This window comes from Coregonus lavaretus, assembly GCF_964263955.1.
Source record: "Coregonus lavaretus genome assembly, chromosome: 1".
Classification (NCBI taxonomy): Eukaryota; Metazoa; Chordata; class Actinopteri; order Salmoniformes; family Salmonidae; genus Coregonus; species Coregonus lavaretus.
In genome coordinates, this window is record NC_139988.1 from 67,544,653 (window position 1) to 67,688,831 (window position 144,179).

At 42.4% G+C, this 144,179-nt stretch overlaps 6 protein-coding genes and 1 pseudogene across 10 annotated transcripts in view; 3 read left to right on the forward strand and 4 right to left on the reverse strand.

Moving 5' to 3' along the window:
• Positions 1-6,414: 6,414 nt before the first annotated feature.
• LOC311131614 (kelch-like protein 11) lies at positions 6,415-11,752 on the forward strand. Its single transcript, XM_084164682.1, has 2 exons — positions 6,415-6,989; positions 7,541-11,752. The coding sequence occupies exons 1-2, from the start codon at positions 6,439-6,441 to the stop codon at positions 9,123-9,125; spliced, it is 2,136 nt and encodes a 711-aa protein (XP_084020808.1). The 5' UTR covers positions 6,415-6,438; the 3' UTR covers positions 9,126-11,752.
• A 177-nt stretch (positions 11,753-11,929) lies between these two features.
• Positions 11,930-15,124, reverse strand: LOC311131694 (kelch-like protein 10; the record flags this gene model as incomplete). The annotated part of the gene is made up of 5 exons (XM_084164803.1): positions 11,930-12,304; positions 12,826-12,975; positions 13,156-13,764; positions 13,999-14,488; positions 14,856-15,124. 5 exons carry the CDS (start codon positions 15,122-15,124, stop codon positions 11,930-11,932), a joined length of 1,893 nt encoding a protein of 630 aa, XP_084020929.1.
• Positions 15,125-15,458: 334 nt separating this feature from the next.
• LOC311135119 (7-methylguanosine phosphate-specific 5'-nucleotidase-like) lies at positions 15,459-34,964 on the forward strand. Of its 2 annotated transcripts, XR_014613741.1 has the most exons (11): positions 15,459-15,689; positions 16,934-17,008; positions 21,639-21,737; positions 28,516-28,585; positions 28,826-28,872; positions 29,023-29,108; positions 29,317-29,406; positions 31,548-31,710; positions 32,231-32,431; positions 32,917-34,050; positions 34,172-34,964. XR_014613741.1 is itself a non-coding variant. In XM_084169013.1 (10 exons), the coding sequence occupies exons 1-10, from the start codon at positions 15,687-15,689 to the stop codon at positions 33,031-33,033; spliced, it is 951 nt and encodes a 316-aa protein (XP_084025139.1). In that variant the 5' UTR covers positions 15,469-15,686; the 3' UTR covers positions 33,034-34,772. The 2 variants fall into 2 exon arrangements, 1 of the variants encoding a protein (XP_084025139.1); XM_084169013.1 differs by having other exon boundaries at positions 15,469-15,689; positions 32,917-34,772.
• On the reverse strand, positions 34,751-49,492 carry LOC311135102 (peptidyl-prolyl cis-trans isomerase FKBP10-like). Of its 3 annotated transcripts, XM_084168974.1 has the most exons (10): positions 48,996-49,492; positions 48,256-48,401; positions 47,576-47,765; positions 44,689-44,834; positions 40,528-40,717; positions 39,993-40,138; positions 39,230-39,419; positions 38,839-38,981; positions 35,954-36,117; positions 34,751-35,511 (listed from the first exon to the last, which is right to left on the reverse strand). In XM_084168974.1, exons 1-10 carry the CDS (start codon positions 49,184-49,186, stop codon positions 35,326-35,328), a joined length of 1,692 nt encoding a protein of 563 aa, XP_084025100.1. In that variant the 5' UTR covers positions 49,187-49,492; the 3' UTR covers positions 34,751-35,325. The 3 variants fall into 3 exon arrangements, with proteins under 3 accessions (XP_084025100.1, XP_084025101.1, XP_084025102.1); XM_084168975.1 differs by lacking the exons at positions 47,576-47,765; positions 48,256-48,401; positions 48,996-49,492 and adding an exon at positions 45,136-45,301; XM_084168976.1 differs by lacking the exons at positions 47,576-47,765; positions 48,256-48,401; positions 48,996-49,492 and adding an exon at positions 45,136-45,260 and having other exon boundaries at positions 44,689-44,896.
• A 2,204-nt stretch (positions 49,493-51,696) lies between these two features.
• LOC311135113 (endoplasmic reticulum protein SC65-like) lies at positions 51,697-59,723 on the forward strand (annotated as a pseudogene). The gene is made up of 7 exons (XR_014615198.1): positions 51,697-52,241; positions 55,097-55,246; positions 55,483-55,660; positions 57,940-58,068; positions 58,218-58,363; positions 59,207-59,290; positions 59,543-59,723. The product of XR_014615198.1 is annotated as an endoplasmic reticulum protein SC65-like (transcript).
• Positions 59,724-64,109: 4,386 nt separating this feature from the next.
• adam11 (ADAM metallopeptidase domain 11) lies at positions 64,110-109,291 on the reverse strand (the record flags this gene model as incomplete). Its single annotated transcript, XM_084159275.1, has 25 exons — positions 64,110-64,784; positions 65,417-65,507; positions 68,882-68,996; positions 69,383-69,554; positions 74,199-74,318; positions 74,480-74,585; positions 77,235-77,298; positions 77,479-77,529; positions 77,858-77,938; positions 78,193-78,285; positions 78,843-78,914; positions 79,061-79,212; positions 79,450-79,540; positions 79,744-79,828; positions 80,294-80,460; positions 81,095-81,166; positions 82,951-83,025; positions 84,434-84,570; positions 85,155-85,221; positions 88,000-88,063; positions 88,196-88,278; positions 92,299-92,365; positions 92,950-93,026; positions 108,559-108,755; positions 109,234-109,291. The coding sequence occupies 25 exons, from the start codon at positions 109,289-109,291 to the stop codon at positions 64,736-64,738; spliced, it is 2,406 nt and encodes an 801-aa protein (XP_084015401.1). The 3' UTR covers positions 64,110-64,735.
• Positions 109,292-143,657: 34,366 nt separating this feature from the next.
• Positions 143,658-144,179, reverse strand: part of LOC311124463 (gap junction gamma-1 protein-like) — a gene marked incomplete at its 5' end in the record, with an annotated part of 1,627 nt that continues 1,105 nt past the window's right edge. The window contains one exon of the mRNA XM_084158301.1: positions 143,658-144,179. This exon is cut by the window's right edge and continues 1,105 nt beyond it. Coding sequence (XP_084014427.1) covers positions 143,851-144,179 — 329 coding nt within the window. The 3' untranslated portion in view covers positions 143,658-143,850.

The following is a 144,179-nucleotide window of genomic DNA, read 5'->3' on the forward strand; positions in this document are numbered from 1 at the left end:
GGAGCTGCTCTTCCTCCCGGGGAAGGACTGCCCGTTCCATGATCTCGCCATCACGGTTGACAACTCCGTTGTGTCCTCCTCCCAGAGTGCGAAGAGCCTTGGCGTGACCATGGACAACACCCTGTCGTTCTCCGCTAACATCAAGGCGGTGACCCGATCCTGTAGGTTCATGCTCTACAACATTCGGAGAGTACGACCCTGCCTTACACAGGAAGCGGCACAGGTCCTAATCCAGGCACTTGTCATCTCCCGTCTGGATTACTGCAACTCGCTGTTGGCTGGGCTCCCTGCCTGTGCCATTAAACCCCTACAACTCATCCAGAATGCCGCAGCCCGTCTGGTGTTCAACCTTCCCAAGTTCTCTCACGTCACCCCGCTCCTCCGCACACTCCACTGGCTTCCAGTTGAAGCTCGCATCTGCTACAAGACCATGGTGCTTGCCTACGGAGCTGTGAGGGGAACGGCACCTCCGTACCTTCAGGCTCTGATCAGTCCCTACACCCAAACGAGGGCATTGCGTTCATCCACCTCTGGCCTGCTGGCCCCCCTACCTCTGCGGAAGCACAGTTCCCGCTCAGCCCAGTCAAAACTGTTCGCTGCTCTGGCACCCCAATGGTGGAACAAGTTCCCTCACGACGCCAGGACAGCGGAGTCACTCACCACCTTCTGGAGACACTTGAAACCCCACCTCTTTAAGGAATACCTGGGATAGGATAAAGTAATCCTTCTATCCCCCCCTTACCCCCCCCCCCCCCCCCCCCCAAAAAAAAAAAAAAAAACATTGTAAAGTGGTTATCCCACTGGCTATAAGGTGAATGCACCAATTTGTAAGTCGCTCTGGATAAGAGCGTCTGCTAATTGACGTAAATGTAAAAAATGTAATGATGGTACACTTACTCCGCTTGAGATGTAAACCCGCACTCTCCAATCTCTGTAGTACCTCAGTCAGCGTGCTCAGATGCTCCTGGTCACTCCTCCCCGACACCAGGGTGTCATCCAAGTAAATGGCAACATGTGGAATCTGTTGAAGTACGCCCTCAATGGTCCTCTGAAAAATAGCAGGACTGCTGGATACACCAAAAGGTAAATGTTTATACATAAACAACCCCTTGTGTGTTTACTGTACAATACATCTTCATTCCTTATCCAGAGTGATCTGTTGATATGCATGGCTCATATCTAACTTTGTGAACTTCTGTCCACCAGCCAGATTTACAAATAGATCCTCTGTTTTTGGAATAGGATACTGCTCTAACTTGGATACTCTGTTAACAGTCAGTTTGTAATCCCCACAGATTCTCACAGTATTGTCAGGTTTCAAAACAGGCACTATGGGAGCTGCCCATTCTGAGAATTTGACTGGTTCGATAATGTCCTCTTTCAAGAGACGGTCACTCTCTGCCTCTACCTTTGACTTCATGGCATAAGGCACAGGTCTTGGTTTGTATGACCTTGGTGTGTCCTCCTTGTCTACATAGATTTTAGCTGGGGATCCTTTCAATGTTCCAGGTTCTTCTTTGAACACATTATCATGCTTTGTCAACACCTCTTGCAATGTCCACTGTTGACCCTCATCAATCTGATTTACTGTTTCCCAGTCTAAATTCAGTTATTTTATCCAGCCCCGACCTAGCAGGTTTGGTCCGGTGCCTGATACAACTACTACAGGTAGCTGAGTTACTGTGTGTCTGTGCTGCACAGTTATAATAGCTGTTCCTATTGGGTCTAGTCTCTCACCTGTGCACGTTTTGAGATGCAGAGAACAAGTCATTAGGTCTGGAACTTTTGCACTGTCCTACAACTCGGTTGATTATGGTGCACTGCACCCTGTCTCCACTTCAAACTTAACATCTGAATCATTGACTTTCAATTTCAATGTGATAGGAGCCACTTTTGGAATGTTATCTGACATGCTGTGCATTGTAAACATATCCTCTTCTTCCTCTTTGTTTTGTTCAGCTTCCCCACTGATGTGATGTGTCCCATACTTTTTTACTCATTTTTCTTGCTTTTGCTTTCCTCTCCCTTTTTGTTTTGAACTTTCTGCATGGGATTTAGCCCTACATGCTCATTTTATATGTCCTTGTTTACCGCACTTTTCATCCTGAAAACAGCACTCACTTGCCATGTGATCACCTTAACATACTTTCACGTGCTCACCTCATAATGGTTTCTCTCTCTCTCTCTGATGCATGCCTAGCTTGTGCAAGGCGGCACATTCCATATGTCTGAAAAGGGTATTAGTTAGATGTAACATTTTGCGATTAAGACCGTCAATTAATTACAGATTCCTTGATTTCTCTTAGATTAATTCTGACTATTTTGAGGAAGTGTATACTGGCTATGTTGTTGCTAAGGCGTCTCAAGAGGGACAAACAGTAATATTGGCGCTTTTTGTATGTTTTTCAAGCGAAGGTCTTTTAAAGGAGTATGCCAGGCACAGACGTTCAAAACCGAACCTAGTATGCGTGCGCCTTTAATCTCGTGCGCCGTACTCTAGAAGCGTGGTAGACTAACAGGACTGTCTGATGAGGTGATTGGAAGATGGCGGAAACTGAGGTTTTGTTTGAAACTGCTAGTGAGTCGGGTGAAACTAATAGTACAGAAAGTGAGAATGAGTGGGTTACAGTGGTGAAGAAAAAGGGAAACAAGAGAAGTAAAGCTGTGGTGGAAAATAGGAAACCACTAGACTCGTTTTTAGTCTGAGTCAGGGTTTTGGATCAATGCTACTTAGGAAATCCGTTTAACATCTCGAGGAAAATCTGGAATGTGTTGGAGGAAAGTGTGGAGTCAGTGAGAGTCACAAGAAGTGGTCTTATTTAGATTTTGTGTGTGTCTGCGGAGCAGTAGAAGCGTGTTTTAAGACTAAAAAAGATATCAGAGTGGAATGTTTCCTGTATGGATTTTCATAGCAAGGTGCATATGTAGGGGGTTATTTCTGGGGTGGCGCAAGAAATAAAGGCAGAGGATATAACTGAAGACATCGATGGAGTGGTTGGTGCACGTCGACTGACCTGTATGGTGGACGGAGAAAATAAATTATCTTCATCCATGCTACTGTTCTTTGATGAAGAGTATCTCCCTTCTCAGATAAAGTTAGGATTCATGAGATACCCTGTAAGAGCTTTTGTGCACAAGCCCCTTCAGTGTCATAAATGCAAAAGATTTGGTCACGTGTCAAGTGTGTGCAGAAGGTTAGAGTATCGTATGCCAGATGAAGTGAAATGCTGCAACTGTGGAGGTGAACATGCGCCAGAATTCCTGGAGAGCCCTTTTAGGGTGAAGGAGAATGAGGTTGCAAGGGTAAGGAGTGTCCAGAATGTCTCCTATCTGGAGGTGGTGAGAAGGTTGGAAGGAACGAGTGGCGGGGAAGAAACAATGGTGGTAGAGCCACCACGACCAGTGAAGGTTTCCCATCAACCGAGGGATAGTGAAGTGCTAATGTTAAAAAGGTGGACTTTGTATTATTTATTGTAATGGTCATAAACTGTGCAGCACAAGCGGAGAAGAAGTCTAAGAAAATTGGAATCATTGTGAATGCCACTGAATGTTTTTTGGGTCTTCATGATTTCACAGCTGAGGCTGTGGAAGAAATCCTGTCGGTGAAGGCCCCTGAGCTTGTGTAGGGATGTATTTTGGAGTGGACTGTGATTGAAGAAGTGGGATGGGTTTTTCTTAGTTGACGTGTTTAATTTTGTATGATGTTGTTTTCCCCCTTTCCCGTAATGTGTTTTTGTTGTTGTTTCCTATTCAAAACCCCGTCCAGCTGGTGGCGGTAATGCAGCATTAACATTGCCAACCGCTGTGAAACCCCATCGAAGAAGAAGAAGAAGACGAAGAAGAAGAAGGGCTGTTTTACGGTGTGCCTGCTCAGAATTGCATGGACTAACCGTTGACGGTCACGGAGGGAAATGTTGATACTCTAGTGGAGCAGAATTTATAGCACTGACAAAAAACGTGTTTCTACAGTAGAATTTAATCTCGATATGCTGTATCTGTGTTCTCACTTTCCCAACAACTTTAATATTTTTTGCTGTGGTGTTGTATATGGAAACATTAGCGCTAGTAACAAGCACCTCATCCGCTGGGTTTGCATTAGCTTCCATAATGACAATGTCAGATTCCACAGCCACAAAGTCAAAATTGCCTACAAAAATGCCGACTGATGCTTGATTGTATTGAAATTCTGAATTATATTCTACACTGAACAAAAATATAAACGCAACATGCAACAATTTCAAAGATTTTTACTGAGTTACAGTTCATATAAGGAAATCAGTAAATTGAAATAAATTAATTAGGCCCTAATCTATGGATTTCACATGAGTGGGAATACAAATACGGATCTGTTGGTCACAGATACCTTTAAGAAAATGTAGGGGCATGGATCAGAAAACCAGTCAGTATCTAGTGTGACCACCATTTGCCTCATGCAATGGGACACATCTCCTTCGCATAGAGTTGATCAGGCTGTTTATTGTGGCCTGTGGAATGTTGTCCCACTCCTCTTCAATGGCTGTGCGAAGTTACTGGATATTGGCGGGAACTGGAATACGCTGTCGTACACGTTGATCCAGAGCATTCCAAACATGCTCAATGGGTGACATGTCTGGTGAGTATGCAGGCCATGGAAGAACTAAATCAAAATTAGTTATTAACTGACTTGCCTAGTTAAATAAAGGTTAAATAAATAAAAACGGGGACATTTTCAGCTTCCAGGAATTGTGTACAGATCCTTGCGACATGGGGCTGTGCATTATCATGCTGATACATAAGGAGATGGCGGTGGATGAATGGCACGAGAATGGGCCTCAGGATCTTGTCACGGTATCTCTATTCATTCAAATTGCCATCGATAAAATGCAGTTGTGTTCAATGTCCGTAGCTTATGCCTGCCCATACCATAACCCCACCGCCACCATGAGGCACTCTGTTCACAACGTTGACATCAGCAAACCGCTCACCCACACGATGCCATACAGGCTGTCTGCCATCTGCCCGGTACAGTTGATTCATCCCTGAAGAGCACACTTCTCCAGCGCGCCAGTGGCAATTGAAGGTGAGCATTTGTGTGGTCCTCTGTAGCTCAACTGGTAGAGCACGGCGCTTGTAACGCCAAGGTAGTGGGTTCGATCCCCGGGACCACCCATACACAAAAAAAATGTATGCACGCATGACTGTAAGTCGCTTTGGATAAAAGCGTCTGCTAAATGGCATATTATTATATTATTATTTGCCCATGGAAGTCAGTTACAACGCCAAACTGCAGTCAGGTCAAGATACTGGTGAGGACAACGGACACGCAGATGAGCATCCCTGAGGCGGTTTCGGACAGTTTGTGCATTAATTATTTGGTTGTGCAAACCCACAGTTTCATCAGCTGTCTGGGTGGCTATTCTCAGATGATCCCGCAGGTTAAGAAGCCGGATGTGGAGGTGATGCGCTGGCGTGGTTACATGTGGTCTGCGATTGTGAGGCCGGTTGGACATACTGCCAAATTCTCTAAAACGACGTTGGAGGCGGGTTATGGCTTATGAAATGAACATTAAATTCTCTGGCAACAGCTTAACCTGGAAGCCAGCTGTCGGAGGAAACACTGTTCAACTGACGACCAAAGTCAGCCTGCAGGCGCCCGGCCCACCACAAGGAGTCGCTAGAACGCTATGAGCCAAGTAAAGCCCCCCCCGGCCAAACCCTCCACTAACCTGGACGACGCTGGGCCAATTGTGCGCCGCCCTGTGGGACTCCCGGTCACGACACAGCCTGGGATCTAACCCGGGTCTGTAGTGACACCTCAAGCACTGCGTTGCAGTGCCATAGACCGGGAGGCCGTATGATCATGTTGTTCAATCAGCTTCTTGATATGCCTCACCTGTCAGGTGGATGGATTATCTTGGCAAAGGAGAAATGCTCACTGACAGCGATGTAAACAAATTTGTGCACAACATTTGAGAGAAATAAGCTTTTTGTGCGTATGGAAAATGTATGGGATCTTTTATTTCAGCTCATGAAACATGGGACCAACATTTGTTGTGTTTATATATTTGTTAATATATTTCTGTTCAGTATATTATCATCGACTGCCTGAAATTGATCCCCTCAAACACGCCCATGTTGACCCAACACCTGCAACTTCATCTCAAGTCGTATGCGGTGTTAAAACAACTGAGAACGTGGAACTCCGAAATCTCCGACATGCTACTTCAGTGCATTTACGACAACTGGGAACTCGGAAAAAACGAGCTCCGACTAGGATTGTTTTTTTGAACAGTCATCCAACACGGAAAAGATTTTACCTCGTTTTATTCGAGTTCCCAGTTGTCTTGAATGCACCACTAGAGCTCCGACCTGAAGATGACTGACGTCATGATCTGACATCGTTTTTTGCGGAGTTCCCAGTTGTCTTGAAAGGACTATACCGCTTGCCATCAACTACGCATGTCCTTATTGGAGTGTTTGTTTACTTGTGTTGTATGTGTGTGCGACTGCTTTCCCAGGCTTTTGCATAACATTGTTTTACGGTTTAAACCTAATTCTGCCGATATGGCAGCCACAGCCCCGAACCCGGAGGATTCGAACAGAAGTAGCCCACCCACTGCACTCGCTGGGGATGGGGATTCAGAGGAGGCCGAAGAGTTTACAGCTTCAACCCACTGCTCAGAGCTGTCTCGTCGGCAGAATGAGCAGAGGAAGACCGGGTTGTTCTGCGATGTGACGTTGGCCTTCAGTAGCGGGGCAGCCAGCGAAAGGGTACAAAGTTGCGAATTCACGGCCCACCGTTCGGTTCTGGCTGCTTCTACGGACTATTTCACCCCGCTACTGGGGGGGCAATTTTCTGAGTCGCTGTCCGGGCGGGTGGATATGAAAGAATGGAGCTCCGAAACGGGGCCCGACCCAGAGACAGTGGAAAGCGTCATACAGTTCATGTACACTGGTGAAATACGAGTGAGCACCGCCAACGTTCACGAAGTATTGGAACTAGCTGACAGGTAATTCGTCTCACAGTATGCACTAGTTGGCTATCTATTTGGTAGCACTAACTTACTGTTTGTATAGCTAAAAGTAGTTGCCAAAATAGGCAACCGCAATTTGTGGTCTACTGTTAACAGACAGTTTTCCTATTACAGTGAATGCCTAAAGCTGTACTTTAATCGTTGTTCAATTTGTGCCCTAACAAGCAAACATAGCTAGATATTTTGTCAAACCCGGAACAGACACTTTCCCCAACCCCCTTTCATATGTATTGGGTGCAATGTAGGCTACGTTGCAGGTGCAGGACAGAAAAGCAGAACAGAAAAAGTGGTGGGATGCGTTGGTTTGGGGAAAACTCTAGTTTCTAAGCTTTGGCAATTGCAATGTTCTATTACAGGTCTATATGTAGGCTATTATGATTTTATTTAAATAAAACATGTATAACCACTACCAGTGCCATATACATTGATGTACATTGATATGGCTCTAACCACTACTGGTAGTCTGAGTGCTATGTTGATAAAGGTTGAATAAATGTGATGCTTCATTAGAACATTGACTGTTTCAGGTTCCTGCTGGTGCAGCTGAAGGACTTTTGCGGTGAGTTCCTGAAGAAGAAGCTGAGCCTGGCTAACTGCGTAGCGGTGCACAGCCTGGCTCACATGTACACCCTGGACCAGCTGGCCCTGCGTGCTGCTGACATGATCAGACGCAACTTCCACAAGGTCATCCAGGATGAAGAATTCTACACGCTCCCCTTCCACCTGGTGCGAGACTGGCTGTCCGACGCCGAGATCACCGTGGACTCGGAGGAGGTGCTCTTCGACGCTATCGTCAAATGGGTACAGCGCAACGCAGAGGAGCGGGAGAAGTACTTTGAGGAGCTGTTCCGTCTCCTACGGCTTCCCCAGATCATGCCCACCTACTTGACCCAGGTGGTCAAGAAGGAGCCCCTGGTGGCCAACAACGCCACCTGCCTGCAGCTGGTGTCCGAGGCCGTGGAGGGCCACGCCATTCGCTTTGAGAACCTCAAGTCAGTCGACCTAGAGTTCTGGGCGTCGTACATGGTGGCCTTCCAGCCGCGCTTCGGACAGAACATGGACGTGATCATGGTGGTGGGCGGGGTGTCTGAGGGCGGCGACTACCTGAGCGAGTGCGTGGGCTACTTTGTGTACGAGGACCGCTGGGTCAACTTGCCCCACATCCACAACCACCTGGACGGCCACGCCATCGCCACCACGGACTCCCACGTCTACGTAGCGGGCTCCATGGAACCGGGCTTCGCCAAGACCGTGGAGCGTTACAACCCCAATCGCAACACCTGGGAACAGGTGAGTAACCTGACCACACGTAAGCACTCCTTCGGCCTCACCTGCATCAAGAACATCCTGTATAGCATCGGCGGCCACGGCAACTTCAGCCCGGGCTTCAAGGACGTGAGTGTGTACGAGCCCGAGCAGGACAAGTGGCACAACCTGGAGTCAGCGCCCAAGATCCTGCGCGACGTGAAGGCGGTGAGCGTGGAGGACCGCTACGTGTACGTGACGGCGCGCACGCCCGTGGACACGGACAACGAGGACGGGCTGAAGACTGTGACCACGCGCTACGACACAGAGAGCCACCAGTGGCAGGAGGTGGATTCCCTGCCGCTCATCGACAACTACTGTGCGTTCCAGATGGCGGTGGCGCCCACCAACTTCTACCACACAGCCTCCTGCTGCCCCAAGAGCTATGCCGTGCAGGACGAGACCGCAAAGCAGAAGATCAGTGCTCGCATCTCAGACGACATCCTGGAGAGCCTGCCGCCTGAGGTCACCAGCATCGAGGGCACCGCCATCTGCTACCTGGGCGAGGACGTGTTCGTGATCGGCGGCTGGAAGAACAGCGACGACGTGGACAAGCAGTACCGCAAGGAGGCCTACCGCTACTGCGCTGAGCGGAAACGCTGGATGCTGCTGCCGCCCATGCCCCAGCCGCGCTGCCGCGCCACCGCTTGCCACGTACGCATCCCCTACCGCTTCCTGTACGGCTGCCAGCGCTACCCTATGCCCCAGAACCTGGCGCGGCAGCGGGACCGCATGCAGCAGATGCAGCAGCTCCACCGCCGCACGCTCACCCTGCGCAGGCAGCTGCAGTCACAGATCGAGTGCTGAACTCCATTCCATCCTCCCACAAGGGGCAGCATTTCAGTGTCCATTTCACATTCTCCGTTCAGTACTGGCCCTCCCGTCTAATATGCAGTTTGTTCATATTGCCACACTTTGTTGGTTGTTTATACATTTTTGTTGGTAAGGGGATGTACTGGCTCAGGTTTGGAGAAAGAGAGAGTCTGTGACAGTTGTATGTGACAATGTGCATAGAATAAAAGGACCAGACAATGGAACGGTACGCCATGTAAAAAATATATTATTTATGGATGCTTTTGGCCTTACTTAAATATGCCTTCTCTTAATCCTCTCTTAATAAATGCTTTAGAGAAGTGTTTCCCAAACTCGGTCCTGAGGAACCCAAGGGTGCACATTTTGTTTTTTGCCCTAGCACTACACAGCTGATTCAAATAATCAAAGCTTGATGACGAGTTGATTATTTGAATCAGTTGTGCAGTGGAGGCTGCTGAGATGGTCATAATAATGGATGGAACGGAGAAAATGGAATGGCATCAAACACATGGAAACCTTGTATTTGAGTTATTTGACACCATTCCACTAATACCGCTCCAGCCTTTACCACGAGCCCGTCCTCCCTAATTAAGATGCCACCAACCTCCTGTGGTGTAGTGCTAGGGCAAAAAACAAAATGTGCAGGACCGAGTTTGGCAAACACTGCTTTAGAGTCTAGACGCAGCAATGCTCTAGTGTCAGCCTGTTTGTGCTATCATGCCAACTCCCTGTCACTCATTGTCAATGCAATGACAGCAATGGAGTTGGCAAGAGCACAAATGAATCTGGGACCAGGCTAGCAATGCTCCATTCTAGCTTGTAAATGAGAGTTCCTGTCCAACTAAATTACAGACGCATGCCAGATCTTACAACTACTGAATAGGTATTTAACATATCTGCTAACCACATCATATGTTATAGCAATCTGATGCCCGACTGCACAGTCGATGACGTGGCGCGGAACTATTGGGTGATTCAATGCAACACTTTCGCTTCTAGTCGGGCAGGAACTCGACCTTAGACTGACATTCCATTTGACACTGGGATGGTTCCCATGACCACCTTTATGTACTGGCTTTAGTGAGATGCTACAGCCCACACAAAGCATAAGGTTTTCAAAGATTTGCTTTAATGTACATGTATTGGTTGCATTGTATAGACAGGCTACTCCTTTCAGTTTTAGGTTACTCCTTTTGCTTGCTTCATTACAATCTTCGGCCTGTTTCCTCCATGGCTTTGTTTTGCACTACATATGTGTTATGATAGTTCAATATGTTATGTACCATTTGAATGTTGGATAGGGACTCATAGGAGAGGAGCAAAAATCACTTCATTTTGGAACGTCTCAATAAATTTTTTACCTCCCATTGGATCCGGTTTAGTTTTTGTTTATGTTGTCAAAAGATAGCTATAAAATATAGAAGGTGGAGCACGATCATTATTTTCAAGGGCACAAGTGTCCTCTGTAACTTGGCCCAAATTATATCTACAGTAACTTAACATGAATATTTTCTCAGGAGTCGATGAGAGCACTCATTTCTCCATTCCATTCAATTGTGACATTCCTAAAGCACAGTTAATTGCACTTGAGTAGGCCTATCTGCTTTGCCCGCTTATAAAAGTGGTCAACTGAAGACCTTAGGCTACATTTCACTTTATAATTCCCCCAATGCCAAAGCGTAACCCGCAAGTCATTCTATCTAGAAATAACAAGCCCCACTCCACTACCTCACAGGAAGGCAGATTATAGCTGCTGGGGTAACATACCTACCCCACTTGCACAGGAAAGTTTAATGACACACTCAAATAGTCTTCAATGAAATGTCTGTCAGTCATTATTTGGCTCGTTCATTAACCTGAAACCAGGGTCGGACACTTTTTATTAGCATTCCATTGTGTTTACAATACTGACCTGTGAAATGTTCTTCAAGACGTGATGTTGTAATCTGGTGGTTTAATAACTTTTATCTGGAAACTTGTCTGGAAATGGAAAAGCTGTAATTATGTATTTACTCAGTCGGTGCATTGTGAATATTTTCAGGTAATTGTGTGTATTTCCTGCTGTGTATTAATATTGTCAAAAACGTAACCTTTGTAACTCATTGTGGCTCGAGGCACAGTATTTTATGTAGTGACTTACATTCCTTAACACCATTTTATTTACAGTACCTCACAATCATGTTTCATGTAAAACAAGCCAGTGTTCTGTTGATTCAGATCCTCATAATCATTATGTTCTACCATGTAAATTCATGAATGCACACCATGGATAGTTAGATTCAGAATAGTATAGTATGTCGGTGTTGATTGTAAATGTCCCTAGTTGAGATGTTTTTGATTTAATACTGAAAGTCCTTTATCGTGGTGAATGGGTTGCCAAGTCCAAAGCAGTGAATCCCCCATCAGTAGTTATTCCTGTTCCATCAATGCAGAGGGAATCTGAGTTTGTGTGTATTGTAAGTGTCCAGAAGCCATATTCCTTCTGGTCTCATTCTTGTACAGTAGTTTGAAATTGTAAAGGACATATTTAGCTTTGTGTGTTCTCGCTTAAAATGCACAACGAGCTCTGAGTATACAGTCATTTCCAATAAAAAATATATTTCATATAATTAGGCGGCATATATCTGTTGTCTGTGAAGATGCTGAATGTTTTATTTTGGTATGTCAGATGTATAATGCAAACAATCAACTGAAATGTTTTACTCCAAACAGTTTCATCATAATATATTTATTTCCTTAGCAAAATATTCTCTATTTTCTTCTAGTCTTAGAGTGGGGAATGGGAAGGATGTACTTGTCTATAGGTTTGAGGCCAGCCTGGTCTTGGAGGAAGGTGTGTTCCATTCCTCAGCGAGCAACATTGGGGAGTCGCGGGGGGCAGCATACTGTGCCACGTTGGGCAGGCCGGGCACGACGCAGCAACCGAGGGCACTGCGGAAAGTGGGCATGTCGTGGGCCTCATACCACTCGTCCGTCTTTTCGTCGTAGCACTCCACGTTGTAGGTGGTGTTGAAACCATTGAAGCCGCCCACCACGAAGAGCAGGTCATCCACCACCGCGATGCCAAAGTTGCTGCGCGGGTTGAACATGGTGGGCAAGGCGCGCCAGGTGTTGTCCAGTGGGTTGTAGACCGCTGCGGTCTTCAGACGGTTGGCACCGTCAAAGCCTCCAACCTAGGGTAGCACATTCTTGTGAGTCTGAGGCTAATTGGATTTCAAATGTTGTGAGAAAGAAATAGAAGCTAGAGACAATCTGTATGTTTAATTAACCACATATCCATTAATTATAAACGTTACATTAAATGTAAAGTAAAGAAAAGCTTCATGAAAGAACAGCTGCTTATATTCAAGCTGTACTGTCAAAATGTAACTTGCTTTACAGCCTGAGACTATTGATGTCTCCATCTATTCCAGACTGGTAGTTTTACACAGCAATCAATCTCACTGAGGAGCTGAGCACCATCGTCTCCAAAGGCCGTCTCAGTGCTCCAGGTAGTTACTGCAATTTGTTTTATCCTCAATTCTGAATGTCTTCCATTTTAATTGTACCACGAGTAAAGCACCTGCACACCCCTGGACTTGTGTTTTGATTGTACAGACCAAATCACATGACAAAAGTGTTAGTCCACCAGATATGACTACTTAGTTTGTTCTGACTAGAAGTTCTGCTCTGACTCGTTGAATGTATAACTTACTGCATAGAGCTGCTCCTTGTATGCAATGACGCCGACCCCACTGCGGCGACTCCTCATAGGGGCAATCAGGGTCCATTGGTTGGTCTTGGGACAGTAACTCTCTGCATTGAACAAGCACTCAGTCCCATTGAAGCCTCCACAGACGTACACCTGAACGCCAGAGAACCCCACAGGATTGACACATCACAACTGTTCTTTTTTACTTGTAAGGTGCAGTCTAGTAGTCTAGTTTTCTTTTACCGTTTTAGCTTTCATACCAATTACTCGTTTGAACTGCAACATGAGTGTTGGCAGGCTTCACTTATCTATTCCCCTTCAACTTCTGCCTACCTTGCCATGCAGTGTGGTGGCACTGGCATCGCTCCTTTTCTCATGCATCGGCGCTACCAGGGTCCACTGGTTTGTCTCAGGCTCGTAGCGCTCCACACTTGTAAGACGCCCGTAGCCATCGAAGCCGCCTATGGCGTAAATGCAGCCGTCCAGTACTGTCACACTGACGTAGCAGCGCCGCGAGTGCATGGGTGCCACCTGGTGCCAGATGCGCGTGACGGGGTTGAACTTGCGGACACTGTTGAAGTAGTCCACGCTGTCAAAGCCGCCTAAGCAGTAGACGAAGCCGTTGAGGTACGCAGCACCGTGGTATGCCCGTGGTCTCTCTTCCTGCGCTACGGTCACCCAACAGTCAGCCCTCGTGTCATATGCTTCGATTAAATTGGTTGGGTTACCTCCACTCCAGCCGCCGATAGCCAGTAGGATGGCGTAGGGCAGACGAGGTCGCCTCAGCGGGTTGCTGGAAATGGAGGGGCCGTGCATGTTGAGTTCGTATAAGGCCTTCAAGGCGTTGAGGATGATGGGTTTGCATTCATCGCTGTCTTTCACCAGGGAGTTGTTCCTCACATGGTTTATGAAGTAGTCAGCATTCATCAAAGCCATTCGCACCTAGATGGACATAATTAAATGTAAGGGATTTCATACAGTTGAAAAACACTCAAAGCAAACCAGATAGAGGTAGGGAAGACTAAGCAAACACGCTTCTTGTCTAACATAATGCTTTCTCAAATATTATTAAACCAATTTCGCTTGGTTGTCATTAGCACCATAGTTGCCCAGTAGCTCTATGATAACAAAAAAGTAGGTCTTTGATCAGTGACTGTTTTATAAGTGGACCGTCACCTTTGGTAGTAGCACAGAGATCCAGTGCCTTCGGCTGGCAGGAGCGTGGGCGATCCAGCGCAGGATGGCCTCAAACACAGCGTTCTCCTGCCTCACGTTCAGGTCGTCCTTCTCAATGAGGTCGCAGAGCTGGGCCAGAGACAGCTCCAGGAACTCCTGGGAGTAGCAGACGATTTCCTCAAAGTGGTGCAGGATGAAGACGAAGGCTCGGCGCTGCAGCTCCGGGCAGGAGTAGAAGTCGGCGAACTTGCAGATGCCGATGCAATTTTCCAGACACAGCTGGGTCTCCAGGAAGTGGCAGCAGGCCTTCACGATGCCCAGGATGGAGAACTGGTCGGCCGCCTCTAGGAGCAGCTCCACGTTGTCTGCCGTGACTGGGACGGTCCGGGTGTAGGCGTACTCGATGAGCATCCTCATCATCTCAGGAGATACACCTGGGATGGTGTACACACGTTTCTCGCAGGGGTTCCAGCCACTGGTGAACAGAGCCCTGCGGGGGAAATAGGCAAAACATTGACAACTCACTGAGGGACAGTTTCACACATCACAGACCCAGAATAAGGAAAAACAATTCTCAAAAAATGTAACTGTCCAAAGTTGGATACATGTCTCTGTTCTATGAAACTCTTTTGATTAAACATTAACCATAGGCCAGAAATAATTGAAGATGTGTCTATGAAGACAAATTGTGATTAATCAATTGTGTTGTGAAACTGGCCTAGTGTTGGTACTCTCTCATGGGCATAGATTGAGACTGAAGTCTCCATTCTTCATCTATGTCAATTGATATTTAGAATGTTAAAGTGATTTTTGTTCGCATGTTTATGGTACAATCACACAACAGACAAGCCTCTCACCGGAAATACGAGCTGCATCCACACAGGATAGTCTTGTGGGCACTGAACTCAACTCCCTTGACTTTGATGACCACATCGCAGAGTTTCCCTTCCAGGCGTAGCTCATTGAAAATGTTGCAGGCCATGGCACCAGTAGTCTTCTCCGTTTGAAATTTGGTTAAGGTTCTAGACTCTTCCATGTCTTTAGCAGACTTTTTTGTTTGTGAAATGTTTGATGTGATCGAGAGAGAACTTTGCTTTTCATTCTTGTTGACTTCTAGAACATCCATACATTGATACATCACAATTGCATTACTTCCAATTATCTGTTGATAGAAAGCAATCAATTTACCATGGTAACATGATCCAATTATGAAATAATCAAAAAAAGTTAAGCGCCCCAAAATAAAACATTTACAATAAAAATGTTTTAAATGGTAATTATTGTGAACTTAAAACTGACATGCTATATTTTAAAATAAAGTATGTCAATACAGATTTTATTTTTTGGAATAATCTGAATTATTCTGGAATTTGCTGCAGTTTTCAGGTGACATCCTTTATCAATTACCGGTATCTAGCTACTTTTTATCAACGTATGGGAACCACTGTTTACGTTTGTCTGTTGCAGAGGGAGGACTGCAGGTGCAACAAGATTTTGACATGTAAACAAATCTAGCTGGCAAGCTAGCTAGCTAACAGTATTATTTTTCTGATTAGTGTAACGTTAGCAAATTAGCTAAATGTACTTAAACCAACAAGCAACCTTTCATTGAATGTATTGCAAATACGTATGCTTATTGCTCACTGCACATCAGTTTGTCTAGTTAGCTATCTAGCTAACGTATAAAAATGGTAAGTGTTTCTTGGCTTGTTAACGTTAAATAGCTAACTAGATAGCTATTTAGCTACCATTGCCATTGGTTATTCATATGCACAGCTGGCAAGATTGCACGAATGACATGATACATTGTTATATATATATATATATAGCTAGCTAGGTAACAAAAAAACATGGGACACTATAGAGACTAGAGTTCTAATGGCTTACCCAGAGAAATACCTCGTTGGTTTGCGTTATTTTGGATAGCGTAGCAGGGCAAGCTAACCAACCACACAATTTGCTATGATAAGGGTTAGCTACGGTTGTTTACCATATTGTTTTGAATTGGAATGATGACCACAACGTAATAATGCCATATTTACCAAGGAAGGATTTTAAAAAGTGAGGGAAATATAATTTATTGCAAACAAATTTAAATTATAAAAGTTCTCAAACTACAGAGAACAACACACACACATAGCTAGTTAATACATCTAGCTAGCTACTATGTAGCTAGCTATGTCCATGCTTGTAATCATGTTATTACTTAACACAAGACAGTCATTGACATTGTATCTCAATGCATATTGGCAAATGTTTGTTTTGTATTGGGGCACAGAGTACAGTCATTCTACTCAGGGTATCTTGAGTATAATGACTTAAAGGGTAACTCCACCACGTTTCAACCTCATTTTCATTATCTCCAGCACAATATCAGTGTCAACATTTGTGAAAACGGCGCATTTCTACGTTTTGTTGAAAGATATATAAAGTTCAGATGTTCTACCCGATATGACATCTTCAAAAAGTAAGCATTTCACTGTTAGTCTACAACTGTTGTTTACGAAGCATGTAAAAAATACAATTTGATTGATTTGAAAAGTTAAAACAAGACAAAACTATGAGATTCGCGGAGAAGTCGGGAGCAAAAAATACCCTCCCTTGGGATAGAAACCCGTTGCAGTTTTAAAAAGCACAGTTTCTTACATTTAATCCTACCCTTTGATATCACAGAGAAGCATTTTTTTTAGGACCTTTCTTCTTATCATTTTAACCACAGATCATAGAAACGCACTGTTTCACATATGTAGACACTGGTTTGGTGCTGGAGCTGATGAATGAGGTTGAAAAGTGCCGGAATTGCCTTTTTAATATAAATTGGATAAGCTAAGCATAGTGTTTTTCCCCTTTGCCACGAGACATCAGTGACTGGGTGCTGTAGATGTCTCCTGTTCCATGAATCAGCTAATACCTCTCTCCCTGTTTCTTTGCCCAGATATACCACATCCCCTGGATATATTTGCCGGTGCGGACTGCCCTAGCAATCTGGCACCAGCTGACAAAGTCTGAGGTCAGACAGCTCTCTGTTCCACTGTCGTCGCCTGCTCTCCTCTTTACCAATGCCTAGTACAGTTAATTCATCAAAATCCATCTCTGCTAAGCAGTAACTGCATGTATTTTGTCTGACAGTTTCTCATTTTGATTTACAATATGCATCAAAACTGTCCGAATTCCCACACTATTTGTAGCCTATTAGAATGCACTGTATTTGGTGATTTGGGTATTAGTCCCGGGCCTGGTTTCCCGATAGCGATGGAATTTAGGCTTAAAATTGTTTTAACGATGCATCCTTCCTACCGAAGATGTAACATGCGTTTCCCAAAACACCACGCAGAGAGAACAATCTTAGCGATGCTTACCCTATAAAAATGCACTTAATCACCGATTTGGCACATCATTGCGCACATGTTAGGCTACACATCATTACATATATTGAGATTACAGACAGTAGCCTACAAGTAGCTAAATATAACTCAATTTATTGAACATGAAATGTATTATGATTGAAATACGCCTATAGCCTACCATATTTATTGTATTGCAGTCATCTAGGTTTTCATTTGAAGCATGTTTTAATACGTCGCTTGTTTGTATCAATTGCAAAGACATGGGCAACTTCGTATTTGTAGTCAACTTTGTTCTGAAGTTGGCGGCGGTCACAGAGACTCTATGTTTAGTGGAGATCTTCTGTGTATGAAGTGGGAGGGCGACGCATTTAGCTATTCGACGAGTGGTCTGAGGCAGGCTTTAGATTACAAGTGTTTTCAAGTGCAACGTTAATAACGATGGTTTTGGGAAATGGCTTGGAGATTTAACAATGCTCCTACGAACAGTGGCGGCTCCTGAAAAAATTCTCAGGGGGGGCAATTTTTCTGATGATTTAGGTGACCTACACACATTTTAAAAAAGATATGTCCAGCAACAACATGAAGACAGGGGCAGCATATAAGTCAATACCAGAAGCATTTATTGACTGATCTCAAAAGTGTTGGCTTACCAGGGTTGGTGGAGCCCTCAGTTTCATCTTTGCCTCGCAAAGCTAACTCAAACACTCCGCAAAACTTCACACACTGGATTAGCCGGCTGAGGATGTGGCGGTTCTTGCTAATGTCGTAGTAAATATATTTGTTATAGTGAATATGGAATATGATATGTTGAGTAAAATGTTGTGCTAAGATCTATTTAGGTCAGGAGCTGGTTATAAGTTCTGTTCCTATCCAATAACAATGGACAAAAGGGTCCTATCTTGTCAGCCTTGTCAGTTTCAGTTCTCCAGTAAACTTGTGATTATCAACACTAACCTCATCGTTGTGGCGGCGGACAGCTAGCCTGTATCCCTCATCCAGTTGAGTGGGAATGTTCACTCTCCCCAAAGCAGACAATCTCAAACAGCTATCCATGTGGGTCTTTGACAGCTCATGTTTCTTAATCTTTCCTGAAAGATGGTGCATGTCCGTTACACACCAGTCGCTGTCCAAGCGGTGCTGTCTGCCGTGCCGCCTTCAGGGTGAAAGAGTAAGCAGGGGGTAGCAGAAGACTGCATTAGCTACATCGCAGCCTGCTAGCCAGGTTTTTCGTTCGTACCAATTTTTGGAAAATCCTCGGGTGTAGGACTTCCCCCCTTTAGTAGAAACCTGTTGAATTATTAAATTTGGTCTGGGAGGTCCTAATTGTTTCGTTGCCAATTTATCTTCATTTGTTCGCCGACAAAAAGGAACTTCTTTCAAAGACACAATCGAGTTGCACTGAAGCCTAGCCATTTTGATAGTAGTAGTGAATTGATTGACGAGGCTACCCGCTCTTTTCTTAGTTACGTTCATGGTTATGTTACGTATGACGAAAGCGCGTAAGTGCAAGCCCTCAGAAACCCATAGAGATTGTATTGAAAGCTCTGATATTTGAAAAAAATAGATTTTACATGGGAGTCTATGACAGACTTCTGGGCGATTTTCAACCTGACTGAAATCGCCCCAAAAGGGGGGGGGGCCATTTGAAGCACGACTTTAGCCTGATTGGACATTTAGTGGCACTGTGGCAGATCAGACGTCTAGATTACAACACTGATAACTACTGTTGCCGTGATATAATTGATTAGAAAAAAAATCCCTTCCTTTTCCCGTTTGGCAGTGCGTCGCCCATATCGCCCTATTGAACACACCGCCCCTGCCTACGAAGGTTCTAAAAATGAATTTAGCCTTAAGATGCTTTTGGGAAACCGGGCCTTGGACGGGTCTATAATAAATTAGCCTAATAACTGCAAACTGTGTGGATTTGGAAGAATTGTATCCTATCCTCTCCTATTTTGCTCTTCAAGTCATCCTAGGCTGTGTAGTAGCTTTGTAATGGTAAAAATAGGTATTCGTGTGAAGTCTACTAATACTAACTTGGAAGAAATAGGCTACATTTTGAGAAATGCTGGCTCTGTAGTTGACTAATACATTAAATCAATTAACTCAGCATGCATGATAAATATGGTCTTAACGTGGTGGCGGGAGTAGGATCTCAAAACATAACTAACCACAGTGTTTTCAAGCAGGCCTATGTGGATTAGCGTTGTCCCCTATTTTCTACATTTGTCCTTTTGCGCCCCCTACAGTTTGATAGCAACAAAAGCACGTGTGGGATTTGTATTATTATTTTGGATTCAGACTAAAGATTTTGCAGGTTTTCCTACTTACAAAGCATGTAGAGGTCTGTAATTTTTTATCATAGGTAGTACACTTCAAAATCCAGAAAATCACATTGTATGATTTTTAAGTAATTAATTTGCATTTTATTGCATGACATAAGTATTTGATACATCAGAAAAACAGAACTTAATATTTGGTACAGAAACCTTTGTTTGCAATTACAGAGATCATACGTTTCCTGTAGGTCTTGACCAGGTTTGCACACACTGCAGCAGGGATTTTGGCCCACTCCTCCATACAGACCTTCTCCAGATCCTTCAGGTTTCGGGGTTGTCGCTGGGCAATACGGACTTTCAGCTCCCTCCAAAGATTTTCTATTGGGTTCAGGTCTGGAGACTGGCTAGGCCACTCCAGGACCTTGAGATGCTTCTTATGGAGCCACTCCTTAGTTGCCCTGGCTGTGTGTTTCGGGTCGTTGTCATGCTGGAAGACCCAGCCACGACCCATCTTCAATGCTCTTACTGAGGGAAGGAGGTTGTTGGCCAAGATCTCGCGAAACATGGCCCCATCCATCCTCCCCTCAATACGGTGCAGTCGTCCTGTCCCCTTTGCAGAAAAGCATCCCCAAAGAATGATGTTTCCACCTCCATGCTTCACGGTTGGGATGGTGTTCTTGGGGTTGTACTCATCCTTCTTCTTCCTCCAAACACGGCGAGTGGAGTTTAGACCAAAAAGCTATATTTTTGTCTCATCAGACCACATGACCTTCTCCCATTCCTCCTCTGGATCATCCAGATGGTCATTGGCAAACTTCAGACGGGCCTGGACATGCGCTGGCTTGAGCAGGGGGACCTTGCGTGCGCTGCAGGATTTTAATCCATGACGGCGTAGTGTGTTACTAATGGTTTTCTTTGAGACTGTGGTCCCAGCTCTCTTCAGGTTATTGACCAGGTCCTGCCGTGTAGTTCTGGGCTGATCCCTCACCTTCCTCATGATCATTGATGCCCCACGAGGTGAGATCTTGCATGGAGCCCCAGACCGAGGGTGATTGACCGTCATCTTGAACTTCTTCCATTTTCTAATAATTGCGCCAACAGTTGTTGCCTTCTCACCAAGCTGCTTGCCTATTGTCCTGTAGCCCATCCCAGCCTTGTGCAGGTCTACAATTTTATCCCTGATGTCCTTACACAGCTCTCTGGTCTTGGCCATTGTGGAGAGGTTGGAGTCTGTTTGATTGAGTGTGTGGACAGGTGTCTTTTATACAGGTAACGAGTTCAAACAGGTGCAGTTAATACAGGTAATGAGTGGAGAACAGGAGGGCTTCTTAAAGAAAAACTAACAGGTCTGTGAGAGACAGAATTCTTACTGGTTGGTAGGTGATCAAATACTTATGTCATGCAATAGAATGCAAATGAATTACTTAAAAATCATACAATGTGATTTTCTGGATTTTTGTTTTAGATTCCGTCTCTCACAGTTGAAGTGTACCTATGATAAAAATTACAGACCTCTACATGCTTTGTAAGTAGGAAAACCTGCAAAATCGGCAGTGTATCAAAAACTTGTTCTCCCCACTGTATGTGTGAGATTTCGGGAGGCTGAAATATGAGCTTAGAATTCAGAAATGGCCTCGTACAATTTGTTTGCGATTTTATAGAACCACATTCATCTTATTGTCCATACTGAACATATTTCACTAATCCATTCATTCATTCCAATTGAATAGTGTTGATTTGCCCTGTTGATTTACTTCCGGCCAGTGATTGATTTACTTCCGGCCAGTTTGTTTTAAGCTTCATCATAGGAATGTTTTGGTACTGTAGTAAATGCATTACTTGATTAATTAGCGGTGTAGAGCCTTGCAGTATAATCTACTAACTCTAGTCCCACCCCCCCCCGTCCCCCCGTCCCCCCCGTCCCCTGCCCCCTTCCTTCCTCACCCCCCACCTGGAACGGTCCCCACTGGTACAGGTATCCATCACTAACGCCTGTCTTCTCCTTGTTCCTCAGATCCCAGAGCTGGCTAAGGCCTCTGTGCTGATAAGGGACCGCAGCAGAGTGGAGGAGACCATCCAGGCCATGCAACGAGCCGGGCCAGATGCCCTCCAGGTAACCACTGGCCAGAAGTACTGTTTACAGGGTCAAAGGTCACCTAGACCGAGCCAAAAAAGCACATTACAATAGCTCCCCACAAGAGTGTTTGTTTATGTTTATGAGTAGAAATTTAGCAAACACTTCTGAGTACCATCCGTGATGATGGTGGAGGGGTCGTACTCACACAATAACAGAGGGGGCAGAATACTGTGGCGCTGATCGCACAGCATAATCATAATGGTCTGACTGCACAGAGGTGCCGGGGAAGAAGGGTGTCCACGGTGGACCAGCGTGTGTGTGTGTTGTGAGGAAGGGGGCTATCCAAGCTCCATCAGCCAGGACTAGACATTGGCTTATCAAGCCTTTCCATCCCCGCTCAATTTTGTCTAACCTCTACAACAATATACACATTTACTTTGCAAGTCTACTCTTTGAGCTGGGCTCGGGGATGGAACAGCTGTTCAAATAAAAAAAATGGTCACATGCTTCGTAAACAACAGGTGTAGAGTAAATGTGAAATGCTTACTTACGAGCCCTCCCAACAATGCAGAGAGAAAAAAAGAGAGTAAAAAAATAGACAAATAATAACAAGGAATAAGTACACATGAGTAATGATAACTTGGCTATATACACAGGGTACCAGTACCAAGTTGATGTGCTGGGGTAGGAGGTAATTGAGGTAGATATGTACATATAGGTAGGGATAAAGTGACCAAGAAACGGGATAGATAATAAACAGTAACAGCAGCGTATGTGATGAGTCAAAAGAGTTGCAAAAAGGGTCAATGCAGATATTCCAGGTAGCTATTGAATAACTATTTAACTAACTATTTAGCAGTCTTATAGCTTGGGGGTTAGAAGCTGTTCAGGGTCCTGTTGGTTCCAGACTTGGTGCATCGGTACCGCTTGCCGTGCCGTAGCAGAGAGAACAGTTTATGACTTGTGTGGCTGGAGTCTTTAACAATTTTTAGGGCCTTCCTCTGACACCGCCTGGTATAGAGGTCCTGGATGGCAGGGAGCTCGGCCCCAGTGATGTACTGGGTCATACGCACTACCCTCTGTAGCGACTTGTGGTGGAATGCCAAGCAGTTGCCATACTAAGTGGTGATGCAGCCAGGGGGGGACCATGACAAATCTTTTCAGCCTCCTGAGGGGGAAGAGGCATTGTCGTGCCCTCTTTGCGACTGTGTTGATGTGTGTGGACCATGATAGTTCCTTAGTGATGTGGACACCGAGGAACTTGAAGCTCTCCTGAACAACTGAGCTTGTGGTTTGGTGTGTGTGTGTGTGTGTGTGTGTGTGGAAGGGGAGAGGTGGGTGGGGCGTGTGCGTGCATGCATGCATCCCACAGCCGTTGCTATAGCGTAATGATGTTAGGGACCATATACATGTAGGATGGAATCATAGGATGGAATCACAAGCTGTAATATAAAATAAATAAAATCTGCGTGCCTAAATGTTGATTTTTTTTTTCCTGCCAGTCCTTGTTAAAGATAACAATCCTTCATAGGAAGTGCCTACAATATTACGCATATTAATCATCAATTGTGGGAAGGAATTAATGTAGGCGGATAATCAATCACCCATTGAGTGTATGCGCTTTTCAGATCAGTTCAGGGTGCAGTTCGTGGTCCTCTGTAGCTCAGCTGGTAGAGCACGGCGCTTGTAACGCCAAGGTAGTGGGTTCGATCCCCGGGACCACCCATACACAAAAAAAAAAATGTATGCACGCATGACTGTAAGTCGCTTTGGATAAAAGCGTCTGCTAAATGGCATATTATTATTATTATTATTACAGAGCCATGGGTGCACACATTTGTTGATATTCATTGCTAGTTAGTGAGTTATTAGCCCACTTATAAGCCAGCAATGGGGAGTTATTGCTTCCTACATGAACAGTCACCTATTTGGCCCATGGTGTTACAGACCAACTAAAAAGTCATTAATTAATTCCAAGCCCTTCCTATTGTAAAAACGTCTTTAAAAGTCTCATGTAATGCAGGCCTGCATTGAACACCACATATAGGCTACTGTAGGATATATCATAGAAATCAAAAGCTATTTCCATGTGAAAATGTTATGGGATTTGCTCCATTGGTTTTGTTGGTAGGCCTACATTATGCTCAAATAGCCACAATAGTCTATTGGCTACTGTCTAAAACTGTAAGGGTACAGCCTCAGTGTTCACTGTAAAGGCGCGCCGGAAGTTGCACAAAATTCTCACAACGTTCAAGTTTCCGCTCACAAGACCTCAAATTTGCTCAGTGCCCCAAAATTAGAGGGAACATTGGTCCCATCTCTCAAGGGCCCTAGGATCCATGTGTACGGGGGTGGTCTGCCAGTCACAGGGACGAGAACCCTACCCGGGAAGGGGGGCGTTTTTTTGCGGGAGGGAAATTGGAGGACAACTGGAGGTCTCCTTAGAGCCAGTTGTAACTACAGTATGTTTAGCAGGGCATCTATCATGGTACAGCTTCGTGGATTCTGGTGCTACTGGTAGGTATGGATAAGTACCTCAAAATGGTGGCTAGGATAGTGGTAAGTATCTAAAATATAACCCATCATGGTAATTGGTGAATTGAGGATAGCTAGCTATAATTCCAATGGTTTAGCTGATAATAGGAAAATAAGAGCAGTTTTTACATAGTTAAAGGAAAATGATGACCAGATTTATTGATTACAGGAAACTCATTCAATATATTCTGACGAAGTGGCCTGGGAAAAAGAGTGAGATGGTCAAATCTATTTCTGTCACGGGCTAAAGAATTCAAAAGGTGTTATGTAGAAATTCATGTTGAGGTCTGTAATAAAAATTACAGACCTCTACATGCTTTGTAAATAGGAAAACCTGCAAAATCGGCAGTGTATCAAATACTTGTTCTCCCCACTATAAATGACAAACTGTCGGACACACAAAAAGAGAGACTGATCTCTCGACTACTGAAGCAGGAGCCAGGGGGGCAATACAAAGACCCAGTCTCTTAAAAAAAAAAAATGGAGGCCTCCTCACCATTTAAATTGCTCATAGAATAAGAAAGGTCCTACAGGACATTATTCATCACGATCAGACGGGATTCTTAAAAGGAAGATATATGGGAGACAACATTTGATACCTACTAGAAATAATGGAAAACTATTAGAATGCAGGTATAATATTTATAGCAGATTTTGAGAAAGCATTTTATACACTACGTCTAGAATCTGTTTATAAGTGCCTGGATTTGATCAACTTTGGAGAATCTCTCATAAGATGGGTAAAAGTCAAGTACAACGATCCTTTATGTAAAATAAGAAATAACGGTTACTTCTCTGAGAACTTTGAATTGTCAAGAGGTGTAAAATAAGGTTGCCCTCTGTCGCCATACCAATTTTTTATGGCCATTGAACGGTTATCTTTAAAAATCATATCTAATGATAACATTAAGTGGTAAAAATGTATGGATTAGAGACAAAAGTATCAATGTACGCCGATGATTCAAATTCTTGAGTCCTCAATCTTCAACATTGAAAGGGCCTCATTGAGGACCTGGATAATTTCTCCAGTTTCTCTAGACTAAAACCCAACTATGATAGTGTACTATTAATGGATTGGGTCTCTAAAAGATAGAATTGCCATGGGCGGATGGTGAAGTCGATGTGCTTGATGTACATATCCCAGAAAAGTTGAGCGATCTTGCAACTTAACTTTGATAGAACTTAGCAAAATAGATAGAATCTTGAAGCTATGGAGAGGGAAACGCCTATCCATTTACGGGAACATTACCCTGATTAATTCTCTAGTGAAATCGCAGTTTACATATTTATTCATGTCTCTACCGACTCCAGGAGAATCGTTTTTCAAATCATGCGGGAATTTTTTTGGAATGGCAAACCAGTTAAACAAGCATATTTATATAACAAACACGAGTTTGGAGGGTTAAAACTATTAATTATTAAGGCATTAAACCTCTCTCTTAAAGCGTTCATTGTACTGAAATGTTATCTAAATCCAAACTGGGGCCCATCCTATGTTTAAGAGTGGTGTCTGCCTTTTTGCAGATTAAAAAGGTGGATTCGGTGGATTGACAATGGAAAAGGCAGATCTAATTTTACAGCAAATTACAGGGCCTTAGGAAATATTCAGACCCCTTGACTTTTTCCAAATTTTGTTAGGTTACAGCGTTATTCTAAAACTGATTAAATTGTTTAGTTTTTTATCCCTCATCAGACTACACACAATACCCCATAATGACAAAGCAAAAACAGGTTTTTATACATTTTTGCTAATTTATGAAAAAAGAAAACGGAAATATCACAATTACATAAGTAAATGACCCTTTACTCAGTACTTTGTTGAAGCGCCTTTGACAGCGATTACAATCTTCTTTGGTATGACGCTACAAGCTTGGCACACCTGTATTTGGGGAGTTTCTCCCATTCTCTGCAGATCCTCTCAAGCTCTGTCAGGTTGGATGGGGAGCGTCGCTGCACAGCTTTTTTCAGGTCTCTCCAGAGATGTTTGATCCAGTTCAAGTCCGGCATCTGGCTGGGCCACTCAAGGACATTCAGAGACTTGTCCTGAAGCCACTCCTGCGTTGTCTTGGCTGTGTGCTTAGGGTCGTTGTCCAGTTAGAAGGTGAACCTTCGCCCCAGTCTGAGGTCCTGAGCACTCTGGAGCAGGTTTTCATCAAGGATCTCTCTGTACTTTGCTCTGTTCATCTTTCCCTCGATCCTGACTAGTCTCCCAGTCCAGGCGCTGACAAACATCCCCACAGCATGATGCTGCCACCACCATTCTTCACCGTAGGGATGGTGCCAGGTTTCCTCCAGACGTGATGCTTGGCATTCAGGCCAAATAGTTCAATCTTGATTTAATCAGACCAGAGAATCTTGTTTCTCATGGTCTGAGAGTCCAGGTGCCTTTCGGCAAACTCCAAGCGGGCTGTCATGTGCCTTTTACTGAGGAGTGGCTTCCGTCTGGCCACTCTACCATAAAGGCCTGATTGGTGGAGTGCTGCAGAGATGGTTGTCCTTCTGGAAGGTTCTCCGAGCTCTGTCAGAGTGACCATCGGGTTCTTGGTCACCTCCCTGACCAAGGCCCTTCTCCCCCGACTGCTCAGTTTGGCCGGGCGGCCAGCTCTAGGAAGAGTCTTGGTGGTTACAATCTTCTTCCATTTAAGAATGATGGAGGCCATTGTGTTCTTGGGGGACCTTCAATGCTGAAGCAATTTTTTGGTACCCTTTGTGCGTCGACACAATCCTGTCTCGGGGTCTCTACGGACAATTCCTTCGACCTCATGGCTTGGTTTTTGCTCTGACATGCACTGTCAAATGTGGGACCTTATATAGACAGGTGTGTGCCTTTCCAAATCATGTCCAATCAATTGAATTTACCACAGGTGGACTCCAATCAAGTTGTAGAAACATCTCAAGGATGATCAATGGAAACAGGATGCACCTGAGCTCAATTTAGAGTCTCATAGCAAAGGGTCTGAATACTTATGTAAATAAGGTATCTGTTTTTTTTATTTTTAATACATTTGCAAAAACCTGTTTTCGCTTTGTCATTATGGGGTATTATGTGTAGATTGCTGAGAAAATGTTTTGATTTAATCAATTTTAGAATAAGGCTGTAACGTAACAAAATGTGGAAAAGGTCAAGGGGTCTAAATACTTTCCGAAGGCACTGTAAATGGCTAAACTCCAATGCACTGACAGAAAGAGAAAAAAAAGGCACAAAATTCCAAGAAGGATATAATATTTATGAAGGATATTGTAAACAAGGACGGTAAAGTTATGTCACACAAGCAACTAACAACAGTGTATGGAGGTGTATGCTCAATACAAAATTATAACCAACTCATAGCGGCTCTGACACAAAATTGGAAGAGACAATTACTTAAAGAAGAAACTAAATAATTAGTCTGTTTGCCACCCATTAAAAATCATAAATGGCTTAAAATGATTAGTCTAAATAAAAAAATGTATCAATTCCACTTAAAGTCAAAAGGTTTGACAGCAATACTGTATAACATTCAAGTCAGTTGGGAACAGGTCTTTGATGTCCCAATACCATGGCAACTGATATATAAAACAACAATTGACACATCAATCAATTAGTTTCAATTTAAGCTATTATATACAATTCTTGCTACACAAAGAATGCTCAATATATGGGGCATTTAACAGTCAGCCTAGTGCAGACTCTGCCACAAGGAAAAGGAATCAATAGAGCATATTTTCTGGTATTGTCGTTCGCTTAAGGAATCAGGTCCAGGAATGGTTATGTCATAATATCAGAGTTCAGATGGACCTGGAAACTGTATTGATAGGGGATCTGAAAAACCACGATCAGTCAATGGGAAATATCATTATACTCTTGGGTAAAGTATATTTTTTTAGGGCAACATCAGTAGAAATGTTACAAATAGTGAGGTTCAGGACCATCGTAAGACATCATAGTAAAATTGAGGGATGTATTGCAAAAGGAAATAGCAAAATGGCATTATACTGGGAAATATGGGTTAATGAATAGTGGATTGGCTGCTGTGGGAGAAAATCCAGCACATGTGAAAATAACTGTAAGTAGCAGTAGAAGTATTGTTGTCCGTTAGTTTACTCCAATCAGGGGAGGGATGGTAGGGTGGGGGGTATGAATAAAATAAGGGGGATTATACATTTAGCAAACAATTCAATTGATAGAACCCACAATCTATCTGCAATATTAAAGCTGATCTATAATAATAATAATTCAGTTAATGTGATGTGTATGAGTGGAAAGAGCTCTCTTCTTAGCAATGCCTGGTCTCTACAGGTGATCTCGGACTTTGACATGACCCTCAGCAGATTTGCCCACAACGGGAAGAGGTGCCCCACCACTCACAGTGAGTACACAGGTCCCCATCACCAAGACTTGGGTCGTGTTCATTAGGCACCAAGGGAAGAAAACAGACAGCCCTGGATTTGTCCAATAAGAAACTCATTTTCATTTCTCCTTACAAAACGTTTTCTGTTGTGTGACGTAATGAACACTACCCTGGATCATTATAACAAGCGATTGCGAAAGTAGTTATTTTGAAGTGCAAGAGATATTGTCCCTCATCATTTTCTTTCCGCCGTTTAAGATATCCTGGATAACGACTTGCTCATCAATGACGCCTCTAAGAAAATGGTGAGTACAATCACACAACCAGGAGAGGACTAGAGAAAGTTATGTGTTCCTCTGATGAGACAGTAGGAAAAAGCATGAAGTAAATTCTCTATTGAGATATTATGTTGTGTGTATGTTGTCTCTCTCACACGTTTATTCCCTTCTATGTAGATTAGGGAGTTGTTGAATACCTACTACCCCATTGAGATCGATGCAACTCGCACCGTCGAGGAGAAGCTTCCTCACATGGTGGAGTGGTGAGTGGCTGACAGAATCCACCTCGCACTACACCTAAACATATTCAGCCTCTTTTTCTGCTTTCATGCTAAAAAATGTTCATTTTTAATAACAGAGAGATGTCTACAGTACAGTTGAATCTAATTTCCATGTTTTATGTGTATGTTAGTTCGCTAAGTGGTCGTTTAAGTGGCACACTAACGCAGTGTCCTGGGCTTTTCATTGCAGGTGGACCAGTGTCCATGAGCTACTGATCCAACAGAAGATCAGGAGGGACCTGCTGGCTCAGGCAGTGAAGCAGTCCAGTGCCATGCTCAGGTCAGATCACTGTAGGACTCTACTCTACTACCACATATCTACAACACAAAATCCATGTGTACATGTGTGTATAGTGCGTATGTTATGATGTGTGTATGCGTGTGCCTGCGTGTGTCTCTTCACAGTCCCCGCTGTTCCATAAAGTGTATTTTTATCTGTTTTTTAAATCTAATTTTACTGCTTGCTGAGGAGTATTTCTGTCTGTAATAAAGCCCTTTAGTGGGGAAAAACTCATTCTGATTGGCTGGGCCTGGCTCCCCAGTGGGTGGGCCTGGCTCCAAAGTGGGTGGGCCTATGCCCTCCCAGGCCCACCCATGGCTGCGCCCCTGCCCAGTCGTGAAATCTATAGATTAGGACCTAATTTATTTATTTCAATTGACTGATTTCCTTATATGAACTGTAACTCACCAAAATCTTTGAAATTTTCCTGAATCCCTCTTTGTGGCACCAGACCACACGACTGGACAGTAGTCCAGGTGCGACAAAACTGGGGCCTTGTAGGAGCTGCCTTGTTGATAGCGTTGTTAAGAAGGCAGAGCAGCGCTTCATTATGGACAGACCTCACTCCATCTTAGCTACTGTTGCATCAATGTGTTTTGACCATGACACTTTACAATCCAGGGTTACTCCAAGCAGTTTAGTCTCCTGAACTTGCTCAATTTCCACATTATTCATTACAAGATTTAGTTGAGGTTTAGGGTTTAGGGAATGATTTGTCCCAAATACAATGCTTTTAGTTTTTGAAATATTTAGGACTAACTTATTTCCTGCCGCCCATTCTGAAACTCACTGTAGCTCTTAAGTGTTGCGGTGATTTCACATGCTGTGGTAGCTGACTCAGAGACAGTGGCAGGTCATTAGTAAAGATTGAAAAAAAGTAAGGGGCCTAGACAGCTGCCCTGGGGAATGCCTGACTCATGTTGGTGAGGCTTCCATTAAAGAACACCCTCTGTGTTCTGTTAGACAGGTAACTCTTGATCCACAACACATACGTTTTTCCAGCAGCAGACTATGATCGATAATGTCAAAAGCTGCACTGAAGTCTGCTCCCCCAATCCTAACCTTACCCATAAGTAGGGAAAATGCAAAACTGACCCAATGTCAGCGTCAAGGGGCAACTTCACCCTACTCCCAACACACCCACACAATGCTCAGTATTAAAAGCGATAGTTCACTATTTTGAAGTTTAAAGAGCGACTGCCTTTAAAAATCAACAAATCCCTTTGAAAATAGCCTATATAAGTCAAAAACAGTTTTTCTAGTGTCAGAATTGACTACAAAGTGTAAATAGGATAATTTTGGTCATAAAGTCAGTCTTGTCTGAAACGGATTTTGGAACAGCCGTGTGTCACAACGGGTTAATGAAGGTTGGGTTTTGATTTGACGATGTCCATTTGCCCACTAACATGGGGTGAACAGCTGCGGTGATTGCTCCAATACATAGACAGTGAGACAGACCTGCCCAGTAGTTTCAACTTTGTTTACATAATCACAAAAACATGGGGGGGGGTGAATAGTTATGCACGCTCAAGTTTTTGTTTTTTTTGTCTTCAAAGTGGTAGGCATGTTGTGTAAAATCAAATGATACAAACCCCCCAAAAAATCCATTTTAATTCCAGGTTGTAAGGCAACAAAATAGGACAAATGGCAATACTTTCGCATGCCACTGTACTTTCGCAAGCCACTTTACAAGACTGAAATCTAGTTTTTCTAATGAGCAACAGAAAAACACACGTGCAAATCAGTGTGTTCAGTGGCTCTTTAACCTTATATTCCATTCACCTAGGGTGGTGTAGTCCCGTGTAGCTCAGTTGGTAGAGCATGGCGCTTGCAACGCCAGGGTTGTGGGTTCGATTCCCACGGGGGACCAGTATGAAAATGTATGCACTCACTAACTGTAAGTCGCTCTGGAAAAGAGCATCTGCTAAATGACTAAAATGTGGTGTTGATTGATTTAAGTCAATTAGCTGGTTATTTAGCTGGATCCAACATCTCTATGTTAGCATTTGTAGTGCTACTAGAAATGCTAGTGGAAACAGATTATCTTTATTGGTTACAGGACGATAAGAATAGAAAGAGGGATACTGATGAAGAGGAGAATTAGCAATGTTGATGATATTTCCCCCTCCCTGTCTCTGTAGGGAGGGCTACAAGGTGTTCTTCGATAGGCTGCAGGAGCAGCAGGTTCCTCTGTTGATCTTCTCGGCCGGCTTGGGGGACATCCTGGAGGAAGTGATCAGACAGAACCACGTCTTCCACCCCAACGTCCACGTCATCTCCAACTACATGGACTTTGACCAGAGCGTACGTTTCTTTCTTTACTGTTTGGTTAATTTTGACATTTCAAACCAGTCTAATTATGTGTATTATGATGTGTGCCTAATGCAGCGTTTCCCAAACTTGGTCCTGGGGACCCCAAGGGGGGGAACGTTTTGGATGTTGCCCTAGCACTACACAGCTGATTCAAATAATGAACTTGTCAAGCTTTGATTATTTGAATCGGCTGTGTAGTGCTAGGGCAACATCCAAAACGTTCCCCCCCTTGGGGTCCCCAGGACCAAGTTTGGGAAACGCTGCATTAGGCATACATCATACTACACATAATTAGACTGATTTGAAATGTCAAAATGTGCAACCCTTGGGGTCCCCAGGACCGATTTGGGGAAACACTGGCCTAATGCCTATGGAACTGCTAAAGTGATAGTTCACCCACATTATAAAATTACATATTGGTGTCCTGATAGCAGTCTATGGACAGGGACATACAGCAATCCACACTTTGGTTTTGTTTACCTGACCACTTTCACCTGATCACTTCCTGCAGGGTGTACTGCGGGCATTCAAAGGCCAGTTGATCCACACGTTCAACAAGCGAGAGGGCGCTCTGCTCCACGCGGCCCACTTCAGGGAGCTCCAGGAGCGGCCCAACGTGCTGCTGCTAGGGGACTCTCTTGGAGACCTCACCATGGCCGACGGGGTGGTCCACACTCAGCACACCATCACCATAGGCTTCCTCAATGACCAGGTGGGTGTTGAGGGGTGCTGTATTTGTCTTTATATTGCCTTTTGCAAACCTGGAAGTGGTGAAGATTTAAAGGAAAGGGAGTCCGTTTTGTATAGGAACTTTGAAAGGACATACAGTTGACTTCCGATAATTGTACATTACCCTCACACCCACTTAAAAGCCAGAAGTACACTTACTTGCACTAAACTTCATGAAATATTCCTTCAATCTGTTAGTGCTGCTCACCAGTATTCCTAACCGTGTATGTAAGGTGTTGAAACACTGTTTTAGCTGGATATTAGGGCGGCAGGTAGCCTAGCGGTTAAGAGCATTGGGCCAGTAAACGAAAGGTCGCTGGTTTGAATTCCTAAACCGACTAGATGAAAAATCTGTCGATGTGCCCTTGAGCAAGGCACTTAACCCTAATTGCTCCTGTAAGTCGCTCTGGATAAGACTATAATGTAAAAATGTACTGACTGGGCCTGGCTGCTGTTCCGTTTGGTCAGGTGGAGGAGAGGAAAGAGTCTTACGTCAACTCATACGACATCGTCCTGGTCAAGGACGAAAGCATGGACGTCCCCAACGCCATCCTCAACTACATCACCACTGCGCCGGCTAAGTGAACTGCCGCGAGGACGCAACGAATCACGGGCCAAAAGTTTTAACCTAGGTCACTTCTTGTTTACACAGGCATCAGGAATCACCAGCCAATCAACCGCCATGATGGCCGACTGGTGACCGCCATCACAAAGGGAGGAAGTTGACCCTTTGTTGACCTTGACAGAGCTGCATGCACCACAATTATTATAGCACCACAATAATCCTCAGGCACCTCCGAACCAATTCAACACCTCAACAGGGATAGTATTTTAAATTAAACCACCTTGTTTCATGTGTGGGGTTGGTGCTGCAAATCCCATCCACTGAAGCCCCTTGATTCTGTTAACCTAATGTTTGTACCTATTTACTGTATGTTTCTATAGTGTCTCTACTCTCTAAGGACAAGCAGTGTCTGCAATGGCGGGAAGCTCACCCCGCTGTTGTTCATCATGGAGAGTGAGAAACACGCTGTTGGGTTTAGTACGTAAGAGAATCCAGCTCCTTCCATTTGGAGAATGGTTGATTTTGTAACTTTCAGTTAAAGGCCAGTATTCTGATCGCGCTTTGTCGGCTATGCGCCTTTTAAAGGTAATTTCCGATTGAGCCGACATATGCAGCATTTACGGTGAATGCGGTCTCCGCAAAGATTGCCTTTAAAAAGGTGCATAACAGACTAAGTGCGGTTATCTGAGAATGTTATGAAGTTAGTCATTTTATTTTCAAAGGCGCAGGGCTGTGTAATGATCATCCACCGTCTAAGCTGCTGTATCGCCCAATAAGTATTTTTACGTGTGAGAGAGTTGGTCAGTGATAGTGTGTGTATGAAACTAGTCTTAATCTAAATGTATTGATTTGTGTGTATCGATATCCATCCTCCAATTTGTGAGGGGCAATTATTTTGTGCGTGTTAAGTGTGGATGCTGCCCTATGCACATTTGACCAAATGTAGTATTTAATGTATTTATTTGGTTGAACAAGTACTGTAACAGAAGAAATGGTTACCTCACCGAGTCACCCTGTGGGAGTTCATACGGAGTTCAGTAGAACATTTTCAGTGGCAAATGCTTATGCTGCTATATATTTATTTGGTTGAACAAGTACTGTAACAGAAGAAATGGTTACCTCACCGAGTCACCCTGTGGGAGTTCATACGGAGTTCAGTAGAACATTTTCAGTGGCAAATGCTTATGCTGCTATAAAAAGCTTTCCTTGACAATTAAAGGGATAGTTCACCCAAATGTAATGTTCATGCAAATGTTAACTTGAGATGAACAAATTATGACATTTGGGTGAAATGTCCCTTTAACTAGTATTTTGCACATCTTTTTTTACAGAGGAATTGGTTTCCTGTCTAGGTAGATACTTTTAAACTGGATGTCTATTTAATCCCGGCATCCTAAAACAATATTGAAGAATAGTGCTTTTGAACTGTTATTCACATTTCAATTGTATAAATGTTTTGCCAGGTAAGTAATTGAGAACACTTGTCTTTTGCATTAACAACGTACTATCTCAAATCAAGACCCAATGACAGGTGAAGACAGTTGTGAACAAAACAAGTATTTGTAATGTGTTATTTTGTGATTTCCTGTCTTTTTGAATCCACATTTTAAATACTTTCCAATACTGCCACCTAGCGGACATTTTCAAAGGTATCCCTGCATGCAGTTTAACATTTGATTAGTCTCTGACAAACGGTCATTATCACATCCTGCAAAAAAAAAAAAAAACTTTATTTTTCAAAAAAATGTTTTATTGGTGTAAACATCAGATCAGGAACATAAGGTGCTGGTTTGTTAGGTCGATTTGTCAAAGCAATAATTTTTTTAGCACTTTATCAAACATGACCAAATCATGCAACACAGAACTATTACTCTTGTAAGACTTATTTACCCACCATCTAAAATGTATGGCACCTGTTAAGGTATCACTGAATAAAACAACATTTCACTGTATAAAAAAAGGTCTCTCTTGGAATATTTTTAGGTGTGTGTGGTCCGTCCCTGAGAGAGAGAGGCTGTGGTCCGATTCTCGAGAATATTCGAGTAGATCTACCATTGTCACCGAAATGTGCACTTGTTCACTCCAATCCAATGCTTTATATTATAAATCCACGAGGACAAGTGCACACTTCGGGGCGACGGCGGATGATTGGAACTAGTGTGTGTGCGAGGGTTTGGACTGATCTACAAATGACTTTGTGTCCTAAATAACTACTCATGATTATTTGTAGATCAGTCAGTTTGCTCAGTCAGTGACCAATTACTGCACAAAATGTATATTCTCGAACACAACCAATGTGTGTGCACTCCTCATCACAACTCCTCGTGCATTCTCTCTTTGTCCTCCTCCACCTTCAATTTGAGCTCCTCAGCGACGATGACCCCATCCTTGTTGCGGTCCTGGTTCCTGAACATGTCAGCAATGATCTCGTCAGGGTCCATCCCTGGCTTCATACGACCTTTACCCTCCGCCACCTGCAGCATGATGAACTCTCCAAACTGGATGAATATAGAGAGAAAAGAGAGAGGTGTGAAGAGGAGTTACAGCCATGTTTAGTGTGAATCGTGACAAATGACAGTTTGACCGTTGTTTTACACGAACATGTTTGCAGAAGCAGTTTGTTTGACTAAATAGGTCGCTAAATAGCATATGAGATCCCAATCAAACATTGTAATCTTCAAAAGGGTGGGTGTTCGTGTACAGTCAACTCCTAATTAATGCAACTACTTGGGACAAGTGTGACACCGTGCAGGCGTGCACTAAACCAGCGTATGCCGTTATCAAGAGCTATAAAACGAATGTCATTGAACTGGGACTGGAAAACTCTATTGCACTTCAATGGAGTAGACGGTACTTTATAACTCCCATCAATATTAGCCAAACTGGTTTGATCCATCTATTTTCTACTAGTCTATTCCAGCTGTGCGGTAGAGAGCATACCTCCTCTATGGGCACCTCTCCGTTCTGGTTTATGTCCAGGGCCTGGAAGAGCTCCAGCGGGGCGTCCTCCACCCACACAAACAGGTAGCCCTCCGGCACTCCCTTCTGCAGGTCCATCAGCTCCAGTTCAAAGTGAAGCACTGCACTGCCTGGCACACCAGTGGCTGGAGGAGAGGAAGAGAGACATTGAGTGAGTGTGAAAAGAGCAACACTGGTACGGTATGTGTACCTGGGTAATACTTTACTGTAGCCCCCTCTTAAGTATGCATTCTTAGTCTTTATAACAGCTACATAAAACATAACATCTTTCAGTTGTAACGTCAATGCAGCTGTTATAAAGTCTTTATGAATACATGCATAAGTGGGACTACAGTAAAGTATGACCTGAACCTGAAACGCCTTTATGCATGAGTCTCACTAGTGCAGACTGGTGTCACTTTAAAATAATTGAAATGGAAAGGTATCAAACACATGGAACCCAGGTGTAGACTAATAGTGAAATGCTTACGTGCCCTTCCCAACAATGCAGAGAGAGAAAAAATAACACAATGAGTAACTATAACTTGGCTGTATACACAGGGTACCAGTACCAAGTTGATGTGCTGGGGTAGGAGGTAATTGAGGTAGATACAGTGGAGGAAAAAAGTATTTAGTCAGCCACCAATTGTGCAAGTTCTCCCACTTAAAAAGATGAGAGAGGCCTGTAATTTTCATCATAGGTACACGTCAACTATGACAGACAAATTGAGGAAAAAAAATTCCAGAAAATCACATTGTAGGATTCTTAATGAATTTATTTGCAAATTATGGTGGAAAATAAGTATTTGGTCACCTACAAACAAGCAAGATTTCTGGCTCTCACAGACCTGTAACTTCTTCTTTAAGAGGCTCCTCTGTCCTCCACTCGTTACCTGTATTAATGGCACCTGTTTGAACTTGTTATCAGTATAAAAGACACGTGTCCACAACCTCAAACAGTCACACGCCAAACTCCACTATGGCCAAGACCAAAGAGCTGTCAAAGGACACCAGAAACAAAATTGTAGACCTTCCCCAGGCTGGGAAGACTGAATCTGCAATAGGTAAGCAGCTTGGTTTGAAGAAATCAACTGTGGGAGCAATTATTAGGAAATGGAAGACATACAAGACCACTGATAATCTCCCTCGATCTGGGGCTCCACGCAAGATCTCACCCCGTGGGGTCAAAATGATCACAAATCCCAGAACCACACGGGGGGACCTAGTGAATGACCTGCAGAGAGCTGGGACCAAAGTAACAAAGCCTACCATCAGTAACACACTACGCCGCCAGGGACTCAAATCCTGCAGTGCCAGACGTGTCCCCCTGCTTAAGCCAGTACATGTCCAGGCCCGTCTGAAGTTTGCTAGAGTGCATTTGGATGATCCAGAAGAGGATTGGGAGAATGTCATATGGTCAGATGAAACCAAAATAGAACTTTTTGGTAAAAACTCAACTCGTCGTGTTTGGAGGACAAAGAATGCTGAGTTGCATCCAAAGATCACCATACCTACTGTGAAGCATAGGGGTGGAAACATCATGCTTTGGGGCTGTTCTTCTGCAAAGGGACCAGGACGACTGATCCGTGTAAAGGAAAGAATGAATGGGGCCATGTATCGTGAGATTTTGAGTGAAAACCTCCTTCCATCAGCAAGGGCATTGAAGATGAAACATGGCTGGGTCTTTCAGCATGACAATGATCCCAAACACACCGCCCGGGCAACGAAGGAGTGGCTTCGTAAGAAGCATTTCAAGGTCCTGGAGTGGCCTAGCCAGTCTCCAGATCTCAACCCCATAGAAAATCTTTGGAGGGAGTTGAAAGTCCGTGTTGCCCAGCAACAGCCCCAAAACATCACTGCTCTAGAGGTTATCTGCATGGAGGAATGGGCCAAAATACCAGCAACAGTGTGTGAAAACCTTGTGAAGACTTACAGAAAACGTTTGACCTGTGTCATTGCCAACAAAGGGTATATAACAAAGTATTGAGAAACTTTTGTTATTGACCAAATACTTATTTTCCACCATAATTTGCAAATAAATTCGTTAAAAATCCTTAGTTAAAAATCCATAGTTGACGTGTACCTATGATGAAAATTACAGGCCTCTCATCTTTTTAAGTGGGAGAACTTGCACAATTGGTGGCTGACTAAATACTTTTTTCCCCACTGTATGTAGGTATAGGTAGGGGTAAAGTGACTAAGCGGGTAGCTATTTGGTTAACTATTTAGCAGTCTTATGGCTTGGGGGTAGAAGCTGTTCAGGATCCTGTTGGTTCCAGACTTGGTGCATCGGTACCGATTGCAGTGCGGCAGCAGAGAGCAGTCTATGACTTGGGAGCTGGAGTCTTTGACCATTTTTATGTCCTTCCTCTGAACACCGCCTGGTATAGAGGTCCTGGATGGCAGGGAGCTCGGCCCCAGTGAAGTACTGGGCCGTACTCACTACGCTCTGTAGCGCCTTTGCTGTCGGATGCCAATCCATTGCCATACCAAGCGGTGATGCAGCCAGTCAAGATGCTCTCAATGGTGCAGCTGTAGAACTTTTTGAGGATCTGAGGGCCCATGCCAAATCATGCACTTGATTTAGCTTGGAGTTTGCACTTTTTGGGACAATTAAATTGGTTCCATTATACCAGGCAAACCAAATCAAGAGCGGCCCAAGTATTTGAATATATTTGGCCCAGGTCTACACCACTGTGATTTTCTTGTATGAATTTACATAATATTGCATGTACTATATAATATGGGGATGATCGGTATGTGATTGCGCTATTATACTCCCGCTAGTGCATTCTTAGTTGAGGGAAGCGTATTGTTTGTATTGTATTGTGGCCCTGTCCTCCCCTGATGGTGAACGTCTTTCTCACCCCCTTTCTCTCCGTGGCCCAGGTGGGGGGGGATGATGACAGTCCTCCTCTCACCCACACACATGCCCCTCAGACTCTCGTCCAGACCGTCAATCACTTTGTCCGCCCCCAGCACCGTGTCCTGCAGGTTGTCGTAGTCACTCCTGAGCACAAAGGACATACGAACAGGTAAGGGAGCGTCAAAACTACATATGGAGCATGTCTGTCAACTGCATTGTCTTCAATCTGTATTTCCTTTTCAACGACGGCCGTTTTAGAGATAAGATATAATCAAAATGAAGTACACCACAAATTAATTAGACCGTCAATACAAAAGGATCCACATGAGGGTTTCAAATCTGTTTTCTTCCTATTGGTGCCTAATGAACACGACCCTGGTCAATGTACTCACGAGGAGAAGAGTCGGGTGCCGTCCAGCAGAGAGCAGTTGTAGTGGTAGTGGATTAGATCGTCCACATCGCTCGTCAAGTTACACACCTCAGGCTTGTGGGTCACATGGACCTCCACAGTGTCCTTGGGGTTGTGGAAGTCGATGACATGGATGTCAAAGACCAGCACGGCCGAGCCTGGGATATCCTTCCCTGTTACGGCAAGACGGAGAGGTCAAACTGGGCCTCAGTCAGTAATACAAACCACACTGTAGAATAATGTATTGTATAATTTGATATATAATGTTGTGCCTAAATTATAGCTAGCTATTGGGCTATCTGTTACATTTTAGACCAAATTAATCATATTTATACATATTTCACACAGGTATGCACTTCATAATTATACATAATAAATCCTACATTTAAGGTGTCTTCCCACACAAATTGGATTTAAAGGCCCAATGTAGCCATTTCTATATCAATATCAAATAATTTCTGGGTAACAATGAAGTACCTTACGGTAATAGTTTCCATTAAAATGGACAGAAACTGCTTTTTAGCAATAAACTATTTCTCAAGCAATGATGTCACCAGGCAAGCTGAAACTCCCGCCCATGCAAACCTGGTGATTAGAAGGTCCTGTGTAGATTGTATTTTCAACCAGGAAATAACAATTATCATATTTGAGATGCTTACAACCCTGACCACTAACTACCATAAAAGCTAACTACCTGTAACTACCAATAAAAGATGCCCCTCAAACTGCCCTGGACTAAGCCACACCTGCTCCCTGCTCTCCATAGGCCATGTGGGGGGGCAGGGTGACCCTCCTTCTCTCCCCGATGCACACCCCCTGCAGGCCCTTGTCCATGCCAGAGATCACGTAGCCCATCCCAATATAGGTGTTGTATGTGTTGTTCCGCCGGTAGCTGTAGGGAGAGGAGGGATTCAATGTGACAAGCAATGACAGACGTTGTCAACATATGCTTAAAAGAACAGTCATCATTCAATAAGTATTTTCAGTCTTTCATTATGCCATTTTAGACTACTGAGACGCAGCGTATGACAACTGGACATGCTGGGCTCCCGAGTGGCGCAGCGGTCTAAGGCACTGCATCTCAGTGCTTGAGGCGTCACTACAGACCCCCTGGTTCGATTCCAGGCTGTATCACAACCGGCCGTGATTGGGAGTCCCATAGGGCGGCGCACAATTGGCCCAGCGTCGTCTGGGTTTGGCCGGTGTAGGCCGTCATTGTAAATAAGAATTTGTTCTTAACTGACTTGCCTAGTTAAATAAAGGTAAAATAAAATTGCTCACCTGGTGTCAAAGGTGACCCCATTGAGGAAGGTTCCGTTGTAGTGGTAACGCATGTAGTCCCCGGCCACAGACTTGCGCACGCATGACTCGGGCATCACCTGGTTCTCCACGGTGATGTCATCCTTGGGGTTGTGTAGGTCAGCCAGGAGGACATTAAACACCAGGGTGGCCTGGGACGGGATCTCTTTACCTGAAGGAGATAGAAGCAGTCAGTCAAAAAGGCTGTACAGAGTAACAGTATGTCTGTCTGATCGTCTAAATCAATCCGTGGGCAGAGGAATCAATGCTGATTGAAGGCTGTAAACACCAAACAATGAAACAGCACTGAACATGCGCATATGGTAATAGTACTTTTCCAAATTAGACTTACCCCCAACCCAGGGTGTCACCAGTGTTTTATGTTCATGTGAGCTCTAGTGTTTTTGTGTTTCCATCAGGAGTGTGACACTAACATTAACAAATGTATAGTTAAGAACACTATAACGATATGGAAGAAAATTAAACATATTTTACAAGAACCAATATCACTCCCTAGAAGCCTTATGGAATAATCCTTGGTTAGCTCTTCAGAATTCATCGATAAATTGGCCCAAATGGAAAACTAAAGGCATGGAAACCGTAAATGACTTGGTAACAGGAAATACATTTATTTCCATGACAGAATTAAAAAGTAATTTTGGACTGACCGATGTAGATAGTTTCAAATACATGCAACTTAAAAGTTATATATCATGACATTTCGATTTGAAATCTTTTGGACATCAGAGTAACCTTGTTCATATGATAGGAAACAAACCTACAGAGAGCATATCCAACTGACAATCTTTTAGAAACAAATATAAACTATTGGAACCAAGATTTAAAAAGAACTGATGTTGGCATAAGATGGAGGGAAAGTTGGAGTATAACTAACAAAATTACAGTTAACGAAAATGTACTCTTAATCCAGTATAAACTAATGTATAGAATGTATTACAGTGGGGAAAAAAAGTATTTAGTCAGCCACCAATTGTGCATGTTCTCCCACTTAAAAAGATGAGAGAGGCCTGTAATTTTCATCATAGGTACACGTCAACTATGACAGACAAAATGAGAAAAAAAAATCCAGAAAATCACATTGTAGGATTTTTAATGAATTTATTTGCAAATTATGGTGGAAAATAAGTATTTGGTCAATAACAAAAGTTTCTCAATACTTTGTTATATACCCTTAGTTGGCAATGACACAGGTCAAACATTTTCTGTAAGTCTTCACAAGGTTTTCACACACTGTTGCTGGTATTTTGGCCCATTCCTCCATGCAGATCTCCTCTAGAGCAGTGATGTTTTGGGGCTGTCGCTGGGCAACACAGACTTTCAACTCCCTCCAAAGATTTTCTATGGGGTTGAGATCTGGAGACTGGCTAGGCCACTCCAGGACCTTGAAATGCTTCTTACGAAGCCACTCCTTCGTTGCCCGGGCGGTGTGTTTGGGATCATTGTCATGTTGAAAGACCCAGCCACGTTTCATCTTCAATGCCCTTGCTGATGGAAGGAGGTTTTCACTCAAAATCTCACGATACATGGCCCCATTCATTCTTTCCTTTACACGGATCAGTTGTCCTGGTCCCTTTGCAGAAAAACAGCCCCAAAGCATGATGTTTCCACCCCCATGCTTCACAGTAGGTATGGTGTTCTTTGGATGCAACTAAGCATTCTTTGTCCTCCAAACACGACGAGTTGAGTTTTTACCAAAAAGTTAGATTTTGGTTTCATCTGACCATATGACATTCTCCCAATCCTCTTCTGGATCATCCAAATGCACTCTAGCAAACTTCAGACGGGCCTGGACATGTACTGGCTTAAGCAGGGGGACACGTCTGGCACTGCAGGATTTGAGTCCCTGGCGGCGTAGTGTGTTACTGATGGTAGGCTTTGTTACTTTGGTCCCAGCTCTCTGCAGGTCATTCACTAGGTGTGGTTCTGGGATTTGTGATCATTTTGACCCCACGGGGTGAGATCTTGCGTGGAGCCCCAGATCGAGGGAGATTATCAGTGGTCTTGTATGTCTTCCATTTCCTAATAATTGCTCCCACAGTTGATTTCTTCAAACCAAGCTGCTTACCTATTGCAGATTCAGTCTTCCCAGCCTGGGGAAGGTCTACAATTTGGTTTCTGGTGTCCTTTGACAGCTCTTTGGTCTTGGCCATAGTGGAGTTTGGAGTGTGACTGTTTGAGGTTGTGGACAGGTGTCTTTTATACTGATAACAAGTTCAAACAGGTGCCATTAATACAGGTAACGAGTGGAGGACAGAGGAGCCTCTTAAAGAAGAAGTTACAGGTCTGTGAGAGCCAGAAATCTTGCTTGTTTGTAGGTGACCAAATACTTATTTTCCACCATAATTTGCAAATAAATTCATTAAAAATCCTACAATGTGATTTTCAGGATTTTTTTTCTCATTTTGTCTGTCATAGTTGATGTGTACCTATGATGAAAATTACAGGCCTCTCTCATCTTTTTAAGTGGGAGAACTTGCACAATTGGTGGCTGACTAAATACTTTTTTTCCCCACTGTATACAAGAGACAAAATTCACAAATTCTACAGCACAACAGCAGAGTCATGTCTCAAATGTAAAACTAATAATGACTCAATAATCCATGCTTTTTGGGGAATGTTATAAAGTTCGGAAGTTGTGGGTGGAGCTAGAAAGTTGGCTGTCAATAGTATTACAATATAAACATACTTTTAATCCATCTGTCTACATATTTCAAGACATGACATATGGGGGTGTAGTGAGATACCCAATGGGCTGGATTATTCTTTTCTCATCACTCATTTTGAAAAAAATGATACTAAAAACTTGGAAGTCAATCAATATTACATCATTGGCACAATGGAAAAATCGAATGATTAATTATTTAATTATTGAAATAGAATGGGCGACTGAGAAAAACAAATTGGTACAATTTAAGACCAAGTGGCAAACAATGCAGGCATTAGGGATTGGGGTGTGAGCCGGCGTGCCTGGGCTGATGAGATGTAGGCATTGTATGTGTCTGTAAGTTGTCGTTCGTACTGTATATATACACGTTTGTTTTTGGTTTTTGGAATGTAAAGAAAGAAAAGGAAAAAAAGGTATAGTATTTTAAAAAGGAGTGTGACATTAAAGACTATGTATGATATAATTTACAAAGATTATACTTTTTTAAAACATTTTTAAAGATTTGTGGTGAGCATAATCAACAACCTCTGTATCATTCAAGTCTGTTGCTTTGTGAGAAGGTGTTAAAGTTCACAGTTAGCCATTGTTATGTAAATGACAGCTGAAAAGTACCCAGGGCCTTGCCTTGGCTCCAAGCTAAGGCAAGGCCCTGGGTAAAACACTGGGGTAAATCTTCAATGGAAATGCAGCATAAATGCATTCCAACAGAGCTTACATAGAAGCAGTCTGTCTGGACTTTGATACATATAGACTGGGTGTTATTCAATAAACCAACCAGATCAATCAAACAGGTGTCAAATACGACATACAGTACACACATGGAGGGATCACTGAGTCTGACTGCTGTTTACAGACTGTTTTTCAGACTATTTATGTGGACCTATAGGTAGAGAGATGTCAATGCTGATTAAAACAGATAGAGGAATCAATTAAACCCTTCAACACAATCTATTTTTAAAATTATTTCTTACCAGTTTAGAAAAACAGGTGGTAAATTTAACCAGGGTCATATTCATTTGTGGCCTTGTGGTTAGTGTCCGCCCTGAGATTGGAAGGTTGGCGTTCAATCGGCCGAGTCATACGAAAGAATTGGACCTGTGATAGACTAGCGTCCTGTCCAGGGGGTGTACTATACATCAAGCTGCCTCACCCTACAGAAACAAGAAATAGGCTCCTGCTCCTATGAGGTGTTCCGGCTCGCACAAGCCAAGGCTACTGCAAGACTACTTACTTTATATTCATCAGACACACCGTAGTAAAACGGTTTGCAACGGCAAACTAAAACGAGCATTTCTTATTGGACAAGTCCAGGTAGTCCCTCCCTGTTTCAGACCCTCCCTCTTCTTCAGTTAGTTGCCTAATGAATACGACCCGGGTAAAAAGAAAACATGAATAATCCCACCCCACTCCCACCTCTCTAGTATAACTGTATCCCCTCCTTCTATTCTTGTACTCACCAGATCCTTTCTCTCCATAGGCCAGGAAGGGTGGAATAATTATGTTTCTGGTCTCCCCCACGCACATGCCCAGTAGGCCCTCGTCCATGCCTTTGATCAGCCAGCCCTCCCCCACCAGGCTGTCGTGAGTCTGCCCCTTGTTGTAGCTACGTGGGGCTCATACAAGCGCAAAGTCAAATACACACATCCTCCCCCTCTTAACACACACCTGGATAACACGGTACAAACACACACAAACACACACACAGAGAGGACTGTTATTTGGACGGGAGTTCAGTTGACTTCAGGGTTGTGTGTGTGATATTCGGAAACATTAATCTTCATGATTAGCCTGGAAACCTGACGTTGAATTGCATATAATTCTAAATTGCCAGAAATGAGTGTTTGAATCAGGAACGTTTTCTCTCACGACCTCTACAAGCAAGAATGTTTAATAAAGTACTTTACCGGTTGTCCGCGCGGTTGGTTATTTTGGCGCTAGGAATCTGAGACAATATATCCACAGGAAAGTATAATTACATAAACTTGTCAAAGCGCTGGTAGTGAGTTCAGATTTATTTCACTTTAAGCATGCGCAGAACCATGTAAACATGTGCATGAGCTCCGCAAGTATGCATGTGTCTCGTGCATGTATTTTTATTTTATGCGCATGCTTCAGGTGGTAAAAATCTGAACGCACCACCACCGCTTTGAAAAGTTTATGTAATTATACTTTCCTGTGGATATATTGTCTCACATTCCTACCGCTAAAAGGACCAACCGCACGGACAACCGGTAAAGTACGTTCAAATATCATTTTATTCAACATTCTGGCTTGTAGAGGTTGTGAGAGGAAACCTTCCAGATTCAAACGCTCATTTCTGCCCGACGAAGAATTCCATGCAATTTAATATCGGCTTTCCAGGCAACGTCATGACGTGAAATAAATCACAGCTACAGTAGCAGCAAATCATTGTTAGTAATTTAGTCGTTTGTTGTCAGATGATGCCACACTGGTTAGTTTCAGCATAGCGATTTAGTTTTATGAGTTTCAGTAGGCTACAACAGTGGCCAAATGTAGGTATCGACATAAGGACATAACAACCACAAGTTAGTGTTTTCATTATGTCACAGTATCAAACGTCAACAACTTCAAGTTGACATAGGATGTTTATGCCAACATAGAAAGTCTACACCCCCTTGAACTTTTTTTCCACATTTTGCTGCCTTATAATTACATCTAAAAAAAGGATTACATTATTTTTTCCCAATACAGATCTACACAACCTACTCCACATTTTCAAAGTGAGACAGTTATAGAACATTTTCAAAATTAAGAAAAAAATGATAAAACTTAAATATCATAATTGGATAAGTCTCCACGCCCCAGAGTTAATACTTGGTGGAAGCACCTTTGGCTGCCATTACAGCTGTGAATTATTTGGAATAGGATTCTACCAACTTTGCACAACTCTTAGGGGCAACATGTATCAATTGATTTTGTCAAAATTGATCAAGCTCATTCAATTTGGTTGGGAATCATTGATGGACAGCAATATTCAAACCTTGTCTCTGATTTTCAAGCAAATTTAAGTCAGGACTGAGACTAGACCACTAAGGAACACTCAACATCTCTTGGAAAGCCAATCTGGTGTGTCTTTGGCATAAAAATGTGTGTAATTGTCTTGATGAAAAGAAAACTCTATCCCAGGGTTAGGTTTCCAGAAGACTGAGGAGGATTTTCCTCTAACTTTTTTTCCTGGACTTTGCTCTCATATTTATTTTGATCCTGACTAACTCCCTAGTCCCTGCTGATGACAAGCATACCCATAACATTATGCTGCCACCACAATACTATAACCTAAAGATTTTTTCCTCTAGGATTTTTCCAAGGTTTGTAATATAATTTTTTCCTACAGGCTTCCTTCTTTTCACTCTGTCAATTAGGTTAGTATTGTGGAGTAACTACAATGTTGTTGATCCATCCTCAGTTTTCTCCTATCACAGCCACTAAACTCTAACTGTTTTAAAGTCACCATTGGCCTCATGGTGAAACCCCTGAGCGGTTTCCTTCCTCTCCGGCAACTTAGGAAGGACGCCTGTATCTTTGTAGTGACTGGGTGTATTGATACACCATCCAAATGTGAATTAATAACTTCACCATGCTCAATGGGATATTCAATGTCAGATTTTGTTTTACCCATCTACCAATAGGTGCCCTTCTTTGCGAGGCATTGGAAAACCTCCCTGGTATTTGTGGTTGAATCTGTGTTTGAAATTCACTGAGGGACCTTACAGATAATTGTATGTGTGTGGTACAGAGATAAGGTAGTCATTCAAAAATCATGTTAAACACTATTATTGCACACAGAGTGAGTCCATGCAACTTATTATGTGACTCGTTTAGCAAATGTTCACTCCTGAACTTATTTAGGCTTGCCATAACAAAAGGGTTGAATACTTATTGACTCAAGACATTTCGCACTTCATGTTTTATTAATTTGTTTAAAAAAAAATTGAAAAACATAATTCCACTGACATTATGGGGTATTGTGTGTAGGCCAGTGACAAACAAATCTCAATTTAATCCATTTTAAATTCAGGTTGTAACAAGTCAAGGGGTGTGAATACTTTCTGAAGGCACTGTACATTGCAATTATGTCAGTCTACATAAGACATCCTATGTCAACTTGTGGTTGTTGACATGTGTTATGTATGGCTTATGGATGAGTTATGATGTCTTTATGTCTGTACCCTTTAAATAAGATGTCACCCTGATTTCACAATGTATTTATTCATAAAATAAATCCTATGGGTCGAAATTCAGCCCACACTAATAATGGCACCCTTACCATTTCTGTCCACCCTGACCCTCATTCTTTCACTCCCTGTCCAGGAGTGGACTCACCTGGAGTCGAAGGGGGTCCCGTCCAGAAGGGTACCATTGAAATGGTATCGCACAAAGTCTGTGCGCTTCACAGAGCGTTTGCAGTCCTGGGGACTGCTGACGGTTTCAGTCACGACCAGGTCAGCCTTGTTCCACATGTCCAATAGCATCAGGTCAAACACCAGAGTGCTGTCAGGAGGGACCACATCACCTGACAGTGGATAAGTAGTAAATGTACAGTAGTACATTCAAATAGACAATTAGATTAAAACGTTTCTACGCCTTTTGGATGTATAAATATGTTTTGTATGTCTATTTACTTATTTTTTTTTATATTTTTGATGATGCCTCAATATGAGGGTGCTGTAGTTGCCTACCAGTGAATATATTGTAACATTACTTGTTCTTGTTATAACCATTTATAAGGCCCTATAATGTTAAATCAACATATTCATTTTCCTATATGGCAATACAATGGCTAATAACTCAAGTTCATTATAAGACAATACTAAGGCATTATAAGCAGTTCATAAACACTTATGACAAGTATTTGAATGCATTATGACTGCATCATAATGCATTATACCAACTTTGTAAAATAGAAATCACCTAATTTCACTGTGGTGGCCATTTTAGCTCTCATTCTGTTGATTTAAAGACATTACACGGTAAAGTAAACGATATGACTCGGTGTAGACTACCTGCTCCAAGGCTGCCATAGGCAAGGTGTGGGGGCACGGTGACTTTTCTCTTCTCGTTGACGCACATGCCCAGGATCCCTTTGTCGATGCCAGCGATGAGCCGGCCCTGGCCTGTCTGTCCTACCGACGCAGCTCCTCTCTCATAGCTGAGCAGGCCAGGACATGAAAGGATGACAGAGTTAGACAGAAAATAGTAGGCCTATGCAGAAAGAATAGGGCAATAGGATTTTCCTTGGCATTCATTTGTATAGAAGTTCATGCATTCAAATAATTGTTATTCCTTTTGCGAATGAATACCTTAGTTTATTAAACTGCTTATAGTTTGTAACAATTTCAAAAGATGGCCGTGATTGCATTCCATTCTGCAAAACCTGTAGGCTAACTATGCTATACGATAGGCAAGCTGCAGTCAAATAATTTCCATGTTTTGCATATAATTCCTTTGCTTTATTATATAAATAATATGTCCGATACATAATAGCCATATACATGATAACATAATTGTCTTTATTTTAGGATAGATGGCTACAATGTAACGAACGCACTTCTGGAACTTTTGTCAGGACTGCAGAATATACTAGCGTACAGATGATTATAATAGCCCACGGTATGTTAATAATTTTTGCAAAAGAAAGGCTACATCAACAAAAAGAGACAAAGACACGAAATAACGGACCTCAACACATTTTATTCAGAGTGCTTCAAAATCTTGACAAAGATTATTATTATTTGTATCTTACCTCGAATCAAATGTTTTTCCATCTTGGAATGTCACATTGTAGTGATAACGAACATAATCCCCACTTTTAACTTCTCTGGGACAAAGTTTTGGTATCGAATATCTGTCCACGACTACATCTCCAATCGTGGGATTGCATCCAACGTACGACCACGTCTTCAGCAGTAAAAGTAAAAGACAGCTTGCAAACATTATAAATAAGAATGAATCCTGAAAAAAACTGATTTTAACTTGATGAAGTATTCAACTATTTCTATAAGTAATGTATAGGCCTTTATCAGTCTTGAAACACTCACTCATTCACTTGTTTCTACACTACACTAAACCCTGTGTACGGAGTTGCACGGCACTTTTCCCGAAGAAGAGGCGGGCGGGGGGCTTCTCTCCCTCTTGGCAAGGAATGTTGTAAACGTGGACAGTCTCCAGTTTGCAGTGGGTTTGCCCAGCCTCAGCGCGTAGAGGAGCAGCGGCCGTTCTATGACTGGCTTCACTGTGAGTGGCCCTAGGTCCCTCCTATTCAAACAATCAACGCCAAACTAATGTGCAATGAGCATTGTCAGAGCATGTGGCTCGAGGCATAGTGTCGTTTTAAAGTTATTGGCTAGGGAGAGGCTGTAACGACACTCCTGACTAGTAAAACGAATAACCAAAATCAAATGTTCTACCTAATTTTAACCAATTCTGAAATTATATACAGTACCAGTCAAAAGTTTGGACACCTACTCATTCAAGGGTTTTTCTTTATTTTGACTATTTTCTACATTGTAGAATAATAGTGAAAACATAAAAACTATGAAATAACACACATGGAATCATGTAGTAACCAAAAAAGTGTTAAACAAATCAAAATATATGTTATATTTGAGATTCTTCAAAGTAGCCACCCTTTGCCTTGATGACAACTTTGCACACTCTTGGCATTCGCTCAACCAGCTTCATGAGGTAGTCACCTGGAATGCATTTCAATTAACAGGTGTGCCTTGTTAAAAGTTAATTTGTGGGGTGGTATACAGAAGATAGCCCTATTTGGTAAAAGACCAAGTCCATATTATGGCAAGAACAGCTTAAATAAGCAAAGAGAAATGACAGTACATTACTTTAAGACATGAAGGTCAGTCAATCCTGAACATTTCAAGAACTTTGAAAGTTTCTTCAAGCGCAGTCGCAAAAACCATCAAGTGCTATGATGAAACTGGCTCTCATGAGGACCGCCACAGGAAAGGAAAACCCAGAGTTACCTCTGCTGCAGAAAGTTAATTAGAGTTAACTGCACCTCAGATTGCAGCCCAAATAAATGCTTCACAGAGTTCAAGTAACAGACACATCAACATCAACTGTTCAGAGGAGACTGCGTGAATCAGGCCTTCATGGTCGATTGCTGCAAAGAAACCATTACTAAAGGACAACAATAAGAAGAAGACACTTGCTTGGGCCAAGAAACACAAGAAATGGACATTAGACCGGTGGAAATCTGTCCTTTGGATGAGTCCGAATTTGAGATTTTTTGTTCCAACCGCCGTGTCTTTGTGAGATGCAGAGTAGGTGAACGGATGATCTCCACATGTGTGGTACCAACGTGAAGCATGGAGGAGGAGGTGTGATGGTGTGGGGTGCTTTGCTGGTGACATTGTCTATGACTTATTCAGAATTCAAGGCACACTTAACAAGCATGGCTACCACAGCATTCTGCAGCGATACGCCATTCCATCTGGTTTGCGCTTAGTGGGACTATCATTTGTTTTTCAACAGGACAATGACCCAAAACACACCTCCAGGCTGTGTAAGGGCTATTTGACCAAGAAGGAGAGTGATGGAGTGCTGCATCAGATGACCTGGCCTCCACAATCCACCGACCTCAACCCAATTGAGATGGTTTGGGATGAGTTGGACCGCAGAGTGAAGGAAAAGCAGCCAACAAGTGCTCAGCATATGTGGGAACTCCTTCAAGACTGTTGGAAAAGCATTCCTCATGAAGCTGGTTGAGAGAATGCCACGTGTGTGCAAAGATGTCATCAAGGCAAAGGGTGGCTATTTTGAAGAATCTAAAATATATTTTGATTTATTTAACACTTTTTTGGTTACTACATGATTCCATATGTGTTATTTCATAGTTTTGATGTCTTCAGTATTATTCTACAATGTAGAAATTGTAAAAAATAAAGAAAACCCCTTGAATGAGTAGGTGTGTCCAAACTTTTGACTGGTACTGTATAGTTTTTCAGGTCAGGAGTGTCCATATAGACTTTTCCTATAGGGTTATCCCACTGCTGCCACCATTGCAGTGATTCAGGGCAAGTGCACTACCTCCTGTACCATGAAAATCCAGACCTCTTGGTAGAGTCAATGTTATGCTTAGGGATAGACTGAATTGAATTACATTGATAAATATCCTAAACAGATAGGCATACGTCCTATTTAATCCATCTGCTGTCACCCAACAAGCTGATCTCAGCCTAAATGATCTCCAGTGGCCCAGTAGCCTGAAGAGACCCTTGTTCACATTCAGCCAATGGAATTGTAAACTAAGCTACATGGATTTTTAAGCACGTGGAAATAGTTTTAAATTAACAACTAAACATGTTCCGATATGACAGCTGGGCGTTATGACGCTAGAAATCCGAGACCGCGGGCTACAACTGTCCAACTCGTGAATTCACCAAGACCCCTAAGCGGTTTGCCAGCCCACCTCTCCCTGAAAGTAAATGGAAAAACACAATCCCGTTTTATTGGACAGAGAGGAGACAATTGCGCAATTTGGATAAATGCACTTATCATGGTCGCCAATCTCCAACGCGTAATAGGAACTCTGTTTTCAATCTCTTTGTGTTTTATTGCCACTGTAGTGGTCGCGCAGTATGACAACTACAACTTTAGAAATTTCCCACAAGAGGAGCTCATGCCAATCGAGTCTGCGTATGGACAAGCCTTGGACAGTTATGCCGCAGAAAATTGGACGGACTGTATCAAATTCATTGAATTAAGTTTACGCCTGCATCGGCTTCTGAAAGACAGCGTGACATACTGCATACTAAACTGTAATGACAGTCATGTACAGTTACCGGAGCCTGTCATGGCCAGCGGCACCGGGGATATGCAGATCTTCTGGCGGGTGTTGATGCGAGCATCATGCCTGAAAAAGTGCAGGACGCACTTCCCCGCGCTCTCGCTCCCTTACCCCAGAAAAGCGGTTATGGATGATTTCGAGAATAGGTCGCCCTACCGTTACATGTACTTTGCTCATGTCCAGGTAAGTCACATTTTGGGCTCAGAAATACAGCTTGACCCCTCACTGGCCAATCAGAATGTGCCCCATGGCAGAAAATGTGTTCGCTTGTATATATGGTATTTTATGTATTGCATTGTCACCAACTCCTACTAGTCCATTATAGCCTCATTTGTTAAATAGTGTACAGAAACAACATAAAAATGTAGGCCTATCCCATATTTGCTGAATATGTTTTTGAACAGTAATTGCATGGCTTTAATATGGAAATATATTGTTAACATAGCATTCATACTGATCAAGGCCTACTGTAAAATGAATTATGTCTGAGCCAAGGAAATGCCAAAAGTTGTTAATAAGCAAGATAAAATTCACTATTGATAACACAGTGAATAACTCTAATAAATTCTAATAAAACGAAACAACTCGTTTTAAATAGGCTATTTCTACATACAGTTACAGGCACCATAATTACTCCCCGTGGGCATATTATATTAGGCCTTAGACAACGTAGACTACTATGGTTTTAAGCACATCCAAACTTTTCACAGGAGCTGGAAAAATATCGAATATAAAGAGAAGGGGGGAATGTCCACTCACAGTTACTCCTCCCAAATATACAGTATATAGCTATTTTCCTCTTCGATGAGGTTTAACCGCGGTTGGCATCCAGTATATAGCTATAGCCTACCATCAGTGTTGATATGGTCAGTAGTGACTTTGCCACATGAAAGGTAAACAAACAAACATAGGCTACAAGTGGATATAGCACCACAGACAGCAATCGGAATTCCCGCAATTTGACAGTTAGGTCCAACAGAGGAAAGTGGAAGATGCATTTGTTGACAAAATAAATGCCATAACAAATTGATTTACCGCTAAGACCAGTTTTTGGTCGGTCTTAAATATCCCTTGTTGGCTGACTGAAATTCGCATATTGGCCCACGTTTTTAACTTCACACCTAAAATATTTCCACCCCCACCTCAGCGCAAGCGAGCTGATGCTAGGCAGGTAAAATTGCCGAACCTGGCATAAAGGGTGGAAAATGCCAATGGGCCAGTTTTTACATTTACATTTTAGTCATTTAGCAGACGCTCGTATCCAGAGCGACTTACAGTTAGTGAGTGCATACATTTTCATACTGCCCCCCAGTGGGAAACGAACCCACAACCCTGGCGTTGCAAGCGCCATGCTCTACCAACTGAGCTACAGGGGACTTTACATGGCGAAATTGAAAACTAACGTGCGTTTGACACTTGCGCCTGTTTACCGCAAGCATAAAATAGGGCCCGTTGTGTTAACCACCAGTAATCGCAGGAAAGATATCTGAATACGAATAAATAAGGAATATTATCCGTTTGCCCTCAAAGTTGTGATATTTCAGAGATAAACCATCCCTGGTGCCATATCAAAAGTCTAAAGCAGTGGTCGCCAACTGGGCCTTCGAGGCATTCTTAGTCAATCACCAAACATTTCTGTAGAAAAGCCAACGATAAAGGCATAAATGCTTGCGCTCCCTTTTTTGTGTTGTGCTGTTGACGGTAGGTGCACTTGATTCAGAAGCCTTGCGCACCGGGTAAGCAAAGCGTTTCCATTTTGTATCTTCAGACAAATGAAATGGTTCAAACTCCGCCTACCCGGAGACCACGAGATATGTTGCTAAATCCAGTGCGCCTACTGTGCTGGCGAATCGGATAGCTCAAATCACGGTGCACTATTTACAGCTTCCACGGCCCCAGCAAAGTTTGATAGCCTACTAGCCTACATGAGATTTCATAACTTTTAAAACCCTGACCAGAGATCTGTCAAAGAAAACAGCAAAGAGCTGCTGGTTTTATGAGTGAGTTCATGTCCAAGTTTTATTCAGCACTGTCAACTCTTTTTATTCAACACTATGACAAGACATGAAACGCGCTTCTCTCTACTTCCACTCTCGCTGCAGCTGCATTGAATGAGTAGCCATGTGTATCAATAGCCCTGTGTTTGGATTATTATTAGCAGCTTGTCATGTCTATTTTATATCGAGGTGTATTTAACTTTCTCTGGTCATAGGAACAACATTAATTTGTGCCCGAGGCATATGCGGTGCGACCCGAGTTTCCCTCTCTCTGGTCAGTCTCACCGGAGAAAAGGAAGGAGAGAGCAGGGACCGTGAGAGGCAGACCCTCTGATGCTCTCTCCCTCTCTCAGCTGAGACTAATGACATGTTCAAAACAACTGGGAACTTGGCAATCTCAGACTTCGACTTCCAAGCGTTCAACACAACTGGGAACTTGGGGAAAAAAACGAGATCCGACTGGGGAAAATCGTTTTGAACAGTCATCCAACTCGGAAACTCTACTGCACAAACCTCATTCCTACAGAACTGTTTTTATTAGGTTAATGTAAATTTTTTAAGTCATGTTTAAAAACAAATCTGAGCGGTAGATCTCGGCTTGCTTTTTGACTGCAAAAGTGATCTCGACTCAGAAAAGGTTGTTGACCACTGGTCTAAAGCAAACCCATCACAGATCTTGAAAGTACTAGACAGCTCAAAGTAGCCCAAAGTCCTGCCACACATCACATCAGTTCCAATCATGGAAAAGATACAAAGAGAGGAAACCGCTTTGGACAATTGAGATTCCCCTGTCTACATGCAGTATCTGTCCCTCTGCTGTTGGAATACTCTTAAAAATGTATTTTTCCTCCCTCCCTTGAAGTAATCATTGATCTGACATGACTGGATTGATGTTAGCAAGCTTTCTAATCTACAGCATTGCTATCACCAATTGTCTTATGTCAGATCAGTGATAACTTGAAGGAAGGATGCATTTTAAGAGTATTCCAACAGGGCCTTACCACCTGCCTCACTGCTTAGCCTGTGTTGTGTTTCTCCCAGATGGATGACCTGCAGAAAGCACTGGCGTCGGCCCACACCTATCTACAGAGAAACCCAGAGGACCCTGTCATGACACAGCACATGAACCAACACAAAATAGAGTTTGACTTGGAGGGCCATCTCATTGACCACGAGGAACGTCCCTATGAGGTGAGCATAAAGGATAGGTGGAAAACGTTCTACAAAAATTCACTACAATCTGACTCCAACCTAATATCAATCCACAATACCCTGTCACCACAGGTTAACTAATATTCACAGTACTCTGTCATCGGGGGTTGGTATCAATTCATGTAATTCCAAATTTCAGTTTACTTCCTGAATTAACTAAAATGAAATGAAACTGACCCCCAACCCTGACATCCACACTACCCTGTCACCCCCAGGTTAGCTTCCTGAAAGCGGTCACCTTGTTCAACTCGGGAGACTTCAGCAGCAGTATCAGTCACATGGAGCAGACCCTCAGCCAGTACCTCCAGCACTACAGCCTGTGTCAGGCCATGTGCCAGGGGGCCTGCGACGCCGACCTCCCCCAAACTAAAGACCTGTACCCTACACTGGCAGGTAGGCTACTTCTGCCTCACTAAGACCCAAATACACTGAAGGCAGACCCAGGTAAAACCAGGGTTCCTTAGAAGAAGAATGTGCAATATTCATGTTTGATTTGTAAAAAAATTGTGAGGCTGAGTGTTCTACAGTGAGGGAAAAAAGTATTTGATCCCCTGCTGATTTTGTACGTTTGCCCACTGACAAAGAAATGATCAGTCCATAATTTTAATGGTAGGTTTATTTGAACAGTGAGAGACAGAATAACAACAAAAAAATCCAGAAAAACGCATGTAAAAAATGTTATAAATTGATTTGCATTTTAATGAGGGAAATAAGTATTTGACCCCCTCTCAATCAGAAAGATTTCTAGCTCCCAGGTGTCTTTTATACAGGTAACAAGCTGAGATTAGGAGCACACTCTTAAAGGGAGTGCTCCTAATCTCAGTTTGTTACCTGTATAAAAGACACCTGTCCACAGAAGCAATCAATCAATCAGATTCCAAACTCTCCATCATGGCCAAGACCAAAGAGCTCTCCAAGGATGTCAGGGACAAGATTGTAGACCTACACAAGGCTGGAATGGGCTACAAGACCATCGCCAAGCAGCTTGGTGAGAAGGTGACAACAGTTGGTGCGATTATTCGCAAATGGAAGAAACACAAAATAACTGTCAATCTCCCTCGGCCTGGGGCTCCATTCAAGATCTCACCTCGTGGAGTTGCAATGATCATGAGGAATCAGCCCAGAACTACACGGGAGGATCTTGTCAATGATCTCAAGGCAGCTGGGACCATAGTCACCAAGAAAACAATTGGTAACACACTATGCCGTGAAGGACTGAAATCCTGCAGCGCCCACAAGGTCCCCCTGCTCAAGAAAGCACATATACAGGCCCTTCTGAAGTTTGCCAATAAACATCTGAATGATTCAGAGGAGAACTGGGTGAAAGTGTTGTGGTCAGATGAGACCAAAATAGAGCTCTTTGGCATCAACTCAACTCGCCGTGTTTGGAGGAGGAGGAATGCTGCCTATGACCCCAACAACACCATCCCCACCGTCAAACATGGAGGTGGAAACATGTGTTTTTCTGCTAAGGGGACAGGACAACTTCACCGCATCAAAGGGACGATGGACGGGGCCATGTACCGTCAAATCTTGGGTGAGAACCTCCTTCCCTCAGCCAGGGCATTGAAAATGGGTCGTGGGTGGGTATTCCAGCATGACAATGACCCAAAACACACGGCAAAGGCAACAAAGGAGTGGCTCAAGAAGAAGCACATTAAGGTCCTGGAGTGGCCTAGCCAGTCTCCAGACCTTAATCCCATAGAAAATCTGTGGAGGGAGCTGAAGGTTCGAGTTGCCAAACGTCAGGCTCGAAACCTTAATGACTTGGAGAAGATCTGCAAAGAGGAGTGGAACAAAATCCCTCCTGAGATGTGTGCAAACCTGGTGGCCAACTACAAGAAACGTCTGACCTCTGTGATTGCCAACAAGGGTTTTGCAACCAAGTATTAAGTCATGTTTTGCAGAGGGGTCAAATACTTATTTCCCTCATTAAAATGCAAATCAATTTATAACATTTTTGACATGCATTTTTCTGGATTTTGTTGTTGTTATTCTGTCTCTCACTGTTCAAATAAACATACCATTAAAATTATAGACTGATTATGTCTTTGTCAGTGGGCAAACGTACAAAATCAGCAGGGGATCAAATACTTTTGTCCCTCACTGTATTTCCAAAACAAAGTCTGGGCCAAACAAAGTTCCAATCTTAGAATCTGGAAATGGAAGAAAAGCTATTTTAAAGGGGCAATCTGCAATTGCTACATTGATTTTTAGACTTTTAAATTAATGATATATACCTATTGATTCTTGAAGAATATATCTTCTAAATGTCTCATGAGGTTATTGTCGTACCACATCATAATCCAACATATAAGCCTGTAATGCTCCATTGTTTGTATACAATGTAATTGCAAACAAACACTGTATAGCCTCAAAACATGGTTAAAACTATACTTTTTATATCATGGATGGTCAGTCCTTGCATCCATAGCTCTGTCTATGAATGTGAGAGTGGTTTTAAATTAAGGTGCCAGAGATGGTGGTCCCTCAGGGAGGCCAGGGTCAGTCACAGTCAAAGGTTGCTTATATTTTGCACTCAGGGCTGGCTAAACAGACCCAGATTATATAAACCCAGGAGTAGGCTCAATTCTGGTTGAATTAGTTATGTACCATGATTTTGAATGACTATTAGGACTAAATCGAACTAATTTTGCCACTTTCTTTCACAGATGCCTATGTTGATGCACTGAGATGCGAGGTGAAGTGTGAGGAAAAGCTAATGCCAAATGTTGGTGGCTACTTTGTGGAGAAATTCGTGGCCACTATGTACCACTACCTGCAATTTGCTTATTATAAGTGTAAGTACCAACCATAGTCACATAATGTATATATTATCCACTATCTTACTTTGATTAACAATAATGTCAATCCTATGTATCAGGACTAAACGAAGGGAGTCCAAATATGGCTAAATAAAGGACAAGTTGTTCTTCTCCTCTCAATACAGTAAATGATGCCCGCAGTGCGGCCCCCTGTGCGTCCAGCTACGTGCTCTTTGACCCTGAGGACAAGGTCATGAGGCAGAACATGTTATACTACCAGTCTTACAGAGAGCAGTGGGGCCTGGATGACCACAGCTTCACACCCAGAGTGGTGAGAGAATGGCTCTATTCATCTTTTCGATATTCCTCACATCCTCTCAACTCACCGCTTTCTTTAAAGTCTGAAGGGAGGGACGAAGGACCTACTCCAATATGGCTGAATGGGAGGCGAGGAGATAGATTGCGAGGAATCACAGAAAGACCAATTGAAATAGATAGCCAATGCATCCTTCCTGCTAGCCTTCATTGAGGTAGTTACTGATCCGTATATATTTGGATAAGTGAAAGCAAGGTGCTTTCTATTAAACTGCTTTCACTAATCCAGCCTTCTCAACTATGGGATTTGGTAGGATTTTGCGCTTGTTTTGTTACAACCTGTAGCGCTCCTAGGCTTCCCCAAAACCAAACGTGGGAATAAATGAGTGCACACTTTGGGGAGAAATGGAATTGGACTAGTAACTTCAGAGACAGGAAGGAAATACATAGGCAGCTAGGGATTTATTTGGAATTAGGCCTTCCGCTTCTGTCTCCGACCTAGCACAGCCCTGTAATGGGAATCCCAGACTTGGACAATCCCCTGCTCTGTCCGAAATCACCATGGTGAACTAGGAATGCAAATGCTTAGCGCAGGCCTCCACTCTGTACATAAGATCATAAACACTGTTTGCCTCGACTGAGGCATTATGTGGAAAATACCAAATCACAAAGATGTGAAGTAATTCAGTCTGTAGATACTTCAAATTCGTAATTGTTATGCTTGAGTTTTTTTTTAGGGCAGTGATTCATTGAAAAATGCAAGAAATTGAGGCTAACAAGCTTTATGGAAAGGTAAAACTCGGCTTGCAGATTGTGTCCAAAGTGAACATGAAAGAATGATTTGGCTCCATTTCAACAGGAAGCATTGAGGTACTACAACCATACCACCTTGCTGAAACAGATGCTGGCATTTGCAGAGAACTACTTGCAGTCTGATGATGAGGTAGGATAATGCAGTTTAAGGTAATTAAAGGGGAACTTCAATGGGAAATCAATTTCATATTGTGCCTATAACGCTATAACATAATAAGATGATCTCTTCTTTAAATGTCTTGCACTGAGTCGTAGGGTTGCAGGCACAACAGGGCATTTGAATTCCCCTTTAAAAAGGTTGTATATAACCTTACGATTGATAACACAAACAGACACATACCTTAACTCACAGTATCGGTTGTGTGTGGACCTTGTTTTACAGGACTTTTTGGGTCTAGAGGAAGTTGCCATGGAGGACTCCCCTGATGTTGAGTTTGAAGGGCTTGGAGACTATCAGGAGTCAATCCTGGCTAGATGGTCACAGCCCAAAGCTAAAGGGGACGTTGGTGACTCCTAAGGATTTGTTCTTGACTAAATGTTGAATAAAACAGAAAGACAATGTTTTCACACTTCAATTTTATTTATCTTCCCCATTTTCTCATCATTGAATAAGTTAAATGTTATCACCTGCTCCTATTAGGTCTTTAAAAATATATGAAGTCAATAATCGATATCTGTTCCAGAACTATGATTCAAATATACAGTTGCAGGGAGGTTTAAAAAAAATAAAAGCTCCAGAATCTGCACACAACACACATGAAAAAAAGGATAAGTCGAACTCAAGTCCTAAACAGTAAACCAAAAGTAAATAACCTCAAAGCGACATTATTCTATATAATTTACATGCAATACGTAACCTGGAAACACTAGGTCAGGAAGCAATGCACAGTTAAGCTGATTATACACAAAATGTACAAATTTGCACTGTTGGGTTTCAAGTCTGCTATTTAAAGATACTGCAGGTTATCAAAGTACACTGGTATTTGATAGGTCAGTCCAATATAAATGATTTTATGTATACCTCTGCATATCTTATACAAGTCAAATTAATGCCTATGTACAAATACAAATGGATTTGTACATACACATAGATTATGTTTATATGTACAGTCGATGCTATTCCACTCATACAAAGGCTGTTAAGTGCTCTACTCAGGAGGGTTGGTAAGACTGCCAAGACTGTGTGGGGGTCAAATTCAAAACCAGAAATTAGACTAAAGAGATCAAACATTTGGATGACAGAGGGCCATTTGGCTATTATCTCTTCATTAATGTCAACCAATCGCCTGTATTAATCTGTCTCCACTAGAAGGACAGCAAGTATTTTCGCTTAAAATGTTGTGCTAACAAGGATATTGTTCACACATTTCTGGTCAACCCTGAAACAGGTTTTTGGTCAACCCCGAAACTACCTTTGAATTAACCCCAAAGCAGTCTTTTGGTCAAACCCAAAGCAGTCTTTTGGTCAACTCCCAATTTTTGGGTGGGGTCTACTCCTAAACGGTCTACTAAATTCAAGAATTTCCGATAACACAGTGCTCAGTGTATTAATGGTCCCAAAACAACAAACAAATCATCATATTTGATCACTTACATAATATAGTTTAGACAAAGCTCTGCTAAATCTACATAGCTACTCTATCTAACAGCATAACGGATAGTAGCCTGAGAAAAAGGGTAATTTTGTGTCAGTGTAAAGGGAAAACAGAAATAAAATCAAAAAAATTCCAGCATTCATAATTTATTTTCTATATCCCTATCCTGTTTACACATTACACACTTTTAGGGATGTACGGTTACCAAGAAACACTAGTGTGAACAAGTTCCCTGAATAGGAACAGGGCAAAATATGTGGCAGTATATTTGAACTGGCAAGCCTATTTAATGACATACGTCATTATATCACAATTTCCCAATTACCCATTGGCTCGACCACATACTGTATCATTTTAACTGTAAAGCCAGACTTAACCTGGAGGCTTGGTGTAACTATTAGGAATCTTACATAGGGATAACTTTAATATCAACCGGCATGCTCTTATTTCTACAAAAAAGAGCATTAAACCCTGTAAAGAGCACTCTGAGTATCCTGTTGGACTGAGAAAAGGTTCACTGGCCTCCAAGGCAGATCTTAGGGAGGCTGTGTCAGGATGTACAAAGCACACTAAAGGCCAGCAACAAATGATGACAGAACCAGTCATGTCTACAGTTACTCTTTCAGACAGGATGATAGATATTAAGATGTAGTCTGTTCCCGGTAGGTGTTTTCATCGACAGTGGCATGGTAAGTTGTCCAGGTTCAACTTTTAAAGGCTATTTTGTCATCTTACCCTTGGAATGTAAAATATCTACATTAAAAAATCCCAAATTGGCCAGGTATTGTGGCCAAAAGACACGGTAGCCTATTAAGCAACCCAGAGTTTGAACAAACAGCCTACATTAAACATATAAAATAAATAAAGGCAAGAGGAAGATCCTGAGAACAGGCTCAGGCTTCATTTTCATTCAGTGAACTCCCCAACATCAGTCAATGGCAACTATACAATAACAATACGACAGAGACACCTCCACAAGAATACTAACAGGCCATGGTATTCAAAAATGTTAAGGTCATACGAATAGTTTTATACACCAGAAATATTTACATTCTAAGTCTAAAAGCTTACAATTGTTTGCAATATCCTTTGAGGAGGTGAACAACAAGAGTATGTAGACTGTGGTGGTAAGCTTCCTGAAATGTCCATTCTTGACTAACATTTTTGAATACACAGAAATACAGATTAAATAGAGTTCAAGTTTACTTGATTCTACTTTAGGCTGGCAGTGTAACTTAAAAAATGATCTGTCCCTTTAATGGAGTGGCAGGTCTGTGTTCCGTGACACGAAGAATACACTCTGAACCTACAACAATCCTCTTTCATAGGTACTGAGAGGAAGGAGTAATAATAATAATAATAATAATATGCCATTTAGCAGACGCTTTTATCCAAAGCGACTTACAGTCATGCGTGCATACATTTTTTGTGTATGGGTGGTCCCGAGTGAGACAGTGGCACACACAAGCTACCACAGTTTTTCTTATTCAAGCTCATCTCCCCTTGAAAGTAGTCAACAGATTCTAGGTAAAGGCAAATTTCACTCAAATTGAGTGCACTATCCCTTTAATCAAAGGGCTCCTTGATTTGACTTTCTCGTTCAATTTCTATTCAATTAAATACTTACAGTCTGTCAATGTAAATACAAATACCATTGTAATGAAGTTCAAATGTCTAAACTTCTTGCTTATACAGAATCTCCCATGGATGCAGGATACAGAAAAAGAGGAAAGGTTTGAGTCCACACTCACAAACTTGTGCTTTCATTTGAGCAGCTACAACTATGTCCCAGCTGTCGAAAACATGTGAGCGCCTAGAATATATATTATGTACTAAAGCACCCATATTCAGCATAACTGTATTCACACTCAATCTCTATATGGATTACATCATATACAGTACAATACACATTTGACATCTGAATGTGTCTGTGCAATAGTCTATTTTATCTAGCTAGGTAGCCATCTCCGCACAAATGTACTCTTGATGTCGACACGGAGATGCGACAAGCATTCACCCACTCAAGGTTGAGCTATACATTCATTTGTTTATGCATATTATGTTGGATAATTGATTAACGCTAGATTACTGATCGATACTGAAGAGCAGCACAATAGATTAATATAAATTCTTCTTCTTCTTCTATGTTATTATGGAATGTTAATATAAATGCCTAGCTAAGCGGAGTACACAATTAACCAACCATGCCCTAATTTCTAATGGAGAAAAAAAAACATTTTTTTCCATTTGCTGCTTGCAGTTCACTATCACTACCCAAAGAGCTACGATAACTGTCTTTGGAGACCAGACGTATTGTATGACCAACACAGCGGGAAAAACTGTCAACATGTCTGTTCAAGTTGTAATGCCATAAGTTCAACCAGCTTTGCCCGCTGGGTCCCATATATGTTATGTTTTTTTATTTTATTTTTTACCATACATCCTACTACATGGTTGTTGTAGGATGTATGGTATTTATTGTCAGATTTTGGAACTACCCCACTAGTACATTGCAACTAGTGATATAAGCTCACTAGCAACCCTACATAGATATCAGTATCAGATTCATCCTTCTTCCCTCGTCACAGACAATCTTTTTTAAAGATGTCATCGTCCAGTAGAAAAGACTAAATGGCAGGAAAGAGTAAGTCAAACTGATATAACTTCAGGAAAAGCACTTGTATGGAGAGTATACATGTCCTGGTCAGCTTGGTCAAGTTTCTAACATCCTCAAACGTTATTATAGAAAAACAAAGCTATGGCAAGTCAATGGGGACAAACTTAGGATGGTATCGGAAGGCCGATTATGAAATAGTAACTGTTACATTGAAGATATGCCACACACAACATAGTGACAAAACACAAATGTATGTTCTATGTGACAATGGGTGGTCATTGTCTGACAGGGTTTCAGGGAATGTATTTCAGGTTAAACCTACCAAAGGCAAAAGGTGAGACGTCTGTGGATGGAAAATTGACAGGAAATACAGAAAATGAAAAGGAAAGGAACCGTGACAGGGAGAATTGTAGTTTAAGAGAATGGAAGACATCTTTGATATTTCTCCTCAAAGTGGATAGGACACCGTGCAAGGAAGACAGGACAGCAAATGGACAGATGTTTCATCCCCCTCCAGATCTAGAAAGAAAAGAGGAGAGGAAGAGAAAGCGAGGGAGAAGGAAAGAAGAAGAGTGAGAAGTTAAAAGAAACAGAATACATCACAGTGTAAGTAGGCCTATACACTGTGTCAAAGACAGAGAGCCCACTGCCCAAAGGGTTACTACCAGGCTATCCATTGGCTTAATGTTTTTAAATATTTATGCGATGTACTATTGACAGCCGACACTCTCACTTCAAAAGACTTGTTCAGCTTTTATTTGCCTCATCTGATTGGGTATCCAGGACAGCCAATCAAAGTCAACCTTACAGAGCCAGTGTAGGCTGACACTACAGTGTGAAATGTGGCTGTGGGACGCAAAATGGAAACCCCCTAAACAGATAGCAGCTAAACACTATAGACCGGTTTGCCAGACCAGATTAAGCCTAGTCCTAGATTTAAAAAACCTCCATTGAAAGTTCATTTTAGTCCAGGACTAGGCTTAATCTGTATCTGGGAATCTGTCCATATGAATGGCAGTGAAGTCCATTGGGAGGAGCACAGTGAGATAGTGGTATTATATAGTATACATATGTAAGAAATTAGGGTATACATGGGATGTGAAATGGGATTTAACTGGCGTGGATAGGTACTAGGACATAGAAAGTACATTTTATATTGAAGTGTAATGTAAAAATTAAGCAAACTTTACAAATGAGCACCCAGGATTTGGGTACTTGGAGAAGAGACTAGAAATACTGGGACTAGCCTAATTGAAGTGGGTTAGGATAGAGATGGCAGGATAGGTGCCTATATGGATGAGGGACTATAGGATTGGGGACTAGGGTGAATGAAACATGGGGGTTAATTTGGGATGAGTTCCCATCAGACCATAGCCTGTTGGGCGGGGTCATACCTTCCTCTTCGGATGTTCCTGTATCCATGGCAATGTAGCAAAAGTGTGAGGAGGGAGAGAGAGAGAGAGAGAATTGGAGTCAGAAAATGTACCTTTTGGGTATGGGTTATATTATAGTGATATGGACACATGCAGTGCCTGCTGTGCTAGAAACTTAGCGCAAGGACAGACAGGCATAGAATCAGGATTCTATGACAACAGGACTGGACTGCCACAACCTGCCACAACCTACCATTTGGGAAATCACTTGCATAGCATAGTATGCTAGCATAGCTTACAAGCATGTCACTGTATAGCATACAATTGCATAAGCATAGCACACACATAAATTGAGAAAGCAATAAGAAAGCATCCAAGACAGCCATGTGGGTCTTGGATGCCATGTGGGTCAGAGGTCAGGGTAAAGTAAGCATCCAGTGTCCACCTACAGTGTGTGCAGGAATTGAGAAGTGAGTGAAGCATATGCATTGAGACCTTTGACGTACATTCATTTCTATGGGTATATCATGTATAATGTAGGTGTAATAGTAGCATGCGTGAGCATGTTGGGTTAAAATCAGCATTCGATAGGCCCTTGCGGGAATGCGTGTTCGCTGTTAGAAGCACACAGGAATATAAACACTCAGAGGAATTCCAGATAGAACTCTTACTTAAATCCCCATCCTGTTCCCCCTAGGACTATAGCTGCCAACAGAATTGCCCCTGCGATGGAGCCTATGATGATATTGGTGCCACTGGGACCTGTGTAGAGGGAGGGGGAAATGGGGGTGAAGGGTGGGTTAAAAGAGGGGAGAGCAAAAACAAGACCACCCAACAGACGTCAGAGAACCAGAAGAAACACTGTACACCTTTTGAACAGTTGGAGAGAAGGGTGAGGAGATGTTAGATGACGGGAGAAAGAGAAGGACAAGAGAACATGACACTTCTGCCTGTTAAACCCATTCTGTCTTTCGTGCTTAGAAGGGTTAAATGGGGTTACATTGTCTCAGGATCAGACTACAAGGAAATAACTGATACTGTTGAGATACTGTTTCGAGTTGGGGAATTTATCTCTGCAAACACACAAATTGAACGGTGATGCTTTTTATCCATTATAAACACAGGAGTATTTAGCAGTTTTACAGTGCCTTCAAAGTATTCACACCCCTTGACTTTTTCCACATTTTGTTGTGTTACAGCCTACATTTAAAATGGATTAAATTGAGATTTTTTGTCACTGGCCTACACACAATACCCCATAACGTGAAAGTGGAATTATGTTTTTCAAAAATTTTACAAATTTATAAAAAATGAAAAGCTGAAATGTCTTGAGTCAATAAGTATTCAACCCCTTTGTTACGCCAAGCCTGAATATGTTCAGGAGTAAAAATGTGCTTAACAAGTCACATAATAGGTTGCATGGACTCACTGTGTGCAATAAAGTGTTTAACATGATTTATAATGACTACCTCATCTTTGTACCCCAAACATACAATTATCTGTAATGTCCCTCAGCCGAGCAGTGAATTTCAAAACAGATTCAACCACAAAGACCAGGGATGTTTTCCAATGCCTCACAAAGGGCACCTATTGATAGATGGGTAAAACAACACAAAAAGAACAGACATTGAATATCCCTTTGAGCATGGTGAAGTTATTCATTACACTTTGGATGGTCTATCAATACACCCAGTCATAACCAAGATACAGGCGTGCTTCCTAACTCAGTTGCCGGAAGCCGGAGAGGAAGGAAACCGCTCAGGGATTTCACAATGAGGCCAATAGTAACTTTAAAACAGTTAAGGTTTAATGGCTGTGATAGAAAAAAACTGAGGATGGATCAACAACATTGTAGTTACTCCGCAATACTATTCTAAATGACAGTGAAAAGAAGGAAGCCTGTACAGAATAAAAATATTCCAAAACATGCATCCTGTTTGCAACAAGGCACTAAAGTAATACTGCAAAAAAATGTAGCAAAGCAATTCTATTTTTGTCCTGAATACAAAGTGTTATGTTTAGGGCAAATCCTATACAACACATTACTGAGTACCACTCTCCATATTTTCAAGTATAGTGGTGGCTGCATCATGTTATTGGTATGCTTGTAATTGTTAAGGACTGGGGAGTTTTTCAGGATGAAAAATAAACTGAATGGAGTTTAGCAGAGGCAAAATCCTAGAGGAAAACCTGGTTCAGTCTGCTTTACACCAGACACTGGGAAATGAATTCACCTTTCAGCAGGACAATAACCTAAAACACAAGGCCAAATCTACACTGGAGTTGTTTACCAAGAAGACAGTGAATGTTCCTGAGTGTCTGAGTTACAGTTTTGACTTAAATCTACTTGAAAATCTATGGCAAGACCTGAAAACGGTTGTCTAGCAATGATCAATAACCAATTTGGCAGAGCTTGAAGAATTTTGAAAATAATAAAATGGGCAAATGTTGCACAATCCAGGTGTGGAAAGCTCTTAGAGACTTACCCAGAAAGACTCATAGCTGTAATGGCTGCCAAAGGTGCTTCTACAAAGTATTGACTCAGGGGTGTGAATACTTACTGTATGTAAATGAGATATTTCTGAATTAAATGTTCAATACATTTGCTAACATTTCTATCATGTTTTCACTTTGTCATTATGGGGTACTGTGTGTTGATGGGTGAGAAAAACAAAACAATTTAATTACTTTTGAATTCAGGCTGTAATACAACAAAATGTGAAATAGGTCAAGGGGTATGAATACTTTCTGAAGACACTGTATATCAATATTTGTGTATAGATTGACTTTTAAAACCAGTTAAAGTTAGTTTGCAATTCGGATGATTTTTGGTTTATTTTCCTTGTGCTGAAGGATATGCGCTAACTGGCCAGCTGGATAGCAGGTTTGGTAAGCATCCTGTCCATTTCAGGAGTTTTAAATCAATATTTATATCATGATCATATACAGACTAGTGACCTTACATATGAGCACTGGGTTGAGACTACACGATAGCTGTCTTCATCAGCTAAAGCACTCTAATACAAATAAAAACCTATGTATCATTGAGGCAGTGGTAAGTGTGGCACGTAATCCCGTATTACTTAATTTCTGCATAAATAATCTCCACCCAGCAAAGGGGACTTTTGAAATGTTTGTTTCAGATTGCAGAGGATTTTTTTGCTTTATATTCCATTCCTCGTGGTTCATTACATTAGATTTTCCTCTCAGCAATTTTTATAAAATGTTTGTCACAAATATCTATTTTGTGTCCAATGTATAGGTACTTGAGTCCAACTATACATTTATCTACTCTCTCTCTATATATTTTTTAACAACATTACATATATTTTTTAATTGCACATGATTGTTTTTCTATCTAAATTATACATCAAAATGTCTGATCAAATGGGTATGTATGGGAGACATTGTTTGACAAGTTTGTCGAAAAGGATTGGCCCATAGTAAATGTTCAGTTCTGATTTTACTGCCTTGTCTATCATGCTTCTTGTTTCATTTGTTGAAAGTGGAATTGAAAAGTTCCAGTCTTGCTAAAAAAAATCCACTCTCAATGTCATTTGATTTCTTTATTTAATTGCTCCTCTCTTTTCAAATGATGTGCTATTTTTTTCAATTGCCTCAGTTAGAGAAGGAAACAATGTCTTGATCCCAAAAGCTTCTAGAATTGGCCAATAAACAAAACATGTTCATTCCAAAATTGTATCTACTGTCCTTCCCACTGTACTGCACCAATTTTGCTTGTGTGTTTCATAAAGTGACTTCTGCATGAGTTTGCCAGTGTTTGTGCTCATTTTCCAGCACTTCTCAAGGTAGTTCTCCATGTTATCCAAATTGAAAACTTTCACAGAGGCCTGCAGTAGAATAATAGAACAGTCGCTATTCATTTGCATTGGTAAGCTGTTATTATTAAACATCATTCCTTCAAAATATTAAATATTTGTGCGTGTGTATTCTTCAGTAATCATGAAAGCAACAGGTGCTGATTTTTCAGATCTATTAAAGCAATACATTGATAATAAAATAAAACATAATAATAATCTCCACCTTCTCATGGACATTGAGACACTCCCAGGGGGATGTTTTGAGACATTGTACTAGAGATAGTGTAATAAGGTGGGGAGCGGCAAGGTACGAACCCTTATATTTCTCAGGGCCCTCTGGAGGGGTGGGGTCAGGGATGGGGTCATAGACGCTGCAGTCTTTCCCAGTGTAGTCCGGGTCACAAATACACCTCACCTCATTACTGCAGGTCTGGGAAGATGGGGGGGGGTCGATAGAAATTAACAACACAAACTAATAGCATTCAAAACCACAAGAACATGAATTCATCAACAATCAATTCATTAAATTGTGTGAATTAACATGTATAGCATTATTAGAACAGTTAAGGAATACATATCATGAACAAGAGCCTATATTAGTAGTATCGATCTAGATACAAATCCTACACTCAACCCAAACAACTCTGAATTCAGGTTTGTGTGTTCAGTAGGGCACACTATAGCAAAATGTTTAAAGTACAGACAGTCCCTCTATTTTATTTTATTTCGTTTGGTGCCTGATGAATACGACCCAGATCAACACATTGTTAATCCAAACCTCCCCAAGCGATGCCACAACATGGCGGGCCAACTCACCCCATGGTGGGAGCAGATGCGTGATCCAGGGCTGGATCCGGGGCAGGTGCTGAGGTTGAAGGTGGGGACGGGTAGGCAGCGGCGGTCCAGGCACATCATGTTGGGACCGCAGGGCGTCCCGTCTTCCACATAGCCCAGGTCTGAGCCATCCTCCAGCACCGCGTGGCCACCACTGAACCAACACAGGACCAGGTGGTTAGAAATGGGCCACTAACTGAACAACGCTCATCATATTGGTATGTCCAGTGCTTGACTTGGGATAAAAGAAGTGTAGGGGCTGTCTTTTTCCAAGTCGGTCCATTAGACTATGTCACCGAAATTCACAAATGACATTATGCTATAGAGACCTCTGATTATTCACTGTTAAGGGTTAATACACCTTTTCCATGAGTTCTCCATGACTTTTAACCAAATTTTCATGACTATTATTATAGTCTACATGAAAAGGTAAGCATTATTGATACAGGCAGGCTGCGTGGCTGATCCCATGTAGGCCTACCATCTCCTGCCGTTGTGCCAGTGATCAAGGCACATAAACCCCCAAAAAGTAGAACTGCACTGTTAGTCACATGTTGTCAACATGTGGTCAACCCTCCATCTGGAGAGCTCCTGGGTGTGCAGGCTTGGCTTTTGATCCAGCCCTGAAACACCCAAGTCCGCTTACCAAGGTCCTGTTGAGCAGCGATGTTAAGGCTACAATGTGGTTAGACCAGGGCTTGAACAAAAGCCAGTAGCTATCATGGAGGATGGTTGCCACCCTTGATATAAAATATTGCAACATTACAACCAAATCCTTCTGTCTTTATAAAATTATTCCCTCATTTAATGAATCCGGAAATCAAATGGCTAAGGTAGGCTACTTCAAAGCAAGATAGGCTATTTAACTAGATATGTTTATATATAAGGCTCAAATATTCATGTTTCAGGGGAGATCCATGCACAGCAAGTTATTTGTCAATTAGGCTATTCTTAGAATATTTGTAACGTTGTCGCAATTACATTGATGCCTACTGCGAACAGTCAGTATCTGGATAACGTGTGAAATGCTTGATAATATATGTGATATCAATAGAGAGGTATACTTTCTGGGTGATTTAAATATTGACTGGCTTTCATCAGGCTGCCCACTCAAGAGAAAGCTTCAAAAACTGTAACTAGTGCCTGCAACCTGGTTCAGGTTATCAATCAACCTACCAGGGTAGTTACAAACAGTACAGGAATGAAATCATCAAATATATTGATCATATCTTTACTAATGCTGCAGAAATTTGTTTGAAAGCAGTATCCAAATCCATCGGATGTAGCGATCACAATAAAGTAGCCATATCTACGAAAACCAACATTCCAAAGGCTGGCCCTAATATTGTGCATAATAGGTCATACAATAAGTTTTGTAGTGATTCCTATGTTGATGATATGAAGAATTTTTGTTGGTCTGTGGTGTGTAATGACGAGAAACCAGACGCTGCACTTGACACATGAAATTGCTTATCCCAGTTACTAATAAGCATGCACCCATTAAGAAAATGTTCTGTAAAAACTGTTAAATCCCAGAGATTGATGAAGAATTGAACAATTGTATGGTTGAGAGGGATGAGGCAAAAGAGATGGCAAATAGGTCTGGCTGTACAACCGATTGGCAAACGTACTGCAAATTGAGAAATCATGTGACTAAACTGAATAAAAGAAGAAGAAACTACACTATGAAACAAAGATAAATGACAAAGATTTATAGTAAAAAGCTTTGGAGCACCTTAAATGAAATGTTGGGCAAAAAGGCAAACTGCGCTCTATCATTCATTGAATCTGATGGCTCATTCATCACAAAACCCACTGATATTGCCAACTACTTTAATGATTTTTTCATTGGCAATATTAGCAAACTTATGCATGACATGCCAGCAACAAACGCTGACACTACACATCCAAGTATATCTGACCAAATGACGAAAGACAAACATTGTAATTTTGAATTCCGTAAAGTAAGTGTGGAAGAGGTGAAAAAGTATTATTGTTGATCAACAATGACAAGCCACCGGGGACTGACAACTTGGATGGAAAATTACTGAGGATAATAGCGGACGATATTGCCACGCCTATTTGCCATATCTTCAATTTAAGGATACTAGAAAGTGTGTGCCCTTAGGCCTGGAGGGAAGCAAAAGTTATTCCCCTACCTAAGAATAGTAAAGCCCCATTAACTGGCTCAAATAGCCAACCAATCAGCCTGTTACCAACCCTTAGTAAAAATTGAGTTTGACCAGATGAAATGCTATTTTACAGTAAACAAATTGACAACAGACCTTCAGCACGCTTACAGGGAAGGACATTCAACAAGCACAGCACTGACACTAATGACTGATGATTGGCTGAGTGAAACTGATGATAAAAATATTGTGGGGGCTGTTTTGTTAGACTTCAGTGCAGCTTTTGACATCATCGATCATAGCCTGTTGCTGGAAAACGTATGTGTTATGGCTTTACACCCCCTGCTATATTGTGGATAAAGAGTTACCTGTCTAACAGAACACAGAGGGTGTTCTTTAATGGAAGCCTTGCCAACAAAATCCAGGTAGAATCAGGAATTCCCCAGGGCAGCTGTCTAGGCCCCTTACTTTTTTTAATCTTTACTAACGACATGCCACTGGCTTTGAGTAAAGCCAGTGTGTCTATGTATGCGGATAACTCAACACTATACACATCAGCTACCACAGCAACTGAAATGACAGCAACACTTAACAAAGAGCTGCACTTAGTTTCAGAATGGGTGGCAAGGAATAAGTTAGTCCTAAATATTTCAAAAACGAAAAGCATTGTATTTGGGACAAATAATTTACTAAACCCTAAACCTCAACTAAATCTTGTAATGAATAATGTGGAAATTGAGCAAGTTGAGGAGACTAAATTTATTGGAGTAACCCTGGATTGTAAACTGTCATGGTCAAAACATATTGATACAACAGTAGCTAGGATGGGGAGAAGTCTGTCTATAATAAAGCACTGCTCTGCATTCTTAACAGCACTATCAACAAGGCAGGTCCTACAGGCCCTAGTTATGTCGCACCTGGACTACTGTTCAGACGTGTGGTCAGGTGCCACAAAGAGGGACTTAGGAAAATTGCAATTGGCTCAGAACAGGGCAGCACGGCTGGCCCTTGGATGTACACAGAGGGCTAACAATAATATGCATCTCAATCTCTCCTGGCTCAAAGTGGAGAAGAGATTGACTTCATCACTACTTGTATTTGTGAGAGGTATTGACATGTTGAATGCACCGAGCTGTCTGTTTAAACTACTGGCACACAGCTCGGACACCCATGCATACCCCACAAGACATGCCACCAGAGGTCTCTTTACAGTCCCCAAGTCAAGAACAGACATAGAGCCATGACTACATGGAACTATTCCACATTAAGTAACTCATGCCAGCAGTAAAATTAGATTTAAAAAACATAAAAATCCACCTTATGGAACAGCGGGGACTGTGAAGCAACACAAACATAGACACATGCATACAAAGACAAGATAACATACGCACTATACACACATGGAGTTTGTGTTATAGATATGTGGTAGTAGAGTAGAGGCCTGAGGACACACACTTAATATGTTGTGAAATCAGTTATGAATGTATTGTAACGTTTTTTAAATGTATAACTGCCTTAATTTTGCTGGACCCCAGGAAGAGTAGCTCATGGGGATCCATAATAAATACAAATAGAGGGGAATCCCACCTTCCCAACGGTGCAGATTTATTTAGGCTACCTACTACAGTGCCGGTGGAAAGGCGACAACCACATTAATGGTTAGTTAGTTAGTTAGCTATATAACTGTTAGTCTATTGTCTGTCATTATTTTATACCTGCTGCTGAAATGTCGCGCTCCCTCTCTTCCAGCAACGGCCCACTCGCACTGGCACACACAGGCACTGAAAAGTCATTCCAATGATGACTGCTATGTAGACTTTTAAGTGTTTACAAATATTGTAAAAAGTGTGCATTCATGAATTACATTAACAAAAATTATTAAACTAATTTCCATGACTTTTCATGACCTTAGAAACCCTCCATGTGCATTCAGGCTGGGGCATTTTCAATCTGCGCATCTCGAACAGTCCACTGTCACGCACAGATTGACAGACGAGCGGCGAATCAGGAATCAGGAAATGAATGCACACACACACACCATTGCTATTCAATGCAGATCCCGCCTTCATTCCGCTTTGATCAACCTTTTTTGAATCTGGGCCGACAATAGGCTACTTTGTTTTATAGAGGAGCTGGTGCATAATTCCCCCAAAATTAGACGTGCTGGTACGGCGCTCCGGACAGCTCCGGCCCAAATCAAGTACTGGCATCATATTATTCTTTAAGAATATTAATATATCATATAATTATACTTCAAAAACATTAAAACTAGGGCATTTTGAAATTATAAAAATGACTTTGCAAGCAATCATGTGAATTAAGTTTTGTATTTAACACAACTGCAAGAAATCATTACTGTTGCAGGACTGTAAAATGTTTAAGCACACATGCGCACACACACGGTAAGGTTACTCAAACAACAGTCCATCAAACCTATTTGATCACTGTGGCAGATAGCGAGGTGTCTGTTTAACCCTCAGCCTGTCCTTCATTACAGGATCAGTTGACCTCACTCTTTTCCTCTCCTTTATTGCTCTTTCAAACTTCCTCTTCTCTCCTTCTCACGTTCACCTCATCCTCATTCCTCTGTCACTCACACTCGTTCTCGCTCTCCTCCATTCTCACTTTCACTCGCTCTCTTTTTCTTTCTCTCTCTTTTTCTGTCTCACCGGCAGTCCAGGTATCTGTTCTGGTGGTAGATGGTTAGGCTGGTGAGGTCCCCCTGCAAATCTCCAAACCTCGGCTTAGCAGACATGTTAGTACACAGCAGGAACCCACAGAGCACATCCCTGAGAGGGGGAGAAAATAAGATAGAGGGGAGGGAGAGAAAGAGAGGGGAGAGAGACGTTTCTTCCCAGGACAATGTGTCAAACATGGCGTGTGCTTGAGAGTGAGGTACACTGTGTACATAAGAAAGTGTGAGGTTTAAAGGAGGTTTGTGGTCACTCACTGCTTGTTGCACTGCACCCAGCCCTGGCCACTGGTGTCACGGCCACAGTTGCCCTTCTCTGTGCCCTCGGCGTTCAGCTTCTCATAGCAGAAACGGTCGGCTGAGTCTGAAACACATGCAAAAGCACACACACACACACATTTTGCAGCACCATGTTATTTCACTTCACTATACTTTATTGCAGTACTTAACTGATAGCAATGTCATGGCATCATCATCATAAATGTGTGGTGTGAATTATAATATGACAACTGCTGGTATTTCAGGACCTACAGTATAAATTACAGTATAAATTGCACTGCCATGCAATTCCTGACATATCCATTAAAAGTAGAAAAGCAGACCAAGTGGAGATTTTCTGTATGGAGGTCATTGCCATTGTTTTTGTTTTTAGTTTTTTTTTAGGGGGTAGATCATCTTTAATATTGCAAATAGATTGTAACTTCCATCAATGTAATTGTCTGCATCACTTCCAATCCCCCATATGTTTTTTTTCCTCGCAAATATATATACACATATACATATAGTGGGGAGAACAAGTATTTGATACACTGCCGATTTTGCAGGTTTTCCTACTTACAAAGCATGTAGAGGTCTGTAATTTTTATCATAGGTACACTTCAACTGTGAGAGACGGAATCTAAAACAAAAATCCAGAAAATCACATTGTATGATTTTTAAGTTATTAATTTGCATTTTATTGCATGACATAAGTATTTGATACATCAGAAAAGCAGAACTTAATATTTGGTACAGAAACCTTTGTTTGCAATTACAGAGATCATACGTTTCCTGTAGGTCTTGACCAGGTTTGCACACACTGCAGCAGGGATTTTGGCCTACTCCTCCATACAGACCTTCTCCAGATCCTTCAGGTTTTGGGGCTGTCGCTGGGCAATCCGGACTTTCAGCTCCCTCCAAAGATGTTCTATTGGGTTCAGGTCTGGAGACTGGCTAGGCCACTCCAGGACCTTGAGATGCTTCTTACGGAGCCACTCCTTAGTTGCCCTGGCTGTGTGTTTCGGGTCGTTGTCATGCTGAAAGACCCAGCCACGACCCATCTTCAATGCTCTTACTGAGGGAAGGAGGTTGTTGGCCAAGATCTCGCGATACATGGCCCCATCCATCCTCCCCTCAATACGGTACAGTCGTCCTGTCCCCTTTGCAGAAAAGCATCCCCAAAGAATGATGTTTCCACGTCCATGCTTCACGGTTGGGATGGTGTTCTTGGGGTTGTACTCATCCTTCTTCTTCCTCCAAACACGGCGAGTGGAGTTTAGACTAAAAAGCTCTATTTTTGTCTCATCAGAAGTTCAAGATGACGGTTAATCACCCTCGGTCTGGGGCTCCATGCAAGATCTCACCTCGTGGGGCATCAATGATCATGAGGAAGGTGAGGGATCAGCCCAGAACTACACGACAGGACCTGGTCAATGACCTGAAGAGAGCTGGGACCACAGTCTCAAAGAAAACCATTAGTAACACACTACGCCGTCATGGATTAAAATCCTGCAGCGCACGCAAGGTCCCCCTGCTCAAGCCAGCGCATGTCCAGGCCTGTCTGAAGTTTGCCAATGACCATCTGGATGATCCAGAGGAGGAATGGGAGAAGGTAATGTGGTCTGATGAGACAAAAATAGAGCTTTTTAGTCTAAACTCCACTCGCCGTGTTTGGAGGAAGAAGAAGGATGAGTACAACCCCAAGAACACCATCCCAACCGTGAAGCATGGACGTGGAAACATCATTCTTTGGGGATGCTTTTCTGCAAAGGGGACAGGACGACTATACCGTATTGAGGGGAGGATGGATGGGGCCATGTATCGCGAGATCTTGGCCAACAACCTCCTTCCCTCAGTAAGAGCATTGAAGATGGGTCGTGGCTGGGTCTTTCAGCATGACAACGACCCGAAACACACAGCCAGGGCAACTAAGGAGTGGCTCCGTAAGAAGCATCTCAAGGTCCTGGAGTGGCCTAGCCAGTCTCCAGACCTGAACCCAATAGAACATCTTTGGAGGGAGCTGAAAGTCCGGATTGCCCAGCGACAGCCCCAAAACCTGAAGGATCTGGAGAAGGTCTGTATGGAGGAGTGGGCCAAAATCCCTGCTGCAGTGTGTGCAAACCTGGTCAAGACCTACAGGAAACGTATGATCTCTGTAATTGCAAACAAAGGTTTCTGTACCAAATATTAAGTTCTGCTTTTCTGATGTATCAAATACTTATGTCATGCAATAAAATGCAAATTAATAACTTAAAAATCATACAATGTGATTTTCTGGATTTTTGTTTTAGATTCCGTCTCTCACAGTTGAAGTGTACCTAGGATAAAAATTACAGACCTCTACATGCTTTGTAAGTAGGAAAACCTGCAAAATCGGCAGGTTATCAAATACTTATTCTCCCCACTGTATATATATACACACACACACACACACACACACACACACACACACACACACACATACATACATACACTTTTTAAAAATGTTTTCCTATTTATTATCTTCCAACCCCACCACCCCTTCCCTAATTGGAGTAAACTAGTGAACAACAACGCTTAGGCCTCTACTTCCAGCTTATACAAACTATATACATTTTATGGACACAGTCAATTTTACAATAATTATATTTTGTTTGTTTTTACTCCTGAACTTCCTCTACCCTCAACCTCTCCGATCATATTCAGGTCATTGCCATTGTTAGAGCAGTCAGTCCAGTATATTGTCAGTATATAGATAATCTTTGTTATTACTCACTGTGGCCCCAGAGACTCCTGCACTGTCCATCTCTGGTCTTACAACGACCTCCGAAACAACGACCCTGGGAGAGAGCGAGAGAGAGATAGACAAGAGAGGAGAGATAGAGAGAGAGAAGGAAAGAGATAGTGCAAGACAGTATTATATGTATTAGAGGTACAGTATTATTTGTATATCTACAAAACAGAGAGACAGATCCAGACAAAAATTAGGTCATAAAAGCCATTATGTTGGATTCAGTTACCTGGCCAGCATCACACATGTAGCCATCCAGTTTGTGGACATTATGAGGACACTGCAGAAGGGGAACAACAGAGTGTATAAATTAGCATAGTTGACATATTCAATTGTACAATGCACACATACATAGTCAAAGTATGGTAGGCTACATCCCAGCAGAGAGTTTGAAAAGGATATATTTGCACATCTAGTAAGAACCAAAGTTTGCACACTAAGAGGGGTTACTTTTTAGGGGTTTTGCAAAAACTAAAAGTGAAACTTTGCAACCAAGCAGTGTGTAGGAGTTATACAGTATATTCACGTTGGCATTGCACTGCGAGTAAAATAGTAGTGTACAAAATGAGGATACCATGAACACCGACTTAGCGAATTAGCCGTCTCACCTGGCTGGAGTCTCCGGGACACGTCTCCGGGACGTCACAGTCGTTGGTCACTTCGCGACACGTCACCCCCCTGAGCTCGTACTGTCACACACAGTAATCACAATTTTCACAGCACCAATTTTATTCTATAGGTAACTGTAATTATACATGAAAACTACAATTGTATATAATAATGTAAAACTTCAGTCAGAAATGCCAATCAATCTGTGGCTGATATCAGTTAAAGTTAAATAATGGAAAATGTCTAGTTGCAAGAAGTTAATAAGACAGTCATCCTAGTGGTGTACCCATGTAACAGTGTAGTGTTAGTGTATTTGAGATGAAGTGGTACTCACCCTGCAATCTCCACAGCAGAGGCCATTGCTGCACATGGCATTGTGGGTCAGGGTGCACTTCTTACAGCAGGCTCCTCCACTCCGTGCACACTCCTGCAACCATGTGACACATTCTTGTAACCACACACAGAATACTAAATGCAGAGGCGTCTTCATGCTTCCCATCCGAAACAGTTCGGAAAAGTTTGTGCATATATTATGATGACATTTTGTGACGTTTTTGTTCGTTTTTTGTTTTCCGGCTGTTTGTGCACACATTTTTTTCTCGAGTCAATACGAATTTCGGTAGCAGAAATTCAGTAAGGAACAGTAAGGATTCTTTAATGAAGTGTTTGTTGTCATTCTACGATAGACGACTTGTTCTCATGCAAATTTTTTCACTTGAGATATACTGCACCAAACATCTTAGTTAGATGAACAACAAAATGAATGACAGATTTCTCGAGTTATCTTAGATTAATTCTATATTGAGGAAGTGTATACTGGCTACGGCGTCTCAAAATGGACAAACAGTACTATTGCCGCTTTTTTCAAATTTTTCAAGCGAAGGTCTTTTAAGGGAGTATGCGAGCACACTCGTTTGTTTCGGGCTAGGCACCAGCTGAACCGAAGCATGCAGAAGCCCTTAAGGGTTTTACTGTAGGACTCACCACATGGGATCCACAGTCACACTCCTCCCCCACCTCCACAAAGCCATTGCCACACTCTGGAGAGTCCAGCAGCTATAGGGAACACAACAGGGGGACAGGAGTCAACACAGGAACCAAAAACAATGTATTGTTTTAATGTTTTCTGGCATTCTCAGAATGTAACTTCCTCCATCACCACCATCCCTGCACCATTTCCACCAACCCCAGCCAGAGCTCACATTGCTGGGCTTATTGAAGAGGCAGCTGCCCCCACCCTGCTGGAGAAAGCGAAGGTACTCATCCACACTGCAGCGAGAGAACTTCCTAGGAAGATAGTAGCCGGTGTCCTCCATGATGCAGCCCAGCCATGGGTCGGGACACCTGCAGTCCCCTATAGGGCCACAGAGTCAAGGACATGTCACATGACGGGGGACAAGACCAGGGTCGTCTTACTTACTGTAAAACACTTTGTGACAACTGTTGATGTAAAAAGGGCTTTATAAATAACATTTGATTGAATTTGAAAAGAAGCTGCTACGCTGTTTACATTGCGGCAGGTTGAGCTTGCGTCCTATTTTCTGTGACATTGTGTACAGAAGTTGTTGAGGTGGATGGACGTAGGTCTTACCAGCCGTGGGGTGCTCCTTGTTCCACATCATGCCAATGTTCTGCCCCAGGCTCTGACACAAGGTGATGGCCATGGGACCCACGTTTCCGTACTAAAACACACACAAGACAAGTGAAAAAACACACACACGCATTGTATTTAGCTACTTCCAAACAGGTTTTCACTCGGCTACGCCTCAGAAGTCTTGTACTCCGAATTGGAATACCCCTACCCTATAGGCACCCCACCTTCGTTCTTTTGTGGAGTTGGGAGAGTCAATGACTGTAAAATGACTGTCAAAACAAAAGGCATTACCTCGTTGACACCTCCTCCCCGCGTTAGGGAACAGATACCCCCGATGTAGGCTGTGCCACTGCGGCTGCTCTGGAAGGTCCTCCCCCTACAGGACACACAGGGGATAACAGGAGCTATCATCAATTTTTAATGTAGCGTGCACAAGTACAGTGAAATGCCTTTCTTGCCAGCTCTAAACCCAACAATGCAGTAATCAATAGCAATGTAGCACTAAAAATAACATAAGGTAGAACAAAAACACACAATAAATAAAACTAAGAAATAAGAAGAACACGAGAAAGTAAGAAGCTATATACAGGGTCAGTTCCAATACCATATTTACAATGTGCAGGGATACTGTATAGGTGTACATGCCACGTGTACTAAGACAGGTGTAATAACATGCTTATAACAGTCCCTATTGACTTTCCCCCTGTCCACTTACGTCAGGCAGTATCAAGCACCGAATAAAATAGAAGTACAGAATAGACATAGGCATTCCGGCAATATGACTATTGTGTGTATTATATTGTGTCTGTATGGTTTCAAGTGTTATGAGGGGAGAACCCACGAGAAGAGGTGTGTGGCATCGCTGTGCTCCTTGATGCTCTCCTTCCTGTACTTCATAAAGTCCCTCAGGGTCAGCAAAGGGTCATCGCCCACAGACACCATGTTCTGGGATGACCACGTCTCCATGGCAACCAGCACTATCCGCGTGTTGAGCTGCTCCTTGTAGATCTGAGGTCAAAGAGTCACGATGACAATGAGCAACTAAGTCGATGACAATGAGCAACTAAGTAAACCATTGCTGGAACAACTATACATGTCATCTTGTCACCCAGAACTAAATCAGCTACTCGGTTTTGGTCAACATTTAAATGTTAAAGCTGCCACCAGAGATTACTATACAGGATATATTTCACTAACACTATGATGTAATGAACTGTAGTTCATTTGAAAGAAATTTCTCAAGTACACAATTTTAACTGATTTTGATGTATAATAGCTAGATGATACGCACAACTGATATAAACCTGATTATCAATACTGACAGTAACATCTCAGAGTAAACAAGGAGACATAAAAAATCCAAAGTGGATATGGAATGTATGTGTGTTAGCGGTTGACACGGGAGTGACATTTTTTTCCCTGTACTGTCACGATCCCGCAACAATTCTATAACCCTGACAGTATGTTTAAAATTATTCATGTACTGCCCGTTCCTGTGAGGACTGTTGATCCTGCCACGAACTTGACATTAGGATTTCATTCCCGTTACTGAGGGAGTCCCGCAGGATCCGCACGAGCCTAAGGTAATGTCAACCTCTAGTGTGTATGTCTGCGTGTGTCTGTAGAGGTAGATGGCTCTCACCGCGTCTGCCATATTGACGACCGCTTTGGCAAAGTTCCTCGTCTGCGACGACGACCGACGCAGCTGCACAAACTACAGCACACAGCAGAGGAAAGGACCAAGAGCAGAGGGTGGGAGGGGAGGAGAGAAACAGAGATAGCCATATTGACCAATTACAATAAATAAACAACCGAAACCATAATATTAGGTTACGTAGGACAGTGATCCTTATTCCTGCTCATGGATAGCTGTTACAGGTTCTTGCTCAACGGTGAAACACCCGATTCAGCTCATCATTAGTTGAATCACGTGTGATGACCAAAACCAAAAACCTGCAGTACTGCTGCTCTCCAGGAGCAGGATTGAGGATCACTGATGTAGGGCATGTCAATGCACTCTCTGACAACATGAATCAAGTAAGTTGTGGCCATTCGATTTGGTTTTCCATTTGCAATCAAATAGAATGATGTACAGTGCCTTCAGAAAGTATTCACATCCCCCTTGACATTTTCCACATTTTGTTGTGTTACAAAGTGGGATTAAAATTGATTTAATTGTCATTTTTTGTCAACGATATACACACACAATACTCTAATGTCAAAGTGGAAGAAATATTCTAACATTTGTATAAATGTATGGAAAATAAAACACCCCGGGTGAATACATGTTAGAATCACCCTTGGCAGCAATTACAGCTGTGAGTCTTTCAGGGTCAGTCTCTAAGAGCTTTCCACACCTGGATTGTGCAACGTTTGCTCATTATTATTTTCAAAATTCTTCAAGCTCTGTCAAATTGGTTGTTGATCATTGCTAGACAATCATTTTCAGGTCTTGCCATAGATTTTCAAGCAGATTTTAGTCAAAACTGTAACTCAGCCACTCAGAAACGTTCAATGTCTTCTTTGTAAGCAACTCCAGTGTTAATTTTTTTATCCTGAAAAACGCCCCAGTCCTTAACAATTACAAGCATCCCATAACATGATGCAGCCCACACTATGCTTAAAAATATGGAGAGTGGTACTCAGTAATGCGTTTTATTGGATTTGCCTAAACCATAACACTTTTTATTCAGGCCAAAAAGTGAATTGCTTTGTAATTTTCTTTGCGGTATTACTTTTGTGCCTTATTTTGTACAGGCTTCCTTCTTTTCACTATGTCATTTAGGCTAGTATTGTGGAGTAACTACAATGTTGATCCATCCTCAGTTTTCTCCCATCACAGCCATTAAACTCTAACTGTTTTAAAATCACCATTGGCCTCATGGTGAAATCCCTGAGCGGTTTCCTTCCTCTCCGGCAACTGAGTTAGAAAGGACACCTGTATCTTTGTAGTGACTGGGTGTATTGATACACCATCCAAAGTGTAATGAATAACTTCACCATGCTCAAAATTATATTTAATGTCAGCTTTTGTTTTTACCCATCTATCAATAGGTGCCCTTCTTTGCGAGGAACTGGAAAACCTCCCTTGTCTTTGTGGTTGAATCTGTGTTTGAAATTCACTGCTCGACTGAGGGACCTTACAGATAATTGTATGTGTGGGGTACAGAGATGAGGTAGTCATTCACTGTTAAACACTATTATTTCACACAAGTGAGTCTATGCAAGTTTTGTGACTTGATTAGCACATTTCTACTCCTGATCTTATTTAGGATTGCCATAACAAAGGGCTTGAATACTTATTGACTCTAGCGATTTCATCTTTAAAAAATAAATCACTTTAACATTATGGGGTATTATTTGTAGGTCAGTGAAACAAAATCCCAATTTAATCAATTTTAAATTCAGGCTGTAATACAACAAAATGTGGAAAAAGTCAAGAGGTGTGAATACTTTCTGAAGGCACTATATGCCTAGCCTATGTCGACTTGAACGTACCAGGTCGTGATCGTTCACCACCATCAGCTCGATGTACTTGGTCTCTGTCTGGACCGTGCGTTGTCCGCGTCTGACCTGTTGGGGGGTGAGAGAGCGCTGCTTCACTTCAGCCTGGTACATCTGCAATGGCACCCTATTCACCCTATGGGCCCTGAGGCCCGGTTTCCCAACAGCGATGGAATTTAGGCATGAGTGTTTTAACGATGCATTTTTCCTACAAACGCAGAAGATGTAACATGCATTTCCCAAAACGGTCTCTAAGTGCGTCGTTGGAGCATTTGTCGATACTGATAGGATCGAAAGAAAGGGAGCACTGCTCTTGGATCAGCTTTCTCCATTCAAAATTTACCTTAACATTATAATTATTTCACAACACTGACGACGGATCAGTTTCTAGAGAGATATTACCAACAATTTGGAAAATCATTGCGCACATGTTAGACTACACATCATGAACTATATTGAGACATTACAGACAGTAGCCTACACATAGCTAAATATAACTAAATTTATTGAACATGAAATGTATTTCAATTTGATTGATATAGGCCTATAGCCTAACAAAATTATATTTTTTCATTTGAAGCACATTTTTATATGTCACTTGTTTGTATCAACTGCAAAGATATTGGCAACTTTGTATTTGTAGTCAACTTTGTTCTGAAGTTGTCGATGGTTACAGAGAGACTGATTATCCATGTGATACTATGTTTAGCGGAGATCTTCTGTGTGTAAAGTGACACGATGGCAAAACAGCATCTAATGACGCACTTAGTGTTTTCAAGTTCAACGTTAACAACGATGGTCTTGGGAAATAGCTCGGAGATTTAACGATGCGCCTACGAAGGTTCAAAAGATGAACTTAGCCTTAAGATGCTTTTCGGAAACCGGGCCCTGGTCAAAAGTAGTGCACTATATAGGGAATAAGGTGCCATTTCACATGCAGCCTTATTCACCCCCATTGAGGACACATACCTACTAACCATATTGGAATCTACCGCAGCTACTGCAGATGAAACTCTATAGCCCAGGTTCTTGTCCTTGAGAAGGGCACCAAAACTTTGATTTCAGCCTCGATTCATCTGCTATTAAATCGCTATGTGTCTGAAAGTGATATAACGGTGGCTGGCTCTGGTTACTTGGGCATTCTACTCTTACTACACAACAGCCAATATGTAAGGGATATTTGTGAGCACATAACGATTTTAAATTGATTGTGCTACGTGTGAGATTAAATGTGTTACATTGTAAAACATTGATTGTGTTGTGTCATTGTATCGTGTTACATTATTGGTTTGTTCTCAGTTTTTGTTAGCGTCTCTGCAAGCAGTGTGCATTTGGCAACAGTGTGCTGCAACTGTAGCTATGTGTGCGGCAACAGTGGGTGTTTACAGGTGTATGTGTATATGTGTTCGCAGGTGCATGAGTGTGTATGCCTGCATTAATGTGTGTGTGCCAGCTTATCAGGACATCAGGTCCTCACCTGTCTCTTTGTACGTCTCAACCCTTCCTCTGTGAAGATTGGCTCCTCTGGCTCTGACAAGATACCATCATCATCACCAGCAGGGTCAGTGTCATTTTCAGAGTTCCCTTCAGTGTCACTGCTGTTCAATGAGCAACCTGTGAAGGAGGGGGAAAAGGAGGAAGGGAGGGGGCAAATGGGTAGGAGTGCGGAAGGGGAGAGTGAAGAGGATGAGAGGAGAGAGAACAGGGTAGGAGAGCGAAGAGGTGATATGAGCAGTGGCACACTCATCAGTCCCTTCTGTCAATGAAGCCATGTCCATTTTTGTCAAATGATCCACCGAGGAAATCAATATCCTGCAGACAGTGTGGAGGGGTGGTGTGGTGGGGGGAGGCCATATGAAAACCAAGGAGAGGACAAGGAGGGCAGCCAGAAAGCAGGAGACAGGGAGAGAGAGAGAAGGAGAGAGAGAGCGAGAGAGAGAGAGAGAGTGAAAGGATGGGCATGTACTATGTCCCTGTCGAGAGGAAAGGTGACTGAAGCAGCGGTGCTTATGGAAGAGCAAAAATGAACACAGATGGAAAAAACAGAGTATTTTAAGGCTGTAGGACTGGAGACAAGAGGAAAGGAGGAGGCGAGGACAAGACTCCAATTTAGACTATTGAGATGCACCCCAAAAAGACATAGCCAAAGGTAGGGGATGACAGACACAGAGGAGAGATGGGTTAGTTAAAGGCTTTACCTGGACATTGCAGTGACAGTAGCAGGTCCAGGTCAGGCATTCGATACACCACGTGATCGTTCTGCTCCTACAGCAGTACACAGAGCCACAACAGCGTTAGAACCAATGACAATGCAATATTTATATTGTGGGATTGGTGGATGTTGGTTAAGACAGTTGTAAATACAGAAAAAGTTAGTACCCTCCATTCTTATGATATATTGGTTGGCAATGATTAAGTGCTATCACTGTTATTGACTGATCATCTTTTTCCCCCTGTGCAAGACGGCAATATGTTCTCTAATATACACAAAAATATATGGACACCCCTTCAAATGAGTGGATTCGGCTATTTCAGCCACACCCGTTGCTGACAGGTGTATAAAATCGAGCACACAGCCATGCAATCTCCATAGACAAACGTTGGCAGTAGAATGGCCTGTACTGTAGAGCTCAGTGTCTTTCAACGTGGCACCGTCATAGGATGCCACCTTTCCAACAAGTCAGTTCGTCAATTTTCTGCCCTGCTAGAGCTGCCCTGGTCAACTGTAAGTGCTGTTATTGTGAAGTGGAAACATCTAGGAGCAAAAACAGGCCACACAAGCTCACAGAACGGGACCACCGAGTGCTGAAGAGTAAAAATCGTCTATCCTTGGTTACAACACTCACTACCGAGTTCCAAACTGCATCTGGAAGCAACTTCAGAACAAGAACTGTTCGTCGGGAGCATCATGAAATGGGTTTCCCATGGCCGAGCAGCCAGACACAAGCTTAAGATCACCATGCGCAATGCCAAGTGTCAGTTGGATTGGTGTAAAGCTCGCCGCCATTAGACTCTGGAGCAGTGAAAACGCATTCTCTCACGCTTCACCATCTGGCAGTACGACAGACAAATCTGGGTTTGGCGGATACCAGGAGAACACTACCTGCCCCAATGCATAGTGCCAACTGTAAAGTCTGGTGGAGGAGGAATAATGTTCTGGGGCTGATTTTCATGGTTCGGGCCCCTTAGTTCCAGTGAAGGGAAATCTTAACACTACAGCATAAAATGACATTCTAGACAATTCTGTACTTCCGACTTGGTGGCAACAGTTTAGGGAAGGCCCTTCCTTGTTTCAGCATGACAACGCCCCCGTGCACAAAGTGAGGTCCATACAGAAATGGTTTGTCGAGATCGGTGTGGAAGAACTTGACTGGCCTGCACAGAGCCCTGACCTCAACCCCATTGAACACCTTTGGGATGACTTGGAACGCCGACTGCGAGCCAGGCCTAATTGCCTAACATCAGTGCCCGACCTCACTAATGCTCGTGGCTGTAGGGAAGCAAGTCCCCGCAGCAATGTTCCAACATCTAGTGGAAAGCCTTCCAGAAAAGAGTGGAGGCTGATAGAGCAGCAGAGGGGGGACCAACTCCATATTAATGCCCATGATTTTGGAATGAGATGTTCGACGAGCAGCATACTTTTGGTCATGTAGTGTATGAGTAATAAAAAGAGCAAAGCGCCATAATGCATAATTGATCCATTGCTTTCAGGATGGCATCATCGAGCATTTGAGGGCTGCATGGAGAGTCTAACTTGAGCAGAGGAGCTAAATACTTTATGAAAATGACCCATCTGGGGAAAAGGGGAGGGGAAGGGAGGCCATCCGATATTCAGGAGGGAGAACGAGAGGGTGGGGGAGAGGTCACATCGATCTATCGTTCCAGTCCATGTAATGGAGCTGTGTACTGTACCTCAATTACCCGTCGTCCTAATGGAATAGCCTTCCGCCTCTTCTATCCTACCCCTCACTTTTCCTCTCCTTTTCTTCCAAACTCTTTTCTGTTTTGCAGCCCAAACTGATCTCTCAAAAGGAGAGGTCCACAAAGTAGCGGAGTATGGGACATAGCCATAATATGCATAATATCACTTTGGTTTACATATTATATCATCCTATATCCTGCATTCTATACTGATGCTGCTTCCCCTAACATCCAAGGCTGGGAGAGAACGTATTTTCCCCACTACTCACGTTTGATCTAAATATATGGCTCTGGGATTAACTATACACACAGTGCATAATCATGTTAGAGCCAAGTGTTTTACTTATTTGTCTACAGACATCAAGGATTGCGTCCTCTGTGGGGTTTCTAATGTATGGCTGGGACCAGAAACTTTACATGTAAATATAAAATGGCTTTGGCTTGGATGGCAAACAGGGGGTTATAGTTCATCCTGGACAGGAGGAGGAGACAGATGGGACAAAGGTTAAAGTGATAGCTTCAAAGACTTCCAACGATTTAGCACTGAATGGTCTTGGAGATATATGGGAAGAAAGAAAAATCAGAAAAAGAGGAAGAATAGATTCAGCTGTCATTTCCATCAAGCCCACATTCCGTTATTCACTTTTACACAGTAGCTCATTTTTCCATGGTCAAACAAAATCAGAATGTTTTTTGGGTAGTTTAAAAGCCTACTAGCACTTCCAGACTAACTATATGCTTCCAGATTTCACAATAAGAAGTGCGTGCAGGCTGTAGTTTGTAAAGGAAGACACTGCACAAACATTGCTATGGTGCGTTTTATTGAATTCCAGCCTTAGAATTGGTAGTTAGTTCTGTCTCTCACACTAACACTCCACACTCTACACCATGGGACTGTGTATCAACTCAATACTTTTCATACTGCAACACACAGATGGAGTAACACTGTCTGTACTGCCAGTGAGTGAGAGAGGGAGAGATAAAGAGGGAAAGAGAGGAGGAACAGACAGTCTCTACTGAGCAGTATGTTGGAGCCACTTTAGAGACAAAATCCACCAGCAACTCCCCATTTTTCTTCTAAGGGTATCCACCCCTCCATCCTCTTCCCTTATTCATACTCACCTCATCACTGGTATTGAGAACAGGCTCAATCCCATAGGAAAAGTTCCCATCGGAAAACATCCCACTGGAGAGAGATAGAAAACAAGAGTGAGGCTAGTAGAGTTAGTAGTAGCAAATGGGAACACTGGTAGGGTTTGCAGATAGAGAAAAACAGTGGGCATGGAATGGGCAGAGGGTGGGCATAGCCTTGACTCACCGTAATCCATGGCAGGTAGAGAGAGCTACCCACGAGCCTGGTACCCCCCTCAGCCACCCATGGTAGTAACAGTGTTCCCCTCCCTGTAAACACACACACAGCATTAAAATCTACTTTGCCCTCCCAAGTTAAACAAAGGAAGGCACGAGTCGATGAAATAGAGTCAGCTAACCAAAGACGAAAATGCAATCAACACCACTGATTAAGTGTGAAGCAACACCCCCCAGGAGTGGGTCTAAATGAGCTGCTTGGTCAACAAAGCTATATCAGTAACTACTATAAATCAGAGGAGAGAACCCACACCTACAGTGGGTACTGATGCGTGAAGAATAGACAGCAGAGACTATATTTCATCACCAGACAGGTGTGGGTGAGAATCAGATGTGTGTGTGTATTAGAATAGGAAAACATCAGTGTCTGTGTGTCACTCAGTCAGTCAGTGTAATGAACACCAATAAGTTATGCACCACTGTCATCTGAGCCCACTGTCGTCTCGCACGCTAAACAACAGAAGAAAAGCTGCGTTCAAGTGGAGCAGACTATAACTGTTTACACCGTTCAAGCAACAACCTGGGGCTAGTGTTTTTTTCCCGCTTGGTCAAACCTTACTCCAACCTGTATCCAACCAACCAGACAGACCAAGGCTGAATATCAATAGACTACAGTGGCCCCCTCTCCTCTGCGCTTTCCTTTATCTGCACTGGTCTGAAAACCCAAGCCAGACTAAAGCAACATGACCGATTCCTTTCCAGCAACATGCTTTCACCCGTCCAGTTCTTTTTCCAGAATGAAGGCAAGATTTTGTATGAGCTAGCCATAATGACCCTTAGTGTAGCTTAGCTTCATTTCTCTCCTGTAGCGGTTTAGCATGCGAGCTAGCCATAATGAACCGTAGCTTCATTCCTCTCCTGTAACGGTTTAGCATGCGAGCTAGCCATAATGAACCTTAGCTTCATTTCTCTACTGTAGCGGTTTAGCATGCGAGCTAGCCATAATGAACCTTAGCTTCATTTCTCTACTGTAGCGGTTTAGCATGCGAGCTAGCCATAATGAACCTTAGCTTCATTTCTCTACTGTAGCGGCAAAGATAAAAGGGGAAACACAGACAGGTAATGAAAAAAGTATGACAATTGATGAACTCACTACTGTAAGTTGCTCTGGATAAGAGCGTCTGCTAAATGACTATAATGCAAATGTCACATGGAGTAAAAACCTGAAGCATCCAGTGGGGGCTTCCACTCACCACCAAATATGGTGATGAGATTAAGTTCAGTGTGAGTAGGCAGAGGGCGAAGATGGAGCAAGATTAAACTGGGCCGACATTCTGCTAATTTTATCATAGATAAAACATTCAATTTCAATATAGTTTTCTGTTCCCAAAACTAAAATCTGTTACGAACAGAGTGCACTAAGTTTTGTAGACTTTACCCATTGCCAAAGTAAAAAAAAAAAAAAGGCTTTGTTTAGAAGGAGTGCAATGGCAGTTAGAGTTCTTGGCTTGCACATGTGCACTTCAGAGAGTAGGCGTTCACTAACAGAAAGGAGCAAATACATGATAAAATGCGCCAATTGGGTCGCGTAAGCTCTTGCTTGGCTCTGCCCATGTCCTTCCTTGTCCTGAGAACTGTCCTTCTGTGGTTTCCATTGTAAAAAGCCCATTTGTCTCATCTTGGCTTAGTTAAAAGTATATTTGGTAGCGGTTTACCATGAGCTAGCCATAATGAACGTTAGCTTAGCTTCATTCCTCTCCTGTAGCAGTTTAGCATGAGCTAACCATAATGAAACTTGGCTCTCTTCATTAGTCAACTGTAGTGGTTTAGAATGAGTTGCCATAATAAACTCTAGCTTGGCGTTAGCTTAATTTCTCCTGTGTCTTTAGTGGGTGAGACAATGGGGCCATTCACACCAATTAGGGAGGAAGCCCAGTCAGAGCACTTAGCACGGGACTGAGATAAATAAATAGATAAATAAATAGATAAATAAATAAAGGGCAGGATTACAAGGGTAAGTGGAGGAAATCAGATTGGCTCACACTCTGCTGTGGCCATTAGCGAAGGAGGTGGATTGAGTGTCCTTTCAGAGGAGGAGAGGCCAGACACATCCACACACACACACACACACACACTTTCAGAGGAGAGGCAGGATGGAGGGGGGAGGGGGGAGGGGGGGGTCATTCAAGTATAATAGACTACTGAGATGCTAGTCAAGAAATAAGTGGTTTCATCTAACATGCAGGAATGCATATTTCAATATGATTTAATATTTTGATGTGCAACCTAATCCAGTGATTGTCATGAATTTTGGGTTGACAAATAGGCCATTGATATATTTTACTGTCGGAATAGGTCTTCAGATTGTTATTTATATTTTCTTGTACACTATTATCATAGGCTAATTCATTTGGGACTAATTCACCACTTGAGGAAGTGGAAACTCAAAACACATTAGCCAGATCGCTGCTAGTATCCATGTATAAATCTAACAGTAAATGTAATGTCCTAATCAAAAATGTAAATGTATCTCAAAGCCATATCATATATCTTGTTTGTAAAATAGTTGCTACTGAGCTCAATATTGAGAAATAAATATTATACCTACAAACATGGTATTGTTTGTAGGTAAAATGCAATTGCATTTTGAAATGTTATCCAATCAGATCGCATTTCTTTCTCCCGGAGAGGAGAGTGGCTCGCTAATCACATCAGCAGGCCCACCAAAACAGGCACAGCGGCAGGGCAGACACTTACAATACAGGAATCATGAGGATAATGCACTTTACTGTTTGACCAATCATGGTTTTAGCAGCCCCCAAAATGGATGGTTTGAGTGAGGTGACCATGTAGAAGGTGCAGCTCACACCAATACGACCAATTCAAATGTTTACTCTCACAGCCAAGTCAAATAGTCGCAGTCTGGCACCCTGGGGGGAGAGGGACACTGCGGAGGACACACTCAATAGAAACACACTCACTCATTTACACCCAGCAGATTTTAAAAGTGACCCCTGGCACTCCTCTTGTTCTAGCGCCTGGGCTGCGCTTGCCATTGCACGATCAAAAAGTGTGGAAATGTAGCTAATATCTGAATGGGCAACTCAGCAGCACTGCTGATTTTGCAGAACCACTTATTTGCTAATGAACAGATGAGAGGAGAAGACACCCCATTAAGGAGGGAGTTGAATGAGATGCCCCACTTATCCAAGGACACAGCCAATGAGAATGAAGGATGCTAATTGGTACTGACAAACTAGAGTAAAACAGCCCTGTTTTGTTACAGCCCTATCAAGTACTGCTACCAGGTCTCAGCTAAGGGAGAGAGGTGGCCAAAATAGGAGAGGAAAGTGCCAATTCCAAGATGGCAGAAAGCTACTCAAGTGTTTCTCAAACTGTTTTTATTTACCATCACACTCAAGGACAAAACGACAAGACAAATGGAGAGACTAAATTAAGATTAGATCAAATAAGAACTAAACAAGTACATGACCTTGCACTATCTAGCCGTGAATAGTTTTCGGTTAAGTCCGTCTAGGGCACCTTAAAAAGGGGTTAGATGTTGACCTTGCAAAACGACCGGCGTAATTGCATCTCTCCAATTTCATTAAACTTCCGCACCGCAGTACTGGCTATTCATGCCTGCAGGAACAAGACACCTCTCAGTCCTCCAAAGAAGAAGTCCTCTGACACACACATACTGGAGTAATGACACAGTATAAGCATAGTTATAGATGCACATAAAGACTTGTATAGGCTCATCATTCCATATACCAATACTCCTAATGCATTATAAGTATCATCATAATCACTTATAATGTACAGCGTCATAGTGCTTCATCATTTCTGGTCACTTTTTACTCAAGGATCATACAGCATTATAATGACCATCAGTGTGAAGAATGTCTAAAGTGCTTGCCAATGAGCAGCACATCAATATTACTGCATCTTCATCTTTGTCATGGTGTGTTACAGCATACTTTAAAAGCCACTATAAAGTCATCTTTGAATGCTTTAGGTGTTGCGTTTGATGATCATACTAGACACTCATGAGCCAACCTTCATATCTATACCCTAGTGAATGGATTGACGGATGGATGAAAACAAGTTCACCATATTCTGAGACGGTCTCCCTTTGTCGTCAAAGTGCCGCTCCACATAATCCGAAGACAGGAGATTGCTGGGGAAAAAGAGAGAGAGCGCGAGAGCGAGCAATGACATTTCCCATTCAGGCATAATCATTACAAGAGACAATCGCATACAAAACGCATTTGTGAAAAGCACCATACAAATCCAAATTGGATTGATGGAGGCATTGAGTAGAAAAGTGTTGGTGGATGGATGGGGCCAGTTACCTCTATGCCATGTAAAATGCTTTGAGAGCTAGCAAAGAGTGCTACATAAACAAAACCCATTAGAATAATGTGTCCAATGTGTTGGTGAGGAGGAGGAGGAGAATGCAAGTATATGTTGTGATTTAACTTTAGTCTACGAGCATCAAATTGTTACCATCATCTACAATGTTTTAGACATTCCATTCTAGTGAAGAAACCCTTGATGAATTGTATCAGGGTTGGGGTAAATTCCGTTTTTAATTCAGCCAATTTCGGAAGTAAATTAAAATTCAACAGAATCCACATAGGCAACATTGGGCCATTTTTTATTCATGAATTGAATAAAAATGTCCTGAATAGAAAGCTCAATTGAACACAACCCTGTATTGTATAGAATGCTGGTGATGGTCAGAGCAGTGCGTCAACTCACTGGTTCAGCTCCAAGTCCAGGATGAAAGATTTGCCAAAGGCCTCCACCAGGAAACTGCTCTGGGCTAGATGGACAGGCTGAGAGAGAGAGAGGGAGGGAGAAAAGTTAGAGAGGGAGATAGAGACTGTGTGTGAGTGTGTGTGAGTGAGTGAGAGAGAGAGAAAGTGAGAGCACCAGAGAGAGAAAATCAGTGGTGGAAAAAGTACTCAATTGTCATACTTCAGTAAAATATATCTTAATAGAAAATGACTCAAGTAAAAGTGAAAGTCACCCAGTAAAATACTACTTGAGTAAAAGTCTAAAAGTATTTGGTTTTAAATATACTTAAAGTATCAAAAGTAAATGGAATTGCTCAAATATACAAACCAGACGGCACCATTATTATTTTTATTTTTTATTACGGATAGCCAGGGGCACACTCCAACTCAGACATAATTTACAAGCGAAGCATTTGTGTTTAGTGATTCCGCCAGATCAGAGACAGTAGAGATTACCAGGGATGTTCTCTTGATAAGTGCGTCAATTGGACCATTTTCTAGTCAAAATGTAATGAGTACTTTTGGGTGTCAGGGAAAATGTATGGAGTAAAAAGTACATTATTTTCTTTAGGAATGTACTGAAGTAAAAGTAAAAGTTGGCAAACACATACAGTGGGGAAAAAAAGTATTTAGTCAGCCACCAATTGTGCAAGTTCTCCCACTTAAAAAGATGAGAGAGGCCTGTAATTTTCATCATAGGTACACGTCAACTATGACAGACAAATTGAGGAAAAAAAATCCAGAAAATCCCATTGTAGGATTTTTAATGAATTTATTTGCAAATTATGGTGGAAAATAAGTATTTGGTCACCTACAAACAAGCAAGATTTCTGGCTCTCACAGACCTGTAACTTCTTCTTTCAGAGGCTCCTCTGTCCTCCACCCGTTACCTGTATTAATGGCACCTGTTTGAACTTGTTATCAGTATAAAATACACCTGTCCACAACCTCAAACAGTCACACTCCAAACTTCACAATGGCCAAGACCAAAGAGCTGTCAAAGGACACCAAAAACAAAATTGTAGACCTGCACCAGGCTGGGAAGACTGAATCTGCAATAGGTAAGCAGCTTGGTTTGAAGAAATCAACTGTGGGAGCAATTATTAGGAAATGGAAGACGTACAAGACCACTGATAATCTCCCTCGATCTGGGGCTCCACGCAAGATCTCACCCCGTGGGGTCAAAATGATCACAAGAACGGTGAGCAAAAATCCCAGAACCACACGGGGGGACCTAGTGAATGACCTGCAGAGAGCTGGGACCAAAGTAACAAAGCCAACCATCAGTAACACACTATGCCGCCAGGGACTCAAATCCTGCAGTGCGAGACGTGTCCCCCTGCTTAAGCCAGTACATGTCCAGGCCCGTCTGAAGTGCATTTGGATGATCCAGAAGATTGGGAGAATGTCATATGGTCAGATGAAACCAAAATATAACTTTTTGGAAAATAAGTATTTGGTCAATAACAAAAGTTTCTCAATACTTTGTTAGATACCCTTTGTTGGCAATGACACAGGTCAAACGTTTTCTGTAAGTCTTCACAAGGTTTTCACACACTGTTGCTGGTATTTTGGCCCATTCCTCCATGCAGATCTCCTCTAGAGCAGTGATGTTTTGGGGCTGTCACTGGGCAACACGGACTTTCAACTCCCTCCAAAGATTTTCTATGGGGTTGAGATCTGGAGACTGGCTAGGCCACTCCAGGACCTTGAAATGCTTCTTACGAAGCCACTCCTTCGTTGCCCAGGCGGTGTGTTTGGGATCATTGTCATGCTGAAAGACCCAGCCACGTTTCATCTTCAATGCCCTTGCTGATGGAATGAGGTTTTCACTCAAAATCTCACGATACATGGCCCCATTCATTCTTTCCTTTACACGGATCAGTCGTCCTGGTCCCTTTGCAGAAAAACAGCCCCAAAGCATGATGTTTCCAACCCCATGCTTCACAGTAGGTCTGGTGTTCTTTGGATGCAACTCAGCATTCTTTGTCCTCCAAACACAACGAGTTGAGTTACCAAAAAGTTATATTTTGGTTTCATCTGACCATATGACATTCTCCCAATCCTCTTCTGGATCATCCAAATGCACTCTAGCAAACTTCAGACGGGCCTGGACATGTACTGGCTTAAGCAGGGGGACACGTCTCGCACTGCAGGATTTGAGTCCCTGGCGGCGTAGTGTGTTACTGATGGTAGGCTTTGTTACTTTGGTCCCAGCTCTCTGCAGGTCATTCACTAGGTCCCCCCGTGTGGTTCTGGGATTTTTGCTCACCGTTCTTGTGATCATTTTGACCCCACGGGGTGAGATCTTGCGTGGAGCCCCAGATCGAGGGAGATTATCAGTGGTCTTGTATGTCTTCCATTTCCTAATAATTGCTCCCACAGTTGATTTCTTCAAACCAAGCTGCTTACCTATTGCAGATTCAGTCTTCCCAGCCTGGTGCAGGTCTACAATTTTGTTTCTGGTGTCCTTTGACAGCTCTTTGGTCTTGGCCATAGTGGAGTTTGGAGTGTGACTGTTTGAGATTGTGGACAGGTGTCTTTTATACTGATAACAAGTTCAAACAGGTGCTATTGATACAGGGAACAAGTGGAGGACAGAGGAGCCTCTTAAAGAAGAAGTTACAGGTCTGTGAGAGCCAGAAATCTTGCTTGTTTGTAGGTGACCAAATACTTATTTTCCACCATCATTTGCAAATAAATTCATTAAAAATCCTACAAATGTGATTTTCTGGAATTTTTTTCTCAATTTGTCTGTCATAGTTGACGTGTACCTATGATGAAAATTACAGGCCTCTCTCATCTTTTTAAGTGGGAGAACTTGCACAATTGGTGGCTGACTAAATACTTTTTCCCCCCACTGTACATAGTAAAGTAAAGTACAGATACACAAAAAAACTACTTAAGTAGTACTTTAAAGTATTTTTACTTAAGTACTTTACACCACTGGAGAAAATACAGGTACACTTAGGGTGTAAGGACAGGACTGAGGCAAGGCTGGCCAAGGTTATTAAAAAGGTACAGTGCCTTCAGAAAGTATTCACACCCCTTGACTTTTTCCACATTTTGCTGTGTTACAAAGTGGGGTTAATTTTATTGTCAACAATCTACACAAAATACTGTAATGCAAAAATGTGTTTAAAAAAAATACATGGAAAAATAAAACACTAATATATCTTGATTACATAAATATTCAACCCCCTGAGTCAATGCATGTTAGAATCACCTTTGGCAGCGATTACAGCTGTGAGTCTATCAGGGTAAGTCTAAGAGCTTGCCACACCTGGATTGTGCAACATTTTCCCATTTCTCTTAAAAACACTCTTCAAGCTCTGTCAAATTGGTTGTTTTTCATTGCTAGACAACCATTTTTCAGGTCTTGCCATAGATTTTCAACCAGATTTGAGTCAAAACTGTAACTCAGCCACTCAGGAACATTCACTGTCTTCTTGGTCAGCAACTCCAGTGTAGATTTGGCCTTGTGTTTAAGGTTATTGTACTGCTGAACGGGGAATTCATCTCCCAGTTTCTGTTGGAAAGCAGACTGAACGAGGTTTTCCTCTAGGATTTTGCCTGTGCTCAACTCCATTCAGTTGTTTTTTTTAACCTGAAAAACTCCCCAGTCTTTATCGATTACAAGCATTCCCACAACATGATGCAGCCACCACTATGCTTGAAAATATGGAGAGTGGTACTCAGCAATGTGCTGTATTGGATTTGCTTCAAACATAACACTTTGTATTCAGGACAAAAAGTGAACTGCTTCGCCAATTTTTTTTGCAGTATTACTTTAGTGCCTTATTGCAAACAGAATGCATGTTTTGGAATATTTGTATTCTGTACAGGCTTCCTTCTTTTCACTCTGTCAATTAGGTTAGTATTGTGGAGTAACTACAATGTTGATCCATCCTCAGTTTCCTCCTATGACAGCCATTAAACTCTGTAACTGTTTTAAAGTCACCATTGGCCTCATGGTGAAATCCCTGAGCGGTTTCCTTCCTCTCCGGCAACTGAGTTAGGAAGGACGCCTGTATCTTTGTAGTGACTGGGTGTATTGATACACCATCCAAAGTGTAGTTAATAACTTCAACATGCTCAAAGAGATATTCAATGTCTGCTTTTCTTATTTTTACCCTTATTTGCGAGGCATTGGAAAACATCCCTGGTCTTTGTGGATGAATCTGTGTTTGAAATTCACTGCTCGACTGAGGGACCTTACAGATACAGTGGGGAAAAAAAGTATTTAGTCAGCCACCAATTGTGCAAGTTCTCCCACTTAAAAAGATGAGAGAGGCCTGTAATTTTCATCATAGGTACACGTCAACTATGACAGACAAAATGAGAAAAAAAAATCCAGAAAATCACGTTGTAGGATTTTTAATGAATTTATTGGCATAAGGTGGTGGAAAATAAGTATTTGGTCAATAACAAAAGTTTCTCAATACTTTGTTATATACCCTTTGTTGGCAATGACACAGGTCAAACGTTTTCTGTAAGTCTTCACAAGGTTTTCACACACTGTTGCTGCTATTTTGGCCCATTCCTCCATGCAGATCTCCTCTAGAGCAGTGATGTTTTGGGGCTGTCGCTGGGCAACACAGACTTTCAACTCCCTCCAAAGATTTTCTATGGGGTTGAGATCTGGAGACTGGCTAGGCCACTCCAGGACCTTGAAATGCTTCTTACGAAGCCACTCCTTCGTTGCCCGGGCGGTGTGTTTGGGATCATTGTCATGCTGAAAGACCCAGCCACGTTTCATCTTCAATGCCCTTGCTGATGGAAGGAGGGTTTCACTCAAAATCTCACGATACATGGCCCCATTCATTCTTTCCTTTACACGGATCAGTCGTCCTGGTCCCTTTGCAGAAAAACAGCCCCAAAGCATGATGTTTCCAACCCCATGCTTCACAGTAGGTATGGTGTTCTTTGGATGCAACTCAGCATTCTTTGTCCTCCAAACATGACGAGTTGAGTTTTTACCAAAAAGTTATATTTTGGTTTCATCTGACCATATGACATTCTCCCAATCCTCTTCTGGATCATCCAAATGCACTTCAGACGGGCCTGGACATGTACTGGCTTAAGCAGGGGGACACGTCTCGCACTGCAGGATTTGAGTCCCTGGCGGCGTAGTGTGTTACTGATGGTAGGCTTTGTTACTTTGGTCCCAGCTCTCTGCAGGTCATTCACTAGGTCCCCCCGTGTGGTTCTGGGATTTTTGCTCACCGTTCTTGTGATCATTTTGACCCCACGGGGTGAGATCTTGCATGGAGCCCCAGATCGAGGGAGATTATCAGTGGTCTTGTACGTCTTCCATTTCCTAATAATTGCTCCCACAGTTGATTTCTTCAAACCAAGCTGCTTACCTATTGCAGATTCAGTCTTCCCAGCCTGGTGCAGGTCTACAATTTTGTTTTTGGTGTCCTTTGACAGCTCTTTGGTCTTGGCCATTGTGAAGTTTGGAGTGTGACTGTTTGAGGTTGTGGACAGGTGTATTTTATACTGATAACAAGTTCAAACAGGTGCCATTAATACAGGTAACGGGTGGAGGACAGAGGAGCCTCTGAAAGAAGAAGTTACAGGTCTGTGAGAGCCAGAAATCTTGCTTGTTTGTAGGTGACCAAATACTTATTTTCCACCATAATTTGCAAATAAATTCATTAAAAATCCTACAATGGGATTTTCTGGATTTTTTTTCCTCAATTTGTCTGTCATAGTTGACGTGTACCTATGATGAAAATTACAGGCCTCTCTCATCTTTTTAAGTGGGAGAACTTGCACAATTGGTGGCTGACTAAATACTTTTTTTCCCCACTGTAATTGTATGTGTGGGGTACCGAGATGAGGTAATCATTCAAAAATCATGTTAAACACTATTATTGCACACAGAGTCGTCCATGCAACTTATTATGCGACTTAAGCAGATTTTTTTTATTTAGGCTTGCCATAACAAGGTGTTGAATACTTATTGACTCAAGACATTTCATCTTTTCATTTTTAATTAATTTGTAAACATTTCGAAAAATATAATTCCACTTTCACATTATGTGTAGGCCAGTGACAAGAAATAACAATTTTATCCATTTTAAATTCCGTCTGTAACAACAAAATGTAGAAAAGGTCAAGGGGTGTGAATAGTTTCTCAATAATCATCACTCATTCACATTCCATTACATGACAAGATGCAGAATCTGTCATGCAACAAGTCATTAAATTGTCTTAAATAAATTATTCAATACCTTATCGTTTTTTTTTCGCAAAAATTTACCTCTGTGGAGGGTTGAGAGAGAGCGAGAGAGCACGAAAGAAAGAAAGAGAAAGAAAGAGAGCAAAACAGTGAGAAAGACAGACGGATAGCAAAAAAATAAAAAGGAATAAATGAATGAGAGTACCATCAAAGCCACAATAACACCGTCAGATAAAGATCGATGTCCCAACTCCCAACCCCGTTCCAGGTAAAGGGAAAGGGGGATACCTAGTCAGTTGTACAACTGAACGCAATCAACTGAAATGTGTCTTCCGCATTTAACCCAACCCCTCTGAATCAGAGAGGTGCGGAAGGCTTTACCTATCAATCCCCATTACCACTGTCTAGCACAGGGGTCTCCAACCTTTTCTAGCATGAGAGCTACTTTATAAAATGAAACATGTCGCGAGCTACTCAAATAGGCACATTCTTCTCATCTCCCCTGCAACCCTTTCCTGGGTCCTTAGTGTACAAGAGAAAGTAGTGCACTGTTTTCTGTCAATATACCTGGTAAAATAATGGTTAATAAACAACTAAGTGGTGCCATATAAAATCTGTGATTTTTTTCTCCCAAATTATGTTTTATATTTTCCCCAATTATGTTTCCTTAGTTATTTTCCTGGTTTTAGAAGTATTATTTTTTCACTCTCAACATTACAATTGTTGATAGAGAAACAACGACATTGAATGTTCTGAGTCCATGTCATTGTTTAAATTACATCAGAAGACCTTCGTTTTCTTCCAAAACAAAAACAATAAAACATTTTTGAGTGTAATTCCCCTTCAATTGCGCATCTGGCCCTTTAATCGCGCATCTAGCGAGTGAGGAATGTGCAATCTAATGTGCGGTTCTAGAGATGGTTCTGTACTACTGCTGCTCATCTCATGGCAAAGTTTGCAAATAACTCATAATAGATACAAATGATACTCATGATGTACTTCTGGCAGGCAAGCCTACTTTGCAGTTAACATTTAATTGACAAGGTTTTGGGGAAAGTATTTCTGTCAACCCACAAGACCGTTATCACATCAACTGGCTGGCTACACACGGAGTGATAGACAAACGCGCACAAAACACAGACAGACAGGGGCAATATTGCTGGAAATGAACTGGCAGATATTGTGTTTTTAAGCAAATAGTGGCTTACTAGGGGTGGGATACTGTCAATGTTGCGTTGATCAGGTAGTAGCTTGGGAGCTTGCAGTGTCTGATACTTGTGCAATTTATGACAGTTTGTGGTGGAACATTGGCAATTCTGAAAGTACATGCAATTTTCAAGTGTTCCACCACAAACTGTCATAAATCGACCGACCTGTTGGCGAGCCCTGGTCTAGCAGTTAGCCCCTTTCTCCACCACGGTGGCCGGGGCTAAGGACCTACTGTGCGGGAGGCTGCTGCTAGTGAGTGTGTTTGAGTGTGTGTGTGTGCCTGCCTGGTGGAAGGCGTTAGAAATACGAGGCATTAGAAATACGTTTGATTTACAGCGGCGGTGGAGCACTGCCAAACCTAGACAGCCTTATTAAGACAGGCTGTATCTCAAACCAGTTTGTGACAGTCCACTGAGTCGAGAGCCTTGCAACCTGAATCTTAACGGCTGTAGAGGTGCTGACAAAGACTTTCTGTCTAACAACTCCAGCGAGTCGTTTGGTTGTACTATATCTGACCTTAACAGTCTTCTCTGTATTTGTATTTATTATTAAAAACATTACAATACATTCATAACAGATTTCACAACACACGAATAAGCGTGTGCCCTCAGGCCCCTACTCCACTCTGTACAATTTAAAAAAGACAGTTGCTTTTTATCTGGGTAAGGAATGAAACGGTAGGAGGAGATTTAAAAAGACATTTAGCATGTTACCCAATTATCATTCCTATTTTACATTAACTTCTAGGGAATGGGCATAAGTTATTCCAAATACTGTACCAGCTACAGGGTGTGCATACTTTATCCAGCCCTGCTCTTAAAGGCCTTGGTGAGCAGAATTATAAAATAGTTTTAGTAGGGAGTGCTGATCTAGGATCAGTTTTGCCTACAAGATAATATTGAAAATGATTAAATGGAAAGGGGGGGGAAGGGATTGTAGATCAGCAATTTGACTGAGGTAAAAGCGGGCTTCACACAGAAACACTCGAAAGGCAGAGTTTCAGGAAGGTCGTCTGGGTTACACAGCCAGTGGCGGAGGGCACTCAAGGTTGCCTCAAACGGTCAATCGCCCGGCCTCGCTGAGTGATTGGCAGATGGTATTGATAGCGCGGGTAATGGGAGAGACCAGGTGGAGGTGTAGAAAGGTGATAGGGGCGCAGGCGGACAGGCAGGAGAGGGAGGGAGCTCCACGGGTGGCTGCCATGGGGTATCGGGGGGGGGGGGGGGGTCTGATGAATCAGCACCATGGAAAGAGTGTGTGGACAGGGGTACTAGCTATCGATGTCCAAAACTGACTAGAATTCGAATGATTGACACTGAAATTACCCAAAAGGTAATCTAATTTCCTTTCATGAGAGGTCATGACTACAGCTATGACCTTTTGACCAAGCAGGCTGGGGCAGTTAGGGTCAATGTCAGCTCAGTTCTAGTCAGTGTTGAAATTCAGTCGGGGCACAATTATGGGCAATTATATATACATTTTAAGCTTTATTTAACCAGATGAGTCAATTAAGAACAAATTATTATTTACAATGAAGGCCTGGCCAGTGACAACTCATGGTCAGAACTTCTGAAAAAAATCACTTTTTGGGGCATCGAAAGGGGTACTATGCCACCTCCCTCGGTTTAAACCAGGGGTGAGAAACATCAAATCAAGCTTTCAAATGGCAACAGACCCAGATCTACCAACCAAAGCACAGAGTAACGTTAAAAGCATCTTGTACTTTGTACCCATCCAAGACATAAAGATGGGAACACCTGACAATACCATATCAAGCCATTGACCTTGAATTGGCTTATTATTATTATACACCTCAAGTGGCATTAAAGGCTAGCCTGACTAGCATTATGTCACACAAGACACAAGTCTCCACCTAGAGTGGCTTCTTTACTAGCTATTCTATATAGTAGCCGAATAGCCTGGTCCCAGATCTGTTTGTGCCATCTTGCCAACTACACAGCACAAGCAGATCTGGGGCCAGGTTAAACTATTAATACGAGTCTCATCAGTCGTGGTCCAGCACTGTGACACACTATTAGACTACCATCTTTCCTCCTATAAGATAATCTGTCCATTTCGTCTCCCTCTTCTACACCAAATGGGATTTTAATCATTGATGAGAGAATTATTCTGCCTGGCATTGACTAATGAAGGAGGTCCAAGACCAAGTTAGCATAGAAATGTGATTATTTCATCTCATTTCATTTAGAGAAGAAGAAAACAATTGTTCTCTGAAACATCTTTCATTTATTATATATCATATTTTCTCAATTTTGCATTTAAGAGGAAGCCACATTGTCAAAAACATTGCTCCCTTCTTTAAAGCAACATTTATTCTCTCCATAACTGTAAATAACCTACCCTATATGACATTTCAGCACACACTGGAAGTCCGCAGAACAATGCCTGCATTCTACTGCTGAAAAGATTTAACTATTAAGAGGCTTTATCTCCACTGCAGCGCCATGTTCTGCATCCCAAATGGCACCTAGTTCCCGGGGGTGATTCTAAAGAAACTGACACTTGACAAAAAAAGGAACAAGAACAAAACCACACAAAAAAACATTTCCCACCATAATTCTTCTTGGACCACTAAGACTAGGATATGCAATTATCTATTTCATAATTATTGTTATGTTTATTGATCAGATATTATGCATTTTACCACAATTTCTACAACTACCAATGCAAAAATTCTCAATACCGCAACAGTTTTCGAAGTCCCAAAAAATGATAAACAAATCAATTTCTAATAAAAAAAATGTACATTGCTCACCTAATGAAAAGGCCTGAGTTAAACATAACACTGAAAACAAATTAAATTTGGTAATTTATCTCATTAACACAGTCTTTTCTGAATCTTTTTTTGTTGTTGTCATAATTACTTGTATATACAGTTGAAGTCAGAGGTTTACATACACCTTAGCCAAATACATTTAAACTCAGTTTTTCATAATTCCTGACATTTAATCCTAGTAAAAATTCCCTGTCTTAGGTCAGTTAGGATCACCACTTTATTTTAAGAATGTGAAATGTCAGAATAATAATAGAGAGAATTATTTATTTCAGCTTTTATTTATTTCTTCACATTCCCAGTGGGTCAGAAGTTTACATACACTTAATTAGTATTTGGTAGCATTGTCTTTAAAATTGTTTAACTTGGGTCAAATGTTTTGGGTAGCCTTCCACAAGCTTCCCACAATAAGTTGGGTGAATTTTGTCCCATTCCTCCTGACAGAGCTGGTGTAACTGAGTTATGTTTCTAGGCCTCCTTGCTCGCACACGCCTTTTCAGTTCTGCCCACACATTTTCTATAGGATTGAGGTCAGGGCTTTGTGATGGCGACTCCAATACCTTGACTTTGTTGTCCTTAAGCCCTTTTGCCACAACTTTGGAAGTATGCTTGGGATCATTGTCCATTTGGAAGACCCATTTGCGACCAAGCTTTAACTTCCTGACTGATGTCTTGAGATGTTGCTTCAATATATCCACATAATTTTCCTTCCTCATGATGCCATCTATTTTGTTAAGTGCACCAATCCCTCCTGCAGCAAAGCACCCCCACAGCATGATGCTGCCACCCTCGTGCTTCACGGTTGGGATGGTGTTCTTCGGCTTGCAAGCGTTCCCCTTTTTCCTCCAAACATAACGATGGTCATTATGGCCAAACAGTTCTATTTTTGTTTCATCAGACCGGAGGACATTTCTCCAAAAAGTAAAATCTTTGTCCCCATGTGCAGTTGCAAACCGTAGTGTGGCTTTTTTAATGGCGGTTTTGGAGCAGTGGCTTGTTCCTTGCTGAACGGCCTTTCAGGTTATGTCGATATAGGACTTGTTTTACTGTGGATATAGATACTTTTGTACCTGTTTCCTCCAGCATCTTCACAAGGTCCTTTGCTGTTGTTCTGGGTTTGATTTGCACTTTTCGCACCAAAGTACGTTCATCTCCAGGAGATAGAAGGCGTCTCCTTCCTGAGCGGTATGACGGCTGCGTGGTCCCATGGTGTTTATACTTGCGTACTATTGTTTGTACAGATGAACGTGCTACTTTTAGGCGTTTGGAAATTGCTCCCAAGGATGAACCACACTTGTGGAGGTCTACAATTGTTTTTCTGACGTCTTGGCTGATTTCTTTTGATTTTCCCATGATGTCAAGCAAAGAGGCACTGAGTTTGAAGGTAGGCCTTGAAATACATCCACAGGTACACCTCCAATTGACTCAAATGATGTCAATTAGCCTATCAGAAGCTTCTAAAGCCATGACATCATTTTCTGGAATTTTCCAAGCAGTTTAAAGGCACAGTCAACTTAGTGTATGTAAACTTCTGACCCACTGGAATTGTGATACAGTGAATTATAAGTGAAATAATCGGTCTGTAAACAATTGTTGGAAAAATTACTTGTGTCATGCACAAAGTAGATGTACTAACTGACTTGCCAAAACCATAGTTTGTTAACAAGAAATTTGTGGATTGGTTGAAAAACAAGTTAATGACTCCAATCTAAGTGTGTGTAAACTTCCGACTTCAACTGTACAGTGCATTGAGAAAGTATACAAACCCCTTGACTTTTTCCACATTGTTACGTTACACCCTTACTCTAAAATGGATGAAATAGATTTTTTCCCTCATCAATCTACACACAATACCCCATAATGACAAAGCAGTTTATTTATTTTTTGCAAATGTATAAAAACTAAAAAACTGAAATATCACATTTACATAAGTATTCAGACCCTTTACTCAGTACTTTGTTGAAGCATCTTTGGCAGCGATTACTGCCTCAAGTCTTCTTGGGTATGACGCTACAAGCTTGGCACACCTGTATTTGGGGAGTTTATCCCATTTTCTCTGCAGATCCTCTCAAGCTCTGTTAGGTTGGATGGGGAGTGTCGCTGCACAGCTGTTTTCAGGTCTCTCCAGAGATGTTAGATCGGGTTCAAGTCCAGGCTCTGGCTGGGCCACTCAAGGACATTCAGAGACTTGTCCCAAAGCCACTCCTGCGTTGTCTTGGCTGTGTGCTTAGGGTCGTTGTCTTGTTGGAAGGTGAACCTTCGCCCCAGTCGGAGGTCCTGAGCGCTCTGGAGCAGGTTTTCATCAAGGATCTCTCTGTACTTTTGCTCCGTTAAATCTTTCCCTCGATCCTGACTAGTCTCCCAGTCCCTGCTGCTGAAAAACATCCCCACAGCATGATTCTGCCACCACCATGCTTCACCTTAGGGATGGTGCCAGGTTTCCTCCAGATGTGACGCTTGGCATTCAGGCCAAAGATTCAATCTTAGTTTCATCAGACCAGAGAATCTTGTTTCTCATGGTCTGAGAGTACTTTAGGTGCCTTTTGGCAAACTCCAAGCGGGCTGTCATGTGCCTTTTACTGAAGAGTGGCTTCCGTCTGGCCACTCTACCATAAAGGCCTAATTGGTGGAGTGCTGCAGAGATGATGGAGTCTTGGTGGTTCCAAACGTCTTCCATTTAAGAATGATGGAGGTCACTGTGTTCTTGGAGACCTTCAATGCTGCAGACATTTTTTGGCACCCTTCCCCAGATCTGTGCCTCGACGCAATCCTGTCTCGGAGCTCTACGGACAATTCCTTTGACCTCATGGCTTGGTTTTTGCTCTGACATGCACTGTCAACGGTGGGACCTTATATAGACAGGTGTGTGCCTTTCCAAATCATGTCCTATCAATTGAATTTACCACAAGTGGACATCTCAAGGATGACCAATGGAAACAGGATGCACCTGAGCTCAATTTCGAGTCTCAAAGCAAAGGGTCTGAATACTTATGTAAATAAGGTATTTCCGTTTTTTAAAAATACATTTGCAAAAATATTTTACTACCTGTTTTTGCTTTGACATTATGGGGTAGTGTGTAGTATTGCTGAGGATTAAAAAAAAAAAATTTGTGGAAAAGTGAAGGGATCTGAATACTTTCCAAATGCACTGTACATGTTATTTATGTACACATACTTGGATAAAATAACAAAATATTAAGCCAAAATTACTGAAGTATACATTTTATATTTCCACATGTTTCCTAAATATTGGTGCATTATGGTAATAAGCAGGTTTCGGAGATGAGAATCCATGTTTCTGTAATGAATGTTGCATAGTTTGCACTGAGGCCTATTAGAGATTCAGTAACCTAATACATCAAATTGTGTCATTTGTTAATCCCAAATGACTTGCATAATACTAAAATCACTGATCTTAATGCAATTGACCAAAACATCCCCCCCTTTTTTTTGTTGCATAAGTTCTGTAATTACATGCATGCATTTTCAAATGTCAAAAGCAACTTTTTTAGAAAAAGTAATTTCTCCAAGGTCTTTACCACCAATATTGGTGCATTAGGATGTGGATATGTGTGATTCTAAGGTATTTGAGATGTATTTCTACATTTAATGGGATCGTATGGGCAAATGGTATAACATGATATGCCTATAAAGTATCTAAATATGTGGGATATGGACCAAAAACTGTCAAACAACAGTATAGGTAAGTGCTAAAACAGGTACACGTGTCAAAATGGGGGATATCCTCCTTTACGTGGCGGGGTTGCTCTTTGCTGAAACACAAACTCCAGATTGTGGCTTTAAATAAATTAAATGGGGTTTATACAAACACATATTTCTTGACAACCCATACTGATGTTTTACAAAATATCTATACAATAGGTGTAAGCAGTGGTCCTAGTAAATAATTAAAGTTACCAGCACAGCACACCCATTGACTATACATTAGAATTGTCTTATTACCATTAACAAAATTAAGGCTCCCATTACTGAAACGGACTTAAAGATTATGCGGTAATGAGAAATGTGTGTTTCGGTAATGAGAGGCCTTTAGTTCAATCTGCAAGTAATAGGAGACAGCCATTATGAGTCAGCAAACAATTGACCACATCACTAAAGCCCATTCACGCCTCCATGTTGGTAAGGTAATGGTTCCCGTAGTTATTCCCAATTTGAGCTTTTTAGTCATTTCGGTAAGGAGAAGGTCAAGTGTCGAAAAGGGGGTGTTTGAGAATAAGATCCTCATTCTGAAGGCATATAAGTGAAGAAATGAAATGAACTTGAGCTCATCTAAGGACTACTCCTCTAGATGATGCATCATGGGGGAATACAACTTTATTACATTTTTGGGGGGAGTTTTTACATCAACTTGAAAAAGTGTTACGATAATGAGAAACATGTCCACAGACACTGTCTTTACGTAATAAATATTATCACGTTAATGTAAATGTAAACTGCAACTAGTATACCATTTCTATGATTTCTGGACAAACAACATTAACATATTTTGTGTTTCACTCATATAAATTAGGTTTTTCTAAAGTAAAATTGTATGAAATGACCCGAGAATTCAATCTGGACGCATTTCGATAATGAGCATTTGGGGTGAAAAAGAAAAACATTCTGGAGAAAATGTACAAATTATTTAAAATAAGACATTGTGCCACAAACTAGGCATCTTAGTCTTCAGAATTATAGTTCATTGTTGCAGATGCATCATGATTTTCTAACTCCATTTGCTACTGCAATGGTTAAAACTGGTTTTATGAGAATCACCCATCCCTATTCATCCCAAATGGCGTCATAAATAGGTTGTAAAGCTAGGCCATAAAGCTGTACCTAAGGGGTTAATTTGGGATTTTACAGGTGGTGAGGCTATAGAGATAATTGCTTTTTCTATGAATTTAAAGAAGAGTTGACCTTCAGCTACATTAGTGGGATTTGGTGGAGAGTGGGCAGGAACACTCACATCTCATATGTCCAATATATTTTTTCTTCATGTGTAGTCAAAACAGGGACACAGGAGATTAATGGGACATTTAAGCACCCAACAAGCTGGATCTGACAGTGACCACATTACATTTTAGTCATTTAGCAGACGCTCTTATCCAGAGCGACTTACAGTTAGTGAGTGCATACATTTTCATACTGGCCCCCCGTGGGAAACGAACCCACAACCCTGGCGTTGCAAGCGCCATACTCTACCAACTGAGCTACAGGGGACCAGCTTTCAGTAATGTCCATTAGGCCTGATTGGAAGTAGCTTGCCATTGCTAGTTCTGTAGCCTACCTGTCTGTGCAGATATTGATAATGACTGGAGAAAAAAAAACAGGGAAATTGTGTTCTCTATTGTCACCTGGAGGCAAAATACGGGACTCACCTGTGCTCCCTCGGTGTAGTTCTTGACTCGAGTGTCCAGATGGCGGTGAACCAGCTCTCCCTCCGAGTCGATCTGTTGCAGGAGCCGCTTGGGCTGAGTGACTTCCTCCACAGCAGGTCCCCGGCCCCCCTGCTCCTCCGCGGGCTGCCATTCCCACGTCTCTCCTGCTTCTCTATCGCTCACCGAGCTGCTCCAGCCTTCAACCGGGCAGATAAGGCAGGCAGCCAGAGAAAGGGGACGAGAGGCAGGGTGATCAATCAATAGGGCTTTTGTTATCGTGAATGATGAAATGTCAGTGCACGGACAGCGGGCGACAACCAGCGATTGGCACGCTGTTATCGCCGGGATGGACTATTGTGATGGTGGTGTTGTGGATGCCTGCTGCAGTCTCCCATGAACGTGATTTACTGCGTAGGCTGCCACTACAGAACCTTGGAGCACAGCTCGGACTCCATCTCGAAGGCGGCAGGCGCGCGATACCGGGGTAATTGTTGATGAAGCAAATCGAACCGCGTCGCTCTCATGACAGGGAGAAGCTGCAAAATGGGACTTAAATAGCTCGGAATAGCTCAAAATAACCCGTTAATAATGAAGGGAAAGTTATAGGCCTAAGTATAACGGGAAGGGTTACATTTGCGGGAAGAAAGCGCGGCTTTAACCCCCCCAGTCTCTTACCTGTCACGGCAAACCGCGCACTCACTGCAGCGAACACCAGGCATCGCACCGCCAGCATGATGCTCACATAGTCCCCGAGATTTGCATGGAGCAACACCGTTGAATAAACAAAAACAAAAAAAACTATTGGTGGATCAACTGCAGGTGACAATTACAGAGAGCCGCGGGGGACCCCTTTAACGATGTACCCACATCTCGACCAAGAACGGGTTCTCTATCTAGAAAAATATATTCTGACAATGTTATTCATCCTCCAATAAAAGGCTAGAAAAAACGTCATAAATTATGGATAAAATGTGTATCACGACTGGCAAAGCCGGGGTAGACTATAGGCTAATACAGGTACCTATTGGGAGTGACGCTGCGCTGTTAAATGTGATCAGTCTTCCTTGGCTCGGAGTTGCTGGAAACATTGAACTGGAGCGATTGCAAGCGAGGGGCGTCGAATCCGCTTTGACTAGAACACGTGGGACTCAGTGCTCCCTCCCTCATCTAGCCTACATTTGCGCATTCCTGTCAGGTGGCAGCGGTCTCTTTTTCGGAAAACGCAAACTGTAGATTCAGTGCCAACATTAATGTCAGGCAGCTGTATCCAGCACACCTTAAGTATCATAGTAGTGAGGAAAGTCATATAGGTGTGAGTGCAGTTTGACACCCGATCTATGCATTGGCGTACAGCGCCATGTGCTGAAATGGTCCGAGCCCCATAGACACTGGGCAGCACTTATGGACAGCAGGCATGGTGTGGAAATGTTTCGAGCCCCATAGAGACCGGGTAGCATTGAACAGCGGCCTGGTGCTGAAATGGGACAGATCCCTAAATTGCATATAGGGATACCTGTGTAGGCAGACAATACATGGTAACAGTGGCAGCATAGCCAGATGAGAGGCTGAGGTACATACACATATCCCTACAACATACTATCATAGTGTACAAAAAAAAACGAAAAACGATGGCCTCAACCCTATTTGCAGTTAGCATACTTACCCCAACCCCACCCCTCTCAAAACAATCCAGCTATAAAAATCTGACAAGATTAACTCATTTTCGAAATAAATGGAAATTCACATCAATGCAGTAAAGTGCTCACCCCTACACACATTTAAACATGCTTCATCCTAATAATGGAATTAGACAAGAAGGTTAGGTATCAGATTTGTCTGCGTCAACTGTATGAGGGGTTGACATAGTGGTGAGCTAAAAAGGATGCATCGACCGACCCGTCGCTGCCCTTCACCAAGCTGAGTCTACTCTCAGCACTTAGATCCGTCTCCCCAGAGTCCTTCTCCTTTGCCCTACAAACCCACAGTCAGCATAAATACCTGCAATAGATAGAGCACAATACTAGAAACTAATTTACAGTGGGGAGAACAAGTATTTGATACACTGCCGATTTTGCAGGTTTTCCTACTTACAAAGCATGTAGAGGTCTGTAATTTGTATCATAGGTAGTAGCCTTCAACTGTGAGAGACGGAATCTAAAACAAAAATCCAGAAAATCACATTGTATGATTTATAAGTAATTAATTTGCATGACATAAGTATTTGATACATCAGAAAAGCATAACTTAATATTTGGTACAGAAAACTTTGTTTGCAATTACAGAGATCATACGTTTCCTGTAGGTCTTGACCAGGTTTGCACACACTGCAGCAGGGATTTTAGCCCACTCCTCCATACAGACCTTCTCCAGATCCTTCAGGTTTCGGGGCTGTCGCTGGGCAATACAGACTTTCAGCTCCCTCCAAAGATTTTCTATTGGGTTCAGGTCTAGAGACTGGCTAGGCCACTCCAGGACCTTGAGATGCTTCTTATGGAGCCACTCCTTAGTTGCCCTGGCTGTGTGTTTCAGGTCGTTGTCATGCTGGAAGACCCAGCCACGACCCATCTTCAATGCTCTTACTGAGGGAAGGAGGTTGTTGGCCAAGATCTCGTGATACATGGCCCCATCCATCCTCCCCTCAATACGGTGCAGTCGTCCTGTCCCCTTTGCAGAAAAGCATCCCCAAATAATGATGTTTCCACCTCCATGCTTCACGGTTGGGATGGTGTTCTTGGGGTTGTACTCATCCTTCTTCTTCCTCCAAACACGGCGAGTGGAGTTTAGACCAAAAAGCTCTATTTCTGTCTCATCAGACCACATGACCTTCTCCCATTCCTCCTCTGAATCATCCAGATGGTCATTGGCAAACTTCAGACGGGCCTGGACATGCGCTGGCTTGAGCAGGGGGGACCTTGCGTGCGCTGCAGGATTTTAATCCATGACGACGTAGTGTGTTACTAATGGTTTCCTTTGAGACTGTGGTCCCAGCTCTCTTCAGGTCATTGACCAGGTCCTGCCGTGTAGTTCTGGGCTGATCCCTCACCTTCCTCATGATCATTGATGCCCCACGAGGTGAGATCTTGCATGGATCCCCAGACCGAGGGTGATTGACCGTCATCTTGAACTTCTTCCATTTTCTAATAATTGCGCCAACAGTTGTTGCCTTCTCACCAAGCTGCTTGCCTATTGTCCTGTAGCCCATCCCAGCCTTGTGCAGGTCTACAATTGTATCCCTGATGTCCTTACACAGCTCTCTGGTCTTGGCCATTGTGGAGAGGTTGGAGTCTGTTTGATTGAGTGTGTGGACAGGTGTCTTTTATACAGGTAACGAGTTCAAACAGGTGCAGTTAATACAGGTAATGAGTGGAGAACAGGAGGGCTTCTTAAAGAAAAACTAACAGGTCTGTGAGGGCCGGAATTCTTACTGGTTGGTAGGTGATCAAATACTTATGTCATGCAATAAAATGCAAATTAATTACTTAAAAATCATACAATGTGATTTTCTGGAGTTTTGTTTTAGATTCCGTCTCTCACAGTTGAAGTGTACCTATGATAAAAAATGACAGACCTCTACATGCTTTGTAAGTAGGAAAACCTGCAAAATCGGCAGTGTATCAAATACTTGTTCTCCCCACTGTATATAGTCTACTTTATCAATTAATATTGCGCTTAGGAAGCACAGTCAATCACATGATATGTTGTAACCCTCTCGATCATGAAGTGTACTTATTGTGTGTGACTGGGTTAGAATCCTTGTCTCCTGCACACAAGACTGTGTAAGCCCATTGAGCTAAAGTGGGGCTGGGTGATAGTATTTCCAGGTATACCGATATGGATTTTCACAATACCGTCTCTAATGATATGTTGATACAGTGCTACATAAATTAGTTCTACAAATTGGACTACATCGCTGTCAGTTCGGTCCTAGCTTGGTTGAGTATAAAACAAACAGAATGGAGAAAGCCTATTAACACCACATAGAATTCATTTGTTGCCATCCTAGGGTCACTCCCATCATAGAACATATTTGAACTTTTATTATTCAGAAACAAAAAACACCATCAAATACCGCCATACAGTCGAAAATGAGAACTGTTGGCCATATCCAAGATAAAGCCTCCAAGCTATTACCTCGGAAAGCTAACGCAAGTCTTCAAGTTTCAGGCAAGGTTAATCATAATATGATTAATTGAACAACCTGTTACATTTCAACCCCTTATGACCTCCTCGCAGAGACCCACAGCATTGGGTGACTCACAGCACCAATGTTACTAACTCGTTTCAAACCTGGGTCTTCTGCGTATCAAAAGACTAGTTATCTCCCGAAGCTAGCTCAGCAGACGAACTGTGTTGTGGCACCCAGGAGACCCGGGTTTGACCCAGTGACATATGGTTTGAACCTAGTCACTCACATGAGCAAAGCAAAACAAGTCTAAAAGTATACTAAAGCAAATATATCTATTTTAACTTAAAACCAACATGAGACATTATGCATTCACATTGTGAAAGGCTGGAAGCTGCAAAACTAAAGCACATTTTTGAAAACCATTCTTCAGTTTGAGATAACGTCATTTTCAACATAATTAGTGAAGAAAAAAAACTAAATACTCAGCTGGAATCAGTTCGCACTTGGACAAAGACACTTGGAAATACTAACACAATCAGCCAGAAAATGTTGCAAACATCCATTTCACTTATCAGTCGTTTCTGGGACATTTTGTCGCAACTTTTTAACTCTGAAAAAAGCACACCTCAACTGTCTGGAAGTCTATATCGGCCCAGAATACTTTTCAAACGGTTGTCAAAGGAATATATATGGTGGAGATCCCATCAGTAGTGAGTGCACTATGGCAAGCCCCCATATCCCTTTCACCCATCCAGTCCATTTCGTTGGATCTCCTTCAAAGAAGCCCTTTCAGGATTAATCAGAGTTTCTGGCCGGGGCTGCAGAGTCCTGTCGAGTCCTTCACTCACTTAACTCTTTAGCCCGGTCTGATCATCAACACCGGGCGCTACTGGGAACCGATCCAGATACAGCACTTAAACTAATTGAGTAATGCCCCCTCCTGCAGAGACTCATTACATTCTCAATACCGTTGCTTGTTCCCGGAGATTGCTGCTGAAAGACAAACGTCTGCATGAGACAAAATATGGCCTGGGTGCTTTAAGTATTAAAGGATCAGGGATGGGCCCAGAAACAGAAGGCCATAGGATCCTCATCAGGTCCTCGTAAGTCAGTGTTATAAGGATGTAATTGCGGCATTCTGCAGTAATACATAATGAATAATCTGCAGATTTTTGGGTAGATGCCTGACAAATACGAGCTTCAACGTCAATGTTATTTAGTTGTGATGTTTGTTGTTTGTTGTGATGTCTGTTCACTTTGTTTGACGAGTTCATATGTAAAACCACGTAGGTCAAAAAGTTAATGTATTGGGACTTCCGATGGGTTAAGTAACCAACCCTCCTCCCGTCATCACTGAGTCAGTGCTGAGTCACTTCTAGACTTTGCATCACAGTCCTGGAGAACGCTAGAGAGGGGTCTGGTGGCGGGGTGAGGGGCTGCTGCAACACAGAGCACAGACGCGACTCATAGCTGGTGTCGTGCAGCGTCCAGGTGCTGCAAGGTCTCTGTAGCAGCTCCAAGTCCAGCTGCTGGTGGTGGCTCCCCTCTGGGTGCGGGAGGGAAAGGGTGGAAGGGGCGGAGGCGGCGGCAGGGGGGCCGAGGCGGGACATGAGATCGCATTCCCAGTCTGAGTCCGAGTCGGAGGGGGTGGCCAGGTCGGGGAGCAGGGCCGACTCGATGCAGACGGAGGAGAAGGACTGGGAGTGGCAGGGGTTGAAGTCCTGGCTGGAGGGGGGGCAGTGGGTCGGTCTATCTGATGGGTGGTGAAGAAGCTTGGGAGGGAAAGAAGCGCTGATGTTTGGAGTCACCGTGTTGTGCTGCTGGAGAACACCCCCGTCCATGAAGATGGAATGATCCGTAAGACCTGAGGGATTGCCTGTGGACTGTAGAGGAAGCCGGGGGAAGCTCATTGTATAAGAGCGAGCGGATGTGGCAAAAACATGGTGGTTTGTACCAAACACTTCCACTGGGGGCCAACTGGTTATCTTGTCTACCTTCAACGAAGGACATATTGCATGCCCCAGGCCAAAAATGGGCACAGAGTGACAGTGGTTGGCTGCTTGGATGCCCACCCCGTGCCCAACTTTGTTTATGCTCTCTTGTGTCTTTGTTGGCACCAGTGATATTCCCTTCACTTCCAGCTGATCTGGGGTTGGTCTTTGTTCTACAGTTCCTAGTTCTTTGGGCAGGGAGCAGACCGTAGCCACAAACTCATGTCCATTGCCAGTATATGTCGATGGGATTAAGGGCTGGTGTTCCTTCCTTGTCCAACCAGCACTGTTGAAGTCCCAGATGGGTTTTGATTTGTGACGGTTGGCCAGGGAGGTCCTTCTCCTCTTGCAGGCCTTGGGGTCAGGACTGACTGACCGGCTGCGTTTCTTTTGGTTCTCTGCAGTGCTCCAGAGCCGAGGAAGGGAGCGAGACCGACCTCGGACAGTCTGAGGGATTGGTTCCACCTCTGTGGATGCTGACAGAGGGCTGTCAATCTTCATATCTTCCTCCTCTGTGGGATGGTGAGGAGTGGAGGGCTGAAGCAGGACCTGGGGGCTGAGGACCGGGGGCTGAGAGTAGGGGCTGTCGGGTTGGGACATGGGCTCAAAGGGAAACATGATTTGAGGGCTGAGGACAGGAGGATAGTCGTAGGGACTGGAGGGCTGGCATAGGGTGTCAGGGCAGGGGAAGAGTGGCTGGGTGTAGGTTGCCTGGGGGGCTAGGGTGGGGGGCTGGCATAGGGTATCTGGGCAGGGGGAGAGAGGCTGGGGGTTGGATGGTATGGGGGCTAAGTTAGGGGTGGGAGGCTGGGAATAGGGGCTGGGGGGCTGGCATTGGGTGTCGGGGCAGGGGGAGAGGGGCTGGGAGTAGTTTGGCAGGGGGGCTAAGGTGGGGGACTGACAAAGGGTGTCGGGGGAGGGAGGCTGGTTGTCAGGGCAGGAGGAGAGAGGCTGTGGGTGGGATGGCAGCAGGAGTAGGCTGGGGGTGCCGGGGCAGTGGGAGAGAGGCTGGGCATGGGATGACAGGGGGACTAGGCTCGGAGTGGGAGGACTTTGGGCCGGGTCCAGGGAGTTGGACGGTGAGCCTTGGGTAAGCAGGGCCTGGATGGCGTGCTCTGTCTCACTGTGCGTCTGCATCTCAGAGGGGCTGTGGGGCAGTTGTAGTAGAAGTGGGGGGGTCTCCAACCTGATAGGGCAGCAGAAAGCACAAAACCACTCTGTTATTTCATCCATTTTAGAATATTTATTTATATTTTTGATAGTCTGTTAGCAGAGAACATTTCTGAGAAATAACCATGGTACATGTGAATGGTATTCAAAATTCAAAAGGCACTCACACATTGAGGCCGATACGTAAAGCTTATTAAACAGCAGTGATACTTTAAAGAGCAGAGTGCGAGTTTCTTCTTTTGTTCACATGTGAATGGTATGGCATGGTACAATGTTTAGTGATTTTAATCCAACATCCATTATCATTTGGATCGCATTACAGTAGCAGGGTACTTCTAAACCCTGTGTTAGCACTGTCTTATGTCAGATAGCGTGACGATTCCGCCTGCACCGATATGTCTCATATCTTGCAAAGAGTAATGGGATAGATCAAAAGCAGTTTGGCTACAATGTGCTGTCATAACATTCAAAAATATTACCTAGGTAACATTGTCTGCTGAACCCCATTTCTGCCTCAAAACAGTCTGAATTAATCTAAAACAATACATCTGTATAATGGTGGCTTTCTTTTGGAAGTCTTAGTTACAACATTTTAGCTCAGGAGTTTGGTACTTCAAGGATGGAGCAGTATTTCTGAAGTTTGACAATTTGCACGAAAACTAGCTTAAAGGAAAAGCACACTAGCTAGCAAGCTACTGCAGTAGCAAAAATGTTTTATGAGTTTTCATGAAGCAGCAGCTGCCTGTTCTGCCGTGAGTGAGTGCAGTAGCTTCCGGAGTCACCTGCTGCTGCGCTCAGCTGACCCAACGTTGCAAAGTAGCTAAGCGAACGAGGAGAAACAAGCTGATCTACGGACTAATTTCTGATAACAGTCCCTCTTAATTTTGGGACAGCGTGTATAGCTACAACTTCAGGGTAATTTAAACAAGCTAAGCATGTCAGCAAAGGTCTATGTCAGTAAGCTAGCTACAACAAGTTAGCTAAGCAGCTGATCAAGTCACTGGCGGCCGACGTGCTTGCACATCATTTTTGCAGGAGGTAGCCACCGCTTTGTTTTTATTTGCAAATTACTAAATCACTGTCACAATGTGCAATTTAGCTAGCTATTCTGCCTGTTTCATAAATAGCCATAGGAGAGCGCAGTAATTTCAGAAATTAGGAACTGTTTTAATTTTCTATGGCAGATGCTTTCTAATATATTTTGAATAGGAAATCCACTACATATTAGTTCCAGGACTTACAAGAACGGTCTGTTGGGGGACGAGCGTTGCGTAGGAGTGACGCCAACTGACGTAAGACAATGCCACGTTAGTGGACAGGCCCTCACCTGAGCAGTGTTGTGGCTGCTGACTCTGAGGCTGGACAGGGGGCGAAGCCCGGCTCCATGTCAGCCACCAGCTGGTCCAACACGCTGTAGTGGGAGGGGTCCTGCACAAAGCCACGATGCTGAGCCGACTGCAAGTGCTGCCAGACAAGAGTTAACACAGTGAGGAGAGTGAAAGAAATAGACAGAATACAGACAAAAACAAAGACACATACAAAAACACAGGCTTACAGACAAACCATTAACACAAACAAAAACATTGACATTAACAGACAGACAAAACACAGAGACAAAAGCACTAAGAGACAAAAACACAGACTTGGATACACACGTCTTACCTCATCCTGGTCCTTAAAGGGTTCATGACAGCACTCGCAGTAGCCCAGGTTCTTTTTGCGTGCTTGGCAAAGTGAGGGGTTGCGTGGGAGAGGGCTTAGAGGTTTGTCCTGGCTTGTACCCAAACTCTTAATTATCCGTCTATTTAATGGGGAAAAAGATAGAAGTGTCTTCCCTCTGTATGAAGGCTTAGATGTATTGTCTGATCCATATAATGTGTACACCAATGCAATCGGACACCAACCTCAAAAGAGCACCAATGGTCGGAGAGATAAAAACAAACAATGGCCGAGTTCCAGGGCCAGTATGGTTAGGCTTTGTGGCCTGTTCACTGTGTGTGAGTGTGTTATACCTGGCTTTGCTTTGTTCCTGCTCCTTGACTCTCTCAGGCTGGGGGGGTGCAGGGGGCTCAAAAGGACTGAACCGGCCCAAGTAGCACAGAGTGGGGAAGGTCATGGACTGCATGTGCAGGGCCTTGTATTTCCTGGTTACATAACAAATAGGAGAGAGAATTGGATACTACAATTAGATCGAAGGTGAAAGTCATTGCACAGCAGAAAATATACACTTGGATAACGCTAGGTTTGATCAATGTACTTGACCACATGCTGTTAAGACAAATCATACAGTGCATTCGGAAAGTATTCAGACCCCTTGACTTTTTCCACATTTTGTTACGTTAAAGCCTTATTCTAAAATGGATTAAATTGTTTTTCCCCCTCATCAATCTACACACAATACCCCAAATCAGGTTTTTAGAAATGTTTGCAAATGTATTCAAAAAACGGAAATATCAAATTAACGTAAGTATTCAGACCCTATACTCAGCACTTTGTTAAAACCACCTTTGGCTGCGATTACAGCCTCGAGTCTTCTTGGTTATGATGCTACAAGCTTGGCACACCTGTATTTGGGGAGTTTCTCCCATTCTTCTCTGCAGATCCTCTCAAGCTCTGTCAGGTTGGATGGGGAGCGTCGCTGCACAGCTGTTTTCAGGTCTCTCCAGAGATGTTCGATCGGGTTCAAGTCCAGGCTCTGGCTGGGCCACTCAAGGACATTCAGAGACTTGTCCCGAAGCCACTCCTGCGTTGTGTTGGCTGTGTGCTTAGGGTCGTTGTCCTGTTGGAAGGTGAACCTTCGCCCCAGTCTGAGGTCCTGAGCGCTCTGGAGCAGGTTTTCATTAAGGATCTCTCTGTACTTTTTCTCCATTAATATTTCCCTCGATCCTGACTAGTCTCCCAGTCCCTGCCACTGAAAAACATTCCCACAGCATGATGCTGCCACCACGCTTCACCGTAGGGATGGTGCCAGGTTTCCTCCAGACGTGATGCTTGACATTCAGGCCAAAGAGTTCAATCTTGGTTTCATCAGACCAGAGAATCTTGTTTCTCATGGTCTTAGAGTCCTTTAGGTGCCTTTCGGCAAACTCCAAGTGGGCTGTCATGTGCCTTTTACTGAGGAGTGGCTTCTGTCTGGCCACTCTACCATAAAGGCCTGATTGGTGGAGTGCTGCAGAGATGGTTGTCCTTCTGGAAGGTTCTTCCATCTCCACAAGGCCCTTCTCCCCCGATTGCTCAGTTTGGCTGGACGGCCAGCTCTTGGAAGAGTGATGGTGGTTCCAAACTTCTTTCATTTAAGAATGATGGAGGCCACTGTGTTCTCGGGGACCTTCAATGCTGCAGAAATGTTTTTGTACCCTTCCCCAGATCTGTGCCTCGACGCAATCCTGTCTCGGAGCTCTACGGACAATTCCTTCGACCTCAAGGCTTGGTTTTTGCTCTGACATTCACTTTCAACTGTGGGACCTTATATAGACAGGTGTGTGCACCTTTCCAAATCATGTCCAATCAATTGGATTTACCACAGGTGGACTCCAATCAAGATGTAGAAACATCTCAAGGATGATCAATGGAAACAGGATGCACCTGAGCTCAATTTCGAGGCTCATAGCAAAGGGTCTGAAATAGGGTATTTGTGTTTTTTTATTTGAATAAATTTGCAAACATTTCAAAAAAACTGTTTTTGCTTTGTCATGATGGGATAGATAGTGTGTAGATTGATGAGGGAAAAATATAATTTAATACATTTTAGAATAAGGCTGTAACGTAACAAAATTTGGAAAAAGGGAAGGGGTCTGAATACTTTCCGAATGCACTGTAAATACTGTACACTGCAGTAAGGTCTAAGCCTTGACTTGTATCAAACAGACCCCAACTAAGACCTGGGTCGTGTTCAGTAGGTACGAAAAGTTAGAAATCGCTCAGAAAAAGAGGAGTACCATCTGTCCAATAAGAAATTATTGATTCCCATTTAATGTTTTGCTACGGTGTGTCCTAATGAACATGACCCAGCTAACAACCAAACGGGTTCAGATGTCACAGTCCACGGGCTCAATTTCTCATGTACCTTAGCTGAGCAGGCATGGCCCTTTAATTAGCTTAAATGATAGGGCTGCTGAAAATTGCTTTTAGCACATCGAGTCCCCATTCGTGTCCATTGAATCCAATACAGGGCTGCTTGCAAATGCAAGGTGGAACAGAAGAAACTGTATCCCCCGCTTGAGCCATGGGCTCCCAGGGAGCAGCCCGACTGCCTGCCTCGCTGATGACACTCGTCACATTACCTAACAGTCAGGGGAGTTCTAAAAGTTCAATTAAGGAAATCAGCCTGGCTGAAACACTAGCCTCCTAAGCTAGCATCGGGTGGGGTGGTGGAGAGGATATACAAAGGCCGGGGGCAGAGCATCTCCACCAGTGACATGCAGTCATGGTAGGCGGTGCCCTGTGATAATCAAATTGTAAAAAGCTGTTATGAAAAGCCAAATAAAATTGTCATTCTTTTTTGTTATCTAATGTTTTTCTCTCAATGATTCTGGTGGTATTTATGCTCAAATTCTGAAAATGTGCTAAAACTGCATCAAAACCTCAGGGAAGGTGCCAGGGTATTCATGCATTTCTTTCCAGCCATTCAAATCCATTAACGTCCTTTACATGTGCAGCCTTTCCTGACTACAGTCATTGTTAATGGACAGGGTCAGCATAGGTGTCGCTGCTTTGCCTAGCTTGAAGTAGCTTCATTCGAGCCGATTTCATATTTTGCACATGCGTATTGCCTAAACATGTTGTGTGGGTATTGCCTGGGGTAAGCTGTACACATTTGGGTGTGTCTACATAAGTTGGCACTCGCATCCCTTGAACTGAACAAAGCTAGCTAGCTTGCAAAAACAACCTGTCAACTGAACACTATTGCACCTCAAAACTATTTTCCAAGTTGGAATAATGTAACGTACTGTTTGGAACATCAGAGTTGAAGAGCGGAACGTCAACTATAATGAAAGTTAAGACCAGACAGAGGCAGCATACAGGAGCTCTACACACAAGACCTGACATGACAGGAAATCACCATGACACCATCTCCCTTACTGCTAGCTGTTAGGTAGGCGAACATTGAGTCCTGGACTGTCCACTTGTCTGAAACGTCATTACAAATTCATATTTTTTACCCAGACTTTTACACATCTTGGACATTTACTTTTGCTTTGTGGACATAATGGGCCTTGGGGATGCGTCTCCCATGGCCGTGGGCCTGCTGTGTGCCTACAGAATAAAATAATGGACATGGGGTTGTGCTGTGACTTTTACAACTCTGTCACCGAGAGGTTCACCAGAAGAACAGACTTAATTTGCATGTAATGGTAGGCCTAAATGCATTTTCTTTGCAATTTGCAGGTTAGGCTACTGTTGAATCAGACCACATCCCTTTGAATCTAGAATTTTGTTTTGATGAGCCACGTTTTCGACATTTTCAACTGCATTGTCCAGTCATTTTGATTGTTGATATGGAAAGGTCATTAGAACCGTATTTTATCATATATGTGTGTGTAATATTTCACATAGTATTATGAGTGTGTGTGTGTGTGTTTGCGCATTGGAAGAATTGTAAATCCATTGTGAAAGGCTATTGAGTTTGCGTTGTGAATTATTCTGATGAAATGTGTCCATATATTGGTATTTTAGTGCCAGCTATCAATTGTAACTGTTGATGCTACATCGGTCTATAGCCGAGCTGAGCAGTGTGTCATTTTGTCGGATGAAATTGAAATATGCCGCCATGTATCTTGGCTACATTGGGAATTACATTTGGTGAAAATTATTTGTCCATTTCGGTTAATAGCCTGGTTGTTGGAGAGAGGAGGATAGAGGGACCTACCTGCTTGAGTCCTCTACCTTCAGATAGGGGGACTTCAAAGCACCAGCTGTGGACAAAGGGAGAAAGAAAATGCTGAGGAATATATAGGGGCAGAACACCCATTGACACGTCATCAATAGCATGAAAGTCAATGGACAGCACAGCGCATTTCCATAGTCTAAAATAATAAAATAGTAAAACATTCACTGACCTTTGATGACACGAGACACAGCAGGATACTTGTTGGGATTTTTCAGCTAAACCAAAAAATGGGAAAAGGTTAACGTCAGCCCTTTATTAATGCAAGTATTTCAAACAAGCAAATGAGTCAGTCCTCAGTGTAAAATAATAAATAAGGATAGACAAGGTCTAACAGGTTGGTGTACCACATTACCTCAGTCTTCCTGCGTCTGGCCTTGGAGCTCTCTGCTGTCAACAGTTGGACATGCGTCAGGAGATCTTTATCTAAATTAAGGATCACATTTAATTATACGGCCCATAGTCTTGTTAAGAGCCAAATAGCTCAGGCTAGACTAAGAAATTTATCCGGCGCCATCTGCTGTCAGCTTAGGATCAATACAGCACAACAGAATAAGGTTCCTTGGATATGTAAATTACCAGGCTACATTTGACACACAAACAGTAGGACACCTCAACACAAGGTGATTCTGTGACAAACTGAGTAGTTAAAGTAGTTAGTCAACCTAAAAAGGTATGAGTGACGAGAATGTGAGCTCTACACAGGTGTTTGGTAGTGAAAAGGATACCGTCCACGTGCACTATCTTGACTCCCCAGGAGCGGGCGTTGGCCAAAACACTGTTCCCCTGAAGCCGTTCCTGAAAGATAAAACCATCGATACAGTGTTTTCGTGTTACAAGGTCTAACATGGGAAAATGAAGATCCATTATCACACATGGAAACCAACCGCAAGGCTATGACAACCCATTTTCAAATCAACCTCGAGCCCTAACCCTGTGTAAGGGTAGGGGTCAGTTTGAAATCAGGCCACAGAATCAACCTAATTAAAGCACTCACATTATTCCTAATGGCTTTCTCTAGCAGGGCCTTCCCGCGGCTGCCACACACCTGCAGAAACAAACAGCGATGAGAATCCCCATACCAGTTCCTTTTAATACAAGCAGAAGCTCTAACACAGTAAGGACCACATCCAAGAAGCCATGAATGAACTACTGAATACAAATAAATGCTATGATATTCTGTGAATAAAAATAGATATTATATTAAAGATGGTGTGATGTTAACGCACTGCAAAGTAGGGTAGGACAGCAATATGTGGACAGCCATATGGCACTGGGATGGAAGGCCATACCGTTGGTCTGGGAGTGCCAGTGGCTGGACGCTGCTGCCTGGTGCTGGTCATGATGCTCTCTCTCGGTTTGGTGGAGCGGGGAGAGCTGGGACACTCCCTGCTCATCCCGTCTGACCCACCTCGGGTCACTTCGAACCTCTCACTTTGGAGTCTCTCTAGGCTCCCAGTTACAACAAAGCTGACATCCTTATTCAGGAAACTCTCAATTCTCTGCAAACATTTAACAAAATAAGTATCATTGCATGTATCATCATATAATCATGTCATATTGCTGGAGTCCACCTTGAGGCTTAGCTCTATAAAATATTAAATGAAAATATATAGAAGTCTATCTCTCGGTCAAGTGTCTACTACAGAATAATTCCAGCATGTCAATTATCTAATGCCCCTCCCCCCAGGTGCTTCATTTGCCCCAATTCCGGAACCTCGCAGCTTTCCTACCCCTCCGAGATGGGATATAGCCTCCACAAGAAAGGCTGCAGGGCGACTCTTCACAGCGTCCAGGTAGAAGGATTTCCCTTCCAGCTTTCTTGCCCCATGGCCAGGGGACAGCATACCCAAGAAGCGCCCTCCTAACCCTGGTGGGTGCTGCTGCATGGTGGTCCTGTCCTGGTCCACTAACACTCAAAATGACTAGACTGCTGGTCACGGGGACAAACCTAACAAACAAATAAATAAATAAAATAATTAAAAAACAAAGCATTGCATAACCTTAGCATTAGTTGGTGTATGGTGATTCTACGCCAGTGGAACATATTTTGGGTATCTCAGATTGTTCTGGCAATTCCCACATAGGAAATACATTTGGAGGAAGGGATGTTTAGCATGCTTTTTATATTTGTATAACAAACAATTATTTGGAAAATCATTATTAAATTGGCCATTCTAGGCACTTTTTAGAGCTATACATGCCTTCTGTAAGACCTTATGATCCTTGAACCGTACATGATACAGACAACATCTTGGTGTCATTATACTCCTTATAGCGTGCTGTAACATATAGAGTGTCTAGATTGTGAAATACAAATGTTCACATAAATATATTCAACATAGAAATATTAATATGAATATCTCAAAACTACGCTTTTTGATTTTGTTCATTTTAAGACATTGTTTTGAACAATATACTCTACAAGTACATCACATTTCCAGTGGGCTCTCTGCTAATTATGAAGTTACGATACATTTTATAAGCACCACCAACGGGAACTCCCTCTGCTGGTGATTTGCTGAATGTGCAATCCTAAAGGAGGGCTGTGATTGGTTAATGACCTATAAAAATACTAGAGAGCCTACTCCGGAAATGTTTATTTATTTGACTATATTTTTAAATGTTGAATACATTTGTGAAAATCTATATCTCAGAATCTAGACATCTAGACTCCATATGTTACAGCACACTATAAGGAGTATAATGACACCAAAATGTTGTCTGTATCATGTACGGTTCACATATCATAAGGTCTTACAGAAGGCATGTATAGCTCTAAAAAGGGCCTAAAATTGACAATTCCATTATGATTTTCACAAAATGTCATACAAATGTAAAAAGCATGTTAAACATCTTTTCTCCCAATGAAGTTCCTATGTGAGAATTGCCAGAACAATCTGATATACCAAAACTATGTTCCTGCTCCCGTTGGCGGAATGTGGAATCGCCCTGTAGGCCGAGTTAACTGTTTTGGTCAAGTAAATAAAGCACTAACTAACATTAGGTAGCCAGCGGTTTTGAATCTGAGTGAAATGTATTCTCACTCGTCTCTAACTTTTACAATAAAAATTCCAAAACAGTCCCTTTACAAGTCACAATGTTGAATAAACTTCATTTGAACTTACTCTGTCTGCTGATTTTGTCCTTATTCAGTTGGAAATATGTGACAAAATATCCACAGTAAAGTAATATTAACATACTTAAAAACGCGAGTCTCTGTGTGTGGCTATCACGATCTGTTTGCTCATCCCTGATGCCCCGTACACATCGTGACGTTTTCATTACGCCGTATGTTATCTTCACGCAATCTCGTTCCGCTTCTTGGATGGTGAGCATAGGGTTTCACAATGCAAGACTGAGAGAGATTACAATTATTTTGGGAGATCGCAAAATATGACCTTTTCATTCAAGACAGGAGAAACACATTGTTTCAGGTGATAAAACATGTTTCGTTTAGTTACTTTTTCCACAACTTGTTTCTCTAACTTTCTAGCAAGTCAAGCTAGCATACAGAGCAGCTAGCTATTTTGTGAAAGAGTTGTTATTTTTTAACGACTCTTTACTGACTCGAGAGTCATGATTAGCTCCAATAAACCCCTTATGGTGAACAACAAGTGAACAAGAGGCTTGTAGAATCGAGTTTTCAGTTAATCGTTCGCCGGTAGGGGGTCCTGCATGCTCTCGCAATACTGACTCATGTGAACGAAATTAGTCGAAAGATTCGTTCTTTTGACTGAACGAAAAGATCTGAGTCAGTAAAAAGAGCCGAAGTTCCCATCACTACTAGCTAAAAGCTAGGCTAGGTTGAAGATACTGTAGCTAGCAACCACCACCTAATAATTATCATTTAAAAAAAAACGTAATTACCATCACAATAAACTAAAATGGGAGGCAACAGCCATATAATATAATAACAGCCAATGTGTATTATTTAACATTACTATTAAAATAGTTCACACTTTTAGGAATGGGTCATCGTTTACAAGTTGCTAGCTATCCCATAAAGCCATTTCCGAAAACCACATATATTTCTGTTCTATTGACGGACTCCGGCTGCAGTGAAGACAATGCAAAGTTTGGAAAAATTCAAAGTATGAGGCATCCGTTTCGCAACGGAGCCTTCAACAGCAAGCACTGCTATACCGCTCCATTGTGGACGGTCCCCATTTAGATGAATGACATCCTGCACAATGCAACGGACTGCTCAGATGTAATGTAAATGAAGCATTATGCATTGTGAAACCCTCCCCATCTTCTCCGTCCAGTAGCGGAATGAGATTGCATTAAGGGATACTTCGGGATTTTGGCAATGAGGCTCTTTATCTACTTCCCCTGAGTCAGATGAACTCATGGATAACATTTGTGTGTGTCTGCATGCAGTTTGAAGGAAGTTGCTAACTAGAGATAGCACAATGACTGGAAGTCTATGGGTAACGCTTGTTAGCACTGGCTCGCGAAACTACCTCTAACGTCCCTTATACTGGACACAGAGATATAAAATGGGTATCCATGAGTCAATCTGACTTCATCTGTTCCGCCGAAATTAATAGATGCATTCCCTTTCTTAAAAAAAAGTATGCCTCTTAAGTAGAAAATAACTCTACTCTAACATCAAGAAATAACTTAAAAGTTATGTTGGCAACTGCATGTTATGGCAAATACTAAACCTAGAAATAGACAAAAACACACACAGCGAAACAACGTGACCATGGACCAAGTAGCTGACGACGCGTCTAAAGTGAGTTTAGAGACACCAACAGAAATTCGCACTGGCAATGATAAACTGTCTAAGCAGATGAAGAAAATATCTGATGATGTCAAATAAATCAAAACGGATATGACTGAACTGGGCAAACGCGTGGACAAGGCCGAAACCGGGTTAACCCTGGAGGAAATCGCATGAGAAAAGCGTGGATTAACAAAAACACTGAAAGATTAAACGGGATGGAGGACTTCAGCTTCCTAAATTTCCCCGAAAGCTGTGAAACAACCCAGGATGGAAGAATTACTGGAAAATGAAATACCACAACTACTGGGCTAGGAGAACTTCATATGGGCTACCTCAATTGAACGAGCAAATAGAACAGGCGGCCCGAGTGGACACGAGCAAGGGGCATCGTCGCAAAGTTCCTTAACTAAAGGGACAAAGATAAAGTTATACGACTGGCCATCCAAGCCAAAAAGTCAGGAGTCGGATCAGGGTTTCCATTAACCGGCAATTGCCGGCTTTTGGACTTGGATGCCGATAAATAAAACTGTTGCCTGGCAAAATGACTGGGAGAAAAATAAATAAACATAGCAAAATAATGCTTTTATTAATTGATGGAAATACCGGTCGATGTACAGTGCATTCGTAAAGTATTCAGACCCCTTCACTTTTTCCCCATTTTGTTAGACATATTCTAAAATGTTTACACAAAATAACCCATAATGACAAAGCGAAATCAGGGTTAGAATTTTTTGCAAATTTATTACAAATACAAAAACACCTTATTTACATAAGTATTCAGACCCTCTGGTGCATCCTGTTTCCATTGATCATCCTTGAGATGTTTCTACAACTTGATTGGAGTCCACCTGTGGTAAATTAAATTGATTGGACAATATATATATATATATATATAAAAAAATAAATAAAAAAATAAATAAAAGGTCCCACAGTTGACAGTGCATGTCAGAGCAAAAACCAAGCCATGAGGTCGAAGGAATTGTCCGTAGAGCTCCGAGACAGGATTGTGTCGAGGCACAGATCTGGGGAAGGGTACCAAAACATTTCTGCAGCATTGAAGGTCCCCAAGAACACAGTGGCCTCCATTCTTAAATGGAAGAAGTTTGGTACCACCAAGACTCTTTCTAGAGCTGGCTGCCCGGCCAAATGGAGCAATCGGGGGAGAAGGGCCTTGGTCAGGGAGGTGACCAAGAACCCGATGGTAACTCTGACAGAGCTCCAGAGTTCCTCTGTGGAGACGGGAGAACCTTCCAGAAGGACAACCATCTCTGCAGCACCAATCAGGCCTTCATGGTAGAGTGGCCAGACGGAAGTCACTCCTCAGTAAAAGGCACATGACAGCCCGTTTGGAGTTTGCCAAAAGACACCTAAAGGACTCTCAGACCATGAGAAACAAGATTCTCTGGTCTGATGAAACCAAGATTGAAACTCTTTGGCCTGAATGCCAAGCGTCACGTCTGGAGGAAACCTGCCACCATCCCTACAGTGAAGCATGGTGGTGGCAGCATCATGCTGTGGGAATGTTTTTCAGCGGCAGGGACTGGGAGACTAGTCAGGATCGAGGGAAAGATGAACGGAGCAAAGTACAGAGAGATCCTTGATGAAAACCTGCTCCAGAGCGCTCAGGACCTGAGACTGGGGCGAAGGTTCACCTTCCAACAGGCCAACGACCCTAAGCACACAGCCAAGACAACGCAGGAGTGGCTTCGGGACAAGTCTCTGAATGTCCTTGAGTGGCCCAGCCAGAGGCCGGACTTGAACCCAATCGAACATCTCTGGAGAGACCTGAAAATAGCTGTGCAGCGACGCTCCCCATTCAACCTGACAGAGCTTGAGAGGATCTGCAGAGAAGAATGGGAGAAACTCCCCAAATACAGGTGTGCCAAGCTTGTAGCGTCATACCCAAGAAGACTCGAGGCAGTAATCGCTGCCAAAGGTGCTTATAATAATAATAATAATAATAATAAGCCATTTAGCAGACGCTTTTATCCAAAGCGACTTCAACAAAGTACTGAGTAAAGGGTCTGAATACTTATGTAAATGTGATTTCAGTTTTTAATACATTTGCAGAATTTTCTAAAAACCTGTTTTTGCTTTGTCATTATGGGGTATTGTGTGTAGATTGATGAGGAATGTTGAAAAAAAATCAATTTTAGAATAAGGCTGTAAGGTAACAAAATGTGGAAAAGGTGAAGGGGTCTGAATACTTTCCGAACGCACTGTAAATACATTTAACCGTCATGCTTATCAGTCTACAATTTTGTGGAATTTGATTGGCCTGCGTGTATTTTCATTAGTCATGTATCTTATTAATCCAACAACTATCAAATGTGCACAGCATATAGAGAGCCTATTTTGAGTGGGATTTCTCTTGCTGCTCCTCAGCTGGTTGCTGCTGGAGTAAAACATGAGCTTTTATATGCACATTCATTGCACAACAATTCAAAGTACAATTCTAAATGCAATCGCGTGTTAAAACTAGTTTTGGTGCAAGATTAAAAAGAGCTACTATTTTTATTTCTCAACTGGTAATTGAAGCTTGCCTCCCATTCACTATTCAAGTGAAGGCAACAGGCTAAAAGCGCGTCACCCACAACTTTACAATGTGAGCTGGAGGCAGTATGCATTTTGAAAACATACTTAATTGTTTGAAACCTGAATGTTTTATTTCATATTATGATACATGTCTAACCTATAGGCAAAATCAGATCATGGAAACGTGGAGGCATTTATTTTATAAAGACTTCATAGGCCGCGCATGAGTTTCAAGTTTGGGGAAGCTTACAATTTATCCTACCATTTCTACCATTCTGCATGCCAGTTATGATTTTTATATGTGCATGTTTGTGGAACTATTTGATTTCAATAATAAAGTTTACGTTTCTCAAAATCATTGTTACGTGGTTAATCATAGAAATCTGAATTCAAATGATAAAATCGAAAAGTTAAGTCAACTAATGCGAAATCAGCCTCTGCCATATGGACACATTGATACACCGTGACCCATTGGCGGCTAAAGAAATTGGTGCATTGAACTCATAGGCCAATGCAGCAGTAAGCCTACAGAGGATTGGTGATTATCGAGGGGGAGATTGTTGGAAAGATTTTTCAAATAGCTTATTATGAGGAACTATAGTTTTAAAATATAATTGAAAATGGATGTTAAAAAACACACTTTCCTACATTTCTGCACAGCAGTCCAGGCACTGAAGTGCTTTGAAAGGCTGGTCATGGCTCACATCAACACCATCATCCCGGAAACCCTAGACCCACTCCAATTCGCATACCGCCCCAACAGATCCACAGATGATGCAATCTCAAATTGCACTCCACACTGCCCTTTCTCACCTGGACAAAAGGAACACCTATGTGAGAATACTGTTAATTGACTACAGCTCAGCGTTCAACACCATAGTGCCCACAAAGCTCATCACTAAGTTAAGGACTCTGGGAATAAACACCTCCCTCTGCAACTGGACCTGGACTTCCTGACGGGCTGCCTCCGGGTGGTAAGGTTAGGCAACAACACATCTGCAACGCTGATCCTCAACACGGGGGCCCCTCAGGGGTGCGTGCTTAGTCCCCTCCTGTATTCCCTGTTCACCCACGACTGCGTGGCCAAGCACGACTCCAACACCATCATTAAGTTTCCTGACGACGCAACAGTGGTAGGCCTGATCACCGACAACGATGAGACAGCCTATAGGGAGGAGGTCAGAGACCTGGCAGTGTGGTGCCAGGACAATAACCTCTCTCTTAACATGAGCAAGACAAAGGAGCTGATCGTGGACTACAGGAAAAGGGCCGAACACGCCCCCCATTCACATCGATGGGACTGTAGTGAAGCGGGTCGAGAGTTTCAAGTTCCTTGTTGTCCACATCACCAACAAACTATCATGGTCCAAACACACCAAGACAGTCGTGAAGAAGGCACGACAATGCCTTTTCCCCCTCAGGAGACTGAAAAGATTTGGCATGGTCCCCAGATCTTCAAAAAGTAATACAGCTGCACCATCGAGAGCATCCTGACCGGTTGCATCACCGCCTGGTATGGCAACTGCTCGGCATCCGACCATAAGGCACTACAGAGGGTAGTGTGTACGGCCCAGTACATCACTGGGGCCAAGCTTCCTGCCATCCAGGACGTACAGTTGAAGTCGGAAGTTTACATACATCTTAGCCAAATACATTTAAACTCAGTTTTTCACAATTCCTGACATTTAATCCTAGTAAACATTGCCTGTCTTAGGTCAGTTAGGATCACCACTTTATTTTAAGAATGTGAAATGTCAGAATAATAGTAGAGAGAATGATTTATTTCAGCTTTTATTTATTTTATCACATTCCCAGTGGGTCAGAAGTTTACATACACTCAATTAGTATTTGGTAGCATTGCCTTTAAATTGTTTAACTTGGGTCAAACGTTTCGGGTAGCCTTCCACAAGCTTCCCACAATAAGTTGGGTGAATTTTGGCCCATTCCTCCTGACAGAGCTGGTGTAACTGAGTTAGGTTTGTAGGCCTCCTTGCTCACACATGCTTGTTTAGTTCTGCCCACAAATGTTCTATAGGATTGAGGTCAGGGCTTTATAATGGCCATTCCAATACCTTGACTTTGTTGTCCTTAAGCCATTTTGCCACAACTTTGGAAGTATGCTTGGGGGTGTTTGTCCATTTGGAAGACCCATTTGCGACCAAGCTTTAACTTCCTGACTGATGTCTTGAGATGTTGCTTCAATATATCCACATAATTTTCCTTCCTCATGATACCATCTATTTTGTGAAGTGCACCAATCCCTCCTTCAGCAAAGCACCCCCACAGCATGATGCTGCCACCCCCGTGCTTCAATTTCGTGCATGGAATAGCCTTCATTTCTCAGAACAAGAATAGACTGACAAGTTTCAGAAGAAAGTTATTTGTTTCTGGCCATTTTGAGCCTATAATTGAACCCACAATTGCTGATGCTCCAGATACTCAACTAGTCTCAAGAAGGCCAGTTTTATTGCTTCTTTAAATCAGCACAACAGTTTTCAGCTGTGCTAACATAATTGCAAAATGGTTTTCTAATGATCAATTAGCCTTTTAAAATGATAAACTTGGAGTAGCAAACACAACGTGCCATTGGAACACAGGACTGATGGTTGCTGATAATGGGCCTCTGTACGCCTATGTAGAAATTCCATTTAAAAAATCAGCTGTTTCCAGCTACAATAGCCATTTCCAACATTAACAATGTCTACAATGTATTTCTGATCAATTTGATGTTATTTTAATGGACAAAAATATTGCTTTTCTCTCAAAAACAAGGAAATGTCTAAGTGACCCCAAACTTTTGAACGGTAGTGTACTTGTACAATTTACCTCAACTATCCTGTACCCCCGCACATTGACTCGGTACCGGTACCCCCTGTATATAGCCTCATTATTGTTATTTTATTGTGTTACTTTTTTCTTTGTTTTTCTTTAGTTTATCTAGTAAATATTTTCTTAAAACTGCATTGTTGGTTAAGGGCTTGTAAGTAAGCATTTCACAGTAAGGTCTACACCTGTTGTATTCGGCACATGCGACAAATATGTGATTTGAAATGGCAATGAACGATATTTATAGATTACAGGACAGCCTCTCAACAGATGATGTACGACAGATGGGGCACTGGACTATTGAACTGTTTAGGCTATTGAACTGTTTAGGCTACTGAAATGAGGTGAACGATGGACTATTACACCCCACCACATCAAAGACAAGAGATAAAGATTTGTTGTTAACGCCTTGACTCACACACCTATTGAAAAGACAATCACAGTTCCACTCAGGCGACCTGTCTAAATTAATAACCCTAATGACTATTGGCTATGTAGCATAAATGACAACCCATTAATTGGTAGGCTATAGCCATAATCTATTTGTTTAAGTACGAACTGACAAGTTCATAAGACAACATGATTATTGCTATGATCTGGACAATTATTTTAGAATGCTCCCCAGCAGGTAGGCTATAAAGGCCTGAGTGGGTGGGCATAATTTAAATGGCCCATCTGTGAAAAAAGACTGGGAGAGATCAAATGTCAGAGCCTAAGGGTATTTTCACATAGTCCTCTTTAAAATAACCGATCTCAGTCCTCTTTAAAGTGAACTCTGGGAGGGGAAAAAATGAGAAAAAGATCTCAGTTCTCTTTGTATTCACACTGCCCTTGCCTTTGAATGAGGACTCAACTATTTTGCTCCTTCACTTCAACTATTTTGTGGACAGAGTCCTCTTTGCGTTCACATTGCTATGTTTAGAAAATAACCAAGATCTTTTTCAAACATGCACTCTGGGTTTTTACAAAGTGCAGGACAAGCCATTCAATCAGAATGCGTTATCAGACAGCTAGATATACCTACTTAAAATATGAGACATAATAATTGTAATCAGGTCAAATACTATTAACATGTACATTTAATTGGTAACAGAATAAATAGCAATAGAATAACTGCAGAATAAATAATGCTGTAATTGAAAATTATACGCCCAAGAATAGATTTTGTACCCTATATTGTGATTCTCACCAAATATGCTGTCTTCTCAGACTATTCAAACCCCACAATCAGTAAACAGCTTAAGAAGCTCTCTTAGCCTATAGATCACATTGCAAACAAATAATCTGAACTAAAAACTCCACACATTTTTGAATTTCTGTGCGTCCTTGACAATCGCTAATCAATTTTCAAAAACAGCACACATTTTGTTCCCGCCAACCTGCACATCATCATCTTCTCTCTTTTGTGGCACCAATGTGAGGGTTTATGGCAGGCGAAACAGTGTTACAGTAGTCTACTGTGTGGTGCGGGATTCAAGCGAACCAAACTCAGACCATCTCTCGAGATGGTCTCAGTTCGGTTCGGGTGCTCTTTTGAGGGGTCTGAGTTCCTTTCGAATGTTCACACTGCAAAAAAAATTAAGCGAACCTCACTGAGTACACAAAAAGGGGACCAGGTGTGAAAACACCCTAAGACGCTGAAATTGTAAGCACACAGTACATTTATTTATGTTGCTCGCTCTCACGCTCTTATTTTTTATTTAAAAAATACATACACATACACTTTTGCCCTAAATAACGCATGATAACGGGGAAATGTATATATCAAATGAAAAATGTGTTATCAACGTGGGCAACATGATTATCATCACGTGTCGATGATCCTTTTTTAAATGTATTATCCCATAGAAAAATAAATGAATGTTAACGAATTGGAAATAATGATTGAAAGGCAGAATGTACAAGAACTGTAGCTTGGTCAACTGAAGATACAGCCAATAAACTATGAAAAACCAAGTGAATAAATGGACGCACTCGCTTTGGCTCTACTGCTGCCCAGAGGGGACGGATGTTGAATTGATGTTACAAGTCACTATACCACCCCGCTCTTAATGATCCGCCTGCTCTGTCCCCCGGCGGGTCAAGACGAGTGTGCTCCACAGGGAAAAGCGTTCCACAGGGATGCTGGCTCATGTTGATTACAATGCTTCCCACAGTTGTGTCAAGTTGGCTGGATGTCTTTTGGGTGGTGGACTATTCTTGTTACACACAGGAAACTGTTGAGCATGAAAAACCCAGCAGCGTTGCAGTTGACACACTCAAACCACTGTGCCTGACACCTACCACCATACCCCGTTCAAGGGCACTTAAATCTTTTGTCTTGCCCATTCACCCTCTGAATAGATTAAATTGTCAATGATCCACACACAATACTCTGTAATGTCAAAGTGGAAGAAAAATGTGATGATATTGGGGTGGATAAGTCTAATAGCCTTGCATACCTGGATTGTACAATATTTGCCCATTATTCTTTTAAAAAATTATTCCAGCTTTGTCAAGTTGGTTGTTGATCTTTGCAAGACAGCCATTTTCAAGTCTTGCCATAGATTTTCAAGCCGATTTAAGTCAAAACTGTAACTAGGCCACTCAGGAACATTAGACATCACCTTTGTACGGAACTCCAGTGTAGATTTGTTTGTTTTAGGTTATTTTCCTGCTGAAAGGTGAATGTCTCCCAGTGTCTGTTAGAAAGCAGACTGAACCAGGATTTCCTCTAGGATTTTGGTTGCGCTTATTTCTATTACGTTTCTTTTCATCCTAAATAATTCCCTAGTCCAGGCCGATGACAAGCATACCCATAACATGATGCAACCACCACCATGCTTGACAATATTAAGAGCGTTACTCAGTGATGTGTTTGCCCCAAACATACTGTGCATTTGGAAAGTATTCAGACCCCTTCACTTTTTGTTACAGCCTTATTCTCAAATGGATTACATTGTTGTTTCCACTCAATCTACACACAATACCCCATAATGACAATGCAAAAAAATTGTAGAAATTTTTGCAAATGTATATGAAAAAATGGAATGGAAATATCACATTTACATAGGTATTCAGACCCTTTACTTGTTTTCATGCACATTTTTTCATTGAGAAATACTGCACCAAACATCTTAAATAGATGTCAAATTGCGCGACTAAGATCTTCTCTGCAAAAACCTCAAAATTAATGACAGACTTCTTGAGTTTGAGGAAGTGTATGCTGACTACGACATCTCAAAAAGGACAAACAGTACTATTGACGTTTTTCAAGCTAAAGTCTTATGGGAGTATGCGAGCACACTCGTTCAGTTCGCCTAGCCAAACTGAAGCATGCTGACGCCTTTAGAGATTTACCCAGAAAGACTCACAGCTGTAATCGCTGCCAAAGGTGCTTCTAATATGTATACAAACAGTGTAGTTACTCACTCAGCAAGGCAATTAAACAGGCAAAACATCAGTATAGAGACAAAGTGGAGTCACAATTCAACGGCTCAGACACGAGACGTATGTGGCAGGGTCTACAGACAATCACGGACTACAAAAGGAAAAACAGCCACGTCGCCGACACCGACGTCTTGCTTCCGGACAAGCTAACCACCTTCTTCGCCCGCTTTGAGGATAACACAGTGCCACCGACGCGGCCCACTACCAAGGACTGTGGGCTCTCCTTCTCCATGGCCGACGTGAGTAATACATTTAAGCATGTTAACCCCCGTAAGGTTGCCGGCCCAGACGGGATCCTGAGCCGCGTCCTCAGAGCATGCGCAGACCAGCTGGCTGGGGTGTTGACAGACATATTCAATCTCTCCCTATCCCAGTCTGCTGTCCCCACATGCTTCAAGATGGCCACCATTGTTCCTGTAAAGCAAAGGTAACTGAACTAAATGACTATCGCCCCATAGCACTCACCTCTGTCATCACGCAGTGCCTTGAGAGACTAGTCAAGGATCATTACATTTTACATTTAAGTCATTTAGCAGACGCTCTTATCCAGAGTGACTTACAGTTAGTGAGTGCATACATTTTTTCATACTGGTCCCCCATGGGAATCGAACCCACAACCCTGGCGTTGCAAGCGCCATGCTCTACCAACTGAGCTACACGGGACTAATTGAGCTACACGGGATCATATCACCTCTACCTTACCTGTCACCCTAGACCCACTTCAATTTGCTTACCACCCCAATAGATCCACAGACGATGCAATTGCCATCACACTGCCCTATCCCATCTGGACAAGAGGAATACCTATGTAAGAATGCTGTTCATTGACTATAGCTCAGCATTCAACACCATAGTACCCTCCAAGCTCATCATTAAGCTTGAGGCCCTGGGTCTGAACCCCACCCTGTGCAACTGGGTCCTGGACTTCCTGACGGGCAGCCCGAGGTGGTGAAGATAGGAAACAACATCTTCACTTCGCTGATCGTCAACACTGGGGCCCCACAAGGGTGCATGCTCAGCCCCCTCCTGTACTCCCTGTTCACCCATGACTGCGTGGCCAAGCATGTCTCCAACTCAATCATCAAGTTTGCAGACGACACAACAGTAGTAGGCTTGATTACCAACAATGACGAGACAGCCTACAGGGAGGTGGTGAGGGCTCTGGGAGTGTGGTGCCATGAAAACAACCTCTCACTCAACGTCAACACAACAAAGGAGATGATTGTGGACTTCAGGAAACAGCAGAGGGTGCACCCCCCTATCCAAATCGACAGGACCGCAGTACAGAAGGTGGAAAGCTTCAAGTTCCTTGGCGTACACATCACTGACAAACTGAAATGGTCCACCCACGCAGACAGTGTGGTGAAGGCGGCGCAACAGAGCCTCTTCAACCTCAGGAGGCTGGAAGAAATTTGGCTTGGCACCTAAAACCCTCAAAACCTTTTACAGATGCACAATTGAGAGCATCCTGTCGGGCTGTATCACCGCCTGGTACGGCAACTGCACCGCCCGCAAACGCAGGGCTCTCCAGAGGGTGGTGCGGTCTGCCGAACGCATTACCGGGGGCAAACTACCCGCCCTCCAAGACACCTACAGCACCCGATGTCACAGGAAGGCCAAAAAGATAATCAAGGACATCAACCACCCGAGCCACTGCCTGTTCACCCCGCTATCATCCAGAAGGCAAGGTCAGTACAGGTGCATAAAAGCTGGGACCGAGAGACTGACAAACAGCTTCTATCTCAAGGCCATCAGACTGTTAAATAGCCATCACTAGCATATTAGAGGCTGCTGCTACCTATAGAAATCACTGGCCACTTTAAGAAATGGAACACTAGTCACTTTAATAATAATGTTTCCATATCTTGCATTATTCATCTCATATGTATATACTGTATTCTACAATATTCTACAGTATCTTAATCCATGCCCCTCTGTCATTGCTCGTCCATATATGTATATATTCTTAATTCCATTCCTTACTTAGATTTGTGTGTATTGGGTATATGTTGTGAAATTGTTAGATATTACTTGTTAGATATTACTGCACTGTCGGAGCTAGAAGCACGAGCATTTCGCTAAACCCGCAATAACATCTGCTAAACGTGTGTATGTCACAAATAAAATATGATTTGATGTCTACAAAGTATTGTGTGAAAACGTATGTAGAGTGCATTTGGAAAGTATTCAGACGCCTTCACTTTTTCCACATTTTGTTACGTTATAGCCTTATTAAACTGGATTAAATTGTTTTTTCCCCCTAATCAATCTACACACAATACCCCATAATGACAAAGCAAAAACAGGTTTTAGACATTTCTGCTAATTTATCAAATAAAAACCCCCTGAAATATCACATTTACATAAGTATTCGACCCTTTACTCAGTACTTTGTTGAAGCACCTTTGGCAGCGATAACAGCCCCGAGTCTTCTTGGGTATGACGCTACAAGCTTGGCACACTTGTGTTTGGGGAGTTTCTCCCATTCTTCTCTGCAGACCATGGTCCTCTGTAGCTCAATTGGTAGAGCATGGCGCTTGTAACGCCAGGGTAGTGGGTTCGATCCACCCATATGTAAAAATGTATGCACACATGACTGTAAGTCGCTTTGGATAAAAGCGTCTGCTAAATGGCATATTATTATTATTATTATTTATATTATTATTAGATCCTCTAAAGCTCTGTCACGTTTGATGGGAGCGTCGCTGCACAGCTATTTTCAGGTCTCTCCAGAGATGTTCGATCGGGTTCAAGTCCGGGCTCTGGTAGGGCCACTCAAGGACATTTGGAGACTTGTCCCAAAGCCACTCCTGCGTTGTCTTGGCTGTGTGCTTAGGGTCATTGTCCTGTTGGAAGGTGACTCTTCGCCCCAGCCTGAGGTCCTGAGCACTCTGGAGCAGGTTTTCATCAAGGATCTCTCTGTACTTTGCTCCATTCATCTGTCCCTCAATCCTGACTAGTCTCCCAGTCCCTGCCGCTGAAAAACATCCCCACAGCATGATGCTGCCACCACCATGCTTCACTGTAGGGATGGTGGAAGATTTCCTCCAGACGTGACACTTGGCATTCAGGCCAAAGATTCAATCTTGGTTTCATCAGACCAGAGAATCTTGTTTCTCATGGTCTGAGAGTCCTTTAGGTGCCTTTTGGCAAACTCCAAGTGGACTGTCATGTGCCTTTTATTGAGGAGTGGCTTCCGTCTGGCCACTCCACCATGAAGGCCTGATTGGCGGAGTGCTGCAGAGATGGTTGTCCTTCTGGAAGGTTCTCCCATCTCCACAGAGGAACTCTATAGCTCTGTCAGAGTGACCATCGGGTTCTTGGTCACCTACCTAACCAAGGCCCTTCTCCCCCAATTGCTCAGTTTGGCCGGACGGCCAGCTCTAGGAAGAGTCTTAGTGGTTCCAAACTTCTTCCATTTAAGAATGATGGAGGCCACTGTGTTCTCGGGACCTTCAATGCTGCAGAAATGTTTTGGTACCCTTCCCCAGATCTGTGCCTCGACACAATCCTTTCTCTGAACTTTACGGACAATTTCTTCGACATCATGGCTTGGTTTTTGCTCTGAAATTAACTGTCAACTGTGGGACCCTATATTGACAGGTGTGTGCCTTTCCAAATCATGTCCAATCAATTGAATTTACCACATGTGAACTCCAATCAAGTTGTAGAAACATCTCAAGGATGATAAATGGAAACAGGACGCACCTGAGCTCAATTTCGAGTCTCATAGCAAAGGGTCTGAATAATTATGTAAATAAGGTATTTCTGCTTTTTATTTGTAATACTGTTGCAAAAATGTCTAAAAACCTGTTTTGGCTTTGTCATTATGGGGTATTGTGTGCAGATTGATGAGGGGAAAAAATTATTTAATCCATTTTACAATAAGGCTGTAACGTAACAAAATGTGGAAAAAGGGAAGGGTATGAATATTTTCCGAAACACTGCAAATTAGATATTTCTGTATTTCATTTTCAATACATTTGCAAAATTTTCTAAAACCATGTTTTCACTGTCATATGGAGTATTGTGTGTAGATGGGTGAGAAACAAAACCAATTTAATCCATTTTGAATTCAGGCTTTAACAACAAAATGTGTTATAAGTCAAGGGGTATGAATACTTTCTGAAGGCACTGTATCTAGCGGTATTTAGTTGTGAATTCCATACTGTAAGTAGATAATTTGGCACGTTCATAACAACAGTGAGTAACTCACAAGGTGTGCTTGTAAACAAACACCATGGCTGGGGCCTACCGGTAAGCTTCATAATAAAAGTATGTGACTGGTGAAATGAAGAACACGATCTTCTTCACACATTACACATGCTGACTTCAGGTATTTACTTAAAAAGTAGCTACAAATATTATAATTTATTAATAAACTTCAATTAAATAGTTTCAAAGGTTTTGAAAAACCATTCCTTGGCTATTTCCAAATACCCCAGGCAGTATACCGTCCATGCCTATTATTGATACCATGTCTTGTTTTTCAGTGGTGTAAAGTACTTATGTAAAAATACTTTTAAGTACTAATTAAGTCGTTTTTGGGGGGTATCTGTACTTTACTATTTATATTTGACAACTTTTACTTTACTACATTCCTAAATAAAATATTGAACCTTTTACTCCATACATTTCCCCTGACACCCAAAAGTACTTGTTAGATTGTGAATGCTTTGCAGGACAGGAAAATGGTCCAATTCACGCACTTATCAAGAGAACATCCTTGGTCTTCCCTACTGCCTCTTATCTGGCGAACTCACTAAACACACATGCTTCATTTGTAAATGATGTTCGATTGTTGGAGTGTGCCGCTGGCTATCCGTAAATTTAAAAAACAAGAAAATGGTCCCGTCTGGTTTGCTTAATATAAGGAACTTGAAATAACTTATTACTTTCACTTTTGATACTTAAGTATATTTAAAACCAAATACTTTTATACTTTTACTCAAGTAACGTTAGTATTTTACTGGGTGACTCACTTTTACTTGAGTCATTTTCTAAGAAGTTATCTTTACTTTACTCAAGTATGACAATTGGGAACTTTTTTCACCACTTGTTTTTTAGGTGTTTTGAGTCTGTAACGGCTATGCTTATATGGCAAAAATTCGCAAGCTAGCTAAACAACAACTGTAACGATGTATTTGATAGACAAGTGCTCATTGTGCAAATGTATTTGTTTTCATTTCAATAAAGATTTGGAGATGAATTATAGTTTACATATTGTCAACAATCCAACCCTGCCTGTTTTTCTCATGGTTGCGCATGCATCGTTTTGTTGCTAAAACAACCCACCCGTCTATACTTACCGAAACGTTGCAGGTGTTTACATGGTTTTGCAGATGTGCCAGGTGAAATTTCAACAGCAGTACTGGCTGGCGCTCTAAAAAGTCGTTAATAATACTTTCCTGTGGATATTTTTTTATAACATTTCGACATGAATAAGGAGCAACCGCACAGACAACCGGATGAGTACGTTCAAATGTAAGTATTCAACATTCTAGCTTGTAAGGAAACTCTCCACGTTTTTGCACTGCTTTAATTCAGACTGGATCCCAGAAATCTATGATTTACAGTCTGATCTATCAGGCAACTAGCTAGAAGGGGTCAATTCAGCATTGAACGGTAGCTTGCAAGCTAGTAGGACCTATGCATTCGAGGTTAGCTAGCTAACTTAGCTAGCTTCTATTTTATCTGTGGCTAGCTAGCTAACGACGTTAGTTACAAAAGCTGAAAAAACATGACGTTAGCGACAGGCTTATCATTCGACTTACCTTGTGTTGCAGAACTAGCTAGCTAGAATTCTAATGGCCGAATTTAAGTTTCCAATTTATATCACAACACTAGTTAGCTCTCACTACAACCGCCGGTTTTTACAGTCCATTGTTTTTCAAATTCCCCTGTCATCCGGGCAGTTGGGCATACTACGGCAAGACAAGTGGGGCAAACAGCGTGGGTATGTAGGCGGAGGAGTTTTAGATAGGCCTGTGCAATTTCAAATTATAGCACTGCTGACCCTAGAATAGATATTCAAAAGTTCAATAAATAAATAATATATTTGTCATATCATACATTTCAACCATTTATGGATTCATCTTCCTACATCATTGGTTATTTTTATTGGAGAATTAATAATAATAATCTTTATAGTCATTTTGTGGTAGTTAGTGTAAGCAGAGAGGAAGAGGCTTTAAGCAGATCATTAATTATTAAGCAAGTGAGGAGTTTTGTGTGTGGGGCAATGAGAGAGTTTAGTCAAGATAAAAATGAATTGCTATTTTGATCTGTGAGGCTTATTTGATCTAATAGAAGTTCCGGAATGCTCAGGTTGTTACGAGTGTACTGATAGTGTGATGCACATGACATCCCAGCAACTTTCAGAAAAAACACTTTATATCGGAGTTGTCCCTGAGACAGTCTAGGCTAGCAAGCGTCTCACTCTCCATTGAATACAGGCGGTTGACATCAACACCCCTCATCGAATATTCAAAAAAAGTATTCAAATAACGAGATGTATCCACACGTCCAGAGGAATAGGCGGGAGCTTGACAGCTCACCGTTCTGCTCTGTGGAAAACGAATCCCATTGCTAGGGCTGAGACACAAGCATCTCGTTATTATATCCAGTATCTCTGGCAAAATACTTGTTCAAGCTCATCACAATAATTGTGCTTACATTTATCATAGGGTGGGAAATAGTAAGTAAATAGGACAATTCATTCCACTCCAAAAGAACACACACAACACAACAGACAAATACTTAAACATTTCAAACTTTGTTTATTCATACTCCCTTTATAAAAAATTATTCAGAACATGCACTTTCTTTTTTTGCACAAAATGATTTCCCAAAAGGGAAATATTGGCACAGTGCAAGGGCTCTCAGCTTTCCACTTTAACATTTGAATTAGGAAAAAAGGCAAGTAAAATAAACATATAGCTAATACAAAAAAAAGTAGCCAAGACAGGTATCCTTCTCTTATTTCCCACCCACATGTAGTGGTATGTTTTGGCATACATGCTCGAACACAAAAAGGATGTCACTACAAATGATAGTTGTTTCTTCACCCAATTCACCCCAAAAATTAAATACCTACAGTCTCTGGTTTGAGATACACAAGCACCAGAACATCAGGCGAACACACACCATCGATAGTAGGGAAATGAGGCTGACTAGATGACACACCATGACCTGACCTCAACGTAAAAACATGTTAAAGGGACATTCCACTCTAAAATAAAAATAAAATACAGATGTTTTCAGACTACAAAAGTAGCCTAATGTCAAGATGAGTAAACATTCCACGCCCAAAATGAATGGAAAAGATAAGCACCGCAAATCTGAAAATGACATGGTGCCATGCCAAATGTTTTCATTATTTTTGGATTGTGGCAAATAGCTACTGTACATCTACAAAAACAGATGGGCCTGGGAATTGGAGACCAAAATAACAATTTTAGCATCTGACAAACTTTGATTTTGGAGTGTGTAATGTCCCTTGAATCAATACATTGAAGCAGCCTTTCCATACAGCTTCAGCAACACTGAAAATAGATTGTTATCTTTTTCTTCTTCTGTGGAACATTGTCATCAACTGAGGAAATGAAGAACATTAATATAAAAACATACAGTAACTGAACCAATCAAAGTGCTGCTTAATTGTCTCTCCCAAACACAATAAAAACGGAACAACAATGTTGTACACATTATGAAAATAGAAACAATTGTTGTCAAATGTTCTCCCTCTCTATAGTATGCTCTCTAGAGTATTCCTCACACATACAATGGAGCAACCATGAAATAGTTCCTTGTAAAATACTGACTGGTCTTTCAACGGTTAAAGGGTTCCTTCAATGCCTTCTCCTGGAACACTTCGCACTGAAATACAATGAAAAAAATAATATTCAAACTGCATATTTTAAGCAGTAACGCAGGCCTACACTGTAGGCTAATAAAAAATCTGAACTGTTCATGGCTTTGACCACCAGATGAAGCCCAAGAGCCATTAAAGAGACAGGTGGATAGAAAGACAGAAAAAAACTCTGACTCCAGTTCTTGGTAACAGTAGTGACCCACAAATCTCTTTACTATGGCAACATTTCACATACAAGCGTCCATCTTGTGAGCAGTTTGGCAAGGGAAGCACACTTTTTACACGCACAATATATTTCTTGGTGTAGTAAGAAGGCACTTCAGATAGTTATTCTAAGGATGCGGCTTAGAAGTCTCCCATTTCTTTGTGGAAGCAAAGATAACGTCATAGCACCGACCTATGGCATATTTATACCGATACACATTTCAAAATAAAATATTACTGTGTCTTTTCCTTTATTGCTTTTTAACATAGCATTACTTATAAAACCTTAGGAAGTCCAACAAATTAATGAAACATAGATTTTTTTCTTTTCTTACATTAGGTACAGCTGACAGTTGTAACATTAGGTACAGCTGACATTGATTACCTCATTTGCATTTAGGGATGTTACAAACTTCAAGTTACAAACTAATTTCAGCCTGTCTCCAGGGGGCACTAGCGTCAGTTATGTCTTTAGGAGCTAAATACTAAGTCCGCTTTAAGAATGATCTATTGTAGATGTCAGATCCACTCGGAGCCCTTGCCCTCGCCCGACTTGCTGCTGCTATTGCTGCTGCTTCCCCTTTCGGCCTTGCTGGAGGTGTGCTTGGAGGCTTGCCGGTGCTTGCGATCACGGTGGGGCTTGCCGGGGTTGCTGTGGCCCTGTTCCTGGCTGTAGGCCTGGATGGCCACCTCCAACCGGTCCTGCGCCTGCCGAATCTCCCTCTGGAGGGCGCCACGAGCGTCCCTCACGCCACCTGACGATGGGAAGTTATCCTCATTGCTGGCGTACTGCCGCCGCTCCTCCTGGGCGATGTTGGCGCGATTCTGCCGGCACGCCATCTTGGCGT

Bases quoted from the DNA above. Each gene is read 5' to 3' on its own strand.
- LOC311131614 (XM_084164682.1), top strand. From the start codon at position 6,439: ATGTCCTTATTGGAGTGTTTGTTTACTTGTGTTGTATGTGTGTGCGAC. The intron at 6,990-7,540 runs GTAATTCGTCTC...TGACTGTTTCAG, and splicing joins GTATTGGAACTAGCTGACAG to GTTCCTGCTGGTGCAGCTGA.
- LOC311135119 (XM_084169013.1), top strand. The intron at 29,109-29,316 runs GTGAGTGGCTGA...TTTTCATTGCAG, and splicing joins CTTCCTCACATGGTGGAGTG to GTGGACCAGTGTCCATGAGC. The intron at 31,711-32,230 runs GTACGTTTCTTT...CACTTCCTGCAG, and splicing joins ACATGGACTTTGACCAGAGC to GGTGTACTGCGGGCATTCAA.
- LOC311135102 (XM_084168974.1), bottom strand. From the start codon at position 49,186: ATGTTTGCAAGCTGTCTTTTACTTTTACTGCTGAAGACGTGGTCGTAC. The intron at 38,982-39,229 runs GTGAGTACATTG...CTTTGTGCTCAG, and splicing joins GGCACCCGACTCTTCTCCTC to GAGTGACTACGACAACCTGC. The intron at 36,118-38,838 runs GTGAGAAAGACG...CCTCTCCTCCAG, and splicing joins GGGCCACGGAGAGAAAGGGG to CCACTGGTGTGCCAGGCAGT.